General features: G+C 46.7%; 2 protein-coding genes and 2 non-coding genes across 7 annotated transcripts in view; 3 read left to right on the top strand and 1 right to left on the bottom strand.

The window, feature by feature from the left end:
- Positions 1–58,559: 58,559 nt before the first annotated feature.
- TRNAV-CAC (transfer RNA valine (anticodon CAC)) lies at positions 58,560–58,632 on the top strand. Its single transcript has one exon. It is a non-coding gene; the product is annotated as a tRNA-Val (tRNA).
- A 435-nt stretch (positions 58,633–59,067) lies between these two features.
- Positions 59,068–59,139, bottom strand: TRNAG-UCC (transfer RNA glycine (anticodon UCC)). Its single transcript has one exon. It is a non-coding gene; the product is annotated as a tRNA-Gly (tRNA).
- An 897-nt stretch (positions 59,140–60,036) lies between these two features.
- Positions 60,037–119,450, top strand: DPP9 (dipeptidyl peptidase 9). 4 transcript variants are annotated; one of them, XM_058163603.1, is made up of 22 exons: positions 60,037–60,197; positions 61,589–61,726; positions 63,584–63,673; positions 70,197–70,453; positions 71,885–71,997; positions 72,260–72,433; positions 74,254–74,422; positions 75,579–75,692; positions 79,374–79,502; positions 81,738–81,799; positions 85,031–85,131; positions 86,186–86,363; positions 89,340–89,505; positions 97,316–97,395; positions 98,952–99,104; positions 100,696–100,831; positions 104,003–104,148; positions 106,582–106,728; positions 110,229–110,381; positions 111,754–111,896; positions 114,604–114,715; positions 117,760–119,450. In XM_058163603.1, exons 3-22 carry the CDS (start codon positions 63,618–63,620, stop codon positions 117,850–117,852), a joined length of 2,682 nt encoding a protein of 893 aa, XP_058019586.1. In that variant the 5' UTR covers positions 60,037–60,197; positions 61,589–61,726; positions 63,584–63,617; the 3' UTR covers positions 117,853–119,450. The 4 variants fall into 4 exon arrangements, with proteins under 4 accessions (XP_058019586.1, XP_058019583.1, XP_058019584.1 ...); XM_058163600.1 differs by lacking the exon at positions 61,589–61,726 and having other exon boundaries at positions 117,760–119,449; XM_058163601.1 differs by lacking the exons at positions 60,037–60,197; positions 61,589–61,726 and adding an exon at positions 60,443–60,594.
- Positions 119,451–125,067: 5,617 nt separating this feature from the next.
- Positions 125,068–142,887, top strand: part of LOC131188372 (procathepsin L-like) — a 24,136-nt gene continuing 6,316 nt past the window's right edge. The window contains exons 1-5 of the mRNA XM_058163605.1: positions 125,068–125,285; positions 132,173–132,309; positions 134,113–134,235; positions 139,699–139,857; positions 141,046–141,270. Of these exons, the coding sequence (XP_058019588.1) occupies positions 132,181–132,309; positions 134,113–134,235; positions 139,699–139,857; positions 141,046–141,270 (636 nt within the window). The 5' untranslated portion in view covers positions 125,068–125,285; positions 132,173–132,180. The remainder of the gene's footprint in view (positions 125,286–132,172; positions 132,310–134,112; positions 134,236–139,698; positions 139,858–141,045; positions 141,271–142,887) is intronic.

Genomic DNA, 142,887 nt, shown 5'->3' on the forward strand with positions numbered 1-142,887 from the left:
GTTTTCAGCTTCGTGCTTCTAGGAGCATGAAGATAACAAATGAGACTTCGTCGAAACGTCGCCAAGACACTTCCAATTTTACGCGGGAGAAAACCCGAATAACCAAAGACCTACATACAAACACCCGCGAAAACCTCAGAAAACATATATATATATATATTCTCCCAATCTAAATTTTGATGCGTTGGGATTTCAACCTCCTTAATTCTTAGCCAGCCTGGCTAAGAAGGGCGATGGGTGTTTTATAGTCCCTATTGAAAGAATGATGGGAGTGGAAGTCCAAAACCCATCCCTAGGTAGCCAGTTTCGGAGAAAGCGGCTTATATCATGAAAAGAAATTCAGGGGAACCGTGGTTAAAAAAAGAATTCTGCGAAACCTCTTTTAATGCCATAGACGTTTCCCATCTTCTTGGCAAGATAAGCACTCTTGAGATTGACCTTTTAAATCGGCTAGTAGTTTTTGTGTTTTTTTTTTAAAAAATGTGCTTTTGATATTGCTTTTGATGGCGTATTTTTGTCCCCCCCCCTTTGTTTTTTCCTTTATGTTTTTGCAATCCATCACCTTGGCAACATTTCTGCGAAAAAGAAGCGGAGACAGGAATACCGCAAATAAATGGAATCACTAAATGAAATTAATGGGAGTTTGTGCTTTGCTTCCATTGAGCAGAGATTCTAGTTCATTCAATCTCTTCCCCCGCTGCCCCGCTACCCGCCACACTTCCAGATGGGTTACAGCTCCCATCGTCCACTACCGGCGTGCCCATACTGAGACGTTGCATACCACATCTGATATCCTATAGGGGGCTCTCAACTTGCGACAGTTCATTTAGTGACGGTTCAAATTTACAACGGCGCTGAAAAAAGTGACTGAGGACCGTTTTTCACACTTACGACCATTGTAGCATCCCCCATGGTAACGTAATTCAGACTTTTGGCAACTGACTCGTATATTCCGGGGTCACGCGATCCCCTTTTGAGACCTTCTGACGAGCAAAGTCAACAGGGAAGCCAGATTTACTTAACGGCCGTGTTTCTAACTTAACAACTGCAGTGATTCACTTAACAACGGTGGCCAGTAAGACAGCAAAATAGAACAAAACTCACTTTTAACGACTGTCTCGCTCAGCAACAGAAATTTTGGGCTCAATTGTGGTCGTAAATCGAGGACTACATGTATTTAAAGTGGCTATTTTAAACTTGGCTTAATTCACACAAGTGGTTGTCAACATTGTGGAAACCTTTTGGGAAAAGTGTATTTTTGAGGTTTGATAGCTAATAAAACACCACTTTTTTTGGACTTTCAAGATAATTCTGTTCCACTGCTGGAATGGCCTGGGGAAAAGCCCAAACTTTCTTAACCCAATTGAAAATCTATGGAGCCGACTCAGGAAATGTGTAAGCCAGAAGCAACCCAGCAATAAAACCCAGTGAATAGAAGCCATCATTCAATCTTGGGTTCACATTAGAACAGCTGCAGAAATAAAAGACTTGGTTCACTCCATGGGGAGACGTTGTAAGCCCATAATTCATGCTAAAGGTTCCCCAACGAAGTATTAACTGACAAGGTGGTAATTTTCATATATATCATTTTTTCTATGGGGATCATTTTTGTATATCTTGTTTTTTTCTACGTGTTTCATTTTTCTTCTTTATACCGTAACTGCTATTCTAATAGCAAATCCTTCATAAAAGTTACTGCATTACATTCTTGATTAAAGTATCTTTCCACTGATACTTAATTTTATGGTACTACTCCCCCCAAAAAAGTGGCGTTATTAGTTAGTTTTAGAAAATACACTTTTCCCAAAAGATTTCCACAATTTTGGCCACTACTGTAGCATCATTCATTCATACATCCAAAAGATTGCCACACATTGGAAAGGATCAAAATTATTTTGAACTCCAGACAAGGAAAGCACTAACGGAGTCAGTACAGATTCTGAAAGGTGCTATAGTTTATTTTGTTGCGGGGGGGGGAATGTTTTTCAAAATGCAATCCAATCTTCAGTGACCCGTTTTTCTTGGAAAACGAGAAAGAACAAACCTGAAAAAAACAGGAAAACTTGAAAGAGATTTTTAAGGATTATTATTTTTTTTTTAAAAAAGGAAAAACTCAAGAGCAAAATCCAAAATCATCTTACCAAAATGCATATTCTAATAAAAACATCTGAAAAGCATTAGAAGTTATGAAGCTGGATGAAATGGGTATTAAAAAGGATTTCTGCAATCAAGCTGTGCTTGAAGTGGTACCGTTTGGATGGTAAAAAGTAAAATGATCCAAAGAAAAGCCAAGATTGAGTTTTTGGAGAAATAAATAAATTTAAAGGACACCTTTCTGAATCTCTCTCTCTCTCTCTCTCTCTCTTATCTATCATCTATCTACCATCTCCTTCTCATCTATCTCTATCCTGTCTGTCTGTCTCATCTATCATCTGTCTACCATCTCTCTTTCTCATCTCTCTATCATATCTATCTATCTATCTATCTATCTATCTATCTATCTATCTATCTATCTATCTATCTATCTATCTATCTATCTTTGCCTGTACACCGCCCTGAGTCCTTCGGGAGAAGGGCGGTATAGAAATCAAATAAATAAATAAATAAATAAAATATCTATCTAATCTATCTATCTATCTATCTATCATCTATCTATATCTATCTATCTATCATCTTTCTCTCTCTCTCTTTCTTTCTCATACATCTCTCTCTCTCTCTCTCTCCCCCACCCTCCCTCCTTTCCTTCCTCCCTCCCTCCCTCCCTCCCTCCATTTCTCTCTCTCTCTCTTGTTCTTTGGGGCAACTCCAGGCAGCTTAGAATACAATAAGAAACAGGGATGTAAAAATCACCCTAGAATTAAAAATCAATTAAAATGAGAAACAATTGAAGAACTGCCCTGTATAATAAAAGACACACGGACCCAGGTAGCTTTTGACTTAACCACCATTCATTTACCAAACGTCCGAAGTTACAACCATGCCTGAAAAAAGGGGTTTTTCCTCAAACTTAAAACCCTTTGGAGCATCCCCCTGGTCACGGGATCACATTTCGGTGCCTGGCCACCACAGTGCAGAATCCTGGGCCGTGGGATCGCCATTGGTGACCTTCCCAGCTGGCTTCTTAATAAGCAAAGTCAGCGAGGGGGGGGGGGGGAAGCCAGATTCGCTGAACGACCGTATGTCTCCCTTAACAACATCGGTGATTTCCTTAATAAAAATAATAATAATTGTAAAATCGGGCATGGCTCACTTAACAACGGCAACAGAAATTCTGGTCCCGATTGTGGTCGTACGTCGAGGACTATTTGTATACGGTCCATTCGGTACGTACGGGAAAAGTAAGGAAGGGACTGGCCCACAGGGGTCCCAGTGATTCTTCGTGACCTTGCAACGTGAAAGCATAGAAAAACACAATGAGGAGGAGGAGGAGGAAGAGGAGGAGGACGCGGTACAGGCGTGGACTACTGAGAGGTGGGCCTCTGCTGGATGGTAGGCTGTGATTTGTTGTCGCTTTTCTACACCAGAACAACAAAATCACTAGTCTTCCAATCAGAAGCAGGCCAAATCTTCATCCGTTGGGTTTCCTTTGGAGCTCCGAGGTGAGGCTGCTGCTTTCTACAAAGGAAGGAGATGATGAGCTTCCGGTTGGAAGGAGATTCTGAAATCCTACAACTGATGCCCACCCACCCACCCACCCATTGATCCATCCATCTATCCATCCATCCATCCTGTTGTGGCCTGCCAGCAGCCAGCGGATCTGGCAGCAGATTCGGACAGTAAGGAGGTTGGGGAGGAACCTGCGCCAGTCCTGGAATCTGGGGAAGGCTCTGATGTGGGCTCTGCGTCAAAGGCAGAGAGGGGGCCAGGGCCACCTGACAGGTATCAGCTGCCTTCGGAGTCAGACATCAGTGAGGCAGATGAAGAGCCGGAGCCTGTTCCCAGCGTGAGCATGCACAGAGTTGCCAGACGAAGGGAACAGCTAAAGAACAAGGGTCGACTTGGGAGTAAAGCCACAGGTGGACAATGAAGGGCCCCTCCCAGAGGGGAAAAAAGAGGAGCGAAAGGGGAGGGGAGTTTTCAGGAGACAATTAACTCACTTAATTGGTTCATGACTCTCGGAGACTTCTTGCCAAGTTTTGAAGATATCGGCCTGGCAGCTCTCCAAGGCAGATGAGGTCTGTGACTGTAAATTCTCCCTTGAAGGAGAATTCATCTCCCTTGAAGAAGGTGAATGAGAGGAATTCAAAGTCACTTAATAAAAAGGGGTTTTTGTCGGGACAAGGAGTCTGCTTCATGGTTGGGGAAGCCTAGATCAGAACACATCCATCTATCTACCCATGGATCTAAGCGTCAAGAGCAACCCTTCAACAAAGAAGCAGATCCCTTGAAATGAAGGAGTTGATTCTTCACAGGAAGCCCTTCAGGATCTGATAGCTGTACATGAAGTAGGTAAATTGATGGGTCGATACCTACATAAGAAGGTAAAGGGATGGATGGATGGAACGGATGGATGGCGTTGCGCCCTGTCAGCCACCGGCCCCTCCAGCAGCCAATCAGAGGAGGAGATGTGGGAGTCAGGGCCAGCATCAAGGCAACCTAAGAGCTCCGAGGGGGAAGAGGGACTGGAGCTATCAGAGATAGAGACAGAGGCGGAGCCTGGGCCATCCGTCAGCCCTCAGATGAAGAGTCAACAGCCCCCAGGTCTGGAGGTGGCTGATGAGGAACAGGAGGAACAGCTGGGTCCAGTGCTTGACGTGCGGATGCATAGAAGGCAGAGGAGAGGAGAGCAGTGGAAATCTATGGGCCAGTCCTTGGGACAGAAAAGCCACTGCTGCTAGTAAAGAGAGATAATAAAGAGAACATTCCGTTAATTACAGATGATTTGTCCGTGTTTGGGAGCCGGGTAAGAACAGATGGATGGATGGGTCCAGGGATGGGAGGGGGAGGGGGGTTGCCCTCCTCAGGCTTTCCTCGAGCCTCCAGGAGGGTGAAAACAGCCTCCCCAGGCCCCGGAGGCTGTTCCCAAACTTCCGGTAGGCCCATTTTTTGCCCTCCCCGAGCCTCCGCGCGCGTCCTGCACTTCCCCAGATCCAAAACGGGCCACGTGGGGACTCCTGGGAGGGGTGAGGTGGGGTGGGCGGGGCCAGCCAGGAGTGGGATTATTTTGGGGTTCTTTGAACTGCGCAGATTCTTAGCTAGAGGGTCTCCCGAACCCCTGCGAACCCTGTCCCCCCAGCAGCCCACTCCTGGATGGGTCTATAAGTAGCTAAATGGGCCAGATACATAGCTAAGTCAATGGATGGATGACTCAGCAGACAGATAAACAAGGACGCAAGTAAGACAGACAGAAATTGACCGATCCGATAGGTGGGTCATTGACCCACGGAGATCAAAGAGATCACACGTGTCTTACGCTGGGGGAAAAAACCGGGAATTCCACAACCGAATGAGAACTCCCACCATAAACGGGGTGTGTGTGTGTTTCATTCAGGGGAGAAGGTTGGTGCTTCAGACACCTCCTTGCCCCCTGAGTGAGAGAGATGCGGTGGGGAGGCCGACAGCAGGTGGACAGGCGCCCCCCCTTCTTCCCTCCACCTATCCAGGTGCTTCTGAAAGCGAAGGGACACCTACCTTAGCCACTTGCCTAGCCTCTCTTTGAGGGTCAGTCCCTTGAGCTGGCAGGGCAGGGTGGGGGGGCACCGTGCTGGCCTTCCCCTCCCGGAGAGCTGCCCCCGCCCCTGCAACCTTCATTCTGCAAAGAACAGGGAGAAGAGGTTAGTTGCGCGTGGAGCTTAATTGCACCAAAGTGCCCCAGCGCTCCGCAAAAGCCACTTTGCTGAAAAGCTGGCGTGGGAGACGGCGGGAAAGGAACTGGGGAGCGGGCGAGGTGGGGGGAGTTGTTTTCCCTCTGGCCTTTTGACAGGTTATTGACAGGCTCTTGATGGTCTCTTTTGTCGAAGAGCAATTTTAGCCTTTCTGGGCTACAATTTTCGACTTTTTTTTAAAAAAAAGAGATATCTCTCTATATTATTTATTTAAAAAGAGAGAGAGTGAGAGAGAGAGAGAGAGAAGATGGAGGAGGAGGAGAAGGAGAAAGGGACAGGGGCGGAGTGGGCTTTGGCGAAGGGGCAAGGGAAGAGAAAAAAGAGGCGAGAGTCGTTTAAAAAATAAAATAAAATAATAAAGGGAGCCCGTTGGCGAAGGAAGAGTTGCTGGGTCTGAAAAAGCGGTGATGTTTCTCTTGCAGGGGACCGGAAAGCCGCCTCTCTCCCCACTTTTTTCCCACCCAAAGGGGTGCTTGAATAGCGGTCAATGAAAGCTTCTGCATTCTTCTTACACGGCCGTCCTGATTGGAAGGGCACAGAGTGGCAGCGGAATCCGAGAAGTGTGGCATTGGAAAGGGACCCCCAGCAATCATCTAGCCCAACCCACTCTGAGGTGCCTATTCCACCCTCTTCACAAAATCCTCAACCTGCCATGCCCCCATCCTTCCCCCAGTAGACTCTTCCCTTATTTTTTTTTATTTGCATTTATATCCCGCCCTTCTCCAAAGACTCAGGGCGGCTTACACTATGTTAGCAATAGTCTTCATCCATTTGTATATTATATACAAAGTCAACTTATTGCCCCCAACAATCTGGGTCCTCATTTTACCTACCTTATAAAGGATGGAAGGCTGAGTCAACCTTGGGCTTGGTGGGACTTGAACCTGCAGTAATTGCAAGCAGCTGCTGTTAATAACAGACTGCATTAGTCTGTTGAGCCACCAGAGGCCCTTATGTGCTGCATCTTATTCTCCGTAAGATATTTTTGGTTTGGTTTGTTTTCTTACTTTTCCACCAAATCCGGATAGCTGAAAGTTTACACTTTTTGTATCTGGGCCTGGTTTTGGGTGGCCTGTTTAAAAAAGTTCCTGTCCATCTTCTCTGGAGCTTCCCATGGATGAACCTGAACCGAACGGTTGGGGAATAATAAAACAGAAAGAAATCACAATAAAATAAGAAACCGTGACTGTTACGTCTCCCTTTAAAACAGGGATCTCCAACCTTGGTAACTTTAAGCCTGGAGGACTTCAACTCCCAGAATGCCCCAGGCAGCTTTGAAACCCACCACTGGGTTGGACTAGAAATTCAATGGTGAAAAAAGTAAGGTTCTACATTTAGGCAAAAAAAACACACCAAAAAACCAAATGCACAGGAACAGTATACTGTATGTGGTACCTTGCTCAATAGCAGTAACTGTGAGAGGGATCTTGGAGTCCTAGTGGATAACCATTTAGATATGAGCCAACAGTGTGCAGCAGCTGTTAAAAAAGCCAACACAGTTCTGGGCTGCATAAACAGAGGGATAAAATCAAGATCACGTGAAGTGTTAATACCACTTTATAATGCCTTGGTAAGGCCACACTTGGAATATTGCATTCAGTTTTGGTCGCCACGATGTAAAAAAGATGTTGAGACTCTAGAAAGAGTGCAGAGAAGAGCAACCAAGATGATTAGGGGACTGGAGGCTAAAACATATGAAGAACAGTTGCAGGAACTGGGTATGTCTAGTTTAATGAAAAGAAGGACTAGGGGAGACATGATAGCAGTGTTCTGATATATCAGAGTTTGCCAAAAAGAAGAGGGAGTCAAGCTATTCTCCAAAGCACCTGAGGGTAGAACAAGAAGCAATGGGTGGAAACTAATCAAGGAGAGAAGCAACTTAGAACTAAGGAGAAATTTCCTGACAGTGAGAACAGTTAGCCAGTGGAACAACTTGCCTCCAGAAGATGTGAATGCTCCAACACTGGAAGTTTTTAAGACGTGATTGGATAACCATTTGTCTGAAGTGGTGTAGGGTTTGCTGCCTAAGCAGGGGGGGTTGGACTAGAAGACCTCCAAGGTCTCTTCCAACTCTGTTACTCTATTCTAGATGCAGTGTGTGTGTGGGGGTTTCATTCCCGGCAATGGAAGGGGGTTGAACTAGATGACCTTTGAGGTTCCCTTCGGCTCTAAGTTTTGGATTCTAAGAGAAAACTGGGCAATGGCCTGCAGCGGCTCTTGCCTCTTGAATATTTGTTGCTTCGTGGGATGAATGCCAGCAGGGCCGAAGGAAGCCACCCCCTCTTTTCCCGCCTGCCCCTGAATTGCATTCCTGTTGGAAACGAGGCATTTCCACCCTTTAAGGACCCCCAGCTGAGTGACCGGCTCTCTCACAACCGAGGGAGGGGGTCTCTAACAAGGTTTTCCTCCTTCCCTGGTTGCACAAGCACGCGCCTGGCCAATCATGGCCTAATGGAAGCCTGCACTCCATCGTAAGCCTTGGATTAGGGTTCTGCCGCTAAGAACTCATCTGCCTTTCATCGAAACTGCTTGAAGTCTGAGCTTTCCTTCCCTTCGGTCTCCTTTTGTCCAAGTACGGAAAAGAGTTTAAAAAAAAAAAAAAGTTGAAGCACAAAATGTTCTCTCTCCTCTCTTTCCTCCCACCCTCATCTATTTGTTTTGATCTGTCCATCCTCTATCTATCTATCTATCTATCTATCTATCTATCTATCTATCTATCTATCTATCTATCTATCTATCTATCTCTATCATCCATCTATCCATCCATATATCATCTATCTATCTATCTATCTATCTATCTATCTATCTATCTATCTATCTATCTATCTATCTATCTATCTATCTTCCATCCATCATCCATCTATCCATGGATCCATCCATCTATCTATCATCCATCCATCCATCCATCCATCCATCCATCCATCCATCCATCCATCCATCCATCCATCCATCCATCCATCCATCCATCCATCTATCTATCTATCTATCTATCTATCTATCTATCTATCTATCTATCTATCTATCTATCTATCTCTATCATCCATCCATCCATCCATATATCATCTATCTATCTATCTATCTATCTATCTATCTATCTATCTATCTATCTATCTATCTATCTACCTACCTACCTACCTATCTATCTACCTATCATCCATCCATCCATCCATCATCCATCCATCCATCCATATCATCCATCATCCATCCATCCATCCATATATCATCCATCCATCTCTCTTTCTCTCTCATAATCTCTCTCTCTCTTCCCTTCCTCCATTTTATCTGTTTGACTGTCTCTCTGTCTATTACTTCACTCTCCCTTTTTATCTACCTTTGCTCCCTCCGTTTCTCTCCCCTTCTCTCTCCCATCCTCCATCCATTGTGGGCCAATCTCTCTATCAATCTCGTACAGAAAGCCAGGATTCACAATTCTCAGAATCTCAAAGCGTTTCCTGGACCCCAGCTCAAGAAAACAAGAGAAAGTGGTCGTGTGAACCGTAACAGAGCCTTTCCATTATGGTCGGCAGTCACGACGGTCATAAAGCAGATCATCGCACGACAGGCCCAGTTTTACAACCTTCTTAACGAAACGGTCATTAATTGAGTTAAGTGATCATTAAGCAAACCCATGGTTTACTATAACATTTTTTTGTTTGCTGAAAACCCAAAGCAATGCTGGCTTTCGGGAAAAATGTTATCAGTTACGGTCGTGTGAGTGTGGGACACTGCAAATGGCCGGACATATGACCTGGTTGCCGAGCGCCTGAAACGTGGCCACATAATTGGGAAGGGCAGCTGTTTGAGTTTTGGAACCAGGTGGTAAGTATAGGTAGTCCTTGGCTTAACGGCCACAATTAAGCCCAACTAAGCAAGACATAATAGTATGATTTTAAATTGGGGTTTTATTAATATTTTAAATTTTAATTTTAATTATCAGCCGTTTTCGTAATTTTGCTATATTTTAATTCGTTTTTAACTGTACATATTCTGTATTTTACTTCTGGCTGTACACCGCCCTGAGTCCTTCGGGAGAAGGGCGGTATAAAAATTTAATAAATAAATAAATAATAAATAAAGACAGTTTTAACGTGAATTTTCCTCCATTTTACAACCCCTCCTGCAACACTTGTTAAGTGAACCATTGCCGCTGCTAAATTAGTACCACGGTCGTTAAGCGAACCATTCTTTCCCCATGGACTTTGCTTGGAAGAAGGTCGCACAAGGGGGGGGGAATCACATGACTCCGGGATGCTGCAACCATCATAAATACGAGTCACTTGCCAAGCGTCTCAATTTTACTCGCGTGACCCTGGGGGCTGCTGCAACGGCCGTATGTGTGAAAAACGGTCGTAAGTCACTGTTTTCAGTGCCAGTTGCAACTTCCGTCACTAAACAAATGGTTGTAAGTCGAGGACTACCTGTACCTTTTTTGTGGGGTGTGGGGGGGGAAGGGTATCTGTGGCTATTTTGAATGGTCACTAAGCAATTGGTTGTAAATCAAGGATAATTTGATCCACTCCTCTCCGAAAATTCTCTCCAGAATCCTGACTAAGGTTTGTGCGAATGCTTCTATAGACCTGTTGTGGGAATGTGGCTTGTATCTTTTGGCAGCTGCCTCACAATCATTCATCCTCTTTTAACGACCCCATAATCCCTTGCAGGATGGAGTCTGGGCAACTGAATGGAGCGGAGTGTTTCCTGGCCGGATGCCCTTCCTGTCGCCAATGCAGAGGTTTTTTTCCCCCAGCAGATATATTCTCAGTGTGCTCAGGATCGAACTCACAGCCTCCTGATTGTGAGGCGAGAGCTCCACCTCTAGGCCACCGTACCATGGCAGCCGAAGGCAGGACAAGAAGCAATGGGTGGAAACTAATCAAGGAGAGAAGCAACTTAGAACTAAGGAGAAATTTCCTGACCGAACTATTTATCAGTGGAACAACTTGTCTCCAGAAGTTGCAAATGCTTCAACACTGAAGGTTTTTAAGAAGATGTTGGAGAACCATTTGTGTGGTGTAGGGTTTCCTGCCTAAGCAGGGGGTTGGACTAGAAGACCTCCAAGGTCCCTTCCAACTCTGTTATTCTATTCTACATCATGTGTAGCTGCTGCGCAATGCTGGCTCATGTTTAGTTTAGTTTACTTTATTGTCATTGCACATTGTACAACCAAATGAAATAATTACATTCTATGTAATTGAAATTGAAAACCCGATATTGCATTAATATTGCAATCGTAGAATTCAATATACCGGTAGCTACAATCATTTAAATGATTGTCCACTAGGACTCCAAGATCCCCCTCACAATTACTATTATTGAACCAGGTGCCACCTATACTATACCTGGACATCGTTTGGTTTTTCTTGCCTAAATGCGTAGAACCTTCCTTTTCTTCACCATTGAATTTCACTTTGTTGGATAGGACCCAACCTTCAAGTCTGTCAAGATCCTTCTGTCACTTAATAATAATAATAGAATTGAAAGGGACCTTGGAGGTCTTCTAGTCCAACCCCCTGCTTAGGCAGCAAACCCTACACACAAATGGTTATCCAACATCTCCTTAAAAACTTCCAGTGTTGGAGCATTCGCAACTTCTGGTGGCAAGTTGTTCCACTTATTGATTGTTTTAACTGTCAGGAAATTTCTCCTTAGTTCTAAGTTGCTTCTTTCTTTGATCAGTTTCCACCCATTGCTTCTTGTTCTACCCTCAGGTGCTTTGGAGAATAGCTTGATTCCCTCTTCTTTGTGGCAGCCCCTGAGATATTAGAACACTGCTATCATGTCTCCCCTAGTCCTTCTTTTCATTAAACTAGACATACCCAGAGTTGTGAGATCATGCCTTCGTCAAGGTCCCATAGCCAAGGTCTTTTGTGGCTCCTCATTGCCACTTTGGGGGATTAAAGAAGTCACATGGACTTCTCAAAGAGAGAAGGGCAAGGCCGCCGATTGCTGGGAACACAAAGATTTAGCCAGCAAGGTAATCCTGCATTTTATCTGATGGCCTTCAAGGTTGGATCCAGCTGCAGCTCATCTATTGCCAGAACCATCCAGCTATGGATGGTTTAGAAGAGGGGGTGTCCTTGGCAACTTTAAGCCTTATGGGTTGGGGGGGTGTATGAAAGACCTTGATTCATTTTCTCGTATATATTCATAATAACAGAGTTGGAAGGGACCTTGAAGGTCTTCTAGTCCAACCCCCTCCCCAGGCAGGAAACCCTACACCATTTCAGACAAATGGTTATCCAACATTTTCTTAAAAATTTCCAGTGTTGGAGCATTCACAACTTCTGAAGGCAAGTTGTTCCACTGATTAATTGTTCTGTCAGGAAATTCCTCCTTAGTTCTAAGTTGCTTCTGTCCTTGATTAGTTTCCACCCATTGCTTCTTGTTCTACCCTCAGGTGCTTTGGAGAATAGCTTGACTCCCTCTTCTTTGGGGCAGCCCCTGAGATATTGTAAGACTGCTATCATGTCTCCCCTAGTCCTTCTTTTCATTAATTTGAAGAATATTTGAAATATTTATCGGAAGTGCTTTGGGGTCGGACTAGATGACCTCCAAGGTCCCTTTCTATACTATTCTATTCTATTCTATTCTATTCTATTCTATTCTATTCTATCCTTATCCTTATCGCATTGCATCGCATCCCATCCCATCCCATTCTTATCATTTTCATTTTCCTTATCCTATTCTTATCCTATCCTATCCTATCCTATCCTATCCTATCCTATCCTATCCTTATCCTTATCCTTATCGCATCCCATCCCATCCCATTCTTATCCTTATCCTTATCATTTTCCTTTTCCTTATCCTATTCTTATCCTATCCTATCCTATCCTATCCTATCCTATCCTATCCTATCCTATCCTATCCTATCCTATCCTATCCTATCCTATCCTAATTTCTTTGTCTCTTCTGGCCATGTTTCTCCCTCTTTATCTGCAGCAATACAACCACGCAAGAGGAAGTCAAGCTCCTGTTAAGAAACTTGGTTTTAGAGACTGTCCTTGACTTGTGACTGGTCACTTATTATGATAAGACCTGCCCTCCCCAAAGGGGCTTATGACCTGCCTCTGAAGTGCCGACATCGCCCCTGCCCACTGGGGTCACGTGATGGGCCCCTATTTCCAGTTCAATTAGGATTGTAGATCAAGGATCACACAATTACATTACAGGTAGTCCTCGAGTTGCAACAGTTCATTTAGTGACCGTTCCAAGTTATAACGGCACCAAAAAAAAGTGACTTAGGACCATTTTTCACACTTACAACCATGGCAGTAGCCCCATGGTTCAATGGGATCAAAATTGAGGTGCTTGGCCACTGACTCATATTTATGACGGTCGCAGTGTCCCAGGGGGTGTGTGTGTCACGTGATTCCCCATTTTGCGACATTTCGACAGGCGAAGTCAACGAGGACATCCAGATTCGCTTAACCACCGCGTAACTTATTTAACAACTGCAGTGATTCACTTAACAACTGTGGCAAGGGAGGTCGTAAAGTGGGGCGAAAGTCACCTCACAAGGGCCTGACTTTACGACAAGAAATTTTGGGCCTCAATGGTGGTCGTCGGGCAAGGGCTACCTGTACAAATGTAACAACCGCAAGGGTTCACTTAACAACAGTGGCAAGAAAGGTCGTAAAAGGGAGCGAAACTCACTTCATTGCCTCGCTCGGCCACACAAACTTTGGGCTCAGCTGTGGTCGTAAGTCGAGGACCACCTGTGCACCAATTGGAGAGCTGGAATGAAAGATGCACGATCAATCAATTACACCAGGGGTCTCCAACCTTGGCCGCTTTAAGACTTGTGGACTACAACTCCCAGAGTTCTCTGGGAGTTGAAGTCCACAAGTCTTAAAGGAGCCAAGTTTGCAGACCCCTGAATTACACCAAGAAAGAAACAACGCCTCTGCAGGTAGTCCTTGACTTACAACCCTTCGTTGAGTGACCACTTGTCGTGTCCCACTCCTCCGTTGACGGCCGGGTCAGGGAAATCCGAATCAGGCTTGCCTCTGCAGCTGTGCCAAAGTCCTAGCAAAGTCCTCAGGGCAGGCAGGAGACCAAAAAGTGACTTCAGCAAGATATGTTTAGACTTTGCCTGACTCAGAGACTGCCAGAAAGCAGATCCTTTATATAGGCCATGGGGTGTGGCTCCATGACTCAGCGCTTATCCAGGCCTGCCCCTCCCTTCCTTCTGTTGCCTCCGCCTATCAAGTCTTCTGAAGCGAGGGTCACTCCAGTCTGCAGCTGTTGGCAATTGACCTCCCTCAGGCTCACATGCTGTGGAGGAGGGGGAGGGGTCTAGGTGCTCCGTTTGCCTGGGCATGGAGCCAGAGCTGGAGGCTGGAGGTATTTCCTCCTCTTCAGCCTGTCTGGGCATGGAGCCAGGGCTGGGGCCGGGAGGCATACCAGGACATTCCTCCGTGTTCGGAAGCAGATAAGAAGGCCCCAGCTGAGGTGAGATCGGACGAGACACAACACTACTCAAAGTCCCAACAGCACCGAATAAAAGTGACTTACAACCATTTTTCGCACTTACGACCTTCACAGCAGCCCCAGGGTCACGTGATCAAAATTCAGATTTCTGACAACCAAACTCACGTTTGTGACGGTCACATTGCCCCGGGGGGGTCACGTGAACCCCTTTTTGCGACCTTTTGAAAAACAAAGCCAATGGAGGAAAAGCCGGATTAACTCGTGGTGTTACTCACTTCACAGCTGCAGTGATTCGCTTAACAACCGTGGCAAGAAAGGTCATTAAATGGGGCCAAACCTGCTTAGCAAATGTTTCGCTTAGCAAGCACACATTTTGGCCTCGGCTGTGGTCGTAAGTCGAGGACTAGCGCTTTGCAAAATTGTAAGATGGGCGGCTAATCTATTTTACCAATACATAAAATATTTTCCATTTCCCCCTCAAATCTAAGTTCCAATTTGATGGCAAGCATTGTTTTTAGACCCCCCCGCCAAAGAAAATACAGCGAGGTAGTCCTCGCTGTAACAGCTCATTTAGTGACCATTCAAAGTTACAACGGCGCTGAAAAAAAATGACTTAGGATCGTTTCTCACACTTACGACCGTTGCAGCATCCCTGTGGTCCCATGATCATTTGGCAACTGTCTCATATTTACGACGGTTGTAGTGCATCCCGGGATCGTGTGATCCTCTCTTGCGACCATCTTGCAAAGCAAAGTCATGGGAATAAGCTGGACATGGCGATAAACCCTAATACTTAATCCCTGTTAACGACGGTGGGAAGAAAAGTCATAAAATGGGGCCAAGCTCACTTAAGAACTGTCTCACTTAACAACAGAAAGCTGTGGCTCAATTGTGGCCCTTCGTCGAGGACTACCTGCATTGATACAAAACAACAGTTTTGATTGTCAGGGGCTAGCCTAGCCGGGCCAGGAGCTTCTCCTAAAACACAGAAATAAAGTCCCTAATCCCTTCCCCCAGTCATCCCAGCTGGGGTATGTGTGTGTGTGTGTGTGTGTTTGTCTATTCTGAGGATGATGGGCTTTGTATTCCATGGAGAAGATAGGGTAACTCTGCTTCATAGATTGCTCATAGGGAGCTGTCCAGGGTCCTGAAACGTCCGATTAAGACGCTCCGAATTCTTTCTATCCAGTATTTTGCTATAACTCGTCTTATCGTTGACACCCAAAAAGTCTCGGCTTATTAAGATATATAGATTAGTTACTGGTGGATTTGCATTTTGCAATAGCCCCCCAACAGCTTTGCATAGTAACCATGCACAAATAATTACAATGCCAACACGTACGGGCCACGGGACTTCCATGACGACTCTCGCCGTTCCGTGGAGATGTAAATACTCTGAAACGTAGGTGGGTAGTTTTATTTATCCTGATTCCTGGAACACTTTGGATGGAAAGTGATTTTTAAAAAATACTTTAAAGGCCATCAAATCAGTCTCGGCTGCCCCCGAGGTTTAGTAGACCCTAGTCTGTGGAAATGCTTTGAAGACGGCTCTTTTCTTTAAGGTTGTTCGTTCCCTTTAATTGGTTAATTAAATTCAAAAGACATCGTTTAAGATTTAGTTGCATTCAGCTTAGGAGCAAAAAAAATATATCACCCCCCCCGCCACGCTTTACAATGGAAGATCCTGCAAAGAGAAAAAAGGAACCAGATGAGCAGCTAAATCTATATGGGGACAGATATAAGCAGAACCTGACTTACGAACACAACTGAACCCAGAGTTTGTGGTGCTGAGTGAGAAACTCGTTAAGTGAGCTTTGTCCCGTTTTACGACCGTTCTTGCTGCATCGGTTAAGCGAATCACTGTCGTTGTTGAACAAGGAACACGGTTGTTAAGTGAACCTGGCTCCCCCCATTCACTTTGCTTGTCGGAAGGTTGCAAAAGGGAGGATGGGGTGATGGTGGTCACGTGACCCCGGAACACTACAACCGTCATAAATCTGCATCAGTTGCATCACATGACCGCGGGGATGTGGCAACGGTCATAAGTGCGAAAAACGGTCCTAAATTACTTTTTTCAATGCTTTGAACGGTCACCAAATGAACAGTTGTAAGTCGAGGACTACCTGTACCCTGTATATTATTTTAAAACAGGGGTCTCCAACCTTGGCATAGCTGGCTGAGGAATTCTGGGAGTTGAAGTCCACAAGTCTTAAAGTTGCCAAGGTTGGAGACCCCTGATTTAAAACAATGAGTATACTTATTGACATGAGAACCATTTATTTAGCCATCGTTCAAAGTTACAATGGCGCTGGAAAAAAGCGAATCATGACCAGTCCGTCCTCACACTTACGACCGTCACAGTCTCCCCACCGTCACGGGATCAAAATTCGGGCTACTGACGTAATTTACGACAGCTGCAGCATTACGGCGTCCTATGATTACCCACCGGTGACTTTCTCGACTGGCTTTCTGACGAGTCCGGTCGATGGGGGAGAGAAAGCCAGATTCCCTTGAACAACCGCCTGAATCCCTGCAGTGATTCGTTTAACGACCATTGCAAAAAAGATTGTAGAATCGGAATCGCAACTCATTTAACAACCGCCTTGATTAGCAACAGTAATCTTGAGCCCCAATTGTGGTCGTAAGTAGTGCTGGGATTCAGCCGGTTCAGACCGGTTCGGGTGAACCGGAGGGTCCCACCCAACCCGGCATAATACCGTTCTATTTATCCACATTTCTGAGGCCAGGCACATGTAAGGAAGGCACACATTTTTTTTTATTATTTACATTTATATCCCGCCCTTCTCCGAAGAGTCAGGGTGGCTTACAGTGTATAAGGCAATAGTCTCATTCTATTTGTATATTTACAAAGTCAACTTATTGCCCCCCCAACAATCTGGGTCCTCATTTTACCTACCTTATAAAGGATGGAAGGCTGAGTCAACCTTGGACTGGGCTTGAACCTGTAGTAATTGCAGGCTGCTGTGTTCTAATAACAGGCTTCTAACAGCCTGAGCTATCCCGGCACACATACGTGAGAAGCGAGCGTGCAGTGGTCAGAATATGTGAAACCCACCTCTGGTCGTTTTTTGCAGGCTGCTGGTTTCTTCCAACTTAGGTCTAAATCTGACTATTTGGGTCTCATAAGTGGGTATTTATTGGTCCTTCGGAGAGGGGAGGGACTTTAGCCATTCTGATTTATTTTGATAGGTTTTCTGTTTGTGACACCACTCCTGTGCAGACTGCACTGGCTGCCTGTGGCCTTCCGGGTGCGCTTCAAGGTTTTGGTAACTATCTTCAAAGCGCTCCATGGCTCAGGGCCGGGCTACTTACGGGACCGTCTGCTGCCATCGATTGCCTCCCACCGACCCGTGTGCTCTCACAGGGAGGGTCTCCTTAGGGTGCCGTCTGCCAGGCAGTGCCGACTGGCGACACCCAGGGGAAGGGCCTTCTCTGTGGGGGCTCCCACCCTCTGGAACGAACTCCCTCCAGGACTTCGTCAACTTCCGGACCTCCGGACCTTCCGTCGCGAGCTTAAAACACATCTATTTATTTGTGCAGGACTGGACTAGCATTTTAATCTTAAATTTAATTTAATGGGGTTTTATCATTTTAATTGTAATTTTTAAATTTTGGCCTATTTAAATAAGTTTTTTAATTAGTGTTTTATCTTGTATTATATTTGTATTTTTATCGGGCTGTAAACCGCCCTGAGTCCTTCGGGAGATAGGGCGGTATAAAAATTTGATTAAATAAATAAATAAATAAATAAATGATTAAATAAGTTTTAGCTTTCTCGGAAGTGGGGGGGCGTATTTTAAGAGCAGACTAAACAAGTGGAGTAGAAGATAGGACAATCCTGGATTTGTAGGAAAAATTATTCCTTTCCTCCGTTTAATTAATCCTGGTTTGTAAAATAATGGGCAGTTAGCCAGGATCCGGAAAGCTCTTGAGTTAAAACCTGAGCAGCTTAGCATCAGAGGAAAGTTTGACTCTAAGCCAATTACAAATATATACAAATATACAAGTATATACAATAGACAGATATACAATATGCAAATACAATATACAAATGCAGTTAGTCCTCGACTTATAACACTTCGTTCAGTGACCGTTCCAAGTGGGGGGGGAAAAGTGGCTTACTACGACCATTTTTCACACTTAACGACTGCTGTGGCGTCCCCGTGGTCACCAGATCAGAATTCGGATGCTCGGCAACCGTCTCGTATTTATGACGGTTTTGCAGCATCTCCCGAGGTCAGGCGATCAATTCCGTTTTGCGACCTTCTGGCGGAGCGAAATCAACGGGCACGTCTGATTCACTGAAAAAACCTTGGGGCGAATTTAAACAACCGCCGTGGTTCGCTGAACAAAGGCGGTAAGTCGCAAAACGGGGGCAGACCCCGCCGTGACAAATTTTGTGTCATGTAACAACGTAAACTTTGGGCTCAGTTGTGGCCGTAAGTCGAGGACTACCTGTATATACATTTGGGTGGACTGAGACGCTTCAACGGCCCAATTTTCTGGAAACCAAACGAATTTCTTTGGCTGGGTGGATTCATTAAAAAAATGAAACAGATTTTGAAAAGAGAAAGAGAGAGAGAGAGAGGGAGGGAGGGAAGGAGGGGGTGAGAGAGGGAGGGGGAGGGAGAGAGATGGAGAGAGACGGAGAGGGAAGAAGAGAGAGGGAGGGAGAGGGAGGGAAGAAGAGAGAGAGAGACAGAGGGAGAGGGAGGGAGAGACAGAGGATGAGAGGGAGAGAGGGAGGGAGAGAGAGGGAGAGGGAGAAAGAGAGGGAGAGAGGGAGGGAGCGAAGGAGGGGGAGAGGGGAGAGAGAGAAAGAGAGGGAGAGAGAGAGATGGAGAGGAAGGGAGCGAGAGGGAAGGGAGGAGAGAAGAGAGGGAGGGAGAGAGAGAGAGGAGGAGAGAGACAGAGGAGAGAGAGACAGAGAGGAGAGAGGGAGGGAGGGAGGAGGAAGGAGAGGAAGAGAGAGAGAGAAAGAGAGGGAGAGAGAGAGATGGAGAGGAAGGGAGCGAGAGGGAAGGGAGGAGAGAAGAGAGGGAGGGAGAGAGAGAGGGAGGGGAGGGAGAGACAGAGGGGGAGAGCGAGACAGAGAGGGAGAGAGAGGGGGAGGGAGGGAGGGAGGGAAGGAGAGGAAGAGGAGAGAGAGAGAAAGAGAGGAAAGGACAGAGAGAGGGAGGGAGAGGGAGGGAGAGAGAGATTCTCTTTAAAGACCCAGCACAGAATCATAAAATCCCAGGGCTGGAAGGGACCTTGGAGGTCTTCTAGTCCAACCCCCACCCCTCCCGCACCGCCCAAGACAGGAGTCCTTATTGCATCCTGAACAAATGGCATTTGGGGGGGAGGGGGGGTTAGGGTGAGAGCCAGGAATGTCCTTGGGCAGCTGCAAACCCCCAAACCCCCCATTCGGTGGGTGCTCTTTCTTGGCAGGGGAAGTGAGGCGGGAAAGCGAAAAGGTGAATTCGATGGCATGAAATACCTTTTTTTACTCCGGAGGTTCTCTTGCGACTCCGGGGAGCTAAGGGGGGGGGGAACAGGCTATGGGGTGGGGTGGGGGTCAGGTTTGCCCCAGGAGGGAGGAGAGGGGGCAAGTAGCGGAGGGGGAGGACACCTCAGCTAGTCCCAGAATCCGCTGCAAAGATTTTTGTCTGAAGGGAGACCCAGGTCTCAGGTGCTCCAGGTGGGTTGTTCTGGCCATCCCACAAATTTTGGTGTTTTTTGCGGGGTGGGGGGGGATGAGGGGGGGGGGAAGCTGGCTTTCAAGTAAAACGTGTCTCTTTTGCTTCAGCCCCAGACGGTGTTGGGTTTGGGGAGTCTGGTTATTAAAAAAAAACAGCAACACATCCACACATCCCCACACGCACACCCTCCCAAATATCACGCTACTATTTATTTACCTGGCCTTGTACTTAAGTACCTGCTTGGGTTGGGTTGGATAATGATCCTTCCTCCCTCCCTCCCTTCCACCCATCTTCCTTCCTTTTTCTTGTATTTCCTTCCTTCCTTCCTTCCTTCCCTCTGTTCCTCCTTTCCCCCTTTCATACCTTCCGTCCTTTTCCTTGTATTTCCTTCCTTTCTCCCTTCCTTCCTTCCTTCCTTTCACACCTTCCTTCTCCGTTTCACATACTGTACCTTCCTTCCTTTTTCTTATGTTTCCTTCCTTCCTTCCCTCCCTCCTTTCCCCTTTTCCTTCCTTGTATTTCCTTCCTTCCCCTTTCCTTCTTTCCTTCCTTCCTTTTCTTCCTTTCACACCTTCCTTCTGCCTTTCAAATCTTCCTTCTTTTTCCTTGTATTTCTTTCCTTTCACCCCTTCTTTCCCCCTTTCACATACCTTCCTTCCTTTTTCTTATATTTCCTTCCTTCCCTCCCTCCTTTCCCCTTTCACACCTTCCTTTCTTTTCCTTGTATTTCCTCTCTCCCTCCCTCCCTCGTTCCTTCCCTCTGTTCCGCCTTCCTTTTCTCCTTTCATACCTTATTTCTTTTTCCTTGTATTTCCTTCCTTCCTTTCCTTCCTTCCTTTCCTTCCTTCCTTCCACCATTCACCCCTTCCTTCTCCCTTTCACACCCCTTCCTTCCTTCCTTTTTCTTGTGTTTCCTTCCTTCCTTCCCTCCCTCCCTCCTTTCCCTTCTCATACCTTCCTTTCTTTTCCTTGTATTTCCTTCCTTCCTTTCTTGCGGTCCTTCCTTCCCTCCTTCCTTCCAGCCCCTTCCTCTCCCCCTTGCTGGGATTAAAAAGAAAGCCACTGTCTCACCTGTCCCTCAAAAGTCAGCCTCTGCCAGGGGGATCTCCAGAATCACCCGGAGCTAAGAGATCCTCTTTTTATAGTCTATGAGAAAGACAGCTGGGAGGGGTTTGGGGGGGCTGTGAGGGAGTTGGGCCTTTTTGCCTCCTCCCCCCCTGTTTCATGCGGGCCAATGAGCTGCCGGCTGCCCACCCTCTCCCTGGTTATATGGCAAAGAGACAATGACATCATAGATGGAGCCTGAATTTCAGAATAAGAGTCTCCTCCCATCGGGGTGGGGCTGGGGAGAAAAGCTGCTAGCAACAGGTCTGGGGAAGATTTTGGGTGGGAGGGTGGACTTGAAGGCCGCTGAAATAAGTGAATTGCTCTCCTGACCTTTTGCGGTATCCGCAGAGGCTGCCTTGGTTGAGGGCTCTGGTTTTCACCCGTCCTTCTATTGCCCCGTCAGTTGACATCAAGGGCCCACCACTTCTCCTTCTTCTGTCGATCAGGCAACAATAGAGACCCTGCAAGAATAGAGTAGAATAGAATAGAATAGAATAGAATAGAATAGAATAGAATAGAATAGAATAGAATAGAATAGAATAGAATAGAATAGAATAGACAAAATGGAATGGAATAGAATAGAAAAAATGGAATGGAATAGGATTCAGAAGAAAAGAGAAGGAAGGAAGGAAGGAAGGAAGGAAGGAAGGAAGGAAGAGAAGAAGAAGAGAAGAGAAGAGAAGAGAGAGAAGAGAAGAGAAGAGAAGGAAGGAAGGAAGGAAGAAGAGAAGAAGAAGAGAAGAGAAGAAGAGAAGAGAAGAGAAGAGAAGAGAAGAGAAGAGAAGAGAAGAGAAGAGAAGAGAAGAGAAGAGAAGAGAAGAGAAGAGGGATGGAATAGAACGGAATGGAAGAGAATGTAAAATAGAATAGAATGGAATGGAAAGGAATACAATAGAATGGGATGAGATGGGATGGTAATAAGAATAGAGATAGAGATAGGGATAGGGATAGGGATAGGGATAGGATAGGATAGGATAGGATAGGATAGGATAGGATAGCAGAGTTGGAAGGGACCTTGGAGGTCTTCTACTCCAACCCCCTGTTTAGACAGGAAACCCTACACCACTTCAGACAAACGGTTATCCAACATCTTCTTAAAAACCTCCAGTGTTGGAGCATCCACAACTTCTGGTGGCAAGTTGTTCCACTGGTTAATTGTCTTCACTGTCAGGAAATTTCTCCTTAGTTCCAGGTTGCTTCTCTCCTTGATGAGTTTCCACCCATTGCTTCTTGTTCTACCCTCTGGTGCTTTGGAGAACAGGTTGCCCCTCCTCTTCTTTGGGGCAGCCCCTCAAATACCAGGACAAGAGGGTGACTGCTGGGGTCCTCTGCAAGCCGAGAGCCCTGAATTCTTCTCCTTGAATCCCAAAAGAGAGAACGGCTAATAGCCACAGGTGCCCTTCTCCTGGGGAAGATTCTTTAGTGATTGTTTAGTTGTGTTATGTTGCGGCCAGGAGCCCCCCTGTGACCCCCCCCCCGTGTGATGGAGTCTCATGGGCTGAACATCTGGATGGAGCAATGACCGATGCCCCCCTCCCCAAATGCCATTCTAAAAGAACCCACCTGTTGCATGCAGGTAGTCCTCGCGTTACGACTGCCATTGAGCCCAGCATCCCCGTTGCTAAGTGAAACATTTCCACACACTTCTTGCCACGGTTGTTAAGTGAATCACTGTGGCTTTTACATTATTCACACGGTCATGGCATCTGGCCTTCTCAATTCCTGGCGGATAGATTGGAAAGAAATGGCGGTAGTGACAGATTTTATTTTCCTGGGCTCCAAGATCACCGCAGATGGGGACTGCAGCCAAGGAATTAAAAGACGCTTTTCCTCCTGGGGATGAAAGCTATGGCAAATCTAGACAGCGTACTAAAAAGCAGAGACATCACCCTGCCAACAAAAGTGCGTATAGTCAAGGCTCTGGTTTTCCCAGTTGCAATGGATGGCTGTGAAAGTTGGACCATAAGGAAGGCTGAGCGCCAAAGAATGGAGGCCTTTGAACTCTGGTGCTGGAGAAGACTCCTGCGAGTCCCTTGGACTGCAAGGAGATCCAACTGGTCAGTCCTAGAGGAGATCAACCCTGACTGCTCTTTAGAAGGCCAGATCCTGAAGATGAAACTCAAATACTTTGGCCACCTAATGAGAAGGAAGGACTCCCTGGAGAAGAGCCTCATGCTGGGAACGATTGAGGGCAAAAGAAGAAGGGGATGACAGAGAACGAGGTGGCTGGATGGAGTCACTGAAGCAGTTGGCGTGAGCTGAAATGGACTCCAGAGGATGGTAGAGGACAGGAAGGCCTGGAGGAACGTTGTCCATGGGGTTGCAATGGGACTTTGCAACTAACAACAACAACTATTCATTCTTTATTCCTTATTCTATTCTATTCTATTCTATTCTATTCTATTCTATTCTATTCTATTCTATTCTATTCTATTCTCTCTTTCCCTTGGACTGTAAGACCATCCAACCAGTCTGTCCTAGAGGAGATCGACCCTGATTGCTCTTTAGAAGGCCAGATCCTGAAGAGGAAACTCAAATCCTTTGGCCACCTAATGAAAAAGAAGAACTCCCTGGAGAAGAGCCGAATCCTGGGAACGATGGAGGACAAAAGAAGAAGAAGGGGACGGCAGAGAAGGAGGTGGCTGGATGGAGTCACTGAACTTAAATGGACTCGAGAGCAGGGGTCTCCAACCTTGATCCCTTTAAGACTTGTGGACTTCAACTCCCAGAGTTCCTCAGCCAGCTTTGCTGGCTGAGGGACTCTGGGAGTTAATCTCTGTAAAGAGATCAGATTAAGACTGCTCCAGAGGATGGTACAGGACAGGAAGGCCTGGAGGAACGTTGTCCATGGGGTCGCGATGGGTCTGACACGACTTCAACACGGTCGTTCAATGAATCCGGCTTTCCCCCGTTGACTTTGCTCGTCAGAAGGGTTGCAAAAGGGGATCACGTTAGCCCAGGACACTGCGACCGTCATAAATATGAGTCAGCTGCCAAGCAACGGAATTTTTATCACATAACCCTTCGGATGCCGCCACGGTCATCAAGTGGGGAAAATGTCCATAAGTCCCTTTTGTCGGTACCGTTGTAACTTCGAACGGTAACTTGACAACTGCGGGGATTCCTTTAACAGCCGTGGCCAGAAAAGTCGTTGGAGGGGGCCGAATCCTCTTAACGACTGTTTCGCTTAGCAACAGAAATCTGGGGCTCAGTTGTGGTCGTAAGTCAAGGGCTACCTGTACGTGCCATGGTGAAGTCTCCAAATTTTGACTGTGGGGATGCTGCAATGGTCATAAGTGCGAGGATTTGTTCAGAGCCATTGTAACCTATGACTATCATTAAGTGTTGTATCTTATGATTTACGATGAATGTATGTTTATGATAATTATGATCATTATTTATCACTTATACCTTTGTGTACAATGGGAGCTTATGCACTGAAGACAAATTCCTTGGGTGTCCGATCACACTTGGCCAATAAAGAATTCTGTTCTATTCTATGCTGTTCTCCTCTTCCTCCTCTTCCTCCTCCTCTTCCTCCTCCTTCTCCTTCTCCTCTTCCTTCTCCTATTCTATTCCATTCCATTCCATTCTATTCCATATTCTATTCCAGGGGTCTCCAACCTTAGCAACTTTACGACTTGTGGATTTCAACTCCCAGAATTCCTCAGCCAGCATGAGCTGGCTAAGGAATTCTGGGAGTTAATCCATAAGTCCTAAAGCTGCCAAGATTGGAGACCCTATTCTATTCTCTATTCTATTCTATTCTATTCTATTCTATTCTATTCTATTCTATTCTATTCTATTCTATTCTATTCCATTCTATTCCATTCCATTCCATTTTTTCTATTCTATTCCATTCCATTCCATTTTTCTATTCTATTCTATTCTGTTCTGTTCTGTTCTGTTCTGTTCTGTTCTGTTCTATTCTATTCTATTCCATTCCATTTCATTCCATTTCATTCCATTTTTCTATTCCATTCCATTCCATTCCATTTTTCTATACTATTCTATTCCATTCCATTCCATTCCATTCATTCTATTCTATTCTATTCTATTCATTCTGTTCTGTTCTATTCTGTTCTGTTCTATTCTATTCTGTTCTGTTATGTTCTATTCTATTCTATTCTTCTCTATTCTATTCCATTCCATTCCATTCCATTCTTTTCTATTCCATTCCATTCCATTTTTCTATTCTATTCTATTCTATTCTATTCTATTCTATTCTATTCTATTCCATTCCATTCCATTTTTTCTATTCTATTCCATTCCATTTTTTCTATTCTATTCCATTCCATTCCATTCCATTTCATTCCATTTTTTCTATTCCATTCCATTCCATTTTTCTATTCCATTTCATTCCATTTTTTCTATTCCATTCCATTCCATTTTTTCTATTCCATTTCATTCCATTTTTTCTATTCCATTCCATTCCATTTTTCTATTCTATTCTATTCTATTCTATTCTATTCTATTCTATTCTATTCTATTCTATTCTATTCTATTCTATTCTATTCTATTCTACTCTACTCTACTCTACTCTACTCTACTCTACTCTACTCTACTCTCTCTTCTCTTCTCTTTTATCTTCTCTTCTTTTCTATTTTCTCTTCTCTTCTCTACTATTTTCTACTCTACTCTACTCTTCTATTTTCTCGTTTCTCTTCTACTCTTCTATTTTCTCTTCTCTTCTATTTTCTCTTCTCTTCTACTCTACTCCTCTCTTCTATTTTCTCTTATTTTCTCTTCTATTTTCCCTTCCCTTCTATTCTTTGACCAGTCACTAACTGAATGGTTTGCAAATTGACTCATTTCGCCTGCTTTTATTTTGCAAGCCACTTCTAGACACCACCTGCCTCTGACATTGACACCTGGCGGTGCCCTGTCCCTGAACGGGGCAAAGTCTATTCAGTCACCAACTGATCCTAACAAGAATCCAGTCTGTTCCCTCTTTGATCCTCAAGGATAGGTCACAGCCACCCTAGCTGATGTGGGATAAAGAGGGAGGCAGGTTCCCTCGCGCTCCTTTTAACCCTTCCAGCATGCTGGCGATCGGTCGGTCAAGCTCCTTCTGAACCTGGGTCAGGAGTCAGAAGGGGCCTTGGAGGTCTTCTAGTCTAACCCCCTGCTTAAACAGGAGACCTGACACCATTCCGGATAAATGAATGTCCAATCTCTTCTTACAAACTTCCAGGGTGGGGAGCACCCGCAACTTCTGGAGTCAAGCTCTTCCAGTGATTATGGTTTAATTCTGTTTCTCAGCCTTATACAATGTAAGCCGCCCTGAGTCTTCGGAGAAGGGCGGGATATAAATGTAAATTAAAAAAAAAACAAAAAAAAACATAGCAACTGTAAAAGGTGTGGCCTTCAACTCCCAGAATTCCCCAGCCAGCATTTGTGGACTTTTAAGTCCCAGAATTCCTCAGCCAGCATTTGTGGACTTCAAACTCCCAGAATTCCTCAGCCAGCATTTGTGGACTTCTAAGTCCCAGAATTCCTCAGCCAGCATTTGTGGACTTCAAACTCCCAGAATTCCTCAGCCAGCATTTGTGGACTTCAAACTCCCAGAATTCCTCAGCCAGCATTTGTGGACTTCAAACTCCCAGAATTCCTCAGCCAGCATTTGTGGACTTCTAAGTCCCAGAATTCCTCAGCCAGCATTTGTGGACTTCAAACTCCCAGAATTCCTCAGCCAGCATTTGTGGACTTCAAACTCACAGAATTCCTCAGCCAGCATTTGTGGACTTCACCTCCCAGAATTCCTCAGCCAGCATTTGTGGACTTCAAGCTCCCAGAATTCCTCAGCCAGCATTTGTGGACTTCAAACTCCCAGAATTCCTCAGCCAGCATTTGTGGACTTCAAACTCCCAGAATTCCTCAGCCAGCATTTGTGGACTTCAAACTCACAGAATTCCCCAGACAGCATTTGTGGACTTCAACTCCCAGAATTCCCCAGACAGCATTTGTGGACTTCACCTCCCAGAATTCCTCAGCCAGCATTTGTGGACTTTTACATCCCAGAATTCCTCAGCCAGCATTTGTGAACTTTTAAGTCCCAGAATTCCTCAGCCAGCATTTGTGGACTTTTAAGTCCCAGAATTCCTCAGCCAGCATTTGTGAACTTTTACGTCCCAGAATTCCTCAGCCAGCATTTGTGAACTTCAACTCCCAGAATTCCTCAGCCAGCATTTGTGGACTTCAAACTCCCAGAATTCCTCAGCCAGCATTTGTGGACTTCAAACTCCCAGAATTCCTCAGCCAGCATTTGTGGACTTCACTCCCAGAATTCCTCAGCCAGCATTTGTGGACTTCAAACTCCCAGAATTCCTCAGCCAGCATTTGTGGACTTCAAACTCCCAGAATTCCTCAGCCAGCATTTGTGGACTTCAAACTCCCAGAATTCCTCAGCCAGCATTTGTGGACTTCAAACTCCCAGAATTCCTCAGCCAGCATTTGTGGACTTCAAACTCCCAGAATTCCTCAGCCAGCATTTATGGACTTCAAACTCCCAGAATTCCTCAGCCAGCATTTGTGGACTTCAAACTCCCAGAATTCCCCAGACAGCATTTGTGGACTTCACCTCCCAGAATTCCTCAGCCAGCATTTGTGAACTTTTAAGTCCCAGAATTCCTCAGCCAGCATTTGTGGACTTCAAACTCACAGAATTCCCCAGACAGCATTTGTGGACTTCAACTCCCAGAATTCCCCAGACAGCATTTGTGGACTTCACCTCCCAGAATTCCTCAGCCAGCATTTGTGAACTTTTACATCCCAGAATTCCTCAGCCAGCATTTGTGAACTTCAAACTCCCAGAATTCCTCAGCCAGCATTTGTGGACTTCAAACTCCCAGAATTCCTCAGCCAGCATTTGTGGACTTCAAACTCCCAGAATTCCTCAGCCAGCATTTGTGGACTTCAAACTCCCAGAATTCCTCAGCCAGCATTTGTGGACTTCAAACTCCCAGAATTCCCCAGACAGCATTTGTGGACTTCAACTCCCAGAATTCCCCAGACAGCATTTGTGGACTTCACCTCCCAGAATTCCTCAGCCAGCATTTGTGGACTTCAACTCCTAGAATTCCCCAGCCACAACCTCTCAACGCATGGTGGCTGGAGGTTGAAGTCCACACATCTTAAAGTTGTCAAGGCTAAGAAACGCTGATTTCTTTGATGTGGCAACCAAACAGTATTGTTATTCATCCAAGCAAAGGGGCTCAAATCCCAATAGTTTTAGGTACTATTACTCCGCTGTCCTTTTAGATGTTATCATCTTTAATTCAGTTTTAACATTTATATTATAATTTAATACAGCCTGTATCCTGGTCCTCGCTTATGGATGTTAGATAGATTTCTTTTATGGAAGCATTTTAATTTTACCTTCCATTTTACTTCATATGCCATCTCTACTGGTTTACGATGGCAATAAATTGGAACGGTTGATGGATTCGTCAAATTGTGGCTATTTTTGTAACCTGCAAGGGTGAGTGAGCAATGATGACATTGTACAGATGCAAAAGTTCCGGATCACATGTTAAGTCCTAGTTAATCTGGTTTATTGCTCATGCCTTCCAGCTCGTCCTCGGGTTTATAAGCATTCATTTAGTGACCATTCAAAATAACAACGGCACTGAAAAAAAGGGACTTAGACCATTTTTCATACATGTCCATTATAGCATCGGCAGGGCTGGTATTCAAACCGGTTCAGACCAGTTCGGACGAATCGGTAGCAGCGACCCGCCCATTGTCCTGGATGTAATGCCGTCCTATTTAGCCACGTTTTGGAGGCTGGGAACACATGCGAAAGGCCAGGCACATGCGTGAAAGGCACGCGTTGCAGAAAGCCAGGCACACGTGTGGAAGGCACGGCCGTGAGAATGAAGCGAGCGTGCGTATGCCCAGCATCGCCCTGACAAAGTGATCAAAATTCGGATGCTTGGCAAGTGCCTCATGTTTATGACGGTTGCAGTGGTGGGTTTCAAATTTATTTTACTATAGGTTCCGTGGGTGTGGCTTGGTGGGTGTGGTGTGGTGTGGCTTGGTGGGCGTGGCAGGGGAAAGATACTGTAAAATCCCCATTTCTTCCCGATTTTTGTGACCCAGGCCCAAGTAGGTAGTAATAAATTTAGTTCGTGGAAAAACAAACTTTATTCGAACAGCCGGGAATTACTTCATTCCCAGCGTCGTTCAACTCAAAGTAAAACAAATGCCTCCCAACACAACTTCCTCAGTTATCTCACAAACCTTAGTCCAATTAGGCAAACGGCCAAAGGCCCTTCCTGGCAAACATCCAGAAGCCACAAAAACAAAGATGTATACGAAGCAGAAGACGCAGCTACAAAGTTTTTTTCTGGCAAAGCTCAAATGCCGTTGCTGGTCTGTTTTAAGCCTTATGGGAGCAGCCAATCATCTCTTGGCCCTACTCCTGAGTTGTCCTCTCTGCTTGAGCTGCTCTTGCCTCCTGGCAGCTCTTCTCCTGCGTGCATTGGGAACAGGCTCCTCCTGTTCCTCTGCCTCACTACTATCAGTCTCTGGAGGCTCTGGAGCCCGCACCTCACTTCCTGATGGCCCTGGCCTCACCTCAGCCTCATCGCTGTCTGACTCCGTTGCCAGCTCCGTAGGCTGCTGACAGACCACAACACCGATTAGCTGGGACTTGGGAGTCACAGAATAGATGGGGGCGGGGCCAGTCAGAATTTTTACTACCGGTTCTCCGAACTACTCAAAATTTCCACTACTAGTTCTCCAGAACTGGTCAGAACCTGCTGAAACCCACCTCTGGACAGTTGCGGTGTCCCCAAGTGTCATGTGATTCCCTTTTGCGACCCTTCTGACAAGCAACGTCAATGGGGAAGCCAGATTTACTTAACAACCATCTTCCTAACTTAACAACTCCGCTGATTTCACTGAACACCTCGCGGTGGCAAGGTGATTAGTTCACTGGGGCAAAACTCACTGAACAACCCTCTCGCTTAGTGACAGAGACTCTGGGCTCAGTCGTAAGTTGAGTACTACCTGTACCCAAGACTCTAGTCAACCATCAGCACTAAATTGGCGCTGGATAAGAAGTGAACAGAATTCCAGAGAAGTTGAATTTAGACCGCTGATGGAAATGCAAGGACTCTAGACTACTTCCTCTCTTGACTACACCCTCTCTTGGCTGTGTCAGTGCTTCTCCTACAATATCGTCACCAAGAACTAGGTCAGAAGAAATGGTGATTTGGAGGCAGGGTTTGAGAGCCAATACAATTAGTCCTCAACTTATGACCACTATTGAGCCCAAGAGTTCTCTTGCTAAGCAAGACAGTTGTTAAGTGAATTTTGCCCTGTTTATATAATAATAATAATAATAATAATAATAACAACAACAACAACAACAACAACAACAACAACAACAACAACAACAGAGTTGGAAGGGACCTTGGAGGTCTTCTAGTCCAACCCCCTGCCCAGGCAGGAAACCCTACACCATTTCAGACAAATGGTTATCCAACATTTTTCTTAAAAATTTCCAGTGTTGGAGCATTCACGACTTCTGCAGGCAAGTCGTTCCACTGATTAATTGTTCTAACTGTCAGGAAATTTCTCCTTAGTTCTAAGTTGCTTCTCTCCTTGATTAGTTTCCACTCATTGCTTCTTGTTTTACCCTCAGGTGCTTTGGAGAATAGTTTGACTCCCTCTTCTTTGTGGCAACCCCTGAGATATTGGAACACTACTATCATGTCTCCCCTAGTCCTTCTTTTCATTAAACTAGACATACCGAGTTCCTGCAACCATTCTTCGTATGGTTTAGCTTCCAGTCCCTTAATCTTCTTGGTTGCTCTTCTCTGCACTCTTTCTAGAGTCTCCACATCTTTTGTACATCGTGGCGACCAAAACTAAATGCAATATTCCAAATGTGGCCTTATCAAGGTAAGATTACGACCTTTCGGTTGTAATCCTGTTGCTCTTCTCATTAAGTTGTTTAAGAAAGATGGGGAATGAAGTTCCGCATACCTAGAAGGTTGTGTTGTGATCCGCCAGCAGCCTGCAGAGCTGGCAACGGAGTCGGAGAGCGATGAGGCTGAGGAAGAGCGTGGGCCAGTCCTGGAGGCTGGGGAAGGTCCGGATGAGGGCTCCGGAGTCAGTGCTGTGCTGACTCCGGAGCCTCCAGAGACTGACAGTAGTGAGACAGAGAAATAGGAGGAGCCTGTTCCTAATGCCCGCATTAGAAGAGCTGCCAGAAGGCAAGAGCAGCTCAAGCAGAGAGGACGACTCGGGAGTAGGGCCAAGAGATGATTGGCCCCTCCCATAAGGCTTAAAAAAGACCAGCAATGGCATTTGGGCTCTTTGCCGGAAAACAACGTTGATAGCTTCGTCTTGTTGCATTTGTATCAGTGTCTTCTGAACTTTTGCCAAGAAAGGCCTTTGGCAGTTTCCCTAATTGGACCAAGGTTGGTGATAGGACTGAGGAATTTGTGTTGGGAGGAATTTGCTTTAATTTAGTTGAACTACTCCAAGAATGATGTAATTCCCAGCTGCTTGAATAAAGTTTGTTTGTTTTTACACTGACTGAGTTTCCTACTACCTATTTGGGCCTGGGTCACAACAGGTTACAAGTTAGAGACAATGGCAGTTTAGCTACAAAGCACAATGTTGCGGGTTCAGTTTGACTTTAGAAAGATAACAGAATAACAGAGTTGGAAGGGACCTTGGAGGTCTTCTAGTCCAACCCCCTGCTTAGGCAGGAAATCTTATACCACTCCAGACAAATGGTTGTCCAACATCTTCTTAAAAACTTCCAGTGTTGGAGCATCCCCGACTTCTAGTGGCAAGTTGTTCCACTGATTCATTGTCCTCACTGTCAGGAAGTTTCTCTTAATTCCAGGTCACTTCTCTCCTTGATTAGTTTCCAACTGTTGCTTCTTGTCCTGCCTTCAGGTGCTCTGGATGTCAAAAGCCGGCCGATCACGGTTCCACGTGATTCGCTTAACAACTGTGGCAAAAATAAAAAAAAATAAAAAAAAGGTTCTGAAATGGGGAGTGAGTGACTCATTTAACAACGGCCTCACTTAGTCGAGTCAGCTTTTTCTTCTATCCAAACCGAGGGATCTGAGTCTCCCACAGATGGAGCAAAGGCCCAGCCTGATCGGGAGGCCTTGTAACCTTCTGGTCCCAAGAGCAGAGACGGAGGAGCTCTGGGAAGAGACCGTCCACTTTCCAAGGCCGAAGAAGGACCATTTCTCCCCGCTGCCCCTTTGCCTTCGAACCCAAGGCTGGCTGGGACGTTTATTTGGGGTCACGAACGCTTAAGCCAGGGGTCTGCAAACTTGGCTCTTTTAAGACTTCTGGACTTCAACTCCCAGAGTTCCTCAGCCAGCAAAGCTCTGGGAGTTGAAGTCCACAAGTCTTAAAAGAGCCAAGTTTGCAGACCCCTGGCTTAAGACTTTGGGAGATTGCTGGGAGTTGCCTGGAAAGGAGATGGAGGCAAATTAGAAAGCAGGTGGGGATTTCTTTCTTTCTTTCTTTCTTTCTTTCTTTCTTTCTTTCTTTCTTTCTTTCTTTCTTTCTCTCTCTCTTTCTTTTTCTTTCTCTCTCATTGTCTCCTTTTTCTTTCTTTCTTTCTCTCTTTCTCTTTCTCTCCTTTTATTTTCTTTGTCTTTCTCTCATTCTCTTTCTTTCTTTTTCTCTCTCTCTTTTTCTTCCTCTTTCTTTCTTTTTCTCTCTCTCTCATTCTCTCTTTCTTTTTCTTTCTTTGTTTCTTTCTCTCTCTCTTTCTTTCCCTTCCCCCTTTCTGTCTTTCTCGCCTTTTTCCTTCTCTCTCTCATTCTCTTTCTTTCTTTCTGTTTCTTTCTCTTTCTCTTTCTCATTCCCTCCTTTCTTTTCTTTCTCTATTTTTTCTTTCTTTTTCTTTCTTTCACTCTGTTTCTTTCTCTCTCTCTCTCTCTTTCTTTCCCTTCCCCCTTTGCTGTATTCTTTGCTTCCTTCTTTTCATTTCTCCCTCTGCCTTTCCCTCTTCCATTCTTCCTTCCTTCCTGATTGCCTGTCTCCCTCCCTCCCTTTCTTTCTCATTCCTTCCCTTCCTCCCTTTCCTATTTTCTCCCCTTTCCTTCCATCCTCTCTTTCTCCTTCCTTCCTTCCCTCCCTCTCTCTTTTTCTCCTTCTTCCCTTCCTCCCTTTCCTTCCTTCCTCCCTTTCCTTTTTCTTTCCTTCCTTCCTTCCTTCCTCCAGCCCCAGGGACTCCAAAGGCAGCGAAAAGGAGGAGGAGGAGGAGCTGAGGAAGCAGCCTTTCTCCAGCGCCCGTCTCCATGTGAGACCTTGGCGGCTGCTGGGCCACTTAATCCCTCTAACCTGGAGGCGCAGCTCCTATTTCAGATTCACCACAGATGTGTAAATTTTAACCCTCCTTTCTAATCCTCGCCAAGCCCCAAATCCCAGCCTGGGCTGGAAAACATGAAATCAGCTTCAGGTGGAGTGGAGGCCACCATCTGTCTGCCCAGCTCTGCCTGGTAAACACTGCTAATGGCCACATTAGTGTCTCTATAGTAACCACAGAAGGCCGCCACAGCCGGGCAAGAATGCTTGCTGGTGGTGCCCAGGCTCTCTGAGGCCCAAGGGTGGGCGCGCAGGGGGGCAGGCGGTGGGCAGCCACAGCGGGGCTTCTGGTTGCATCCCTGCAGCCCATTTCCCAGAGTCTTGATTAGCCAATAGAGGAGAGCATTTGTAGCGCAGGGTTGAATTGTGGGCTCCTTGGCACTCTCTGGGGCTGCTGGGTGGTTTTCTTGTAGACACTTCATGACCCGACTGGGGTAACATACATCGTCAGTGCTAGAAGGGAGTAGAATTTATGGAGAGGAGGAGATCCTTATGGTGCCCTCTGAGCTCGGTGGTTTTCTTGAAGATGTTTCATGACCCAACTAGGTAATATCATCAGTCATCTAGAAGGGAGTGGGGTTTGTGGAGAAGAGAAGGAGTAGAAGGAGGCATGTGTTTCCTGGCAGATGTTTTATGACCCAAATAGGTAACATCCTCAGAACTAGAAGTGAGGTTTGGGAGGAGGAAGGGGAAGAAGAAGAAGAAGAGGCGGAGGAAGAGGAAGAGGAAGAAGAAGAAGAAGAAGAGGAAGAAGAGGAAGAAGAAGAGGAGGAGGAGGAAGAAGAGGACGAGAAAGAAGAGGAAGAAGAAGAAGGAGGAGGAGGAATAGAATAGAATAGAATAGAATAGAATAGAATAGAATAGAATAGAATAGAATAGAATAGAATAGAATTTTATTGGCCAAGTGTGATTGGACACACAAGGAATTTGTCTTGGTACATATGCTCTCAGTGTACATAAAAGAAAAGATACCTTCATCAAGGTACAACATTTACAACACAATTGATGGTCAATATATCAATATAATTGATCACCGTTGGGTGAGATCATCAGTGGCTTTGGGGTGAGATATCAACTGTACGCTGATGATACTCAGCTGTACTTTTCCACCCCGGGCCACCCCAACGAAGCTGTCGAAGTGCTGTCCCGGTGTTTGGAGGCCGTACGGGTCTGGATGGGGAGGAACAGGCTCAAGCTCAATCCCTCCAAGACGGAGTGGCTGTGGATGCCGGCACCCCGATACAGTCAGCTGCAGCCGCAGCTGACTGGTGAAAGCAGTTATTGGCCCCAAAGGAGGGAGTGCGCAGCTTGGGTGTTCTCCTGGATGCACGGCTGTCGTTTGAAGATCATTTGGCGGCCGTCTCCAGGAGAGCCTTCCACCAGGTTCGCCTGGTGCGCCAGTTGCGCCCCTTCCTTGATCGGGATGCCCTATGCACAGTCACTCACGCTCTGGTTACCTCCCGCCTGGATTATTGCAATGCTCTCTACATGGGGCTCCCCTTGAGATGCACTCGGAGGCTTCAGTTGGTCCAGAATGCAGCTGCACGGGTGATAGAGGGAGTCTCATGTAGCTCCCATGTGACACCGCTCCTGCGCAGACTGCACTGGCTTCCTGTTGCCTTTCGGGTGCATTTCAAGGTCTTGGTAACCACCTTTAAAGCGCTCCATGGCTTGGGACCTGGGTACTTACGGGACCGCCTTCTGTTACCTCATGCCTCCCACCGACCCGTACGCTCGCACAGAGAGGGCCTTCTCAGGGTGCCGTCCGCCAGACAATGTCGGCTGGCGGCCCCCAGAGGAAGATCCTTCTCTGTGGGGGGCCCCACTCTTTGGAACGAACTCCCCCCTGGGTTTCGTCAAGATCCTGACCTTGGACTTTTCGCATGAACTGAAAACATATTTGTTTGTTCGTCGGGGCTTTCTTAAATTGTTTAATTTTAAATTTTAAATTTTCTCTCTGGTTTTAATTGGGGTTTTTAGATTCTTAATTCTTAATTATTTCGGCCATACTGTATAATAAGTTTTTTAATTGTATTTTAACTGTATATTGTTCTTTTTTATCCTGGCTGTACACCGCCCTGAGTCCTTCGGGAGAAGGGCGGTTTATAAATCCAATAAATAAAATAAAATAAAATAATAATAAATAAATCATAAGGATTGCCAGCAACAAAGTTACAGTCATACAGTCATAAGTGGAAAGAGATTGGTGATGGGAACTAAGAGAAGATTAATAGTAGTGCAGATTCAGTAAATAGTTTGAGAGTGTTGATGGAATTATTTGTTTGGCAGAGTGATGGCCTTCGGGAAAAAACTGTTTTTGTGTCTAGTTGTTCTGGTGTGCAGTGCTCTATAGCGTCGTTTTGAGGGTAGGAGTTGAAACAGTTTATGTCCTGGATGTGAGGGATCTGTAAATATTTTCACGGCCTTCTTCTTGATTCATGCAGTATACAGGTCCTCAATGGAAGGCAGGTTGGTAGCAATTATTTTTTCTGCAGTTCTAATTATCCTCTGAAGAAGAAGAAGAAGAGGAAGAAAAGGAAGAAGAAGAGGAGGAAGAGGAGGAAGAAGAAGAGGAGGAGGAAGAGAAGTGGAAGAAGAAGAAGAGGAGGAGGAGGAGGAGGAGGAAGAAGAAGAGGAAGAAGAAGAAGAGGAAGAAAAGGAAGAAGAAGAAGTGGAGGAGGAAGAAGAGGAGGAGGAGGAGGAGGAGGAAGAAGAGGAAGAAGAAGAGGAAGAAAAGGAAGAAGAGGAGGAGGAGGAAGAGGAGGAAGAAGAAGAAGAAGAAGAGGAAGAGGAGGAAGAAGAAGAAGAGGAGGAAGAGGAAGAAGAAGAAGAAGAGGAGGAGGAGGAGGAGGAGGAGGAGGAGGAGGAGGAGGAGGAGGAGGAGAACTATGCGGTCCTTGGTGCTCTCTGAGCTTGGTGGTTTTCTTGTAGATGTTTCATTACCCAACTACGTAACATCATCAGTGCTAGAAGGGAGTAGGGTTTGCTCTCCATGTATATACCTTTATATAAACAACCTCCCAGGGTCCTGGCATTGTCATTTACAATCTTTTCAGGGAGCGTGGGACGAGCCAAATCGAGAAGCCAGATTGCCAAGTGTCCGAAGTACAGTCAGCTGACAGCAGGTGGGGCGACCGTCATAACTTTGAATCTAGGTTGTAAGTACCCCCAGATCTCTCCAGCAAGGATTTCCTGTATCATTGAAGGAACCTCTTGGTACAAGAAAGGGTCAATGAGAGTCTAGAAATATTTGGGGACTGTCCTTGGGCAGGGGTGAAATGTAAGATTCGTTACTACTGGTTCTGTGGGCGTGGCTTGGTGGTGGTGGGGTAATGTAACTGGGTGGGCATGGCCAACTTTTTTTTTTTTACTTTTAAAAGCATTTTTTCTACAACTTCGGCCAAAGAGATTGTGAAAAAAAATGCTTTTAAAAGGCTCCTCTGGCGATCCCAGCTGAGCTGCCTGTTTGCCAGAACCCTTTAAAAGCATTTTTTACAGCCTCTTTGGCTGAAGAGGTTGTTTAAAAAATGCTTTTGAAGGGTTCTGACGATCCCAGCTGAGCCGCGCGATCATCAGGAGCTTTTTTTTTTTTACTCTTAAAAGCATTTTTTTGGCCGAAGAAAAAATGCTTTTCAAAGTAAAAAAACAAACAAAAAACCTCTGATGATCGCGCGGCTCAGCTGGGCATGGACGGTGGGGAGGGGCGGACAGGGATTTTTGGTACCGGTTCTCTGAACCACCTGCCGCCATCGCTACCAGATCGGATGATCCGGTCCGAACCGGGAACATTTCACCCCTGTTCTTGGGGGTCATGTGATCCTCTTTTATGACCTTCTGGCTGGACAAAGTCAATGGGGAAGCCGAATTCACTTAACAACTGTGTTGCTCACTGTACCACTGCAGCGTTTCCCTTAACAACGGCGGCGAGAACGATGGTAACAAGGGGCAAAACTCAAACCGTCTCGCTTAGCAACAGAAATGTTGGTCTTCAATTGTGGCCGAGGACTTACCTGTCCTTTTATTTATTCCAGCCTTCAAGAAGATGATCTCTCTATTTTTCTTTCCTCTCTTCCGTTTTTTTTTTTCCTTCTTCTTCTTTGTTTCGTCTTTGCCTTTTCCGAGTCTAAGCTCAGCGCTGCAATTGTCTCATTTGGAATATAAAGATGCTGCTAACGTAGAGGATAATCATTCAGGGGGAGGATTAAAAACCACTCAGATAAAGAATGAAGGTGAGGGGGGGACGAGGGGAAGCAGAACTTTCAGCCTCTGTCTCCAACGTTTCTAGGCTGTGGAGGTTTTTATAAAGAACCCCAAATTATCTGTTTTGGGAGTCTTTTGTCTTCCAGGCCGAAAGACCTCGGTGGGACCAAGACAGGATTGAGGCTGAACCGTTTCTACCCCATTCCTTTCTCTGGTCTTACTCATTTGATAAAGTAGACCATAACCTACTACTAGATAAAGTAGAAAAATGTGGGTTAGACAGCACCACCACCAGATGGATTCGTAACTGGCTGACCAACCGCACTCAACGTGTAGTCCTCAACGGAACTACATCCACATGGAGGGAAGTATGCAGTGGAGTACCCCAAGGCTCTGTTTTAGGCCCAGTACTCTTCAACATCTTCATCAATGACTTGGACAAGGGGATAGATGGAGAACTCATCAAATTTGCAGATGACACCAAGCTGGCAGGAATAGCCAACACTCCAGAAGATAGGCTCAAGTTACAGAAAGATCTTGACAGACTTGAACATTGGGCGCTATCTAACAAAATGAAATTCAACAGTGAAAAAAGTAAGGTTCTACATTTAGGCAAAAAAAACAAAATGCACCGGTACCGTATATGTGGTACCTTGCTCAATAGTAGTACCTGTGAGAGGGATCTTGGAGTCCTAGTGGATAACCATTTAGATATGAGCCAGCAGTGTGCAGCAGCTGCTAAAAAAGCCAACACAGTTCTGGGCTGCATAAACAGAGGGATAGAATCAAGATCACGTGAAGTGTTAGTGCCACTTTATAATGCCTTGGTAAGGCCACACTTGGAATATTGCATCCAGTTTTGGTCGCCACGATGTAAAAAAGATGTTGAGACTCTAGAAAGAGTGCAGAGAAGAGCAACAAAGATGATTAGGGGACTGGAGGCTAAAACATATGAAGAACGGTTGCAGGAACTGGGTATGTCTAGTTTAATAAAAAGAAGGACTAGGGGAGACATGATAGCAGTGTTCCAATATCTCAGGGGCTGCCACAAAGAAGAGGGAGTCGGGCTGTTCTCCAAAGCACCTGAGGGTAGAACAAGAAGCAATGGGTGGAAACTGATCAAAGAAAGAAGCAACTTAGAACTAAGGAGAAATTTCCTGACAGTTAGAACAATTAATAAGTGGAACGACTTGCCTTCAGAAGTTGTGAATGCTCCAACACTGGAAAAATTTAAGAAAATGTTGGATAACCATCTGACTGAGATGGTGTAGGGTTTCCTGCCTGGGCAGGGGGTTGGACTAGAAGGCCTCCAAGGTCCCTTCCAACTCTGTTGTTATGTTATGTTATGTTTCTACCCCATTCCTTTCTCTGGTCTTACTCTCCGCAAACTTTCTAGTTATTTATTATTTGTTATTTCTTTAAGTAGTTAATTAGGTAGTTAAAAAGTCTTTGATTGTGTGGATCACAACAAATTGCGGCAAGTTCTTAAAGAGATGTGAGTACCAGACCATCTTATTTGTCTCTTGAGAAGCTTGTATGCGGGACAAGAAGCAACAGTGAGAACTGGACACGGAACCACTGATTGGTTCAAAATTGGGAAAGGAGTCCGGCAAGGCTGTATACTATCACCTTGCCTATTTAACTTATATGCAGAGCACATTATGAGAAAGGCGGAGCTAGATGAATCAAAAATTGGAATTAAGATTGCCGGGAGAAATATCAACAACCTCAGATAGGCAGATGATACCATTCTAATGGCAGAAAGCGAAGAGGAACTAAAGAGCCTCTTGATGCGGGTGAAGGAGGAGAGTGCAAAAGCTGGCTTGAAACTCAACATTAAAATCATGGCATCGGGCCTTCTCAATTCCTGGCAGATAGATGGGGAAGAAATGGAGGTAGTGACAGATTTTATTTTCCTGGGCTCCAAGATCACCGCAGATGGGGACTGCAGCCAAGAAATTAAAAGGTAGCCAAAGGATTTGAGTTTCCTCTTCAGGATCTGACCTTCCAAAGAGCAGTCAGGGTTGATCTCCTCTAGGACTGACCGGTTGGATCTCCTTGCAGTCCAAGGGACTCGCAGGAGTCTTCTCCAGCACCAGAGTTCAAAGGCCTCAATTTTTTGGTGCTCAGTCTTTCTTGTGGTCCAACTTTTACAGCCAGTGGTAGTCAAAGGATACTAATAAGCGATCAAATCATACTAGGAAACAATAAAAACAATATAAGTAGTAGAGATACAGACAACATAGATATAGCCATAAGTGGGAAGAGATAGGTGCTAGTAAGGATGAGAAGAATAGTAATACAGTCCTAGTAGTTAATCTGACAGCGTTGTGGGAATTAGTTGTTTATGTATTTATTAGACGTTTATTTATTTATGTATTTATTCGATGTTAGTTTATTTCTTCATGTATTTATTCGATTTTAGGTTTTTTTATTGGTGTGTTTATTAGATGTTGAGAGTCTAGCAAGTGCGCAGAGAAGAGCAACTAAGATGATCGGGGGCTGGAAGCTACAGCATACAATGAACAGTTGCAGGAATTGGGTATGAAAAGAAGAACGAGGCGTGACGTGATAGCAGTCTTGCAATCTTTGAGGGGCTGTCAGAGAGAGGAGGGGGTCAACCTGTTCTCCAAAGCCCCTGAGGGCAGGACTGTTGTGGTCCGTCAACAGCCTACGGAGCTGGCAATGGAGTCGGACAGCAATGAGGCTGAGGTGAGGCCAGGGCCATCGGGAAATGAGGTGTGGACTCCAGAGCCTCCAGAGACTGATAGTAGTGAGGCAGAGGGACAGGAGGAGCCTGTTCCTAATGCATGCATGAGAAGAGCTGCCAGAAGGCAAGAGCAGCTCAAGCAAAGAGGACGACTCGGGAGTAGGGCCAAGAGATGATTGGCCCCTCCCATAAGGCTTAAAACAGACCAGCAACGGCGTTTGGACTCTTTGCCGGAAAACAACATTGTAGCTGCGTCTTCTGCTCCGTCTTCCGCTTCGTCTACATCTTTGTTTTTGTGGCTTCTGGACGTTTGCCAGGAGGAGCCTTTGGCAGTTTGCCTAATTGGACTAAGGTTTGTGAGATAACTGAGGAAGTTATGTTGGGAGGCATTTGTTTTACTTTGAATTGAACGACGCTGGGAATGAAGTAATTCCCAGCTGTTCGAATAAAGTTTGTTTTTCCACGGACTAAGTTCATTACTACCTACTTGGGTCTGGGTCACAACAAGGACAAGAAACAATGGATGGGAACTAATCAAGGAGAGAAGCAACCTGTAACTAAGGAGGAATTTCCTGACAGAACAATTACGGTCACCGATAAAGCAACTTGCCTTCAGAAGTTGTGAGTGCTCCAACCCTGGAGGCTTTCAAGAAGAGATTAGACAACCATTTGTCTGAAATGGTAGAAGGTCTCCTTCCTGAGCAAGCAGTTGGACCAGAGGACCTCCAAGGTCCCTTCCAACTTAATTATTCTGTCATCCAGTTTCTTATTGATTGAAGAAATTTATATGAACACCCAATTCATTTATGGTGACAGAAATCCAACACCCAAATATAAACCCCAATAAATCTAGACCTATTTTTTCCAGTGTCATTACTTCAAACAGTCACTAAGTGAGTAGTTGTAGGTCAAGGAATAGCCATATTTGGGGAGTGGGTTCGCCAAGGAGCTACAGATCTTTCATCTAGCTCAGGGGCCTCCAACCTTGGCAACTTTAAGACTTGTGGACTTCAATTCCCAGCTGGCTGAGGAATTCTGGGAGTTTTTCCCCGAAGGCCATCACTCTGCTAAACAAATAATTCCCTCAACACTGTCAAACTGTTTACTAAATCTGCACTACTATTAATCTTCTCATCGTTCCCATCACCCATCTCTTTCCACTTATGACTGTATGACTGTAACTTTGTTGCTGGCAATCCTTATGATTTATATTGATATATTGACCATCAATTGTGTTGTAAATGTTGTACCTTGATGAACGTATCTTTTCTTTTATGTACACTGAGAGCATCTGCACCAAGACAAATTCCTTGTGTGTCCAATCACACTTGGCCAATAAAAATTCTATTCTATTCTATTCTATTCTATTCTATTCTATTCTATTCTATTCTATTCTATTCTATTCTATTCTATTCTATTCTGAGCTAACTGTCTTGTCTTCTTCCAAAACTGGAATTGGATGGTCAGTTATCCCCAAACAAAGTTTCTTTAACTAGAGCAGGAGTCTCCAAACTTAGAGACTTTAAGACTTGCGGACTTCAATTCCCAGCATGGCCGGTTTAGGAATTCTGGGAGTCCGAAAGTTATAGGATGGCCACGTTCTCAGACCTCTGAACTAGAGGACAACACGAGAGCAGCCAATTTCAAAACAAGAGCAGCCAATTTCCAGCATTTCTTTAATTCAGCGCCCCTGAGGACTAGAAACTTACTTTTTTTCTCCGGAAAAGGGCCTGCAGGAGACGCAGCGCCGAGCCCTCATTCGATGCACCAAAGTTGTAAGATTTAAGTTTCTGCCTAATGCCGGCGAGCAAACAACACACTCTCTTGCTTTCTGTCTCTTTTTTTAAAAAATTTCCCCCCCAATTAAGGAATGATTGATCTGTTTTTATCTTTGCTTTTAATTCTCCATTTTAGCATCACCGTGGCCTTTGGCTAGCGGTGGCCACGTTTGTTTTTCGAGTGGCTGTCGAAGGGTTGGGAGGTAGCCCGATCCTGTGGTGGGGGCGGAGGTGGGGGATGGAGGCAGGTGAGAGCCAGAGACAAAGAAAGATCAGGGTTGAACATTTAATTATTTGGGAGCTGTTTTTCCAACCTTGGTGGCTGCTTGTGTGTGTTTGTGTGTGTGTGTAATTAGCAACCGAAGCAGGAGAGTGGGGAGGGAGTTGCATATGTGAGTAAAACTGTTGTACGTTAGGAGCTTCCGGACTTCGCCCTGACCTGTGGTTGTTTTTGGTTTTTGGTGTTTTTTTTTGCAAAGAGACTGATTAATTCTCCCGCACACGTGATGGCAGCTAGCAACCTGTTGCTGAGGTTTTCAGGTTGCCAAGGGAACCGCCTCAGGACCTACCTGAGAACCGCCAGTGAAAAGGTAGCATTAGCCAAGCCAGGGAGATGGACAGGCTGTGTGTGTGTGTGTGTGTGTTGGTGCCTGTGTGACCCTCAATCTTTCGCACAAACGCCCCAAAATGAAGATTCCCTCCCCCAAACAATTTTTGGAGAAATCCCTCTGATCTTCCAGCTATTTTAGATAGATAGATTAGATTAGATTAGATTTATTTGATTTCTATACCGCCCTTCTCCCGAAGGACTCAGGGCGGTTTACAGCCAGCATAAAAACAATTTTATCAATATTATCAATAAAATTAAGATAGGTAGATAGATAGACAAGAGAGAGAGATAGTGCATAGAGATAGATAGATTAAATAGATAGATAGATAGATAGATAGATAGATAGATTATAAGATAGATGATAGCTAGATAATAGATAGATGATAGCTAGATAGATGATAGCTAGATAAATTGATAGTAGAGATAAATAGATAGATAGATAGATGATAGATAGATAGATAGATAGATAGATAGATAGATAGATAGATAGATAGATAGATAGATAAATAGTTAGATGGATGATAGGTAAATAGATAATAGATAGATAATAGCTAGATGATAGATAGTAGATGATAGCTAGTATATATGATGATAGTAGATATATATATAGATAGATAATAGATAAATAGATTGCTAGGTAGATGATAGTTAGATGGATGATAGGTAAATAGATAGATAATAGATAGATAATAGATAGCTAGATGATAGATAGTAGATGATAGCTAGTATATATGATGATAGTAGATATATAGATAGATAATAGATAAATAGATTGGTAGGTAGATGATAGTTAGATGGATGATAGATAGATAGATAAACAGATAGATAGATAGATAGATAGATAGATAGATAATGATAGATAGATGATAGAGAGAGAGAGATAGTAGATAGATAAATAGATAAACAGATTGATAGATATGATGGATGATAGATAGATGATAGATAAATAGATAGATAATAGATAGATTGATAGATTGATAGATTGATAGATAGATGATAGATAGATGGATGATTGATATAGTTATACACACACATAAAAAAATTTAAATCTCAACCTCACAGTTTTGTTCGCTTGGAGCGGGCTAAAGAAGCTAATATCCAGGGTTTGGGGACTACGAGACCCATCGGTCCCAGCCTAGTTAAGCATTAGGGGGTTGGAGAGTTAAAAGTATCTGGGCTCCAGACTGCACAGTTTGTGTTGGGGGAAAAAAAGGTGGTGGTGGGGTTGTGATGGTGAGTTTTTCCCCAACCAGCATCTTTTATTGTTGTTCAATTGTTTTGGACTTTTGTTTCGTTGATCTGTAAGCTGACCAAGAAAAAGAAATTTTGGAGGGTTAGGCATACAAACGGATTGGTTTAATATTCAAATTAAAATTAATTAATTTTAATTTAATTTTAATTTAAATTTAATTCAAATTAAAACAAAGACTCTTGTGGAGGTTTTTTTGAAGTTCCAGGCATACTAAAAACAAATTTTATTATTAGTTTCCTTAGACGATGAAAGGAAAATGAATGCAAATATTTGCTTAAGTGTCTCTAGAATCTTTACAGGAGAAATAGTTGTGGGGAAAATCTGTTTTCCCTTTCATTTTATCCCACCCTCCCTTTCTTGTTGTCCTTCCTTCCTGCCTTTTCTTCCTTCCCTCCTTCCTCTTTTTTCTTCCATCCTTCCTTTCCTTTCTCCTTCCCTCCCTCCCTTCCTTTCTTCATTTTCTTCCCCCTTTCTCCTTCCTTCCTTCCTTTCTTCCTTCCTTCTTTTTTCCTTTCCTTTTTCCTTTCCTTTCCTTTCCTTTCCTTTCCTTTCCTCCCTCATCTCTCTCTCTCTCTATCGTTCTGTTTTTTGTTTTTCTGTCTTTCTTCCTCCCTCCCTCTCCTATTTTTTCTTTCTTTCTCTTTCTTTCTTTCTTTTTTCTTTCTCTTTCTTTCTCCTTCTTTCTCTCTTTCTTTCCCCTTCTTTCTTTCTCCTTTTCTTTCTCCCTTTCTTCTCCCTTCCTTTTTTTCTTCCTGATTTTCTCCATTTTCTTCCTTCCTGTTCCTTCCTTCCTTCCTTCCTTCCTTCCTTCCTTCCTTCCTTCCTTCCTTCCTTCCTTCCTTCTCTTTCTTTTTCTTTCTTTCTTTCTTTTTCTTTTTTCCTTCTTTCTCTCCTCCTCCCTCCCACTTCTAGAACCCTTTTCTACTGTGTCCTTCCTTCCTTCCTCCCGTTCCCCTCCCCATTTCAAACCCCCTCCCTGCGTCCCTGCCTTCTATAAAATCCTCACCCTTCGCTGATACATCTTAAATGGACGCCTCTTATTATTTTTGCCCTTTGGATTATGAAGATAGGGTGTGCCTGAGAGCATCCAACTGCCGTTCTCGCAGAAGTGGCTGGAAACCTTAGAAATAAATGGAATTTGAGTCATCTCCTCTGAGGCCCATAATTATTTTCTGTCTGGCCTGGGGAAAAAATGGGGTTCCTAGTTTTTGAGAGCAGCATTTATCTGGGGCTATTTGCTGGGAATCAGCCTGGGTCCCCAATTGCACCCTGAGAGAAAACTCGGGTCTCTGAGGTGACCTCTGAGATCATGGCCCCATTTCAAACCGGCATCCATTCTAAACAGTATCGCAGCATTTGTATAAAACGAGAACACAGAAGGAAAAATTTCCTCGGAAGAAAGTCAAGCCTGAAGTTCAAAGCAAAAACATTAACCAAAACTCATCAAATTAATCTATAATTAATTCATAATTCATTTAGCAAAACAATAAAACGTAATAATAATAATAATAATAATAATAATAATAATAATAATAATAATAATAATAATAATAATAATAATAATGTTTTAATTTGTATACCGCCCTTCTCCCGAAGGACTCAGGGCGGTGAACAGGCAAATAAAATACAAACAGAAACATACACCATAATTAAAACAACCCTTAAAAAACTGATTCAAATTTGCCAGAAAATTTAAAATAACATTACACCCCATAAAATTACAGAAATTTAAAACCCATCAAAGTTCAATTAAAATTTAAATTTAGAATTTAAAATCAGGCCAGTCCAGCCATACGAAATAAATAGGTTTTAAGTTCGCGGCGAAAGGTCCTAAGGTCAGGTAGTTGTCGAAGCCCGAGGGGAAGCTCGTTCCACAGGGTAGGAGCCCCCACAGAGAAGGCCCTCCCCCTGGGGGCCGCCAGTCGACACTGTTTGGCTGACGGCACCCTGAGGAGTCCCTCTCTGTGGGAACGCACCAGACGATGGGAGATAGAGGCCGGCAGTAGACGGTCCCGTAGATAGCCCGGTCCTAAGCCATGGAGCGCTTTAAAGGTGGTAACCAATACCTTGAAGCGCACCCGGAAAACAACAGGTAGCCAGTGCAGTCTGCGCAGGATAGGTGTTACGTGGGAGCTCCGAACCGCTCCCTCAATAACCCGCGCAGCCGCATTAAGTTGTTTCGGCTTTCCCATCCCAGCCTCTTGAATGCTGGTTGAGTTTACAGACAGTCCCTCAACTTACCGTCACGACTGGGCCCAAAATTTATGTGGCTAAGTGAAACGCGTGTTAAGTGAATTTTGCCCCATTTGGTGCCCAGGTTGTTAAATGAATCACTGCCGTTGTTGAGGGAGTAACACGGTTGTTAAGTGAATCTGGCTTCCGCATGGACTTTGCTTGTCAGAAGGTCGTAAAAGGGGATCACGTGACCCCCGGGGACACTGCAACCGTCATAAATATGAGTCAGTTGCCAAGCGGCCAAATTCTGATCCCATGAGCCTGGGGATGGTTGTAAGCGTGAAAAACGGTCGTATGTCACTTTTTACAGTACTGCTGTAACTTTGAATGGTGACTGAAACGAATCGTAAGTCGAGGACTATCTGTCTTGGAAAATTGTCAATAAATTTACCAGAACGCCGTTTATGAGGCACTGTCAGAAACAACGGATCCGGGGCAGGAATTTCCCTTGCAGATTGCTAATCCCCCTTGCAAAATTCATGGATCAAATCCTGCAGAATAAAATGACTGATCCAGATGTGGAGAAAAAAATAGGAGATGAGATTAATATAGCAATAACAACATGAATTGGGGATAAGGAGTTGCGTCTTCTCACCGGTGATTCTAAGCTTCTTCTTTTTTTTATTTATTTACATTTATATCCCGCCCTTCTCCGAAGACTCAGGGCGGCTTACATTGTGTAAGGCAATAGTTTCATCCTATTTGTATATTTTTATACAAAGTCAACTTATTGCCCCCCCAACAATCTGGGTCCTCGTTTTACCTACCTTATAAAGGATGGAAGGCTGAGTCAACCTTGGGCCTGGTGGGACTCGAGCCTGCAGTAATTGCAAGCAGCTGTGTTTTAATAACAGGCTTCTTACAGCCTGAGCCACACCCTTCAAAGAAATGGCTGGCCAATCCCAGGGAATCTTCTATGTCTAGTTCAGATCTAGCGCCCAGTGAGATCATCGCCTCCTGGTGATTGGCCAAAAAACTCACCCATCTGGCTTTCAAGCCTAAGGTGGCACTAGAACTTACCATCTCCTGGTGATCGGCTCAAAATTATCCAGCTGGCTTTCATGCCTAACGTGGGACTAGAACTCCACATCTCCTGGTGATTGGCTCAGAGTTATCTAGCTGCCTTTCATGGCTAAGGTAGGACTAGAACTCCCCATCTCCTGGTGATTGGCCCAAAGTCTCCCAGCTGCCTTTCATTGCTAAGGTGGGACTAGAACTCCCCATCTCCTGGTGATTGGCTCAAAATTATCCAGCTGGCTTTCATGTGTAAGGCAGGACTAGAACTCACCATCTCCTGGTGGTTGGCCCAAAGTCACACAGCTGGCTTTCATGCTAAAGGGAGACTAGAACTCACCATCTCCTAATGATTGGCTCAATGTCACCTAGCTGGCTTTCACGCCGAAGGTGCTTCTAGAACCAGAGTGGTACCTTTAACTCTTTTTCATGCTCCCTCATCCTAAAATGTTGCCTCATCAATCTTGCATTTCTTTGTCAGGGCTGTCAATCCCTCTGCAGAGTGCCGTTCAATTGGAAGGGACCTCAAGGATCATCTAGCCCAGCCCTTCCCCCATAGACTTTGCTTGTCGGAAGCCGGCAAGGAAAGTCACAAACCGTGATCACATAACCCAGTATGCGGCAGCCATTATAAATGCATGCCAGTTGCCAAGCTCCAGGCTTCTGGGACCGTTGGACTGCTATGATGACCAGTTTTATGAAACACACTCACAGCGTTGCGACTGAGGCCCAAGTAGTGATTACCAAACACAATTCAGTCCTGAATAAACTTATTTTATTAAAAACAGCTGAGAATTAATTCATTCTCAGCTTAGTCCAAAACAAATTCTTCATAAACAATCCTTCGGCCTTATCACCAACCTTTGTTGTCTTTGGCAACCTGTCAAAGGCTTTTCTTGGCAAAACCCCCACAAAGTTCAAGAGACGCTGACAAGAAGCACTGGAATCGGCGTTGCTTTCCTACAAAGAACCCAAGAGCCTTTGCTGCTCTTTTAAGCCTTATGGGAGGGGCCAATCATCTCCTGGCCTTACTTCCGAGTCGTCCTTTTTGCTTTAGCTGCTCTTCGCATGCGTGCACTAGGAACAGGCTTCTCCTGTTCCTCTGCCTCTCTGCTGTCTGCCCCTGGAGGCTCTGGCATCCGCACATCATTCCCAGATGGCCCTGGCCCCATCTCTGCCTCTGACGCAGAGCCCTCGTCTGGGCCTTCCCCAGCCTCCAGGATTGGCCCATTGTCCTCCCCAGCCTCCTCACTGTCCGACTTTGCTGCCAGGTCCGCAGGCTGCTGGAGGACCACAACACACAGCTACATCCCAGCCCCCCTGTTCCCAGTTCATTAGGGTCTCATGTCGCTTTGGCCATGAACTCAGGCTAACTCCATGAAGAAAATCAGAATTATGAAAATTGATAAACCTGGCTCAACAGCCTTCACTGCAAGAGGGACCTTGGAGTCCTAGCAGACAATCACTTAAGTATGAGCCAACAGTGTGTGGCAGCCAATTTTTTTTAGGTTGCATTAACAGAGAGACTCAAGATCACATGTAGTGTTAATACAACTTTACAATGCCTTGGTAAGTCTACACTTGGAATACTACATCCAGTTTGGGTATACTGCATGAGTCAAAAAGAGGGCTGTGAAAATATTTACAGACCCCTCCCACATCCTGGACATAAACTGTTTCAACTCCTACCCTCAAAACGCCGCTATAGAGCCCTGCACACCAGAACAACTAGACACAAGAACAGTTTTTCCCCGAAGGCCATCACTCTGCTAAACAAATAATTCCTTCAACACTGTCGAACTATTTACTAAATCTGCACTACTATTAATCTTCTCATCGTTCCCATCACCAATCTCTTTCCACTTATGACTGTATGACTGTAACTTTGTTGCTGGCAATCCTTATGATTTATATTGATATATTGACCATCATTTGTGTTGTAAATGTTGTACCTTGATGAACGTATCTTTTCTTTTATGTACACTGAGAGCATATGCACCAAGACAAATTCCTTGTGTGTCCAATCACACTTGGCCAATAAAAAAAATTCTATTCTATTAAAGATTTGCCGCCAGAAATTGTGGGTGCTCGATTACTGGAGGTTTTCAAGAAGAGATTGGACAGCTTTTTGTCTGAAATAGTACAGAGCCTCCTGCCTGAGCAGGGGGTTGGACTAGAAGACCTCCAAGGTCCCTTCCAATTCCATTATTCTGTTATTCTGATTATGTCCCTTGGCTTCGTTTACCTTACTGGCTTACTCTTAATGGATACGGCTTACAAAAAGCAACCGCCATTAACAAGGAGAGTCTTCATTAACATCGTGGTGTAAAATGGAGTAGCGCAGCCAATTGAACCCTGAAAAAAATGAAAAACAACCAGACCCTTCACTGCAGATGTCATTAAGTGAATCCGGTTTCCCCATTGACTTTGCTTTGTCAGAAGGCCTCTGTGGCTCAGACTGTTAAGACAGTCTGTTATTAACACAGCTGCTTGCAATTACTGCAGGTTCAAGTCCCACCAGGCCCAAGGTTGACTCAGCCTTCCATCCTTTATAAGGTAGGTAAAATGAGGACCCAGATTGTTGGGGGCAATAAAATATGACTTTGTATATAATATACAAATGGATGAAGACTATTGCCTGACATAGTGTAAGTCGCCCTGAGTCTTCGGAGAAGGGCGGGATATAAATGCAAATAAATTTTTTAAAAAAGCGGATCCCGTAAACCGCGGGACAGTGCAACCGCCAATACGAGCCAGTCACCAAGCGGCTGAATTTTGATCACGTGAGCACGGGGATGCTGCAATGGCCATAAGCGTGAAAAATGGTCGTAAGTGTGAAAAAACGGTTGCAAGTGAAAAACCGATGTAAATTCCTTTTTCCCCCCCAGTGCTGTTGTAACGCTGAACCCCCACTAAACAAACGGTTGTTAAGTCGAGGACAGTGGTGGGATTCAAATAATTTAATAACCGGTTCTCTGCCCTAATGACCAGCTGGGTAGGCGTGGCTCAGTGGTCATGTGACCATGTGGGCGTGACCAACTCAACGTCACTCACATCGATGGGCGCTTCGTCTTAGCTGTTACAATGTACTAAGGGTTAAGCAGAGAGGCAGTTTCTGTAAGCAGGGCAATAAAGATTGGGCTAGAAATACCACCAGAATGTTTCCGTCCTGCCTTCCTTACAGGATTAGCCCTGTAAAGTGGAAAAAAACAAAAGGAGATTTTTTCCAATAACCGGTTCTCCGAACTGCTTAGAAAGTTAACAACCGGTTCTCCCGAATAGGTGCGAACCGGCTGAATCCTACCACTGGCCAAGGACTATTATAAATCCCAATCTTGATCATTTATGGGTGCCTATTGAAGAAAGCCCGCCAAACTTGGATTTGACACACACACACACACATACACACCCGTGTAAACCATCCCAGGGCATCTTCAAACTCCCAGCACTGAAAATCCATTTTGGCAAGACATGTGACCATCCAATAAAGCCAATTAAAGTCCGTGCCACCGAAGCCAATGTCAGCGGAAGGAGCCGCAACACAAATGGACGGTTTGATTCCCCCGGTCTTGCATCTCCAGGTTGTGCTTTTCGACAACCCCTCAGCATCTCCGGAGAAGGAGAGACCTCGGCGCCTAATGGGAGGGAGTCCGCGGTGGGCACGGACGGCGAGGAGGCCTCTGCCTCGGGGGACAGCCGTCCACAATCAGCCGAACCCCAGAGGCTGCCTCAACCCTGCCAGCGCCAATCATTCTGAACGTTGGGGGAAAAACGAGGGACTTTTCGCAACCCGGCTGAATTCATTAGGGAAAACCAGAGACATGAAACGAGAGTGGGAAAGATTCATCAAGCTGCCAGCGTAGCTTAGAAGGGTTTGGGGTTTTGTTTTTTTGGGGGGAGAAAAATGGCTCGCTCGATGCCAAGACCAATATTCTTGTGACAATCCCCATAAAAGGAGTAACGGGAAAGAGTTTGCATTTTGCCCTCCTTTTATTTTACTTTATTTATTTGTTACCATGTCTTTATTATTTTCACAAATAGCTCAGGACATCGAACTTATCCAACACATCTCCCTGCTCCTATTTTCTCCACAACAATCTTGTGAGGTGGGTAGCGCTGAGAGACGCAGAGAGATTGGCCCCGCAATCACCTCACTGGCTTTCATATCTGAGACGAGACTAGAACTCACACTCTCCTGGGGATTGGCCCAAAGTCACCCAGCCAGCTTTCATGCCTAAGGTGGAAATAGAACTCCCAGGCTCCTGGTAATTGGCCCAAAGTCTCCTGGTCAATTTTCTTGCCTAAGGTCTGACTAGAACTTACAGTTTCCTGATATTTGGCCCAAAGTCACCCAAATGGCTTTCATGCCTAAGGTGGAACTAGAACTCCCGGGCTCCTGGTGATTGGCCCAAAGTTGCCCAGTCAATTTTCTTGCCTAAGGTCGGACTGGAACTCACAGTTTCCTGATATTTGGCCCAAAGTCACCCAGCTGGCTTTCATGCCTAAGGTGGAACTAGAACTCCCAGGCTCCTGGTGATTGGCCCAAAAATCACCCAGTCAATTTTCTTGCCTAAGGCTGGACTAAAATTCATAGTCTCCTACTTTCTAGCCTGGTGCCTTAACCACTATACCTAAATGGCTGGCTTCCCCACTGACTTTGATAGTTAGAAGTCAGCAAAGAAGGACATAAATGGCAATGTTTCTCAACCTGGCTGGGGAATTCTGGGAATCGGAGTCCATGCATCTTTCAATTGGCAAGATTGATCTACAATATTGATCTGAGCCGGGGAATTCTGGGAGTCAGAGGCTACCCTGGATGGGGAATTCTGAGAGATGAAGTTCATGATGCCTGGGGAATTCTGGGAGTCAAAGGCCACCCTGGCTGAGGAATTCTGGGAATCGAAGTCAACCCTGGCTGGGGAATTCTGGAAGTCAAAGTTCATCCTAGCCAGTTGAAGTCCCTCCTGGGTGGGGAATTCTGGGAGTTGCAGGACATCCTGGATGGGGAATTCTTGGAGTTGAAGTTTACCCTGGATGGGGAATTCTGGGAACCGGAGTCCACCCTTCTTAAAGGATGGTCACTGGGGAATTCTGGGAATCAGAATCCATGCATCTTTCAATTGGCAAGATAAATTGGCAAGATACAATATTGACCTGAGCAATTTAACATTGGCTTAAATCTGTGCTGCTTTGCCTCTACTTTAAACGCTATGCAGTACTTTTGTTTTTAAAATCGTTTTTAATGTGTGGTTTTCAGAAAGGCTGTACCAATATCGGTGTTATGATTACTCTTAATTTTCAATGGCTTCCTGTCAACGAGGTGGAGGATTTCAAAGCAGTCCTTGAAAACGGTTCGTTAGATTTCCTATTTTTAAAAGAGATGTTTTGATTAGAAAGTGTACAAATTGGTCAATAAACGGTACTTCAGAAGTTTTTTATCTTCTTTGCTACCGTTTAATTTCTCTGGGTGTAGAAAGATGGATTTTGATATCTATGCGGGTTCTGACCTCTGCTGGCAAATTTTCCAATGTGAGGCAAACACGGAATTGAGGAGTTCTTTTGAAGGGGAAAATCCAAGGCAAACGTTAGGAGTAGTCAGTCCTTCATTTCCGACCAGAATTTCCATTGCTAAACTCTTCGTTAAGTAAGTCACGCCCGATTTTACAACCTATTTTTGTCACGGTGGTTAAGCGAATCGCTGAAGTTGTTAAGTGAATCACACGGTCGTTAAGCAAATCTGGCTTCCTCCATTGACTTCGCTTGTTGGAAACGGGCTGGGCAAGTTATAAATGGGGATCCCGTCACCTCAGGACACTTGGCAACCACTGTAAATATATGTGGGGAGGCCCAAATTTTGATCCTGTGACTGTGGGAATGCGGCAACGGTCGTAAGCGCGAGGACCATTTGGGAGTGACTTTTTTTTCTGTGCCGCGGTAACGTTGAACAGTTGCTAAACAAATACTTGTAAACTGAGGATAACCTGTGCAACCAAACTCTTTAAAAAAATACTATTGTATAAACACACCAGCGAGGAAGACCCAACTGATAGAAGCACAATCACACCTGGTTGCAGTGAATTTCAGAGTTCGTTGCATTTCAAAGCCCATTTTGCCTGGGGAATTCTGGGAGTCGAAGGCTACCCTGGATGGGGAATTCTGGGAGATGAAGTTCACCATGGCCAGGGAATTCTGGGAATCAGAGGCTACCCTGGATAAGGAATTCTGGGAGATGACGTTCATGATGCCCGGGGAATTCTGGGAGTCAAAGGCCACCCTGGCTGGGGCTATCTGGCAGTTGAAGTTCACTCTAGCCAGGGAATTCTGGGAGTTGAAGTCCCTCCTGGGTGGGGAATTCTGGGAGTTGAAGTCCCTCCTGGGTGGGGAATTCTGGGAGTTGAAGTTCACCCTGGATGGGGAATTCTGGGAATCAAAGTCAACCCTGACTGAGGAATTCTGGGAGTTGAAGTCAACCCTGGTTGGGGAATTCTGGGAATCGAAGTTCACCCTGGGTAGGGAATTCTGGGAATCAAAGGCCGCCTTGACTGAGGAATTCTCGGTGTCAAAGTTCAGCATGGCTGGGGAATTCTGGGAGTCGAAGTCCATTCTGGCTCTAGAACCCTGTGCTCCCTCAAAAAGGGCTACACACTGAGGCCAGCCCTCGTTTTATTTCATTCAGTGGGATCCACAGCCCAGAAAAACAAATTCTGGAAAAAATCCCTGCATGAATCCAATTGAGAGGAGGGTTGAAATTAACCGGAATCAAACGTTTATAAGCAGGACTTTTGCTTCAAGAGATGCACAGGGATAAAAGGAAGAAGAACCCAGGAATATTTCAGAAATAGAATAGAAATCCATGGGTTTTATTTTTATTTTGCAGGAATATCCAGACTATTGAGAGAGGTGAGAGGCCTGGCCGGCCAGGCTGAAAATCGTGACGGCGGCGGCCGAGAAGCTGATGGGGCGGCACTTCCAAATGGCATTTTTCCTGCAGCCGTTCCTATTCTGCGGCCGTTTCTTTTTATCCACGGCTGTAGGGGAGGCAGAGATAACCAGCAGTAGGATGGCAGCGGGGAGGAAGCGGGGAGGCTTCCCCGCGGAGCCCTATGAAGCTCCACAGAACCACCATGGAGCCCTACAAAGCCCCATGAAGCTGACTGGCTTTTTTTCTGCGGTGAGGTGGCAGTGGATGAGGAAGCAGGGAGGTTTCCCCGCGGAGCCCTACGAGTCCATCATGGGCCCCCCCACGAAGCCTCCACGAAGCAGACTGGCGTTTTTTCCGGCAGCCATTTCTGTTCATCTACGGCCGTGGTGGAGGCAGAGGTGACTAGTGGTGAGGGTGATAGCAGTGAGGAAGCGGTGAGGTTTCCCCGCGGAGCCCTACGGATCCATCATGCCCCCCCCACAAAGCCCCCATGAAGCCCTCACAAATCACCAAGTCCTCCCACGAAGCTCCACAGAACCACCATGGAGCCCTACAAACATCAGGGCCCCAAAGCCCCATGAAGCCCCCACGAATCACCAAGTCCTCCCACGAAGCTCCACAGAACCACCATGGAGCCCTACAAAGCCCCACAGAGCCCTATGAAGCTCCACAGAGATCTTGGGGGGCTATTACATCTGGGCAGTGCCGATGACTGGTGATATTTCTCTGGAATGAAGGCCTCGCCCCCACCTCCCTGGGGCCTGCGGGGGCTTCTTCTTTTTTGGAGCCCCTTGGAGCCCTTTGGAGGCTTGGAGACCCTGAAGCCCTTTGGAGACCACCTGGAGACCACATCATTTTCCATCATGGACTGACTTCTTCCATCTGTTCCTAGTCGGAAACTTGTCTATATAACATCTGGACTGGCCGGGAGGAGACCACCCTCCATACTCTGCAATATACATGTATTCGCTAGCGACTCTTCTTGTTCTGTGAGATTCCCCCCTCTCGCAGAAGTGGCCCTCCACTCCATCGAGGGCCTACCTCGATGACGGATTTTAGAATCCCGAGAGGTGGCATGCAGCTAAGAAAGATCTTAGGGGTTTTTTAAAAGAGCGTTTTAATTGGTTTTTAAGGGGAGGGAGGGTTTGGGGGAAAACCCACCAGTGGGAGAGACGGGGATACGGCCAGATCCTGCGAAGGCTCGCGTCGTTACTAGCTTGGGTTCGGGGATGGGGGTGGAGGCGGACGCTCGGTTCCATGAGGGTCATTTCATTAGCACGGTAACTGGGAGGGGCAGATATGGTGGAAGCGGGGGACCATATCATGTTAGGGGAGTGCGTGAACGTTATCTGCGAATGATCCCGTGCTTTGGTCCCTCTGTCTTTTCCCGTTCCCTGAGTGGTCAGGATCCTCAGAGTCTGGACCTTCGGCTGATGTTGTGCAATGCCAGGTCCGTTGCGAATAAAGCCCCCCTTATTCACGATCTTATATGGGAGGAGGGTGCAGACCTGTTAGGCATTTCCGAGACCTGGTTGGGCACAGAAGGGGGGGTGCCCCTGGTTGAAATGTGCCCACCAGATTTCTGTGCATTTCATCAGCCAAGGGCCCAGGGTAGGAGTGGTGGGGTGGCAGTTATTATTAACGAGGGTCTTCGACCGAGGAGGTCACTGTTCCACAGAGAGCAGGATGTAAGTCCCTCTTTGTGAGATGGGGTGAGGGGATACAGGTGGGTTTGCTGATTACGTACCTGGCTCCCTGCGATGTGACAGCAACCCTGCCCGAGCTGCTGGAGATGATAGCTGAGTTGGCAGTTGATAACCCCATACTTATGGTTATGGGGGACTTCAACCTGTCATCACTTGGTGAGTCATCTGCTGTAGCTCGGGAGTTCATGGCTTCCATGACGGCCTTGGACCTGACCCAGTTAGTTGATGGTCCCACTCACATTGGGGGAAACACCCTGGACTTAATTTTTATCTCTGGACAGTGGCTGAATGATCTAGAATCAAGGGATTTAGTCATTCTACCCTTGACATGGTCGGATCATTCTCTCCTTCGGTTGGACGTTCGAACCGCTAACCCGCACCACAGGGAGACGGAACTGACACGTTGGTTCCATCCCAGGCGCTTGATGGACCCGGACAGATTTCTGACGGAACTTGGGCCACTTCCTGAGGACCTAACCCACAACTCAGCTGAAGAACTCATCACCGCCTGGGAAAGGGCGGCGGTGGGGGCCTTGGACCATGTCATGCCTTTGCGGCCTCTGACCCAGCGCCGGTCTCGACCGGCTCCTTGGTATTCCGAGGAGTTGAGAGAGATGAAGCGCCGGAAAAGATGCCTAGAGAGTAATTGGAGGGCCAGCCGTTCTGAATCTGAGCGAACACTAGTAAGGTCACATATTCAGACCTATCTAGTGGCGATAGGAGTGGCGAAACATGAGTATTTCTCTGCTCTTATTGCGTCGGGAGATAACCGCCCAGCAGCCTTGTTTAGGGTGACCCGCTCCCTTCTTACTCAGGGAGTTAGGGAAGACCTCTTGCAAGACCGTGCTGAGGACTTTGGACAATATCTGCATGATAAAATCGCTCAGATTCGGGATGGGCTGGACACAGATTGGGTAGTCTCAGATGGGATGATGGAGGCGGATCTTGAGGCTGTCATCTGGGAGGAGTTTGACACTGTGGCTCCCAATGACATGGACAGGATACTGAGGAGGCTGAATGCAACCACATGTTTATTAGATCCGTGTCCCTCCTGGCTGGTACTGGCCACACAGGAGGTTACACGAGGCTGGCTTCAGGGAATTGTTAATGCTTCTCTGAGAGAGGGTGTCTTCCCTATGCCTTGAAAGAGGCTGTGGTGAGACCCCTCCTCAAGAAGCCCTCCCTGGATCCAGCTGTTTTATCGAACTACCATCCGGTCTCCAACCTTCGTTTTGTGGCGAAGGTTGTTGAGAGTGTGGTAGCGCATCAGCTTCCTGAGTACCTGGATGAAACTGTCTATCTGGACCCGTTCCAGTCCGGCTTCCGGCCTAGGTACAGCACTGAAACGGCTTTGGTCGCGTTGGTGGATGATCTCTGGAGGGCCCGGGACAGAGGCTGTTCTTCTGTCCTGGTCCTATTAGATCTTTCAGCGGCTTTTGATACCATCGACCATGGTATCTTGCTGCGGCGGCTGGAGGGGCTGGGAGTGGGAGGCACCGTTTTTCGGTGGTTCTCCTCCTTCCTCTCTGACCGGTGGTAGACGGTGTTGGCAGGGGGGCAGAGACCGACCGCGAGGCGCCTCTTATGTGGGGTGCTCCAGGGGTCGGTTCTCTCACCTCTCCTGTTCAATATCTATATGAAGCCGCTGGGCGAGATCATCCGTGGTTTTTGGGGTGCGGTGTCATCTGTACGCTGATGATACGCAGTTGTACATTTCCACCCCTAACCATCCCAGCGAAGCCATTGAGGTGATGTCCCGTTGTCTGGAGGCCGTGGAGGTCTGGATGGGGAAAAACAGGCTCCGACTCAACCCCGCCAAGACTGAGTGGCTGTGGATGTCGGCGTCCCGATATAATCAGCTAAGGCCATCGCTGTCTGTGTGGGACGAGTCATTGGCCCCCACAGAGAAGGTCCGCAATCTGGGTGTCCTTCTGGATGCACGACTATCGTTAGAAGAGCATTTGACGGCCGTCGCCAGGGGAGCTTTTTATCAGGTCCGCCTGATACGCCAGTATCCCTTCTTACACCGGGATTCCTTGTGCACAGTCACTTACGCCCTCGTCACTTCCCATCTGGACTACTGCAATGCTCTCTACATGGGGCTTCCCTTGAAGAGCACCCGAAGACTTCAATTAGTTCAGAATGCAGCCGTGTGGGTGATAGAGGGAGCGACTCGTTGCTCCCATATAACACCTCTCCTGCGCAGGCTGCACTGGCTTCCGGTGGTCTTTCGGGTGCAATTCAAGGTGTTAGTTACCACCTTTAAAGCGCTCCATGGCATAGGACCGGGTTTCTTACGGGACCGCCTGCTGCTACCGGCGATCTCCCATCGACCAGTGTGCTCCCATAGGGAGGTTCTCCTCGGGGTGCCAATGTCGGCTGGCGGCACCCAGGGGGAGGGCCTTCTCTGTGGGGGCACCAACCCTCTGGAACACGCTACCACCAGGTATCCGTCAACTCCCTGATCTTTGGACCTTTCGACGCGAGCTGAAAACCTTTCTGTTTCACCGTGCAGGACTGGCCTAGTGGGGTTTTAATAAGGGCTTTTATTGGTTTTAAGTTCTTCAATCAACTCTAAATTTTCCTTTGTATTAATTGATTTTACTTTGACTGTAAACCGCCCTGAGTCCTTTGGGAGAAAGCCGGTATAGAAATCGAAATAATAATAATAATAATATTTAATATGAAGGAAAAATAAAAAACGTCCTTATAGGAGGGTTTCCGTAGTGTAGCGGTTATCACGTTCGCCTCACACGCGAAAGGTCCCCGGTTCAATCCCGGGCGGAAACATTATTACTATTACTTTTTTTTTTTGCAATCAGCTTGCAATTCAGAATTGCACTTGGGTTAAAAGAGTTTCCAAGTTTCTTTTTCCCTCCTTTTTCAATGAATGGGTCACTTTTAATCGAGTTAGCCTCGTTCTTGCATGGTGCAAAGCAAGCAAGAGAAACAAAAATTAAAATTACAGCACTGCCCCGCCTCCTCCCAAAATAAAGACGGATTTTTTTTTTGCCAAGGGACGGTGCAAATTGGTGGGTTTGCAAGAATTGGGGGAGAAATAGGATGGGGAAAGGGATGGAAATGGGCACGCAAGGAGACCCAGGGCCTGCAGAGAGGGAATTAATAGAGAATTTCAATCCGGTGCTTGATGCGAATCCGGAGATATCATTTCTAGTAAATATAAGCAATCTTGGTTTACAGGTAAATAAATAGTAAAAACAACTTTGCGTTGGCCGGGAATCGAACCCGGGTCAACTGCTTGGAAGGCAGCTATGCTAACCACTATACCACCAACGCCGCTTCGGGAGAACCGTTTCATTTTAGTCCCATTCTAACCTTCATTGAATACGGGCGATACCATTTGTGAACACGAATATTGTTTTTCCGCCTGAAATGTCGTTCATCCGAAATTTTTTTTTCTCAAAATAATGCTCTGCAGGGAACAAGAGAGAAACGGCTATTTGGTTGGGTCTGTCTATTTTCCTTTCCTCGGAGGCACAATCTCCGTCCCTCCTTTTTTAAGGAAATGGTTTCTTCCGCCTCAGGTGCCGGGCTCCACCTCACTGGTTACCTGGGCAACGCCGGCCGCTGCCATGGCAACGCGGCCCGACGCCGCCATTCCCCTCTTTCGGGAATCGTTCCGTCCAAAGCAGACTTACGCCGTTGTTTTATTTTCCTTTTTTATACAAAACTGTAATATCGTTTATAGGTTTTCCGTTTGTAATCTTCAGGAGTTAGTTACGGGACGGCAGATACTGAGCGTGAAAAGCCAAAAAGCGACAGAGTTTTGTAATTCTCATTCGTGTTTTTATTTCCTAGCACCTGCACCCCTTTTCTCTCAACCACGCTATTCCACTCCCCAATTTTGCGAATGGTTCCTTGCAGGATCCCCACCACCACCCTTGATATTTTCAATGAAATGGTCCTTGCCCATCAATCTCCGAACTGGGACTCCGCGCTTTTCCTCCCCCCCCCCAAGTCTCGCGAGATCATGCCTCACCGGAGTTTTATGCACCACTCCTCTCGCGAGAATTTAGAACTGATCCCTCCCCCTCAGTTCTAACCCCTCCTCCCACTTTCCCGTCCTTCTCGCGAGATGACGCGGCGTCCCGAGGGAGGCCGACACCAATTTCCGCTTCCGGGCGAAAGGTCGCGGTGGGAGGCTCGAAGAGGCCGGCGGTTTCCCTTCCCCCCCCCCCTTCCCCCGTTTCCGGGACCTCCTGAGTCCACAAGAAAGGAAATGGAGCGGGAGTGACGCCGCCGCGGGACCTCCCGACCTCTCCCTCCCCCCCCCTTTTCCCCACAGCGGACAAGCCACGGCCTGAGCGGGTGGCCGGCGAGCCACGTCGCGAGTGGTAAGGTGGGTGGGTGGGTGGGGAGGGAGGAAGCCCCGCCCTTGAGGAGCGCTGGCCACGCCCCGAGTGAACGCGCGGCCCGGCCACGCCCTTGCGGAGGACGTGAGGGGAGGAGGGTTGGTTCCCAACGGCCGAAGCTGGGGTGGGCGGGGCCTTGTGGCCACGCCCTTCGCGGGGTGGGGAAGGAGAGCGAGGCCACGCCATCTTGCGGCCGCCCTCCAGGGAGCGTGGCCACGCCCCTCGGACCCTGGACTCACGTGATGCGCGCGCCGGGGCCGGAGAGGAGGCGAGCCCGGGCAGCGCCTGGAGGCGTTTGGGGGTTCCGAGGGGTGATGGGGAGCTGCGGAGCCGGCCTGGCCTGGGATTGCCCTCACCTGCCCTGGGCTGCAGCTGCAGCGTGAGAGAGAGAGAGAGAAAAAAGGGTAGCGAGGGATTCATTCATGGCTTCTCTTCTGCAGTGGTTCTCCACCTGGGCTGCTTTTCAGATGGGGCGGGGGGGGGAGGGAACTGCAACTCCCAGGATTCCCAGGAAGCTCTGCTGCCTGGGGAATTCTGGGAGTTGTAGTCTTTTCCTCTCCCCCAGCTGCCAAGATAGAGAAACACAGCTGTATTGGCTCTGGGTGGAACATAGATGATGCTTCAGGGAGGTGACCTTTGGACGGAAGGGGGAGATAATTGCACCCTGGAATGGAATCATTTTTCCTGGGCTGCCTCTTTTCTCTGGCTTTTTCCTGGAACCCTTTGGTTTCCTGCAGCTTTGCTTTGCCTCCCCTGTTTTTAATGGGCTGGAAGTTCCACTTAGATACACATAAAATGGGTGGGTGGGGGCGGAATTGCTCCTCCTCCTCCTCCTCCTCCTCCTTCTTCTTCTCCTTCTTCTTCTCCTTCTTCTTCTTCTTTTGGTGGTGTGTAATAGAAACCCCAGCTGCGGTCGTAGGGTGTTGTCTTTTATTTTATGTTCTCTATGGCACGGCGAGCGGATTCTCGCCGTGCCATAGAGTAAAATAAACCACCTGCAAAGGTTCCTTTCTACGGATTGCATGAACCTTTGCAGCTCGGTGGTGGGGGGGGGGGCGTTGGATCGTGGAGGTCCTGGGCTAGCTGTCGGAGCTTTGGTGGCGTTTTCTTGCAGGCGTTTTCGTGACCCATCTTCATCGCTTGAGGCTTTCCAAGCAGAGACTGGACTGGCCATTTGTCAGAAACGGTGTAGGATCTCCTGCTTGGGTGAGGGTCGGGATGGGGGTTGGGCTAGATGACCTACAAGGGCCCTTCCAACTCTGTTAAATCTAGGGAGCATCATCAGTGCTGGAAGGGTCAGGGGTTTGCAGAGAAGAGGATGAGAAGGATTGTGGGGTCCTTGGTGTTCTCTGAGCTTGATGGTTTTCTTGCAGACGTTTCATCTCCAAGCTAGGTAACATCATCAGCGCTAGAAGGAGTTGTGGAGAAGAGGAGGAGGAGGAAGACTGTTGGGATGCTTAGTGCTTTCTAAGCGTGGTGGTTTTCTTGCAGTTGTTTCGTGACCCAGCTAGGTAACATCATCAAGGGAGTGGGGTTTGTGGAGAGGATTGTGGGGTCCTTGGTCCTCTCTCAGCTTGGGTGGTTTTCCTGCAGATGTTTCACAGCCCATCTAGGTAACACCATTACCAAGAAGGTCGCAGTTGTATGGATCGGGCTGCTGTCATGTGAAGCAATAACAAAATGCAATAATTTATTTTTAAAGTTTTATAGGCTGTTGTTGTGTGAGCCCAGCAATTATATTGGATTAAGCTGTGATGGACGTGGTCTTTGCATCCAGTCCAGAGGGCAAGTTTGGTAAATTAAGGTGGGAGTCGGGTCTGCAGGGTTGCAAGACCCTTGATTACGGTAGTCCTTTCTGGCTAAATTTGAATTAAAACATGTTATCAAACCAGTGATGGGAAAGGTCAGGCCAATAGAGGAGAGAATATCAGATAGGGTTGAACTGTGAGGTCCTGGATATTCTCTGAGCTTTGCTGAAATGCAGACATTTCAACCAAAAACTCCAGGCCTATTACATTAACATTCGTTTTCAAATTCATAAAGAATTCTGTTTATTAAAGCTAAGCTTACTTGATCTGTGGGGTTGTTGATGTCCTCTCTGTTTTTTGTCTGGGGAAAAAAAAACCCCACACAAGCTCAGAGCATCAGGGCCAGCCTTTATTTTGACAGGTGAACGTTAATGTAATACGCCTGGGATTCCTGAGTCATGTCAAATTATAAAAGTTATAAACCTTATCTACCGTACTGCAGCCTCAAACATACAATTTGGCATGTGATCCACTTGTGTGTGTGAGCCTTTTATTTAGGAGCGAGATGATTATACGCAGAGGGGCACTTCCGTTCTGTGAAAATGCTAGATCTTCTAATGTGCATTTTTCAGAATGGAGGTTTTTTTTCCTCTTCCCCCTTGAAAAAAAGAATCTACAGACCATTCAATTTCATTCTTGTGCTTGCTAGCAGATTCCAGCATTAACATGCGGGAAAGCTGTCCAGTTCAGCCCTTGGTTGCTGCCCTGTAACGTTTGAGGAAAGCAACAGAATTGCAGAGTTGGAAGGGGCCTTGGAGGTCTTCTAGTCCAACCCCCTGCTCGGGCAGGAAACTCTAGTCCAGGGGCCCCCAAAACTTGGCAGCTTTAAGACTTGTGGACTTCAACTCCCAGCATAGCTCGCTGGAGAATTCTGGGAGTTGAAGCCCACAAGTCTTAAAGCTGCCAAGTCTGAAGAGCTCTGCTCTAGTCTATACCAGGGGTCTCCAACCTTGGTCCCTTTAAGCTTTGCTGGCTGAGGAACTCTGGGAGTTGAAGTCCACAAATCTTAAAGGGACCAAGGTTGAAGACCCCTGGTCTATACCATTCCAGACAAATGGTTGTCCAGTCTCTTCTTAAAAACTTCCAGTGTTGTTGGGAGCATCCACAGCTACTAGAGGCAATTCATCATTCTACTTATTAATTGTCCTAACTGTCAGGAAATTTCTCCTTAGTTCTGGGTTGCTGAAATGTCTAAAAGGTTGTTGCATACTATTCTGCAATACAAAATCCTTAATGGGCCAAAGGATTGTCTTTCACAATGTGCTGGGATGGACCAGGACTCAAACCAATACAATTGATTTAAATTAATTGCGTACAGTTTATGGAATTACTTGCCATTGTTTAGTATTCTTCCTTTAATGCTGCCTTTAAAATTGCAATAATGGGTGGTTGGATCTTGCCTAAGGCTATGGGGGGGAGGGGGGAGATATGAGTTGGGCACTCCTAACTCAGGGGAATTATTTTGATTCAGGTTTTATGGGTGAAGTAAAATGCCTTTTAGCGAAACTGTTTAATTAGTGGCCTCTCTCACGCTCTGTTTTTCTTTTTTCCTCCGCACAGTTTCTTATCCCGTCTAAGGCTCGCTTAGCAGTTGATGCAGAAAATAAAGAGGGCTCGGCTGGAAAACGAAAACACAGGAAGTTGGAGAAGGTAACTTTCCTTAGGAGGCCCTGTTTTCTCTTTGAGGAAGCCGGAATTGTCCATTTCTGCAACCTAAGAACAGGCAGCTACAGCTTATAGCAGGTTGTTCCATGTTGCTTGTCATAATATTTACCTCTGGATGAGGAAAAGCTCGCTCGACATTTGTGCAGGTAGTTTTGCAGCCGTGGTGCTTTGAATTTGAAAGTGGGCGCTTTCATAGAATCCTAGAGTTTGAGAAGGGGTCTTGGAGGTCTTCTAGTCCAACCCTCTGCCGGAGGCAAGAGTCTTTATACCACCTGAGACAACCATTCCGATATTTTCTTGGAAAACCTCCAGCGATGGAGTACCCACAACTCCATACTGTTTAATATTTCTCCCTGCGGGAATTTTGATATTCACTGAGCTTTTCTTGAAGACTTCTCATTACCTTACTAGGTAACATCATCAGTGCTGGAAGAGAGTGGGAGTTGGAAGCCAGCTGTCGGGGTCCTTGATGCTCTCTGAGCTTGATTGTTTTTTTTATCTAGTCCTTTGTTTATATGCATCTCAACCCAAGATGAAATCCTGTAGATGCTTAGACTATATTTAAATCTCTGCGTTCTTTGGAAAATGTTTGCTGTTTTGGCCCCCATAATCACCTAGGCAAGGGACAAGATGACTTAGTTTGTGTATGAGTGGTGAGGTTTGACTGTGAAAATGAGGAAGGCAGTTCGCCATATTTAATCAGCAGAGGGTTAGATCGTTTATGACTTTCTCTCTTTCTCTTAAACTGATCTTCAAAATATAACTGCCTTAAAATAAGCCATGGCTTCATCCATAGGAGCTCTTTTCCTTTCCTTTTTAATTTGGGTTTCTTTAGTTCCTCATCATCCTAGGTCAGGGGTCTGCAAACTTGGCTCTTTTAAGACTTGTGGACTTCAACTCCCAGAGTTCCTCAGCCAGGAGTTGAAGTCCACAAGTCTTTAAAAAACCAAGTTTGCAGACCCCTGGGTTAATCATAATCATTACATTCAATCCGCTTACGTATTTCTAATAATAATACACACTTGTATTAAGTTCTAGTCTATCATTAGTCAATTATTCCACATCTTCTCTTGTTATCACTTTCATTTTATGGTATAAACATGTATACACTAATATTCCCCCTTGTTTCTCTCACTTATTCTAACTTTTAATCATATCACCCTTTATCAAGAGTCTTTTTTTCTTTCTTTCCTATCGTAACTTCTAATCACGTCACCTACCTAAAAAAAAAGAAAAGGAAAAGAGAAAAGGAAAAGCAACTCAGAACAACAACAAAAAAGAGAAATCCATCCATCCATCATCTCTTGCCCGCTTCAATACTTTCATTGCTATGCTTTTTTTTTTTTTACTTGCCTCCCGAATTTCTCTCTTAAATCTTTCTCTGTCTATGTCTGCTTCTTGGATGTTCAATCTAGGTATTCCTCCCACCTCTACCCTCTTCCACTGTCTTTATTTCTAAAATTTCTACCCAGGCCCCTGTCTTCCTTTCAAACATATCTCAAAAGCACTCCTATCAAGTGCTGTTTCTTCAAGTTCTTGCCTTCAGGTAGCACGGCTACACACAGGCAGGCCTCGATCTATAGCAGTTCATTTAGTGACACTTCATAGTTACTAACATTTTTTTCATATTTAACAGCCGTTGCAGCCATCCCAATGGATAGCTGCAATCACCCGCAGCTGCGCGGGTGATTGAGGGAGCCACACGTTGCTCCCGGGTAACACCCCTCCTGCGCAGTCTGCACTGGCTTCCTGTGGTCTTTCGGGTGCGCTTCAAGGTGTTGGTTACCACTTTTAAAGCGCTCCATGGCTTAGGGCCCAGGTACTTACGGGACTGCCTGCTGTTACCTTATGCCTCCCACCGACCCGTACGCTCGCACAGAGAGGGTCTTCTCAGGGTGCCGTCCGCCAAACAATGTCGGCTGGCGGCCTCCAGGGGTAGGGCCTTCTCTGTGGGAGCACCTACTCTCTGGAACGAGCTTCTCCCTGGTTTACGCCAAGTATCTGACCTTCGGACCTTTCGCCGTGAATTGAAAACATATCTGTTTATCCAAGCGGGACTGGCTTGATTTTTAAATTTTCAAATTTCTGGGTTTTTTAATAATTTTAGATTGGGGTATTTTAGTACAGGTCAATTTGACGGTTTTAAATTTTCGGCCATCTTTGAATATGTATTTTAATTGTTATTTTAATTGTGTATATTATTGTTTTAATCCGGCTGTACACCGCCCTGAGTCCTTCGGGAGAAGGGCGGTATAAAAATCTAAATAATAATTAAAAAATAAATAAATAATAATATTCATTCATTCAATTCATACGCTTGGCAGCTGACTCGTATTTATAACGGTTGCAGAGTCCCCGGGGGAGTCAGACGATTCTCCAAAGTCAACGGGGAAACCAGATTCCCTTCACTAGCTGAATCGCTGCCGTGATTTACTTACCAACTGTGGCCAGAAATGGTCCTAAAGTGGCCCAAAACTCACTTGGCAAATGTCTCGCTTAGCCGTGTAAATGCTGGGCTCAGTTGTGGTCGTAAGTCAAGGACTCCACATATTTCGGCTGTCCGATGCGAGACGGCCGTGTTGACAAGGGGTATGATGGATCCTGTAGATCAGCAGCTTGGAGAAGAAGCAAGCTTCTTTGGTAACTTTAGCACAGGTAGTCCTCGACTTACGGTGGTGATTGTCGTAAGACGTGCCACCGCCTGAACAACTCAATTTTACGACCCTTGTTTTAAGGATCGTAAGCGATTCACTGTGTTGTTAAAATGGATCCACAGGGTATTAAGTGAACCCATTATCTTTTATCTTTATTTACATTTATATCCCGCCCTTTTCCGAAGACTCAGGGCGGCTTACAGTGTATAAGGCAATAGTCTCATTCTATTTGTATATTTTACAAAGTCAACTTATTGCCCCCCCCAACAATCTGGGTCCTCATTTTACCTACCTTATAAAGGATGGAAGGCTGAGTCAACCTCGGGCCGGGCTTGAACCTGCAGTAATTGCAGGCTATTGTGTTCTAATAACAGGCTCCTTACAGCCTGAGCTATCCACGGCCCCTGATATTGCTTGATATCAAGCGTGTTTGCTGAAAAAATGGAAGCAAATTATTATTGCTATTATCAAATCTGTTTGCTGCCCATCTCGCGACGAGAGCGGCTGAAAATGCTGGTTTCCTGCTAAAACATTGTAAATCGGGATGGCGTGACCATGGGATGCTGCAATCGGCCATAAATAGCAACAGGACTTGTATAGGGGCCTCTGGTGGCTCAACAGACTAAGACAGTCTGTTATTAACACAGCTGCTTGCAATTACTACAAGTTCTAGTCCCACCAGGCCCAAGGTTGACTCAGCCTTCCATCCTTTATAAGGTAGGTAAAATGAGGACCCAGATTGTTGGGGGCAATAAGTTGACTTTGTATATAATATACAAATAGGATGAAGACTATTGCTTGACATAGTGTAAGCCGCCCTGAGTCTTCGGAGAATGGCGGGATATAAATGCAAATAAATAAATAAAAATAAATATACTGCTTCACAGTGCTTTACAGCCCTCTCTAAGCACTTTAGGTAGATAGATGAGAGAGAATCATTTTTTTCCATGTCGTTATAACTTCAAACAGTCACTAAGTGAACTGTTCTAAGTTGAGGACTGCCTGTATTGCCAGTTTGGGTGCACTCGAGGAGGAGCAGGCCTGTTCTGCCCTCGTTCCCAAAGAGGCAACCAATCAATCGACCAGAATAGAACTCGAAGGGACCTTGTAGGTCATCTAGTCCATCCCCCTGCCCAAGCAGGAGACCCTATCCCATTCCAGACAAAATGAAATTCAACAGTGAAAAAAGTAAGGTTCTACATTTAGGCAAAAAACCCAAAATGCACAGGTACCGTATAGGTGGTACCTTGCTCAATAGTAGTACCTGTGAGAGGGATCTTGGAGTCCTAGTGGACAACCATTTAGATATGAGCCAGCCGTGTGCAGCAGCTGTTAAAAAAGCCAACACAGTTCTGGGCTGCATAAACAGAGGGATAGAATCAAGATCACGTGAAGTGTTAGTGCCACTTTATAATGCCTTGATAAGGCCACACTTGGAATATTGCATTCAGTTTTGGTCGCCACGATGTAAAAAAGATGTTGAGACTCTAGAAAGAGTGCAGAGAAGAGCAACAAAGATGATTAGGGGACTGGAGGCTAAAACATATGAAGAACGGTTGCAGGAACTGGGTATGTCTAGTTTAACAAAAAGAAGGACTAGGGGAGACATGACAGCAGTGTTCCAATATCTCAGGGGTTGCCACAAAGAAGAGGGAGTCAAGCTATTCTCCAAAGCACCTGAGGGTAGAACAAGAAGCAATGGGTGGAAACTAATCAAGGAAAGAAGCAACTTAGAACTAAGGAGAAATTTCCTGACAGTTAGAACAATTAATAAGTGGAACGACTTGCCTGCAGAAGTTGTGAATGCTCCAACACTGGAAATTTTTAAGAAAATGTTGGATAACCATCTGTCTGAAATGCTGTAGGGTTTCCTGCCTGGGCAGGGAGTTGGACTAGAAGGCCTCCAAGGTCCCTTCCAACTCTGTTGTTATGTTATATATTATAAATGGTCGTCTAGTCTCTTCTTAAAAGCCTCCAGTGATGGAGCACCCATAACTTCCAGTGGCAAATTCTTCCACTGGTTAATTGTTCTCACCGTTAGAAAGTTTCTCCTTGATTCCAGATTGCTTCTCTCCTTGGTTAATTTCCATCCATTGTTTCTTGTCCTGCCCTCTGGTGCTTTGTAGAATAAATTGACCCCCCTTCTTCTTTATGACAGCCCCTCAAATACTGGAATACTGCTCTCATATGCCCCCTAGTCCTTTTCATTAGACTCTGTAGCTCAGGCTGTAAGAAGCCTGTTATTAAAACACAGCTGCCTGCAATTACTGCAGGTTCTAGTCCCACCAGGCCCAAGGTTGACTCAGCCTTCCATCCTTTATAAGGTAGGTAAAATGAAAACCCAGATTGTTGGGGGGGCAATAAGTTGACTTTGTATATAATATACAAATGGAAGAAGATTATTGCTTGACATAGTGTAAGCCGCCCTGAGTTTTCGGAGAAGGGCGGGATATAAATGCAAATAATAAAAAAAAAAAGACTAGCCCAGTGTTGGTGAACTTTTTTGGCACCGAGTGCTGAAACAGGAGTGCGCATGCAGGGAAGAGCACCGGAAACAGGAAGAGCAATTCCCTGGCGCGCATGCTCGCACCAGGAAGCTGAGCTTCTGGTTTCCGGCATGCTGTCACCTAGTACCCCAGTTTCTGGCGCGCATGTGCGCACGAAGACCAGCATGTGTGCCAGAAACCGGAAAGCTCAGCTTCCCGGGGCACGCATGAGCACCAGAGAGTTGCTCTTCCAGGTTCTGGTACTCCTGAGTGCACGAAGACCAGGTGGACATGTGCCCTGGAAGAGCAACGGGGGACGGCTGGCGTGCCCAGAGAGAGATGGCTCTGTGTGCCACTTCCGGCACGCGTGCCATAGGTTCGCCATCACGGGACTAGCCAAACCCAAATCCTGCAGCAGCCCTTCTTCATTTATGTTTTAGTCTCCAGGCCTTTAATCATCTTAGTTGCTCCGCTTTGCGCCCCTTTCTAGACCGGGATGCCTTATGCACGGTCACTCACGCCCTTGTCACTTCTCGCCTGGACTACTGCAATGCGCTCTACATGGGGCTCCCCTTGAGGTGCACCCGGAGACTTCAGTTGGTTCAGAATGCGGCCGCGCGGGTGATAGAGGGAGCCACTCGTGGCTCCCATATAACACCGATCCTGCGCAGGCTGCACTGGCTACCTGTGGTTTTCCGAGTGCACTTCAAGGTGCTGGTTACCACCTTTAAAGCGCTCCATGGCATAGGACCGGGATATCTTCAGGACCGCCTTCTGTTACCACATGCCTCCCACCGGCCGGTACGCTCCCATAGAGAGGGTCTTCTCAGGGTGCTGTCAGCCAAACAGTGTAGGCTGGCGACCCCCAGGGGGAGAGCCTTCTCTGTGGGGGCACCTACCCTCTGGAATGAGCTTCCCCCAGGACTTCGACAACTTCCTGACCTCCGGACCTTTCGCCGCGAGCTGAAGACGTATCTATTCTTCCGAGCAGGACTGGCTTAAATAGGGTTTTTAAATATGGATTTTATTGGGGTTTATTTTATATTTTGTATTGTATTTTAAATTTTAGGCCATATTGAATAAGTTTTTTAAAGAGTGTTTTTATTGTAATATATGGTATTATTTTATCTGCCTGTTCACCGCCCTGAGTCCTTCGGGAGAAGGGCGGTATAAAAATTAAATTATTATTATTATTATTATTATTATGCGCTGTTTTCCAAAGCCTCAACATCTTTTTTTGTAATGCGGTGTCCAAAACTGGAGGCGGTTATTCCGACGTGTGGTCTTAACTAAGGTTTGATAAAGGCAGATTCTCGCCTTCCTCTCTTTCGCCTTCCTGTCAGTGGTTTTCTGCCCTTTTCCTCCTAGTTCCTTGACCAGTTCTGGAGGAAGGCTGAAGATGACAGCGGTGGACGCTCTGTCCGACAGCGCCGAGGCCGTAGAGATGGAGGACGCCTCCACGTCCCAGTTCCATGTGGAGAAGCACTCGTGGGAGGGGCTGCGTGACATCATTCACGGCAGCCGGAAGTACACAGGGATGATCGTCAACAAGGCCCCCCACGACTTCCAATTCGTCCGTAAAACAGAAGAATCGAGCCCTCACTCCCATCGGCTGTATTACCTGGGTATGACCTCCTGTTGGTTGGCGGGACTTTGAAGCCACCCGAAAGCCGTCGTTACGGTTGGTCGCAAAGTCAAGATGTTCAGGCTGGATTTGGCCATTGATTTCTCCAAAGGGAGGATGTTCCATCGAGCAGGGGGGAGTCTCCAACCTTGGCAACTTTAAGACTTGTGGACTTCAACTCCCAGAATTCCTCAGCCAGCTTGCCAAGGTTGGAGCTCCCTGCCATAGAGCAAGAGCCACTGCAGGATTAGAATTCCGAACCAGCTTTAAAGAGAAATTGGATTTATGTAGGAGACTCAGCTTTTTATCTTTTACGTCCCTTCCTTCCTCTTCCTCTTCCTCCTCCTTCTTGCTTCCTCCCTCTCCATCTCCTTCCCCTCTTCCCTTCCTCCTGCCTCCGACCATCCTTTCCTTCTTCTCCTTCCTTCATCCCTCTCTCCCTCCCTCCCTTTTCACTGTTATATATATTTCCTACATATGTGTCTTCCGTTTCAAAAACAATCATTCTCTTAAGACCAGGCTGCCATTAGGTTGCTAGTTACATTCTTGTGTCTTATTTGTTTTCGGCCATTTATTTATTTATTTATATTTTTGCAAATAACTCGGGGCGGTGAGCTTAAGGATTCATCCTCTTCCTCCTATTTTTCCCCACAACAGCTATGTGAGGTGAGTTGGGCTGAGAGAGAGAGAGAGAGAGGATCCACTCAGTTGGCTTTCATGCCTAAGGGGGGACTAGAACTCACTGTCTCCTGGTGATTGGCCCAAAGTCGTTGTGACCCAGGCCCAAGTAGAACAGCTGAGAATTACTTCATTCTCAGCTTAGTCCAAATTAATTCCAAAACAAATCCTTCAGAAAAAGTCCTTCGGCCTTATCGCAAACCTTTGTCTACTTTGGCATCCGGCCAAAGGCTTTTCTTGGCAAAGCCCCACGAAGTTCAGAAACGAGATGCCAACTAGAAACCAATGTAGCAATGTTGCTTTCCTACAAAGAGCCCAAGAACCCTTGCTGCTCTTTTAAGCCTTATGGGAGTGGCCAATCATCTCCTGGCCTTACTCCTGAGTCGTCCTTTTTGCTTAAGCTGCTCTTGCTTTCTGGCAGCTCTTTGCATGCGTGCACTAGGAACAGGCGCCTCCTCTTCCTCTGCCTCTCTGCTGTCCGCCTCTGGAGGCTCTGCCGGCTGCTGGCGGATCACAACAAAAGTCTCCCAGCTGGCTTTCATGCCTAAAGCAGGACTAGAACTCACCGTCTCCTGGTGATTGGCCCAAAGTCACCCTAAGGTGGGGGGGACTAGAACGTAGAGTCTTCCAGATTGTGTCTCTATTTGGTCAACAGAATTTAAAAAGAAAAACTTCACTGTTTAAACTTCCAAGTTTTTCATCTGTGAGTTTAAATACATGGCTTCTTTTCTGTCGATCTGACTTTCCTCACCAGGAATGCCGTACGGAAGCCGGGAAAATTCTCTCCTGTACTCGGAGATTCCCAAAAAGGTACGGAAGGAAGCCCTCCTGCTGTTGTCATGGAAGCAGATGCTGGATCATTTCCAGGTGAGACCACCCGCGTGCGCCTGGCCCTCGGGTGTTTCAGCCAAATCAGGGCTCGGGGACCCAGGTAGCCCTCGCTGAACGACCACTTTCCCTCTCATCCAGGCAACAACTTGGATTGGTCACTAATCAGGACCGTCGTTAAGTGAGGACCGCCTGCATTGTCCTCGACTTAAAGGGAAATGCACTTAATCCCTGGGGCCCCTCCGAATCCACACCAGGGCTCTCCGTTCCTTCATCCCGCCGGTTCTTTCTCTCTGCCCAGGCGACTCCACACCACGGGATGTACTCCAGGGAGGAAGAGCTGCTGAGGGAACGGAAGCGCCTCGGGGTCTTCGGGATCACCTCCTACGACTTCCACCGAGAGAGCGGCCTCTTCCTCTTCCAGGCCAGCAACAGCCTCTTCTACTGTCGAGACGGAGGCCAGAATGGCTTCATGGTGAGCGCGTGTTTCCCGGCAGGATATTCCCTTCCTTAACAGCCCTGTTCTGTCCTCCCTCGCCTCCGTCCAAGTGATGGCTTAATTAGCCGGCACTAGCAGCTCTGGCAGCAGAATAGCCAGCGTCTGCCAAGAGCCTCCGTTATCTTCCATGACACTGGTGAGTCACTCAGAAATAAACTTCAGCTCTTAATGAGTAGATTTGCCTGTTACACAGCAGCTCTGTCTGCCTTTTATATCCTGTGGGGTGTGGCTCCATGACTCAGCACTTCCTAGGCCTGCCCCACCCCTGCTTCTGTTGTTCCCTCCTCTCCTGCCTACGAAACCTAGGGTCCAGCCAGGCCTGATTGCCATCAGCTGGGTCTGAAGGTGTGGCCTGGGGGGGGGGGGAAGTCAGGGGATGGAGGCCTCGTTATCTCCTTCACCTGGCCTGCCTCTGGCTCCTGGAGCTGAGCCAGGGAAGCCGGTGCTCCCGAGGTAAGTCCTGACGGCCCTTCCCCCTCACTTTCCAAGTCACTTTCTGGCAGGAGGCCCGGCTCGAGGGGGTGCAGACACAACAAGCCCTTGGATTTCTAGACCGCTTCACGGTGATTTCCAGCCATATCTCTCTCTCTCTCTCTCTCTCTCTCTCTCTCTCAGCAGTTTACAGAGTCAGCATATTTGCTCCCAACAATCTGGGTCCCTATTTTACCAACCTCGGAAGGGTGGAAAACTGACCGGCTGAACCTTGAGCCGGTCAGGATCAAACGCCTGGCAGTCCCTGCAGAATTAGCCTGCAGTACTGCATTCTAACCACTGAGTCAACACGGCGCCTGCCTGCCTTCCTAATAGACTTCTATACTGGAAGGATGGAAGGCTGAGTCAGACTTGAGCCACTCGGGATCAAACTCCTGGCAGTGGGCAGAATTAGCCTGCAGTACTGCATTCTAACTACTGTGCCACCACGGCACCCTCCTTCCTGCCTGCCTTCCCTCCCTTCCCCCCACTTCCGTCCTTACTTCCTGACCTCTATACTGGACGGATGGAAGACTGAGTCAGACTTGAGCCACTCAGGATCGAACTCCTGGCAGTGGGCAGAATTAGCCTGCAGTACTGCGTTCTAACCACTGTGCCACCACGGCTCGCTCCTTCCTTCCTGCCTGCCTTCCTTCCTTCTATACTGGAAGGATGGAAGGTGGAGTCAGATTTGAGCCACTCAGGATCGAACTTTTGGCAGTGGGCAGAATTAGCCTGCAATACTACATTCTAACCACTGTGCCACCACGGCTTGCTCCTTCCTTCCTTCCTTCCTTCCTTCCTTCCTTCCTTCCTTCCTTCCTTCCTTCCTTCCTTCTTTCCTTCTATACTGGAAGGATGGAAGGCTGAGTCCAACTTGAGCCACTAAAGATCAAACTCTTGGCAGTGGGCAGGATTAGCCTCCAATACTACATTCTAATCACTGTGCCACCACGGCTTGCTCCTTCCTTCCTTCCTTCCTTCCTTCCTTCCTTCCTTCCTTCCTTCCTTCCTTCTTTCCTTCTATACTGGAAGGATGGAAGGCTGAGTCCAACTTGAGCCAGTCAGGATCGAATTCCTGGCAGTGGGCAGAATTAGCCTGCAATAGTACATTCTAATCACTGCGCCACCACCGCTCTTGAAAATCTTATTGAAAAGTGCCCGAATGTTGATCCTGTGACCCTGGGGATGCTCTAATCCTTTGAAATGCAATGACCAGTCATTAGGCACTTTTTGTAACTTTGGTAACAGCCGTTAAACAAATGGTTGTAAGTTCAGTTGTATCCATAAATGGCCAATTAAAAAGGCAAATGATTTGGCTCCAGGTCTCTCCTATGAAGCCGCTGGAAATCCAGACGCAGTGCTCGGGACCCAGGATGGACCCCAAGATCTGCTCAGCGGACCCTTCCTTCTTCTCGTTCATCAACAACAACGACCTGTGGGTGGCGAACATCGAGACGGGGGAAGAGCGGCGCCTGACTTTCTGCCAAAAAGGTACTCTGCCCAGGCCTACTCATATTTGCAACGTTGGCAGCATCCCGGGGTCATGTGCTCACCTTCTGACCAGCAAAGTCAGTGGCGAAGCCCAATCCAGTTAGCAATGGTGTTACCCGCTTAACCGCAGCGATGTCCTTAACACCTGTTCCAAGAAAGGTCGTAAAACGGAGCAAACCTCACTTAACCGCTGCCATTTCTTATCAGAGGAAACGGCCGTAATTTGAGGACTACCTCTATAAGGCAACCTTTTTTTTAATTATTATTTGCATTTATATCCCGCCCTTCTCCGAAGACTCAGGGCGGCTTACACTATGTCAAGCAATAGTCTTCATCCATTTGTATATTATATACAAAGTCAACTTATTGCCCCCAACAATCTGGGTCCTCATTTTACCTACCTTATAAAGGATGGAAGGCTGAGTCAACCTTGGGCCTGTTGGGACTAGAACCTGCAGTAATTGCAGGCAGCTGTGTTAATAACAGACTGTCTTACCAGTCTGAGCCACAGAGGCCCCTTATTTGGCTAGCTGTTCTGTCCTCCTTCGCCTCCGTCCGAGTGATGGCTTAATTAGCCGGCACTATCGGCTCTGGCAGCAGAACAGCCAGCGTCTGCCAAGAGCCTTCGTTATCTTCCACGACGCTGGTGAGTCACCCAGGAACAAACGTCAGCTCTTAGTCAATCAGTGGATTTGTCTGCTGTGAAGAGGCATAGCAGTCCTCGCTGGTTTTATATCCTATGGGGTGTAGCTCCATGACTCAGCACTTCCTAGGCCTGCCCCACCCCTGCTTCTGTTGTTCCTGCCTCTCCTGCCTACGAAACCTAGGGTCCAGCCAGGCCTGATTGCCATCAGCCGGGTCTGGAGGCGTGGCCTGGGGGGGGAAGAGTCGGGACGGAGGCCTCGTTATCTCCTCCACCTGGCCTGCCTCTGGCTCCTGGAGCTGAGCCAGGGAAGCTGGTGCTCCCGAGGTAAGTCGTGATGGCCCTTCTCCCTCACTTTCCAAGTCGCTTTCTGGCAGGAGGCCCGGCTCCAAGTCACTTGCTCGCAGGAGGGCCGGCTCGGGGGGCGCAGACACAACACTAGCTTAACTCAATTTAAGACGCTTGATATAAGGAGCCTTGCAATTTTTTTCTCCCTCCCCCCCTCCGCTCCAGGTTTATCCAGCGTGCTAGACGATCCCAAGTCAGCCGGTGTGGCCACTTTCGTCATCCAGGAAGAATTTGATCGCTTTACAGGATACTGGTGGTGTCCGACGTCTTGCCAAGAAGGTACGTGGGCCAGGCTGCCCTCTCCAAGCAGCTGCCGCCTTCTCACCACTGAATGAAGGTCTGAATGATCCCCACAACACTGTCAAAACGACCTACCGTGTTTCCCCGAAAATAAGACCGGGTCTTCTATTAATTTTTGCGCCAAAAGACTCATTAGGGCTTATTTTCTGCTTAGGGCTTATTTGGGGGGGAAATACGGTCCTAAATGCATCCATCTGGCTGGCAATCTTAACGGGGGCTTATTTGGGGGCTTATATTACGAGCATTCTGAAAAATCGTGCTAGGACTTATTTTCCGGTTGGGCCTTGTTTTCAGGAAAACAGGATATGTATGTATGTATGTTTATATTTATTACCATAGATGATTAATTTGTTCTTGTATTAGATATTAGTTTATGTATTTATTAGATGTTAGTTTATTTATATAGGATAGGATAGGATAGGATAGAATAGAATAGAATAGAATAGAATAGAATAGAATAGAACAGAATTCTTTATTGGCCAAGTGTGATTGGACACACAAGGAACTTGTCTTTGATGCATATGCTCTCAGTGTACATAAAGAAAAAATTATGTTGTTATATTATAATATAATATAAAATTATTATATCATATATTAGTATAATAATATAATAATATTAATATAATAATATGATATAATTAAAATTATTTATTATATTCATCAAGAATCATAAGATACAACAATTAGTGATAGTCATAGGATACTAATAATATTTTCTGGTTAGGTCTTATTTTGGGGGAAATACGGTATTAAATGCACTCATCTGGCTGACAACTGGGGCTTGTTTTAGGGGTAGGGCTTATATTACAAGCATCCTGAAAAATCATGCTAGGACTTATTTTCCAGCTGGGTCTTATTTTGGGGGAAATAGGGTAGTAGGGCTGTACAGGTATTCCTCAACTTACAACAGTTCCATTCTGAAGGTTACAGCAGCACTGAAAAAAAGTGACCTAGGACCGTTTCGACCATCGGGGCATCCCCATGGTCACGTGTTCAAAATTCAGACTTTGGCAACGTATTTATGACGATTGCCTTCTGAGAAAAAAGTCCATGAGGAAACCAGATTCTCGGGCTTCCAAAGGCATCCAAAGCAGAACAACTAGGTCCCATATACAGGTAGTCTTCGACTTAGGACCACAAGCGAGCCCAAAATGTCTTGTTGTTAAGTAAAGCATTTGTTAAATGAGTTCTGGCCCATTTTGCGACCTTCCTTGCCACAGTTGTTAAATGAATCACTGCAGTTTTTAAGTGAGTATCCTGGTTGTTAAGTGAATCCAGCTTCCCCATTGGCTTCGCTGGTCAGAAGGTCGCAAAAGAAGGATCACATAATCCGGGGACACTGCAACCATCATAAATGTGAGTCAGTTGCCAAGCATCCAGAGTTTGACTACATGACCTTGGGGGTGCTGCATTGGTCATTAAAGTGAGAAAACTGGTCATAAGTCACTTTTTAAGTATCATTGTAATTTTGAATCATCACTAAATGAAGCTTTGTAATTCGAGGACTACCTGTCCCACATAGTATCAACTCTCAAGACGGTTTTTTTGTATTATATTATGACTGTGCTTCTGTGTGTGTGTGTGTGTGTGTAGTGGTGGGATTCTACCGGTTTAGACCGGTTCGGGCGAACCGGAATCTCCGACAATCAGATGGGAACGAACCGGTTTGCCCCGACAATCAGATGGGTCCACCTGCCTGCCTGCACTATTTTCCTACCTTTATCTCCTTCACTGATTCAACGCACAAATTAATTGTGTTACTCCTCTGAGGAAACGCAGAAGTGAAGATTTCTTCAAATTGTGCACGCGCACATAGCGCCTGTTAGGCGTGGACGCACGTGTTGGGCACAGGGATGTGTGTTAGGTGCGGGCATGCGATCATCGAACCAGTTATTAAACTGGTTCCCACCATTGGAGGATCCCACCATTGATACACACACAAACATGTATGTATGTAAGATGTATGTGTCGTGTCCCACTCCTCCTCCGACGGCCGGGTCTGGGAAGTCTGTATCAAGCGTGGCCACGAAGCCTCTGCAGCTTTGCCAAATTCCTGTCAGAGTTCTCAGGGCAGGCAGGAATCCAAGGTGTGACTTCAGCAACCAGATTAGACTTTGCCTGACTCAAGGAATGCCAGAAAGCAGATCCTTTATATAGGCCATGGGGTGTGGCTCCGTGACTCAGCACTTATCCAGGCCTGCCCCTCCCTTCCTTTTGCTGACGTCGCCTCTCCATTCTCCAGAAGCGGGGATCCGTCCACTGTGACTTTCCATCATCCTGATCTGCTGCTGGCAATTCTAGCTCGTGGCTGGCTTCTTCCTCACACGCTGTGTGGGGGAGGTTTATTTGCTCAATCTGTCCAGGCATGGTGCCAGGGCTGGGACCACTATCAGTCTCTGGCTCAGATAACAGGAGATGGGAGGGGCCCGGCTGCGGAGAGGGGAGCGGGCGAGGCACAACAGTATGTGTATGTATGTATATATGTATATGTGTGTGTTATGTATGTATGTATATATGCAGAATATATGTATATGGGCGTATGTATATATATATATTGAGAGCAGGCATCAGATTTTCATTTTAATATGTGCCATTATATACCCAGAGAAAATGACAATAAATATTTTATCTTCCCTTATCTAATGATGTTCCCCCCCAATCTTCCTACTTGCCTGCTTTCCATTTAGGACCTGAAGGCTGGAAGACATTGCGAATTCTGTACGAGGAGGTCGATGAATCGGAGGTGGAGGTGATTCACGTCCCTTCACCGGCCCTGGAAGAACGGAAAACAGACACATACCGGTATCCCAGAACAGGTCAGTGCGGGATGATGGATGGAAGGACAAGAAAGTTATAGGTATTTCCAGAACTGGAAAGGTCTTCTGTATGTCCACATGCAGTCTGTATGCAGGCTGACATATAGAACATAGAATAAAAGAGTTAGAAGGTGTCGTGTCCCACTCCTCTGCTGACGACCGGGTCAGGGAAATCCGAATCAGGCTTGCCTCTGCAGCTCTGCCAAAGTCCTAGCAAAGTTCTCAAGGCAGGCAGGAGACCAGAAAGTGACTTCAGCAAGATATGTTAGACTTTGCCTGACTCAGAGACTGCCAGAAAGCAGATCCTTTATAGGCCATGGGGTGTGGCTCCATGACTCAGCACTTATTCAGGCCTGCCCCTCCCTTCCTTTTGCTGACGTCGCCTCTCCATTCTCCGGAAGCAGGGATCCATCCACTGTGACTTTCCGTCCTCCTGATCTGCTGCCGGCAATTCTAGCTCGTGGCTGGCTTCTTGCTCACACGCTGGGGGGGGGGGGAGGTTTATTTGCTCAGTCTGTCCGGGCATGGTGCCATGGCTGGGACCACTATCAGTCTCTGGCTCAGATAACAGGAGATGGGAGGGGCCCGGCTGCGGAGAGGGGGGCGGGCGAGGCACAACAGTATGTGTATATATGTATATATGTATATGTGTGTGTTATGTATGTTTGTATATATACAGAATATATGTATGTATATATGTATATATATATATTGAGAGCAGGCATCAGATTTTCATTTTAATATGTGCCATTATATACCCAGAGAAAATGACAATAAATATTTTATCTTCCCTTATCTAATGATGTTCCCCCCCAATCTTCCTACTTGCCTGCTTTCCATTTAGGACCCGAAGGCTGGAAGACATTGCGAATTCTGTACGAGGAGGTCGATGAATCGGAGGTGGAGGTGATTCACGTCCCTTCACCGGCCCTGGAAGAACGGAAAACGGACACATACCGGTATCCCAGAACAGGTCAGTGCGGGATGACGGATGGAAGGACAAGAAAGTTATAGGTATTTCCAGAACTGGAAAGGTCTTCTGTATGTCCACATGCAGTCTGTATGCAGGCTGACATATAGAACATAGAATAAAAGAGTTGGAGGGTGTCGTGTCCCACTCCTCCGCTGACGACCGGGTCAGGGAAATCCGAATCAGGCTTGCCTCTGCAGCTCTGCCAAAGTCCTAGCAAAGTTCTCAAGGCAGGCCGGAGACCAGAAAGTGACTTCAGCAAGATATGTTAGACTTTGCCTGACTCAGAGACTGCCAGAAAGCAGATCCTTTATATAGGCCATGGAGTGTGGCTCCATGACTCAGCACTTATCCAGGCCTGCCCCTCCCTTCCTTCTGTCGCCGCCGCCTATCAATTCTTCTGAAGCGAGGGTCACTCCAGTCTGCAGCTGTTGGTAATTGACCTCCCTCAGGCTCACATGCTGTGGGGGAGGGGGAGGGGTCTAGTTGCTCCGTTTGCCTGGGCATGGAGCCAGAGCTGGGGGCTGGAGATACTTCTTCCTCCTCAGCCGGTCTGGGCATGGAGCCAGGGCTGGGGCCGGGAGGCATACTAGGACATTCCTCAGCGTTTGGAAGCAGATAAGAAGGCCCCGGCTGCGGTGAAAGCGGACGAGACACAACAGAGGGGACCTTGGAGGTCTTCTAGTCCAACCCCCTGCTCAAGCAAGAGACCCTATATCATTCAGGACAAATGGTGGTCCAATCTCTTCTTCAAAACCTCCAGTGTTGGCCCATTCACAATTTCTGGAAGCAACTTATTCCACTGATTACTTATTCTAACTATTAGGAAGTTTCTCCTTAATTCCAGGTTGCTTCTCTCCTTGGTGAGTTTCCATCCCTTGCTTCTTGTCCTGCCTTCAGGTGCTTTGGAGAACAGGTCAAACCCCTCCCCCCTCTTCTTTATGGCAGCCCCTCAAATGTTGAAACACTTTCTATCATGTCATCCCTAATCATTTTCTTGGATAGAGTTGGCATACCTAGTTTATTTTTTATTTATTTATTTATTCGTCGTAACAATATATACAAGTATAACATAGAGGATTATATAATATATAAACATATATATGAGGAGAAACAAGGTACTATAAACACATATATACAAAGGGGAAGAAACAATAGGCACGTTTGTGCTCTTATGCACGACCCTTAGAGTCCTCTTAGGAAAGTGGTGAGGTCAACCGTGGATAGATTTTGAGTAAAGCTTTTGGGGTTATGAGAAGAAACCAAAGAGTCAGGTAATGCATTCCAAGCATAGATAATTCTGTTACAGAAATCGTGTTTTCTGCAATCTAAACTGGAGCGGTTGACATTGAGTTTAAATCTGTTGGTAGCTCTAGTGATATTGTTATTGAAACTAAAATAGTCATTAACAGGAAGGACATTACAACGGATGATTTTATGAGCTAAACCCAGGTCCTGTCGAAGGCGACGAAGTTCCAAGTTTTCTAGACCCAGGATATCAAGTCTGCAACCATTCATCGTAGAGTTCTTGTTGGTCTCTGAAATATTTCTAGAGTCTCAACATCTTTTTTCTTATGGCTTTGTGTTACCCTCACCAATTTGGAGTAATCTAATCATGGCTTACAGGGACGCGGTGGCTAAGTGGCTAAGACGCTGAGCTTGTCAATCGGAAGGTCGGCAGTTCAGCGGTTCAAATCCCTAGTGCCGCGTAACGGGGTGAGCTCCCGTTACTTGTCCCGGCTTCTGCCGACCTAGCAGTTTGAAAGCACATAAAAAATGCAAGTAGAAAAATAGGGACCCACCTTTGATGGGAAGGTAACAGTGTTCTGTCCGCCTTTGGCGTTTACTCATGTTGGCCACATGACCACAGAGACGTCTTTGGACAGTGCTGGACAGAGAGGAGCACCGCCCCCTAGAGTCGGGAACGACTAGCACATATGTGCAAGGGGAACTTTTACCTTTAATCATGGCTTTTCCATGGTGGGACGTGCTACCCTTAAACTGAGCACTCTGAGATGGGAGGAACATACATTTAAGATATCATATTGTGCACCAGATAGGATTGTGGATAAAATTGGATTATCTACTTAGGGGGCCCCTTGCCAGGTGCTAAGAAATTAACCTAAGTGATTAGAATTTTTTTTTTTCCCCGATGGGGGAAAAAAAACCCTCCTAAATGCGGATGTCAAAGCTTCAAATCACGATATTTTGCATCTCTTTATTATATCTCCATTTCAGGCAGCAAAAATCCCAAAATCGCGTTAAAGCTGGCAGAGTTTCAAACCGACAGCCAAGGAAAGGTGAGTATAACCTTTTTGGCTCCAATATATGGAAGCTTTGATTTTTACACTTACACTATCTTGGGCCCTGCTTGTCTTTTCCAACCAGTTCTTTAAAAAATAGAGACTAGGACAGAGAGTCATAGAGTCAAAATAGGGCTGGAAGGGACCTTGGAGGTCTTCTAGTCCAGCTCCTTAGCTAAGGAAGGAAGCCTTTTATACCATCCTGGACCAATGGTGCTCCAATCTTTTAAAAATCAGATGCAATACATGTAAACCCTCGTTTTACATCCACAATTGTGTCCAACATATTTTAAGTGAGTTTTGCCCCATTTTATGACCTACCTTGTCACAGTTGTTAAGTGAATCGCCGCAAAGGATAAGTTAGTAACCCGGTTGTAAAGTGAATCTGTAAAGTTGAGAGTGAGTTTTGCCTCATTTTACGACCTTTTGTGCCGCCGTTGTTAAGTGAATCACCACACTTGTGAGGTTAGTAACACGGTTGTTAAGTGAATCTGGCTTCCCCATTGACTTTGGCTCGTCCAAAGGTCGCAAAATGGGATCATATGATCCCCGGGATGCTGCAACGGTCATAAATATGAGTCGGTTGCCAAGCGTCTGAATTTTTGATCACCTGGTCGTGGGGAATGCTGCCACAGTCGTCAGTGTGAAAAAAATGGTCATAAGTCACATTTTTCGGTGCCATTGTAATTTTGGACGGTCACTGAACGAACTGTTGTAAGTCGAGGACTACCTATATCCGTGATGGCGAACCTATGGCATGCATGCCACAGGTGACACACAGAGCCAGATTGGTGGGCATGCAAGCTCAGCTCCAGCGCACATGTGCATGATAGCCAGCCGATTTTCGGGCCTTTTGGGCCCAACTGAAGTAGGGAAACAGGCTGTTTCTAGCCTCCGAAACATATATATGTTTTCTGAGGTTTTCGCTGGTGTTTGTATGTAGGTCTTTGGTTATTCGGGTTTTCTCCTGCGTAAAATTGGAAGTGTCTTGGCGACATTTCCACAAAGTCTCATTCGTCATCTTCAGGCTAGTGTTTTCAGCTTTGTGCTTCTAGGAGCAATGTGTGATCGCAGCTGTTTCTTCCTTTTAACTGCTAGTGGGGTTTGAACTGATTGGTTGGGAGCTTGGCTGTGTTCTGATTGGGTGGAGGTGTGTTCTGATTGGTTGGAGGCTTGGCTGTGCTGTGATTGGATGGTGGGGTTGGCTGTGCTCTGATTGGCTGGGGCTGTGTTCTGTTTGGGTGGGGGCTTGGTTGTGCTCAGGTAAGTCTGAGTTGCAGGGGGATTTGAATTGGTGAGATGCATTACTGTTGTTTGGATTCTCGTTTGTGGTTGTGCTACATCTTCATGGTGGGTGTCAGTCTGCCGCATGTATGGATTGGAGGGGTTTGAAATGGCTAATGATGCAGCTGCGGTCTGACTTCTGGTCCGTGGTCCTGCTTCATCATTGGTGTGGGTTTGAGTCTGCTTTCCGTGTGGATGTGTGGTGGTGACATGCTGTGTGGCCCTTGTAGGTGTGGGTCTGGCGTCATTCCTCATGTTAGGGACTCGTTTGTCGATAAGGGCGGGTTTCCAAATGGCTGATAGGCGGGAGGTATCATCTCGTTTTTTCATGCAGTGTGGGCGTTTTTCTATGTCGATGGCTTCTCTGATTATTCTGTTGTTAGAGGGTTCAGTTTTGGTGATAGTTCTGGTCTTTTTAAAGTCAATTTTATGTCCTGTGGCTTTAAGGTGTTGGACCAGGGAAGAAGTTGGTTCCTCTTTTCTGACTGAGTTTTTATGTTCTTCAGTGCGGGCACTTATTCTTCTGTTGGTTTGTCCGATGTATGTGGTATTGGTTTGTCCGATGTATTTTGTATTTGTCGGATGTATTGGTATTGGTATGTCCGATGTATCTCCCCCTACCCATTTCAGTGTGTTTTAGGGAGAAATTTGGGGCTGTAACAGGGGTGAAATGCTCTCAGTTCATACCAGATCAGCTGATCCGGTAGCAATGGCGGCGGGTGGTTCAGAGAACTGGTTGCAAAAATCCCTGCCTCCCCCCCCATGCCCAGCTGAGCCACGCGATCATCCAAGCCTTTTTTTTTTACTTTTAAAAGCATTTTTAACACCCTCTTCGGCTGAAGAGGTTGTAAAAAAAATGCTTTTGAAGGGTTAAAACAAGGCTTTGACGATCCCAGCTGAGATGCCTGATCATCGGAGGTGGTTTTTTTTACTTTTAAAAACATTTTTTAAAAGGTAAAAAAGCTGAAATCTGCTAGACAAAAAATGGGGTGGGGGTGCAGGTAAAAAATGGGGTGGGGGGTTCGTTTGAGAGAGAGAGAGAGAAAAGAGAAAGAGGGAGGGAGGGAGGGAGGAAAAAGGAGAGGAAGGAAGAACTACAAACCTGGCACTAGACGCAGCTTCAGAGGATAATCCAGTGCTGGAAGGGACCTGGAGGTCATCTAGTCCGACCCTGCTCCAGCAGGACATGGTTAGTGAGTTTCTGTCTTTTGATCCCCCAGTCACATAGCCACGCCCACCCAGTCACATGACCCCCCCCCACAAGCCACACCCACAGAACAGGTAGGAAAGAAATTTAGATTTCACCATTGGGCTCTAACACTGCTTGTGTCATTTAAAAATGAAAAAAAAAACACCACACGCCAAAACAACCTCAGATCTCAATTGGTTAATTTTTTTGTGGAAATCTTCCATCTTCCTTTAAAAAATAATAATAATAATTAAATCGCTAAATAAAATTTACTCCCAACTATCCGGATGACGATGACGACAATTGTTTTCTTTAGACCTTCTTTTTACTGTGTTGGGTTTTCTTTTCGCGTTTGGAATTTATTCATTTGCATCCCGCCTTTATTATTTTAATTGCGTATGCTTTTAATTGTATATTTCGTGCCACCCGATGTAGTTACGGAGTTGGATGGCTTATAAAAGCGACTTCGTAAAATAATAACCAAATAAAAACGAAATTCATCAATGAAGGAATGAAAAGGAAGTTATTGTTTTAATTTTTTTAAAAAAAAAATAATTAAGTAATTTGCTTGAATCGGTCATTTAATTAAGTTGGATTTATAGAAGCTACCCAACCCTGGTGCAATTGTGCGTGTTGCTTCTGCTTTGGTGATAACTTTCTTGGCAGAGACGTGTAATTTTTGCGATATCCATAACTTTCTCCGGTTACATTTTCAATCTCTCTCTTCTCTCCACCCCCCCTTGAATATTTGGAAGATCGTACATGCCAGCGACATGGAGTTGGTGCACCCCTTTGCTACCATGTTCCCCAACGTGGAGTATATTGCGCGAGCGGGTTGGACCCGAGATGGCAAATAGTAAGTATCTGTGCAGTTGAGATGGAGATAGCTAGCTACCTTATCCCAGGTTAGAGTGTTTGTGTATTTCGATCAATATCTGAGTAAGGTGGTTCTTGGTTTCTCTGTGAGCTTGGTGGGTTGTTGTTGTATTTTGACAGATGTTTCATTATCTAAAGTAGGTTAATAAGAGGAGAAGCACTGGTGATGTTACCTAGTTGGGTCATGAAACCTCTGCGAGAAAACCACCAAGCTCAGAAAGCATCAAAGACTCCGCAGTCCTTGTCTTCTTCCTCCTCCTCCTCTTCCTCTTCCTCCTCTCCTTCTTCCTCCTCTTCTCCTCTCCTCTCCACACACCCTGCTCCCTTCTAGCACTGGTGATGTTACCTAGTTGGGTCATGAAATGTCTGCAAGAAAACCACCAAGCTCAGAAATTACCAAGGACCCCACAGTCCTTGCTGTCGTCGTTTTCTTTTTCTTCTTCCTCCTCCTCTTCTCCTTCTTCTCCTCCTCTTCTCTCTGCACACCCTTCTCCCTTCTAGCACTGATGATGATACCTAGTTGGGTAATGAAGCATCTGCAAGAAAACTCGCCAAGCTCAGAGAGCACCAAGGATCCCTCATTTCAACCCTGAGCTACAAATATTCTCCTTCATCAACATTTTGGGTGTCTCGATCATGGTTTCCTGGCTATCTGAGCCTGCTCCATCCTGCCCTGCTCACAAGCTGCCTGGCTTTTTGAATTTCAGATGCTAGTGATTAAAGATGTGGAAAGTTGAAAATTTAAAAAAAAAAAAAAGAGGAAAAAGTTGTGCCAGAGGAATTTGAGACGTAAATCCTGCGTTCGGTTTATGGCAGGGCCCCCCTAAATTTGGCAACTTTGAAACTTGTGGACTCCCAACTCCCAGAATTCTGGGAGTTGAAGTCCGCAAAATCTTAAAAGTTGCCACATTTGGAGGCTCCCATGGTTCACGGCATCCCTCAGCTGTGCTCCGAAGGATCGGCGTGCAATTGCTCCCACTGGCTTTTGCTGCTCACAACCTTTTCTTTTCCCTCCCTCTCCCTCTTCCCCGCAGTGCATGGGCCATGTTCCTCGACAGATCTCAGCAGCAGCTCCAGCTGGTCCTCTTCCCTCCCGCCCTCTTCATCCCGGTACCGGAAACCGAGGAACAGCGCCTGGAATTTGCCAAAGCCGTGCCCGAGAATACCCATCCCTTCATCGTCTACGAAGAAGTCACCAATGTCTGGATCAACGTAAGGCGGGCTCAGATATGGGGCCCTTTCTCACTTACAACTGTTATGACCCAGGCCCTAATAGGTAGTAGGAAACTCAGTCAATGTGTTGTGTCCCACTCCCACTCCGACGAACGAGTCAAGGAAGTCCGTAACAAACTTGGCAACGAAGCCTTTGCAGCTTGCCAAGTTCCTTCGAGGTTTCTCAGGGCAGGCAGGAGTCCAAGTTGTGACTTCAGCGATAGAGTCCGATATCAGCAAACTCGATAAGACTTTGCTTGACTCAAGGTTGGAATGCCAAAAGCAGGTCCTTTATATAGGCTGTGGGGTGTGGCTCCATGACTCAGCATTTATCCAGGCCTGCCCCACCCTTCCTTCTACTGGCGTCGCCTCTCAGATCTCCGGAAGCGAGGATCCACCCACCACTGAATTGTCTTCAGCTGGATCTGCTGTCAGCTTCTGGGAAAGGGAGGGGTCAGAGGGAGTAGGCCCGGGTAATTCTACCACCTGGCCGGCTTCCTGCTCTGAAGGCTGAGCCAAAGGAACACATGCTGTATGAATTAGGTTTATTGGGCTTGTCCTTTCACTCCTTGAATCCTCTCCGGGCATGGGGCCAGGGCTGGGGGCTGGAGTCATGACAGGCCGTTCATCTTCATTATCAGACTCAGTCTGATAGAAGGCCCTGTTGGAGACGGGAGGGGCCCGGCTGAGGAGAGGAGGCACAATGCACAATCACAGCACAATGTAAAAACAAACAAACTTTAATAGCAAAGCTGAGAATTAACTCATTCTCAGCATAGTCCAAACTAAATTAAAGCAAATTCCTCCCAACACAAATTACCCAGTCCTATCACCAACCTTGGTCCAATTAGGGAAACTGCCAAAAGCCTTTCTTGGCAAACGTTCAGAAGACACCGATACGAAACAAATGCAACAAGACAAAGCTATCAACATTGTTTTCCGGCAAAGAGCCCAAACGCCGTTGCTGGTCTTTTAAGCCTTATGGGAGGGGCCAGTCATCACTTGACCCTACTCCCGAGTCGTCCTCTCTGCTTGAGCTGCTCTTGCCTTCTGGCAGCTCTTCCCATACGTGCATTAGGAACAGGCTCTTCCTATTCCTCTGTCTCACTACTGTCAGCCTCTGGAGGCTCCGGAGTCCGCACCTCACTCCCCGATGTCCCTGGCCCCACCTCAGCCTCCGACGCAGAGCCCTCATCTGGACCTTCCCCAACCTCCAGGACTGGCCCATGTTCTTCCTCAGCCTCATCGCTGTCCGACTCCGTTGCCAGCTCTGCAGGCTGCTGGCGGACCACAACAACAACCTCCTCCAGATTTTCTGATGCTCTCCATTCTTGCCTGTAGAGATTCTCAGTCCTCCAGGTCACGCTTGTCCCAAAGGTGCGTTTTTTCAGGAGGCAACTGGGCTTTCTTGTGTTTTTCCTTTTGAAGACGTTTCGCTTCCCATCCAAGAAGCTTCTTCACCTCTGACTGGATGGTGGGGAACGGAAGGATTTATATTCCTTCCAGACAGCTGGTCATTTGCGTCCTTTGAGAGCAGGGGTGTCAAAGTGGATTTTTTTCGAGGACCGGATCAGCATTCTGGTTCTTTGCGGGCCGGCTGGAGGGGGAGACGAGACGGGGAGAGATGGCTCCTGCAGCACCAGGCTGGCAGGGTGCTGCTGGAGGCCTTCCAGGCTGAAAATGGGGGGTGGGGGGTTCATGCAGCCTCCCATGCCCTGTTTTGGCTTCCAGAGGCACTGTGGGCTGGTCCTTTGAATAGAATAGAATAGAATAGAATTTTATTGGCCAAGTGTGATTGGACACACAAGGAATTTGTCTTGGTGCATATGCTCTCAGTGTACATAAAAGAAAAGATACGTTCATCAAGGTACAACATTTACAACACAATTGATGGTCAATATATCAATATAAATCATAAGGATTGCCAGCAACAAGTTATAGTCATACAGTCATAAGTGGAAAGAGATTGGTGATGGGAACAATGAGAAGATTAATAGTAGTGCAGATTCAGTAAATAGTCTGACAGTGTTGAGGGAATTATTTGTTTAGCAGAGTGATGGCCTTCGGGAAAAAACTGTACTTGTGTCTAGTTGTTCTGGTGTGCAGTGCTCTATAGCGTCGTTTTGAGGGTAGGAGTTGAAACAGTTTATGTCCAGGATGCGAGTGATCTGCAAATATTTTCACGGCCCTCTTCTTGATTCGTGCAGTATACAGGTCCTCAATGGAAGGCAGGTTGGTAGCAATTATTTTTTCTGCAGTTCTAATTATCCTCTGAAATCTGTGTCTGTCTTGTTGGGTTGCAGAACCGAACCAGACAGTTATAGAGGTGCAGATGACAGACTCAATAATTCCTCTGTAGAATTTCCAAGCTGGCCCCGTGGTCCAGGTTTAAGCACCCCGTGGGCCGGATCCTGCCCGCAGGCCTTGAGTTTGACACCACTGTTTTAGAGAGTCGTTGAGGCCACTTGGAGGTTTATCTGTGTCCTCAGGGAATGGTGTGGGACTAGGAATAGATTTCCCGGGGGGGAAAAATTGCTGACTACAGGAACTCAAGTGACCCTGAGGACACAGAGAAACCTCCAAGTGGCCTCAACAACCCTCTCAAAGGACGCAAATGACCAGCTCTGTCTGCAACGAGTATAAATCCTTCCATTTCCCCACCATCCAGCCAGAGCCGAAGAAGCTTCTTGGATGAGAAGCGAAACGTCTTCAAAAGAAAAAAACAAGAAAAAGCACCTTGGGATCCCCATTCTTACCATGTCTTGAGAAGACGTGTGAACCCAGATTCACTAACAACCGTGTGACTTCACCGTGTGTCACTTAACAACTGCACTGGTTCGCTTTACAACGATGGCAAGTTAGGTCGTAATATGGGGCAAAGCTCACCCATATTGGTCCGTTCCCCCCCCCCCCCGATTGCGACATGTTTAAACCGATGGTACTTAGCATCTCCTGTCATTTTTGTCTCCTGGGCAGGTCCACGACATCTTCTACCCTTTCGCCCAGTCGGAGGAGAAGGAGGATGAGCTGACCTTTCTCCGGGCGAATGAATGCAGGACGGGCTTCTGCCACCTGTACAGAGTCACAGCCATCCTGCAGCGCAAGATGTACGACTGGACTCAGCCGTACGTGCCTAGCAAAGGTGAGAGCTGGAAGCGCTTGGACCTTCCCTTTGCATATAAGTCTTGGGATATGGAAAGGAGGAACATCCCACCCCTGTCTAGCACTGATGATGATACCTAGTTGGGTCATGAAACGTCTGCAAGAAAACCACCAAGCTCAGAGAGCATCAAGGACCCCACAGTCCTCCTCCTCCTCCTCCTCCTCGCAAATCCCACTCCCTTGTAGCACTGATGATGATACCTAGTTGGGTCATGAAATGTCTATAAGAAAATAACCAAGCTCAGAGAGCACTGAGCCATGGGTTTTTTTTTTCATTCTTGCTTGTTTTATTTAACAAATTGGTTTCAATAGATGCTGAACATTTTGTGTATGTATATACATACATACATATTTGAGTTGGTTGGCTCTGTTTTTTTTTTTTTTTTGTTTACATTTATACCCCGCCCTTCTCCGAAGACTCAGGGCGGCTTACAGTGTATAAGGCAATAGTCTCATTCTATTTGTATATTTTTACAAAGTCAACTTATTGCCCCCCCAACAATCTGGGTCCTCATTTTACCTACCTTATAAAGGATGGAAGGCTGAGTCAACCTTGGGCCGGGCTCGAACATGCAGTAATTGCAGGCTTTGTGTTCTTAATAACAGGCTGTTCTTAATAACAGGCCTTACCAGCCTGCGCCATTCACCGGCCCCTGTTGTTGCATCCTGATTGGTAGATGGAGTGGGTGTTTGCAGATTGGTCGGCTGTTTTGTAGCATCCTGTGTGGGTGTGGTCCTGGTATTTTGTTCCTGAGCTTTGGTGTTGTGGCCTCTGAAGTTCTGTGGTGTGATATCTTGAGCAGATGGCTGTGATGCAGTATCCCGGGCCCTGGTTTGGCTCCGAGTCCGAGGTCCTGTCATATATTCCTGGTGTGTGTCAGCCTGCTTTGCGTGGGGATCGGAGGGGGGCGCAGCAGCCAGTGGTGCCAGCATGGTCTGGCTTCTGGATGGTGGTTGTGTTTCGTCTGTGGGATGGGTTTGGGTTTGAATCTGGTGAGGATGATTGGTGGTGGCGTTGTGTGTTGTCCTGTGTCCGGGATCAATTTTCGTGGCTGGGACTCATTTGTTGACCAAGGCCAGTTTTCAGATGTCTGGTAGGCAGGATGTGTCGTGCCGTTTGTTCATGTTGTGGGGGTGTTTCTCTATTTCAATGGTTTCCATAATTATTCTCTTGGTTTTTTTTTTGGTTTTTTTGCAAAATTTTTATTTTCCATAATAATTCCCACAATTTGACCAGTGTACAATACAATCACTTATCCAACAATCAATCCTATACTCAAATTATACTCCATCAGGGCTGCTCGACCGCCACTCCCTCCCTTAATCCTTTCTTCCCTTCTCATCCTTCTTCAACTTTCCCCACCATCCTTCTCCTCGCTTTCCTACTTCCCCACCTCTTTCCCACTTCTCACTACCATCCTTTCTAACCCTCTATCTTCTCCTTCTTCTCCTCCTCCTATCCTTTCTTCTCCCTCCCTTCTTTCCTACCTACCCACCTGCCTACCTACTTTCTTCCTTCTTTACTCCTCTTTCCTTACCCTTTCCCTTCGGGAGTGGTTACCGAGCAGTCCCGACTTTACACCATTCCAACTTGTTTAATTCTACCATTATTCCTGTACAATGGCAACCAATCAATTTATAGTCTTCCCCCCATTTCCCCGAGACTTCCCAGAACAGAATACAGGGTATTGTAACTAACAAACATAATCTAAAATATAACATAAAACATATTCCATTTCACACCATCACACTATCAATTCCCTTCTTTCTTAAACTAATACATAGCAATTCCTAACTTCACTCAAAAACTGATATTTTTTAATCTGATACTTATTTTGAATATAATCAATCCACTTCCTCCATTCCAAAATATATTTTTCTGGTGTACAGTCTTTCAAGTAGGCAGAAATTTTTGCCATTTCTGCTAAATTTGATACTTTACTAATCCATTCTCCAATTGTAGGTAAGTCTTCTTTCTTCCAATATTGTGCAATCAATAGTCTTGCAGCAGTTATTAAGTTCAGAATCAGTTTTGTCTCTATAACAGTGCAATCTGGAATTATTCCTAATAAAAAGAACTGTGGAACAAACTTGATCTTCTTTTTCAAAATGTTCTGCATAATCCACCATATTTTAATCCAAAAGGCCATAATTATTCTCTTGTTATAGTGTTCAGTTTTGGAGATTAATTTGGTTCCTTCAAAATCAATTTCATGTCCCGTGGTTTTAAGGTGCTGGAAAAGGGAGGAGGTTTTTTCTTCTTTTCTGACTGCGTTTTTGTGTTCTGCAATGCCAAGACCTACATACCTATATTTATTTATTTATTTATTTATTCGTAGGTTTTCACGGGTACAGGTATGTAGGTCTTTGATTATTCGGGTCTTTTCCCATGTAAGGTTGAGAGTATCTTGGCAATGTTTTGATAAGGTCTCACTCATCATCTTCAGGCTGGTGTTTTCGGCTTCGTGCTTCTGTGAGCAAAGCGTGGTCGGAGCTGCCGTCCACCAGGAGGTCACATTCCCAGAACTCAGGACATTTCCACACAGCCCATTATCCAGGTCGTTACAACACAGAAGACTAATGGGCACACAACTAGGACCACACCCACACGTCGAAACAGCCGACTAATCTGCAAACACCCACTCCACCTACCAATCAAGATGCAACCACACAGCCAACCAACCCGCTTACAGCAACAAAGCCAACACTCCACACCCCCCCACTAGTATTTATAGAGAGACGACAGCTCCGACCACGCTTTCCTCGCACATGCATGAAGCCGTAAGCACCAGCCTGAAGATGATGAATGAGACCTCGTCAAAACGTCACCAAGATACTCTCAACCTTACATGGGAAAAGACCCGAATACGCCAAGACCTACATACCTGTACCCGTGAAAACCTATGAATAAATAAATAAATAAATAAATACACACACACACACACACATACACTAATGTGCACATATACTCATATGCATTACTCTACTTACAAGTCTTAATTAGAATTGTGATCATTTAGTGAATCACCATTCCTGACTGATTTTACACATTTTTGTGGCAGTCATTAAGTGAATGCAACAATCATGTAAAACGAATCTATAATACCCAGTAGGCATTTTTTTTTGCTAGAAAAAGATGCCAAAAACCCTGTCATGCGACTACGGGATGTTGCAAATGGCTGTAAATGTGAGCCTATTGCCAAGCACCTAAAATACAGTCTTGTGACAATGTGGGGACTTGTGTGGCCGTTGAAATTTCGCAGGGGGTTGGACTAGAAGACCTCCAAGGTTCCTTCTGGCTCTAGTCTGATTGAAATTGAAAAGTACTTTTTTGGGGAGAAGGGATGTCCATAGTAACTTCAAACAGTCACTAACTGACCAATCATTTAATAACAATCAAAGCCATTAAGTACATGTTTAAAAGGGACGCGGTGGCTAAGATGCTGAGCTTGTTGATCGAAAAGTCGGCAGTTCAGCGGTTCGAATCCCTAGTGCTGTGTAACAGGGTGAGCTCCCATGACTTGTCCCAGCTTCTGCTAACCTAGCAGTTTGAAAGCATGTAAAAAATACAAGTAGAAAAATAGGGACCACCTTTGATGGGAAGGTAACAGCACTCCGTGTGCCTTTGGCGTTGAGTCATGCCGGCCACGTGACCACGGAGACGTCTTCGGACAGTGCTGGCTCTTCGACTTTGAAATGGAGATGAGCACCGGCCCCTAGAGTCGGGAACGACTAGCACATATGTGCGAGGGAAACCTTTACCTTTACCTTACATGTTTAAAAAGTGGCAAGCGAAATAGCACCAGTTGAGAACGAGAAAACAACAATGTGAAGATGTTTTGCCAGCATCGTTGCAGGCTGCAAAATCCTCTTTCTGGGATTGCATGAATGTTGTGATTTAGCAGAAATACTTCTCGGTCGGTGTTTGTTGTCTCTTTCTCACTCACGAGGTTTTCTCTTGCTAGCGTTGTGGCCTGCCAGCGGCCAGCAGAGCCGGTGGCAGACTCGGACAGTGAAAAGATTGGGAGGAACATGGGCCAGTCCTGGAGTCTGGGGAAGGCTCTGATGAGTGCTCTGCGTCAGAGGCAGAGAGGGCGCCAGGGCCGTCTTGATAGTTGTCAGCTACCTTCGGAGTCGGACATCAGTGGGGCAGTAGAACAGCTGGAGCCTGTTCCCGATGTGCGCATGTGCAGAGCTGTAGGAGAAGGGAACAATCAAGGAACAGAGGTTGATTCGGGAGTGAGAGCACAAGGGGACACTGAATGTCCCCTTCCATAGGGAATAAATAGGAGCCAAAGGGGAGCGGTGGTTGCAGGAGACAATTAGTTCGTTTATTAGTGTGAAGATTTGCTTATCTGAGTTCGTGCCTCACAGAAACTCCTCACCAAGTATTTCATTGTACAGCATTGCACCTGGAAGCTATCAGCCTGGCAAACTACCCTTGAAAGACTGTTTGCCGGGACTTTGCTGGATGTGAATGGTACGAATTCGCATTAGCCGAATAAAAAGGGTTGTTGTTGTTTTCCGGGATAAGGAGTCTGTTTCATGATTTGATGAAGTTTAGGTCAGAACAGCTATCCCCTCCTTAGCCTTTCAGATAAAGGGAAAATATTTGTAGCTCCGGGTTGAGATTAAGGGTCCTTGATGTTGTCGTGTCCCACTCCTCCTCTGACGGCCGGGTCGGGGAAGTCCGTATCAAGCATGGCTGCAAAGCCTCTGCAGCTTTGCCAAAGTCCTATCAGAGTCCTCAGGGCAGGCAGGAGACCAGGATGTGACTTCAGCAATCCAAGTTAGACTTTGCCTGACTCAGAGACTGCCAGAAAGCAGATCCTTTATATAGGCCATGGGGTGTGGCTCCATGACTCAGCACTTATCCAGGCCTGCCCCTCCCTTCCTTTTGCTGACGTCGCCTCTCTATTCTCCGGAAGCGAGGCTCTCTCCAGCCTCCAGCTGTTGGTAATCTTACCTCATGACTGGCTTCACATTCTTCAGGCTCACATGCTGTGGGGGAGGGGTTTAGTTGCTCCGTTTGTCTGGGCATGGTGCCAGGACTGGGGGCTGGAGGCACGTCAGGCCATTTGTCTTGCTCGGCCTGTCCGGGCATGGTGCCAGGGCTGGGGGCTGGAGGCACGTCAGGCCATTTGTCTTGCTCGGCCTGTCCGGGCATGGTGCCAGGGCTGGGGGCTGGAGGCACGTCAGGCCATTTGTCTTGCTCGGCCTGTCCGGGCATGGTGCCAGGGCTGGGGGCTGGAGGCATGCCAGGACATTCTTCCGCACTATCAGCGTCTGGCAGGAGATAAGAGGGGCCCGACTGCGGCGGGGGGAGCGAGCGAGGCACAACAGATGTCCCTTGAGCTTGGTGGTTTTCCTGCAGATGTTCCACCACCCTACCCTGTAACATCATCAGTGTTAGAAGGGAGTCGAGTTTGTGGAGTGGAGGAGAAGGAAAGGTGCAGGAGGTGAATAACCACAATGACAATTGGTCTGTGAGCTTGGCTGTTTCCTTGCAAACATTTCATTACCCAACTAGGTAACATCAGCAGTGCCAAGAGGGGATTGTGGTGTTTGCTCTCTATATTGTCAGGGTTCCAAGTAATAAATCCATAACAAACAAAACTCCGAGGCAGGTAGTTTTGAATAGAATGATTTTATTGGAATTATATTGGCACATATCTGGTGAAAACTGACTCTGAAGTGTCCCGCAGCTTTCACCTAATTAAAAATAAAAGTTTTTCTACTTTCTCAAAACAAATCAGTCGCATGGTCCAATCACAGTGTGGACTGGCAGCCAGGTGGCATCGCTCTGCCTTCCTCCAACCAGGTGTGAGAAAGTCCTTGGCTCCTGAGAGAAAGTATTTTGTTTTGACTACAGAATCCCCTCTATCTCAAATCCCCCCTCCCTATCCCTCAGCTCCAGTATGGCAAAACTGAAGCGGTCAAAAACGGCTTCGGTTAGGTAAGCTTCAGGTGTTCTGTCCCCCTCGCCTCAGTCCAAGCGATGGCTTAATTAGCCGGCACTATCAGCTCTGGCAGCAAACTAGTGAGTGTCTGCCAAGTGTCTCTGTTATTTCCATTGATGCCGATGAGTCAACAAACAGTACTTCAGCTCTAGTCAAGCAGTTGATTTGCTTGCTATGAAGTGGCATAGCAGCCCTTGCTGCTTTTATATCCTGTGGGGTGTGGCTCCATGACTCAGCACTTCCTAGGCCTGCCCCACCCCTGCTTCTGTTGTTCCCGCCTCTCCTGCCTACGAAATCTAGGGTCCAGCCAGGCCTGATTGCCATCAGCTGGGTCTGAAGGCGTGGCCTGGGAGGGGAAAGGAGTCAGGGGATGGAGGCCTCGTTATCTCCTCCACCTGGCCTGCCTCTGGCTCCTGGAGCTGAGCCAGGGAAGCCAGTGCTTCCAAGGTAAGTCCTGACGGCCCTTCCCCCTCACTTTCCAAGTCACTTTCTGGCAGGGGGCCTGGCTCGGGGGGCGGGGGTGCAGACACAACATCAGGGTTGACATATATGCACCACCAGCTCAGGCTGTCAATCAAATAGTAAACAGCAGCCTAATCGAGGAACCGCTAATGAGAAAACCACACACTCACCAACACTGACAGGGCAAGCCACTTGTGTACAAACAGAGAGGCAATCCCACTCTTTTCTAGTACTGATGATGTTACCTAGCTGGGTCAGGAAACGTCTGCAGGGAAAATAATCAAGCTCAGAGAGCACCAAGAATTTCTCCTTTCAGAAATGGGAAGTGTTCCCACTTCCTTTTAGACCCACAGGGAGCAAAGCATCCTGTCCTGTTTTAAGGGCGCTCTAGGTAAAAATGTAAAGGTTCCCCTCACACATACGTGCTAGTCATTCCTGACTTTAGGGGGCGGTGCTCATCTCCATTTCAAAGCCGAAGAGCCAGCGCTGTCCGAAGACGTCTCCATGGTCATGTGGCCGGGATGACTAAACTCCAAAGGCGCACGGAACACTCTTCCCTTCCCACCAAAGGTCGTCCCTATTTTTCTACTTGCATTTTTTATGTGCTTTCGAACTGCTAGGTTGGCAGAAGCTGGGATAAGTAACGGGAGCTCACCCCGTTACACGGCAGTGCTAGGGATTCGAACCGCTGAACTGCCGACCTTTCGATTGACAAGCTCAGTGTCTTAGCCACTGAGCCACTGCGTCCCTGAGGGCACTCTAAGGAGGTCACAAACGGGAAGATGGCACACTCCCAAGTGTTCTGCTCACTTTGGCTTCGTTTTAAGGTGGATAAATCCAGAGGTCTTCCTAAATCTTTGGCAGATGGGATGATGGAAGCTGTAGACCAGCCAATTATGGTGTCAGGGTTCCAAGTAACACCCCCAACAAAAGAAGACTCCAAGGCTTGAATTTTCTCAAAGTTCCATTTTATTAGAAATGTCAAATTGGCACATTTGGGAAAGCTTCCGGGTTTTCCCCACCCAAAGGAAAGTCCAAGTCCCTGCCCCGCACCCACATGTCCATCACATGGTCCAATCATCCACTGTCCAAACTGGAGACACCTCCCAGTCATCCGACTCCAGGTGCCAGGGCAAGGCGTCCTTGACTCTCGGAGAAAGGAATGTTATTTTGACTACCTATCACCCATACTCCATGCAATCCCCCCGTCCCTTTTTCCCACACTAGAAAATGTGGCAGGCCTGAAGGCCCAAATGCAAAAGATGGCTTCCAGGTCTGACATATGGCTGGTGTGTTGCCCTCACAGCTGGCTTCAGGAAGCAGCTGTGAAATTGGGCCACCGTGTCCAACTGTGTTCTGTCTTTTCAGGTGACTTCAAATGCCCACTGAAGGAAGAAGTGGCCCTCACGAGCGGAGAATGGGAAGTACTGGCCCGACATGGATACAAGGTACGAAGTCTCCCAGTGAAAACACCATTTCGGGTCTTTGCCGTCCGCTTCTCTGGTTTCTGATTGATCGTTTCCTACTGCAGCAATCAGAGAGATGGATTAGTGTAGTGGTTAAGGTGCCAGGATAGATTCCCAGGGGCCGCTGAGTTCTAGTTCTGTTTTAGGCATGAAAGCAGACTGGTGACTGTGGGCCAATCACCATGAGAAGGTGAGTTCTAGGCCCGCCTTAGGCACGAAAGTCAGCTGGGTGACTTTGGCCCAATCACCAGGAGACGGTGAGTTCTAGGCCCGCCTTAGGCACGAAAGTCAGCTGGGTGACTTTGGCCCAATCACCAGGAGACGGTGAGTTCTAGGCCCGCCTTAGGCACGAAAGTCAGCTGGGTGACTTTGGGCCAATCACTCTCTCTCACCCCAAGGAAGATGGCAAGGACAAACCCCCTTTAAAAAAAAAAACTTTATCAAGACAACTGCAGAGGCTCAAAGGGTCACACACGCACAGACACGCAAATGCCGTTTTAGTTTAGCAGACTTTTCCAATTGGTAACCCCTTCTTTTGTCGAAGAAGTCCCTTGGGCAGAATGTACCCTTAATTGCAGGATTTATTCACTTATTTAATTATGCCGATTCTGGGATCTTTTTCCAACTAAGCTAAGCAGGGGGTGTCTACAGGGCAGGTTCCAAAAAAGCCAGAATGGATGAAAACTGGTCCAGAACTTTAAAGATGATCCCACCACTGCCATTTTCAATCAACTGTGCAGATAACTGTCGAAGTTTAAAGAATGTGGAGCTAAAATGATCTCTGATTCTGCCTCCCATAATTCTGGCTCTCAAAACAATTTTTCACATGCGCTCGGCCCCTCTCATCCCCTTCCCCCCCCCCTCACTCATTCGCTGTTGTGACCCAGGCCCAAGTAGATATTATTAGACGCAATCAGTTCGAAAGCAGACTTTATTAGAACAGCTGAGAATTAAACTCATTCTCAGTGTAGTCCAAACTAAATCAAAACGAATTCTTCAAAACACAGTTCTTCAGTCTTATCACCAACCTTGGTCTATTTAGGCAAACTGCCAAAGGCTTTTCTTGGCAAAAGTTCAAGAGCAGAAGACGCCGACAAGAAATAAATGCAGCATGACAAGAAGCAAGTCTATCAAAGTTGTTTTCCGGCAAAGAGCCCAAATGCCCTTGCTGGTCTTTTAAGCCTTATGGGAGGGGCCAATCATCTCTTGGCCCTACTCCCGAGTCGTTCTTTTTGCTTTAGTTGCTCTTGCCTTCTGGCAGCTCTTCTCATGCGTGCATTAGGAACAGGCTCCTCCTGTTCCTCTGCCTCCCTACTATCAGTCTCTGAAGGCTCTGGAGTCCGCACATCACTCCCCGATGGCCCTGGCCCCATCTCTGCCTCCGATGCAGAGCCCTCATCCGGGCCTTCCCCAGCCTCCAGGACTGGCCCATGTTCTTCCTCACCCTCATCGCTGTCCAACTCCGTTGCCAGCTCCGCAGGCTGCTGGCGGACCACAACACTCAGCCACTCACAATCTGTCTCTTTGTGTCTCTCCAGATTTGGGTCAACGAAGAAACGAAGCTGGTGTATTTCCAGGGCACGAAGGATACCCCTTTGGAACATCACCTCTACGTGGTCAGCTACGAATCTCCTGGCGAGGTCGTGCGACTCACCACCCTGGGCTTCTCCCATAGCTGTTCCATGAGTCAGGTTAGTTTCTCTGCGTCTGAAAGCCAACCTTGCAACCAGTCCATCTGGGTTAAAATGAAACCCACAATACCCTGATAGATGTCTATGGAGGTTCTGAGTCACCCAGCTTATGGTTCTCCCCAAAGTTGCTTTTTTCAAAAGGCAACTGGATTTTCTTCCTGAAGGCAAATGAATATACTGTATTTTTCTGTCTATAAGATGCCCCCATGTATAGGACGCTCCCATGTTTCATGTAGAGTAAGTAAATAAGCACACGACAAGCCATTACTGTGCAGAAGCCACCTTATTAGAGAATGAGTAATACAAGAACAGGAAATGCATCACAGGAATAATAGAGATGGAACTTAAGAGTGCCAATGTGATACAGGAAACAACTACAATAGAGAGGAATGATAGAGCTGCATATACGGTAGAGGCTCGTCAGCGTGTGCGACAGAGCTGGAGGATGGGGATGGGCCACGCTTTCTCCTTGGCCTCCTGTGTATAAGACCCTCTTCCATTTTCCAGTAAATGAACTGTTGTAAGTCGAGAACTACCTTTATTCGGACCAGCAAATTCTTTCCAGGATAGACTTGCATGTCACCAGCTACCTGAATCTTCGAGTTCAGGCTCCAGGGTATTCTGGGTGTTTGAACTTCTGGGGGATTCTGGGAGTTGAAGTCCACAAGTCTTAAAAGTCGTCAAGGCCAGTGTCAGCCCCCACTCCAAACTTCGTATCTCTTTGTACTCCTTATATTCAGTTGTTAGATAGCATGGGATTGTATTTCTAATGTAAATAGTTATTGGATTCAAGTTAAGTAGAGAGGGACCTTTAAGAGTGTCGGTCTGACATAATTAAGGTGGGAGGGGAGATTAATGTTTTGAATTCAACAGGAATGTTTGAGTGCGAACTCTAACGGACATTGCATTCCTCATATGATTGACAACCAGAGACCTGCGGAAGAAGATTACCACGGGACCCCAGGAAGGAGCTGGCATTGGACCAGACCTGATGACCTTTTGGGAAAGAGGAGGGAGGAATAGAGTGATACAGATTGTTAGCCATATTTTGTCTCAGACATATTTTGTCTTCAACTTAGCACTGCTGCTTTCCAGATGTAACTAGTAAAAGTACTTTTCTTTGTTTGCAAATGTGGTCAAGGTGTATTCTTTCCTAGATATAATCAGAGGCAGCTTGACAGGCAGATTCTGAGTGCTTTATCTTTTCTTTTTCATCTTACTTAGATAGAAAGTCCCTACAGAGAGTGGTGAGGACAGTGGAGAAGATCATAGGACGCTCACTTCCGGATGCTGCCTATAAGCATTAGGTGCTTAGAGCTCAAAGCATAGTTAGAGACCCCACCCACCCATTTTATGGTCTGTTTTTGTTGCTCCCCTCTGGGAGGAGGTTTCGAAGTATTTCTAGCAGGATTAGTAAATACAACTTTGGTTCTCTCTGCCATCCGTTTGGTAAACTCGCGAGATTCGTTTCTCTCGCCATGTATCCAAACTACTGTGTTGTTCCTCTGTGCTATATATGTGGGCATATGCATAACTTTATACTTATTTATTCAAAGTGACACTAAAGTTATTACTTTCTCTTCTCTTGCAGAACTTCGATATGTTCATCAGTCACTACAGTAGCGTCAGGACCCCTCCCTGTGTGCACGTTTACAAGCTCAGCGGCTCAGACGAAGACCCTCTTCACAAGCAGCCAAAGTTTTGGGCCAGCATGATGGAAGCAGCCAGTGAGTAAAATTTGGGCCCGGCATCCGAATTCAGCCACAGGGCACCGAGGTTGGGCCTTCGCACACAGGTGGCCAAGCTTTGCCTTGCGGTCTTAGGAAGAAGGAATGAGCCAGTCTCCCTATGGAACTGAGGGGATATCTGAGATTGACCGGTTCTTTCCCACCCTTTCTACTTGATGGACATTAATTGATTTATTAAATTAAATTAATATAAAAATGTATATCGCTACCCAACTCACACTTTGGTGACTCCGGGTGGCTTTAAAAATTCACCACATAAAAACCCCATCTCCATCCTCTCCCTTTCTTTCTCTCTCTTTCTGTTGTTCTCCTTCTCTCTTTCTTAATTTCCTTTTTTCTCTTGCTCTCCCTTCTCTTTCTCTCCCTTCCCCCTTTCTCCCTTACTCACTTTCTCTTTCCCTTTTTCTCTTTCTCTCTCTCCCTTTCTCATTCCCTTTCTTTCTCTTTCTTGCCTCCTTTCTCTCTTTCTCTCTCTTTCCCATTTTCTCTTTCTCATTCACTTTCTTTCTCTTTCTCTTTCTCTCCCTTTCTCTCTCTCTCTTCCCCTTTTCCTCTTTCTGTCTCTCTCTTTCTCTTTCCCTTTCTTTCTCTTTCTCTCCCTTCCCCTTTCTCTCTTACTCTCTCTCTTCTTCTCTTTTTCTCTTCCTATCTCCTTTTCTCTCTTTCTAGTACCGTTTCTCTCTCTCTCCCTTTCCCCTTCTCTCTCTCTTTCTCTCTCTCTCTCTCTCACATACACACACATACACACGCACACAGCCTTCTATGATGCAAATCAACCACTCAGTGCGCTCTTTCTTTTCGTAGCCCCCAGACCTGCTAGCAAAACCACGTTTTTAGGGCCGTAACAGAAAAGCAACAAGATGGAGGCCAACCGTAGTTCCATGAAGACGAAGCCACCACCAAGAAGGCCCTTTTGCCTGGCAGTATTCCAGGCAGTCCTTGACTTACAGCCGCAGTTGAGCCCCAAATTTTTGTTGCTAAGTGAAACATTTGTTGAGTGAATTTTGCCTCATTTTACGACTTTTTGTGCCACCGTTATTAAGTGAATCACCACAGTTGTGAAGTTAATAACATGGTTGTTAAGTGAATCTGGCTTCCCCGTGGACTTTGCTTGTCAGAAAGTCGCACAAGGGGATGATGTGTGACCCTGGGACGCTGCAACCGTCATAAATATGACTCAGTTGCCAAGCATCCAAATTTTGATTATGTGACGATAGGGGAAGCTGCAACGATTATAAATGTGAGTCAGTTGTCCAGCATCTGAAATTTAAATCATGTGACCATGCGGATGTTGCAGCGGTCGTAAGTGCGAAAAACAATCATAAATCACTCTTTTCAGTGCTGTTGTAACTCTGAACTGTCACTAAATGAACTGTTGTAAGTCAACGACTACCTGTTGTGGTCCGTCAGCAGCCTACAAACCTGGCAATGGAGTCGGACAGCGATGAGGCTGAGGTGAGGCCAGGGCCATCGGAGAGTGATGTGTGGACTCCAGAGCCTCCAGAGGCTGACAGTAGTGAGGCAGAGGAACAGGAGGAGCCTGTTCCTAATGCACGCATGAGAAGAGCTGCCAGCAGGCAAGAGCAACTCAAGCAAAAAGGACGACTCAGGAGTAAGGCCAGGAGATGATTGGCCCCTCCCATAAGGCTCAAAAGACCAGCAACGGTGTTTGGGCTTTGCCAGAAAACAACGTTGGTTGTTTTTGCTTTGTCTTCTGATTTGTCTCCGTCTTTGTTTTTGTGACTTGTGAACATTTGCCAAGAAAGGCCTTTGGCAGTTTGCCTAGTTGGACTAAGGTTTGTGAGATAACTGAGGAATTTGTGTTGGGAGGCATTTGTTTTACTTTGAGCTGAACAACGCTGGGAATGAAGTAATTCCCAGCTGTTCGAATAAAGTTTGTTTGTTTTTCCACGGACTAAGTTTATTACTACCTACTTGGGCCTGGGTCACAACACCACCTGTATTGGGAGAAAACGCTAGCATTTTGGCTCGAAGAACCCAAATCTACATCTTCCTTGGAAGTTCCTTCTCTTTTCATACCTGCAGAATAGAGTTAGTCCTCGGCGTACTGCAGTTCATTTAGTGACCGTTCAAACTTACAACGGCACTGAAAAAAGTGACATGGCCATTTTTCACGACCACTGCAGTATTACCCACACGTGGCCATGTGATCAAAATTGGGATGTTTGGCAACTGGTTCGTATTTACGACGGTCGCAGCGTCCTGGGGTCACCTCATCCCCTTGGGCGACCTTCTGACAAGCAAAGTCAATGGGGAGGCCGCATTCACGTAACGACCACTTAATGACTCACTTAACAACTGTAGTGATTCGCTTCACAACTGTGGCAAGGAATGTCATAAAATGAGGCAAAACTCACTTAAACGACGTCTCCCTTGGCAAGATAAATAAATTGTGGACTCAGTTGTGGTCGTAAGTCAAAGACTATCGGTATTCAAAAACTGCATTCTAAAAAAAAATTTCCTGAGGAGAAACAACCTGGTTTTATGCAGGACCATTCACAGAGAAACTGTTCTGGCTCCCAAACACGACAACCCTCCTGTAGTTAACTAAATATTTCCTTTATTAGGAGCGCCCTTAGCCCCGGCAAAATGTCTCTCACACACACACAGCAGGCTAAGAAGTCCATCCAGCAGGGGAGATGAATAGTTGTCTGACACACCTATTGATCTCTGCCCCCTGCCTTTTATCCCCAGAGCTTCTGGCCCAAGGACCAGTCCATAGATTTCCACTGCTCTCCTCTCCTCTGCCTTCTGCGCATCAGGCAGTGGACCCAGCTGCTCCTCCTCTTCCTCATCAGCCACCTCTGGACCTGGGGGCTGTTGACTCTCCATCTGAGGGCCTAGGGACGGCCCAGGCTCCCCCTCTGTCTCTCTCTTTCTGCCAGCTCCACTCCCTCTTCCCCCTCGGAGCTCTCAGGTTGCCTTGATGCTGACCCTTACTCTCACGGCGCCTCCTCCTCCTCCTCCTCCTCCTCCTCCTCCTTGGATTTGGCTGATGGAGGGGCCTGGGGCTGATAGCCACAACGGTACCATTGCGCGACCCGCTCACCTTCATTGGTGAGAAGGCGGCACGGTGTGAGGATGAGCCGATGTGATTCTTCCCCGTACTCTGCTTCCTGTGTTTTGCAGGCTGTCCTGCGGATTACATCCCCCCCGAAATCTTTCATTTCCGCACCCAGTCGGATGTCGAGCTTTACGGGATGGTGTACAAGCCGCACGACCTCCAACCTGGCAAGAAACATCCCACGGTGCTTTTTGTCTACGGGGGGCCTCAGGTAAGCGAGATTCTCAAGTCCTCCAGATCCCTGGTTGTCCCAACGATGCTTTATTATTATTTTTTTTGCAGGAGGCAACTGGACTTTCTGGGGGTTTTTTTCTTTGAAGACGTTTTGTTTCTCATCCAAGAAGCTTCTTCAGCTCTGACTGGATGGCGGGGAAATGGCAGGGGGTTGGACTAGAAGGCCTCCAAGGTCCCTTCCAACTCTGTTGTTGTTGTTGTTGTTGTTGTTATAGAAATGGAAGGATCTATGTTCCTTACAGACAGCTGGTCATTTGCATCCTTTGAGAGAGCCGTTGAGGCCACTAACCCAAGTTAAGAGTGCAAATAACCCACCAGGTGGCCTCAAGTGCTCCCTAAAACAGGGGTGTCAAACTCAATTTCATTGGGGCTGCGGTGTGGCTCAGGCAGCCTGTTATTAAACACAGCTGCCTGCAATTACTGCAGGCTCGAGTCCCACCAGGCCCAAGGTTGACTCAGCCTTCCATCCTTTATAAGGTAGGTAAAATGAGGACCCAGATTGTTGGGGGCAATAAAAGTTGACTTTGTATATAATATACAAATGGATGAAGACTATTGCTAACATAGTGTAAGCCGCCCTGAGTCTTCGGACAAGGGCGGGATATAAATGTAAATAAATAAATAAATAAATAAATAAATAAATAAATAAATAAATAAATAAATAAATAATAAACAAACAAACAAACAAACAGAGGGCTGCATCAGGGTTGTGGTTGACCTCGGGGGCAGGGATGAAATCTAAACATTTTCCCTACCAGTTCTGTGGGCGTGGCTTAATTGGTGGGCGTGGCTTAGTGGTCAGGTGACCCAGTGGGCATGACTTGGTGGTCAGGTGACTGAATGGGCATGGTCAATAATAATAAATAATAAAAATAATAAAGTACACAAAACAATAAGAGGTACCAAAAACCAACTTTCACACTTTACACACACACAACACAACACAATACAACTGACTCACACACAATGTAAAAGCCCCTGCAACAAGCAGGAACTTCACACAGCCACAAAAAACTCAAAAACCAACTTTCACACTTTACACACACACACACAAAATGCCACATACAGCTTTGTGAGATTTTGTGTTTTTGTGTGGTTAGAGTGAAACACTACAGAAACCCACCAAATCTCAGAAAGCTGCACAAATATTTTATTATTTTATTTTATTTGAATCATGTTTTTAGATAAAAGCAGCTAAATTTAAAACTTCCTTAACTTTAAATTGCTATGTCTAAAAAAAACCCAAAAATCTCCTAAAAAAAAATCAAAATTAACTATTTTTTAAAGCTCCCCCCTTCCCAGTTACTTACCCAATTGAAGGGACAAGGCAAGGCAGATTGAGTCGCTCACCGATGAGATGGATTGCAGGCAGGCAGATTCAGTTGCTAGCTGATGCAATTGATTGCAGCAGCTGAAGCAAGGCTTAGTGAGCCAGAAAGAATCAGCAAGCTGGCAAGTAGGCAGGTGTGGGGGGTGATTGGGTGGGCATGGGCGGGGGGTGGGGGCAGGGATTTTTGCTACCGGTTCTCCAAACTAGCTGCCCCAATCATTACTGATCTCCCGATCCGGTCCGAACTGGAAGCATTTCAACCCTGCTCGGGGGCGGGGGGGCAGCACAACTGGGTGGGCGTGGCCAATTTGATGCCCCTCACTGGGTGTGGCCAACTGGGTAGGCGTGGCCAGCTTGACGCTGGCATGTTTCCTCTTCCCATTGGGTAGGTGGGACTGGCCCCTTAACATTTTCCAGAATGACCCTGTGGGCGGGATCTGACCACTTGTCAGGCCTGGAAACCATACTAGACTTTAAGGTTCCAGACGCTGCCACATTTTTCCCCTGAGGGGAAGAAGGGGGGTTGAGGGGTATGGTAACATTCTTCAAGCGGTCAAGGTCGGATGGTGTTCACATCTGCAGGAAGAGTGGCAAGAAGATATTCGAATGAACTGGGAGAACGTGGGACCATGTGACCATCAAAGGGGTCAGGGGGGTGGGACTCTTGGGGTTTGTATAACTGGGGAAAAGAATCCGGAAATTCAGTTTTGGAATTTCACTCATCGTGTGCCAGTTTCCTCATGCTAGTAAAGAACTCTGGAAAACAATGGCTTCTGAGTTTGTTTTTTTATGCAGAAGAGGTTTTTCTGAAACCTTGACACACATCACGGTCCACATGCGGCCCGTGGGCCTGCTGTCAAAAGAATGCAAATGACCAGCTTTGTCTACAAGGAGTCTAAAACCCTTCCATTCCCCACCATTCAGTCAGAGCTGAAGTCCAGTTGCCGCTTTAAAAAAAAAAAAAGGCATTTTCAAAATCCGGATAGCACAGGAAGTGGGATCCCAAAGAGCTGCTTCCGCTACAGATGGGTGCCTTGTTTCCTCCCCCCTCCCCTCCCTTTTCCTCTGCTCGTCTCCTAGGTCCAACTAGTGAATAATTCCTTCAAAGGGATCAAGTACCTGCGGCTGAACACGCTGGCGTCTCTCGGCTACGCCGTGGTGGTGATAGACGGGCGAGGGTCATGCCAGAGAGGCCTTAAGTTCGAGGGAGCTCTGAAGAATCAGATGGTAAGTTCCCGCCGTCATCTCCAGACAGTGGCCTCTGGCCTCTGTTTTGCAATTCAGACCGGGTAAAATATGACATGAGGGACGCGGTGGCTCACAGGCTAAGTTGCTGAGCTTGTCGATCGAAAGGTCGGCAGTTCAGCAGTTTGAATCCCTAGTGCTGTGTAACAGGGTGAGCTCCCATGACTTGTCCCAGCTTCTGCCAACCTAGCAGTTCGAAAGCACGTAAAAAATGCAAGTAGAAAAATAGGGACGACCTTTGGTGGGAAGGGAAGAGCGTTCCGTGCGCCTTTGGCGTTGAGTCATGCCGGCCACGTGACCACGGAGACGTCTTTGGACAGCGCTGGCTCTTCGGCTTTGAAACGGAGATGAGCACCGCCCCCTAGAGTCGGGAACGACTAGCACATATGTGCAAGGGGAACCTTTACCTTTACCTTAAAATATGACCCTTGTTATTAAAATCAGTAAATGTTATTGATACATTCTTGTTGCATTCTTTTTCTTTGTTTATTTTATCCTGTGGTGTGAGGTAGTCCTCGACTTACGACCACAATCAAGCCCAATACTGTGTGGTTAAGTGTGTTTTGCGCCCCCCCCTCCCCCCCCCGTTAAGTGAATCCCCTGACTTTGCTGGTCGCAACAGGATCACGTGACCTTGGGACACAGCAACGGTCATAAGTATGAACCCGTGATCAAGCTCCAGATGCTTGACAAATGGTTCGTTTTGCCAAGCATCTGAATTTTGATCACATGGCTGCGACGAAGGTCGTAAGTGTGGGAAATTGTCGTAAGTCACTTTTTTCCATTCTGTTGTAACTTTGAAGGGTCCCTGAATGAACTATGTAAGTTGAGGACTACCTGTATTTTTACCCTTGTTCTCTTGATCCTCGTTTCATTTTGTTCCTTTTTATTCTAAGCCCCACGGTGAGATGCTCAGCAATTAAATTTGACAGATAAATCAAAAAAATATTACGGGTCTGGATGGGGAGAAACAGACTCAGACTCAATCCATCCAAGATGGAGTGGCTGTGGATGCCGGCCTCCCGGTACAGTCAGCTGCAACCGCGGCTGACTGTTGGGGGCGAGTCACTGGCCCCAACGGAAAGGGTGCGCAACTTGGGCGTTCTCCTGGATGGACGGCTGTCGTTTGAAGATCACTTGACGGCCGTCTCCAGGAGAGCTTTTTACCAGGTTCGCCTGGTCCGCCAGTTGCGCCCTTTTCTTGACCGGGATGCCTTATGCATGGTCACTCATGCTCTCGTCACTTCTCGACTGGATTATTGCAATGCTTTCTACATGGGGCTGCCCCTGAAGTATACTCGGAGACTTCAGTTGGTCCAGAATGCAGCTGCGCGGGTGATTGAGGGAGCACCACGTTGCTCCCGGGTAACACGGCTCCTGCGCAGTCTGCACTGGCTACCTGTGGTCTTCCGGGCGCGCTTCAAGGTTTTGGTAACCACCTTCAAAGCGCTCCATGGCTTAGGGCCTGGGTACTTACGGGACCGCCTGCTGTTTCCACATGCCTCCCACCGACCCGTACGCTCTCACAGAGAGGGTCTTCTCAGGGTGCCGTCCACCAAGCAATGTCGGCTGGCGGCCCCAGGAAGGTCCTTCTCTGTGGGAGCACCTACTCTGGAGCGAACTTCCCCGGTTTCGCCAATTGCCTGACCTTCGGACCTTTCGCCGAACTGAAAACTTATTTATTTATCCAAGCGGGACTGGCCTGATTTTTAAATTCTAAATTTTTAATTTTTAATTGTAATTTTACTGGGTATTTTACACGGTCAATTGGACGGTTTTAATTTCGGCCTTTTATTGAATAAGCTTTTTAATTGTTATTTTAATATGTATATTAATTGTTTTAAATGAAGGCTGAGTCCTGAGTCCTTCGGGAGAAGGGCGGTATAAAAGTTTAAATAAATAAATAAATAAATAAATAAATAAATAAATAAATAAATAAATAAATAAATAAATAAATAAATAAATAAATAAATAAATAAATAAATAAATAAATAAATATTTCCTAAAATAAATATTTCCTACGCTGTTAGCCGCCATTCTCTGCTTCCTTCTTCCACTGAGTTAAAGGCAGTCCTCGGCTTTACAACCAAACCCAATATCTCTGTCACTGAGTGAGACGGTTGTTAAGTGAATTTTGCTCCAATTTACAACCTTTCTTGTCCCAGGTGTTAAGTCAATTACTGCAATTGTTAAATTAGTCGCGTGGTTGGTCAGTGAATCTGGCTTCTCTATTGACCTGGTTTGAAAGAAGGTCGCAAAAGGGGACCAATGATCTCGAGACTCTGCGACCGTCATAAACACGAGCCAGTTGCCAATTTTAATTACTTGATCATGGAAGTGCTGCAACGGTCAGAAATGGGGAAAATGGTCATCACTTTTCAGTGCTGTTGTAACTACGAATAGTCACTAAATGAACAGTTATAAATCCAGGACTCCCTTCCCTTCTTCCTTTCATAAAATGGGGCAAAATTCACTGAACAAGTGTCTCCCTTAACGACAGAAACTTGGGGCTCAGCTGTGGTCGTAAGTCGAGGACTACCTGTATCTCCATAGATTTTTGCTCCATGGCTGTCGGGAAATGGGGAAAACAATGATGACAACAAATAAAAATGATTCCAAACTCTCTTTCCTTTTTTTTATTTTTTTTTATTTGCATTTATATCCCGCCCTTCTCCGAAGACTCAGGGCGGCTTACATTGTGTTAAGCAATAGTCTTCATCCATTTGTATATTATATACAAAGTCAACTTATTTCCCCCAACAATCTGGGTCCTCATTTTATCTACCTTATAAAGGATGGAAGGCTGAGTCAACCTTGGGCCTGGTCGGACTTGAACCTGCAGTAATTGCAAGCAGCTGCTGTTAATAACAGACTGCATTAGTCTGTTGAGCCACCAGAGGCCCTTGAATTGTCAGCTGCCTCTCAGTGAGGGTCTTAAATCCTTGACTTAAGCCCACAATTGAGCCCAAAATTTACATTGCTAAGTGAGAAATTTGTTTTGTCGCATTTTTTCGCCGCATTTGTTTAAATGAATCACTGCGGTTGTTAAAATGAGTGACCCGGTTATTAAGTGAATCTGGTTTTCCCCCATTGTCTTTACTTGTCAGGAGGTCGCATTAGTGAGCCACATGATTCCCAGACACTGCGACCGTCATAACTATGAGTCAGTTGTCAAGCATCCAAATGTAAATCGCGGGACGGCGGGCGTGCTGAAACCGTCACAAGGGTGAAAAAACGGTCATAAGTTGAGGACTACCTGTATAGCAGGGGTCTCTAACCTTGGCAACTTTAAGCCTGGCGGACTTCAACTCCCAGAATCCCCCAGCCAGCAAAGCTGGCTGGGGAATTCTGGGAGTTGAAGTCCGCCAGGCTTAAAGTTGCCAAGGTTGGAGACCCCTGCTGTATAGGGTTGGCCTAGATGACCTCCTAAGGTCCCTTCCAACTCTGTTAATTCTTTCCTTTTCCTTGCAATCCCCTTTCAGGGCCAGGTGGAGATCGAGGATCAGGTGGAAGGTTTACATTACGTCGCGGAGAAATACGGGTTCGTCGACCTCAGCCGCGTGGCCATCCATGGCTGGTCGTACGGAGGTTTCCTATCCCTGGTGGGGCTCATTTACAAGCCCCACGTTTTCAAGGTGAGCCCGGCTGCCTGAATGGGACCCACTGAAAAGGTACAAAGGTTTTGTGACAGCTTGCTGCGGCACAGATTGACAATTCTATTTACTGTATTTCTCGGAGTATAAGACACACCTTTTCCCAAAAAAAAGAGTCGGGGTGGGGGGAAGGACACAAAACATCCAATATCCAAAAAAAGAAATAAAAAACTTGTACACGTTATCGCAGCCCCGGCATGTGGCTTGGCAGGGCTCCGTCCATTGTCCCCGCCACCACCGGTCAGCTGAGCGACAGCAGGATCCTGGCCTCCTGTAGCCCCAGTGATGATTAGGCTAGCCAACCAGAAACGCTGCCATTGCTGCCTTCTCCATATCAGCTGCCTCCGCCGGGAATGCTGGAGCCTTCACTGCCGAACAGCTGATTGGCGATTAGATCGGCCTTCTGTAATACAGCTGATCAGCTGTTCTAGGTGGCGGGGATTGGCGCCGCTGTTTGTTGCTGCTACCGCCACCGCCGCCTAGTGGCTGATCAGTGGTATCCTGGAAGGCTGATCCAACCGCCAATCAGCTGTTCAGCAGCGAAAGCTCCAGTGTTCCCTGGTAGTGGCGAACGACAGCAGTGACAGGCTGCCGCCACACCAACCCCCCTCCCCCCTGCTGCAATATCCGCTCCATAACATGCACAGACATTTTCACCCACTTTTTTTGGTGGGGGGAGTTCCTCTTATAGACCGAAAAATACGGTAGTTACTTTCTCATCCTTATTTAACAAGAAATGTATGTATATAATCAACTAGGACAGGAGTGTCAAACTCGTGTCGTCACATCACGTGACATATTGTGACTTCCCCCCCCCCTTCGTAAAATAGGGGTGTGCGTGGCCAGCATGTGATCCATCCGGCCTGCAAGTTTGGCACCCCTGAACTAGGGTGATTAAAGGCCCAGAGACTAAAACATACAAAGCAGGGTTGCAGGATTTGGGTATGTCTAGTCTTAACGAAAAGAAGGACCAGGAGTGGCATGATAGCAGTCTTCCAAGTATTTGAGGGTTTGCCCCAAACAAGAGGCAATCAAGCTATTCTCCAAACCACCTGAAGGCAGGACAAGAAGCAACTAATGGCAACTGATCAAGGAGAGAAGCAACCTGGAACTAAGGAGAAATTTTGTAACAGTGGGGACAATTAACCAGTGGAACGGTTTATATTCCACTGGACTTTTTTCTGACAGGCAAAGTCAATGGGGAAACCAGATTCACTTAACAACCGTGATAAAATTCATGGAAACAGGTTTCCTCTTTGGCCAAATGTGTGCAGCAGGAGGCTGGTCTTTTGTGTGTGTCTGTGTGTTTGTGTTGGGGGCTCTGGATTTATCCTCTTTCGTTCTCCTCCCATAGGTCGCCATAGCAGGAGCCCCCGTCACCGTCTGGATGGCTTACGATACGGGATACACGGAGCGGTACATGGATGTCCCGGAGAACAACCAGCAAGGCTACGAAGCGGGCTCAGTGGCCCTCCATGTTGAGAAACTCCCTAATGAGTGAGTATTCGGGAGGATATCAGATGGGGTGGGGGGGCGCGTAGAGGAAGGGGTTCAAGGATGAGGCCCCCCTCAGCAAAATTCGCAACATCTCCACATTGAGACGGGCAGTCAGGCGAGGTTATGCAAAAACCACGACGTTACGTGGCAGACGATAGCTTGCCTTGGCTGCTCGCACGCATTTCGGTAGTCCTCGACTTACAGTAGGTCATTAAGTGACAGTTCAGAGTTACAACGCCACTGAAAAAAGGGACTTAGGACCGTTTTTCACACGACCATTTCAGCATCCTCACAGTCACATGAATTCAAAATTCAGATGCTTGGCAACCGACTCGTATTTATGACGGTTGCAGTGTCTCGTGGTCATGTGATCCCCTTTTGCGACCTTCAGACAAGCAAAGTCAGAATAACGGAGTTGGAAGGGAGCTTGGAGGTTTTCACAGCCATAGTGGGATGCGATGGCTCAGCGGTTAAAGACACTGAGCTGGCCAAACTGGAAAGCTGGCAACCCAGGTTCGAGACCTGAGCGCTGCTGGATGGGGTGAGCTCCCGTTATTTATTTATTTTTATTTATTTATTAATCACATTTATATACCGCCCTATCTCCTGAAGGACTCAGGGCGGTTCACAGGCAAGTAAAAACATATAAATACAAATTAAAATAACAATTAAAAAACTTATTCTAAAAGGCCGAATTATTAAAAAGCAGTATAAATAATAAAACCCATTAAAAACCAATATAAATTTAAAATCTAATCCAGTCCTGCGCGGATGAATAAATGTGTTTTAAGCTCGCGACGGAAGGTTCGGAGGTCCGGAAGTTGACGGAGTCCTGGGGGGAGTTCGTTCCAGAGGGTGGGAGCCCCACAGAAGGCCCTTCCCTGGGTGTCGCCAGGCGACACTGCCTAGCTGGCGGCACCTGAGAGTCCCTCTCTGTGAGAGCGCACGGGTCGGTGAGAGGTATTCGGTAGCAGTAGGCGGTCCCGTAAGTAACCCGGCCCTATGCCATGGGCGCTTTAAAGGTGGTTACCAAAACCTTGAAGCGCACCGGAAGGCCACAGGTAGCCAGTGCAGTCTGCGCAGGATAGGTGTCACAGGAGCCACGAGGGCTCCTCTATCACCAGCAGCCGCATTCTGGACTAACTGCAGCCTCCGGATGCCCTTCAAGGGGAGCCCCATGTAGAGAGCATTGCAGTAATCCAGACGAGACGTCACGAGGGCGTGAGTGACCGTGCATAGGGCATCCCGGTCTAGAAAGGGGCGCAACTGGCGAACCAGGCGAACCTGGTAGAAAGCTCTCCTGGAGACGGCCGTCAAATGATCTTCAAAGGACAGCCGTTCATTCAGGAGGACGCCTAAGTTGCGCACCCTCTCCATCGGGGCCAATGACTCGCCCCCAACAGTCAGCTGTGGACTCAGCTGACTGTACCGGGATGCCGGCATCCACAGCCACTCTGTCTTGGAGGGATTGAGCTTGAGCCTGTTTCTCCCCATCCAGACCCGTACGGCTTCCAAACACCGGGACAGCACCTCGATAGCTTCGAAGTGTGAAGTTACTTGCTTCAGCTCCAGCCCACCGAGCAGTTTGAACGCATGCAAAATAACTCTCTCAATTATTAGATAGTGACGACCTCGTCTGAAATATTTGTCTACATCAGGGGTCGGCAACCTTAAACACTCAAAAGAGCCACAAAGGTCCTAACCGGAAGCCATCGTTCAATTCTGGAGCCGGCCGGAGGTCCGGTTCCCCCATCATAGTCTCCTCCTAGTGCAGCATCCTTTTTCCTCTGCTGACCGGAAGTCCGGTTCCCCCACCATAGAGTCTCCTCCTAGTGCAGCATTCTTTTTCCTCTACCTGTCCTAACCGAAAGCCCTATCAATTGTGGAGCCGACCAGCAACAGGGAGCCGCAGCAGAGGCATGAAAGAGCCACATGCGGCTCCAGAGCCGCAGGTTGCTGACCCCTGGTCTACATCAATAGAATCAGAGCTGGAAAGGACCTCAAGAGGTCTTCTAGTCCAGCCACCTGCTCAGGCAGGAGATCCTATTCCATTTCAGACAAATCGCTTCCCAATCTCTTCTTAAAAACCTCCAATGAGGAAGCACCCACAACTTCTGGTGGCAAGCTGTTCCTGGTCTCTCCCCCCTCGCCACCGTCCGAGCGATGGCTTAATTAGCCGGCACTATCAGCTCTGGCAGCAAACTAGCGAGCGTCTGCCAAGTGACTCTGTTATCTCCCTCGACGCCGATGAGTCACCCAGGAACAAACAGTACTTCAGTTCTCAGTTAGCAGTTAATTTGCCTGCTACGAAGAGGTACAGCAGCTCTGGCTGCCTTTATATCCTGTGGGGTGTGGCTCCATGACTCAGCACTTCCTAGGCCTGCTCCACCCCTGCTTCTGTTGTTCCCGCCTCTCCTGCCTACGAAACCTAGGGTCCAGCCAGGCCTGATTGCCATCAGCTGGGTCTGCAGGCGTGGCCTGGGGGGGGGGAAGAGTCAGGGGACGGAGGCCTCATTATCTCTTCCACCTGGCCTGCCTCTGGCTCCTGGAGCTGAGTCCTGATGGCCCTCGCTCAGAAGGATGCGAGGGGGGACAGAACATAAAGTATATTTGTCTAATCGTGGGCCAGGAGTCTCTCTTTCCTAACAGACCAAGCAGGGACGGTTGATACTTATCCTGGATCATTTTTCCCCTCTCTGCTTCCCAGGCCCAACCGCTTGCTGATCCTCCACGGGTTTCTGGATGAAAACGTGCACTTTTTCCACACCAGTTTCTTGATCTCCCAACTAATCCGGGCTGGGAAACCGTATCAGCTACAGGTAGGTGAAAGTGCTGGAAATGAAGAGGGCACCCTCCTGCCCGCTGGGAACAGAAGACCATTGCAGTTGGTAAGGTACAGGCCCCTGCCAACTAAGGTACTGGTATTATTTATTTTTATCGAGGGGCCCGGTGCTCTCTGAGCTTGGTGGTTTTCTTGCAGATGTTTCATGACCCAACTAGGTAACATCATCAGTGCTAGAAGGGGATGGAGTTTGCCGAAAGGAGGAAGGAGAGGGGGAGAAGGAGAACAAAGAACAACAACGACTGCAGGGTCCTGGGTACTTCCTGAATGTGTTTGTTTTCTTGCAGACATTTCATGACCCCACTAGGTAACATCATCAGTGCTGCAAGGAGGGTGGGGGGGATGTTCTCTGTTTATGTACAGGGCTTGCCAGGTGGGAGTGTTTTTGGAAGTTCCTTGATTAGGCTGTTCTTTATTGTGAGCTGAGTTGGTAGTGCAAGCCACAAACAGAAAGCAGAACTCCACTCCTTTCTACCACTAATGGTGTTACCCAGTGAATTGAGGCCCAATCATCTTAGGGTTGCCCAGTAACAAACACTGCCTTAGGAAATACCTAGAACAGTGGTTCTCAACCTTTATAGTGCTGCGACCCCTTTAATACAATTCCCCACGATGTGGCGACCCCTGAGGATCTCAGCGCGCCTCAGCAGCCGCAGAAGGGGAAAAAAGCGGCAAACTGATTTTTTTTTAAATTTATCGCACCTGAAGCCGTCTTGGCTAGCGATCTGAACTGCTTGCGATTGCCTTGAGGACGGAGGCATTAAAGCGGAGACTCCTCCCCTATTAAGTTTATAGCACCTGAAGCCAGGTTAGGCTAGCGATTGGGAGTGATTGCAGCTGGCTTGAGAGGGAGACATCAGAACAAAGATTTCTCTCTTTTTTAATTCATCGCGCCTGAAGCCGAATTTGGCTAGCGATTTGAAGAGCCTGCAGCTGCCTTGCAAAGTCAACCATTGGAGCGCGATTCTTCGGCTCGCAAGCATACTTCCCATATTTCCGATGGTCTTAGGCGACCCCTGGCAAATAGTCATTCGACCCCCAACGGGGTCGCAACCCACAGGTTGAGAACCGCTGACCTAGAAGCGTGGGTCCTAAATTGAAAAGGGTCGACGAGCTGGAATTCCTGTATCTCTTTCACGTTCCTCTGAATAAATCTTGCTAAAGAAAACTTTGCAAAATTCATGAATGGGAAGGACAGCGACCAAAATGGACGCAGCTCTTTTGCAATGATCAGCCAAACATTCATGTTTTAAAAAGGACTGTGAAGGCATCAAGAGATCCTGTTCTCTCCTTAAAATGGGGAAGATGCTTTTGTTGTCCCAAAGCATTAGCAATAGCACTTAGAGTTATATATACCACTTGACAGTGCTTTAAAGTCCCTCTCGAAGCGGTTTACAGAGTCAGCATCTTGCCCCCCCCCAACAATCTGGGTCCTCATTTTACGGACCTCGGAAGGACAGAAGGCTGAGCTAACCTCGAGCCCATCAGGATCGAACTGCTGGCAGTGAGCAGAGTCGGTCTGCAATACTGCATTCTAACCACCGGAGGGAGGGAGGGAGAGGGAGAGAGAGATTGTAGGTAGACAATAGATAGATAGATAGATAGATAGATAGATAGATAGATAGATAGATAGATAGATAGATAGATAGATAGATACGTGGATAGATATGATAGCAGTAGCAATTAGACTTACATACTGCTTCACAATGCTTTCCTGCCTTCTCTAAGCAGTTTACAGAGTCAGCCTCTTGCCCCCAACAACCTGGGTCCTCATTTTACCAACCTGGGAAGGACGGAAGGCTAAGTCAACCTTAAGCCCATCAGGATCGAATTGCTGGCAGTGAGCAGAGTCAACCTTCAATGCCGCATTCGAACCACTGCGCCACCACGGCTCTGTGCCATTAAACCTTTGACCTATCCACCATTTGGCCTGGATCTCCTTGCCTCCAGAACTTACTCTGGAGGTGAAGTCCACACGCATCCCAGAATGCAGTATTGCAGGTTAATTCTGTCGACTGCCAGAAGTTCGATCCTGACCGGCTCAAGGTTGACTCAGCCTTCCGTCCTGAGGTTGGTAAAATGACCCAAATGGCAATAGGTTGACTGTAAACCGCTTGGAGAGGGCTGTAAAAGCACTCTAAAGTGGTATATAAGTCTAGGTGCTATTTCTTTCTTTCGCTAGCTAGCTAGCTAGCTAGCTCTATAGTACCTACCATCCATCCATCCATCCATCCATCTATCCCTACAGTGATCTATCTATCTTTCTTCCTTCCTTTCCTTCCTTCCTTCCTTCCTTCTTTCTTTCTCTAGCTAGTACCTACCATCCATCCATCCATCCATCCCTACAGTTATCTATCTATCTATCTATCTATCTATCTATCTTTCTTTCTTTCTTTCTTTCTTTCTTTCTTTCTTTCTTTCTTTCTTTCTTTCTTTCTTTCTCCTGTCTATCTACAATCTCTCTCTCTCTCTCTCTCTCTCTCTCTCTCTCTCTCTCTCTCTCTCTCTCTCTCTCTCTCGTTCTCTCTCTCTCAAGCCAAGATGGCACTGTGGTTAGAATGCAGCATTGCAGGCTGACTTTGCCCACTGCCAGCAGTTCGATCCTAACCGGCTTAAGTTGGACTCAGCCTTCCATCCTTCCGAGGTCGATAAAAGGAGGACCCAGATTGTTGGGGGGGGGGGGGAACAGGCTGATTCTGTAAACCGGCTTAGAGAGGGCTGTAAAAGCACCGTGAAACGATAGTCTAAGTGCTATCCCAGACGAAGAGATTTTAGGATCCCAGCGGCTGGAGAAGAGATCAGTTCCAGCATGGGACAACCCATAAATGGATTAAAGGGGCTGAGAGGTGACGAGGACAGAACAGAGGGGGTGGGGGGTTTCTCCCTGTGGCCTTAGTTGTTCCCCCCACCTCCCCAGCCTTGTACCTAGATCCAAGGGGACCCCCCGCCCTCCTCTGTGTGGCTGTTCCGAAAGGCGAGACACTCCTAACGCCGTTCTCTTCCCTCCCTTCGTCCCCGCAGATCTACCCAAACGAACGACACAGTATTCGTTGCCCTGAGTCCGGGGAGCACTACGAAATCACGCTGCTGCACTTTCTTCAAGAATACCTCTGAGAGGGCGGACCGGCCCTTCCTTCCCCTCCTGCTCCCCTCTCCTCCCCCCCCGCCACCTCCGCCATGGACGCCAACATGGTTCCCGCGCTCTGCCTCCCGCTGCTTCTTTTCAGCCACGGGGGCAGCCTTCGAACGGCAGAGCACGACAAAAAACCGCCTCGGGAAGGGGATTGGGTGGGCGGGGGGAGGAGGCGCACCTCTCCTTGCGCTGGGCCCTAGGGGGGCCCTTCTGCTTTCCGGATGGCGCAGCTCTCTAAAACCTTTGTTGTTTTTTTTTCCAGCCTCTCTTAGGTCTTTTTCTTATTCTGTCCACCCCACCCCACCCTACCCCACCCGTGTCCCCCTTCCCCCCCAAGTATTTGCTGCTACTTTCTTTGTGCTGGAAATAAAAGACGGGCAGTTCCCCCCCTCGCCCCCCCCCAAATCCCACCTCGCCCCTTCGGCTGTCTGTCTGTCTGTCTGTCTCTCTACCTGCTAGAGTTCTGTGTGTGTGTGTGTGTCTCCCCATCCGTCTGTCCGTCGTCCCACCTTCCACCTTGTTAGTGGCTTGGCTCCCCCACCCCTCCCCTCTGCCTCGGATGCGGGAGGGGGACCCTTTTCCTGACTTCAGGTGGGCTCAGCGGGCAAAGGAAAAGGGGAAAGAAGGGGGAAACGGAGAGAGGGAAAGAAAGAGGGAAATTGACTGGAACAGGAACTCACCGGGGAGGGGGCGGGATTGTAAGGGGGCTCTATTTATAAGCATGTGGTGCTGCTGTCTTGGATCTCTCCCCTCTCCCCCCCGACCCACCCTTCTCTTCCCCCCCCCCCCCCCTCCCAGCATGTTTGAAAGGTGCGAGCCGCCCGTGTTTACCTATCCGGAAACCAGGCATAACGGTGGCTGAAGTTTGGTTTGGGATTTTATTTCTTGTTTCCTTTTTTAACAAAATTAGCTTTTCTTTCGCCTTGTGAGATTATTTATGGAAATCTTTTTATTTTTTTTTCCTCCCCCCCCCTTTCGGGTTGTGTCCTAATGTCCCTCCTTGTTCTGTCTCCACATCCTGCCGTTGAGGGAGGGCCTCCCCCCCCCTCCGTACGTTAGGCATGGCTTCAGTTCTCTGCCGGTCAGCGACTGTAATTTTTTGGTCCCCCATCCCTCCGTTTCCCCCCCCCTCCATTCCAACAGATGTCGCTTGTTTGTTCTTCTCTTTGCGGTAACACTCTGCCCTCCGTCTCCCCGTTGCACCCACTCAACATAAACAGCAATCCGGGAAGAGATATTTCGGGGGTGGGGGTGGGAGGGCTTCGTCTGGTGTCGCCCCTCTGGAGAAAACTCTCTGCCGGCTAACTCCAGCCTTCCCTTTCCCACCCCCCTGGCCTGCTCCTGCTTCCCCCTGGGTGGGGTGAAATGGAAAGCAAGAAGGAAACGCCGACCTGCCCACGAAACGAGAAAAAAATAAATAAAAAGTCTGAACCACACATACACACACACACACACACAAAAAAAAAGCCCCCAACTTCCCCCCCCCCAGTATCTTTAAGTGCGTATTATGAAAAGAAAATATTTTTATGGATTCTTATTCTTTTATAATTATGAGTGGTAAGATGTAGTGACTCATTAAACTATTGGAACGAGGCACCCTGTTGCTTTCCGCCTGGTGTGGTTTTTGGGTTTTGGTTTGTTGTTGTTGTTGTTGTTGTTTTTTAAAACAAACCTGTTCCTTTCTTATTTTTATGCTTTAAATTTTGCAGAATCGCCTGTCGGGGAAATGAATTAATGGCAGGGGTGAAATGCTCCCGGTTCGCACCGGCTCGTGCGATTCGGTAGCGATGGCAGCTGCTGGTTCAGAGGACCGGTAGCAAAAATCCCCCCCTGCCTCTTCTGAGCCAGCACCATCAGCAGAGGGTTTTTTTTTTTTTTTTACTTTTAAAAGTTTTTTCTCAGCTGAAACATGCCTTGAAAAGTAAAAAAAAAAAAACCCTCTGATGATCGCGGGGCTGAGCAGAGATCATCAGAACACTTTAAAAGTTTTTTTTAAAAAAAACCCTTCAGCCGAAGGGGGGGAAAAAAAAAAGAAAAAACCCGGAGGTTTTAAAAGCCTCTTCTGGCGATCCCAGAGGAGTTTCCTGATCCTCACAGGTTTTTAAACTCACTTTTTAACAGCCCTCACTTACAAGAGCCCCCACCCAAGCCCATCCAATGCCCCCTCCTCACTTACCTATAATTACTGCTCCTTTCGGGCTGGCAAAGCCATGCTTGACTTCAGCTACTATAATCAGTTGCATCAGCTAGCAACTGACTCTGCCTGCTTAAAATCCATTTCCTTGTGAGCAACTCATTCTGCCTGCTTTGCTGGCTGAGGAACTCTGGGATTTGAAGTCCACAATAAAATAAAATAAAAAAATATTTGTGCAGCTTTCTGAGATTTGGGGTGTTTCTGTAGTGTTTCACTCTAACTACACAAACACACAAAATCTCAGAAAGCTGTATGTGGCATTTTGTGAGTGTGTGTGTGTGTAAGGTGTGTGTGTGTAAAGTGTGAAAGTTGGTTTTTGAGCTTTTTGTGGCTGTGTGAAGTGCATCTGCTTTTACATTGTGTGTGTGTCAGTTGTGGTGTGTGTGTGTAAAGTGTGAAAATTGGTTTTTGGTACCTCTTATTGTTTTTTATACTTTGTTTATTATTTTTATTATTTATTGTTATTGGCCACGCCCACCCAGTCATCTGACCACCAAGCCACGCCCACCAATTAAGCCACACCCACAGAACCCACAAAATTTTTAGATTTCACCCCTGATTAATGGGCTAATTGAGGGTCTGGGCCGAAGGGTTTGGGAGGTGAATTTTTTTTCCCCCCTAGTCTTTGACTTGCTGGGATTGCAGGAATGAAAAAAAAAAAAAAAACCCACTACGGGCAGTCCTCAACTTACGACCATTGAGCCCAGAATTCATATCGCTAAGGGAGACATTTATTAAAGGAGGTTTGAACCATCCTAGGACTTTTCTTGCCACGTTTGTTAAGTGACTCTGGCTTCCCCATTGGCTTGGCTCTGCAGAAGGTCGCAAGAGGGGAATCACGCGCAACCGTCATAAATAGGAACCAGTTGCCAAGCCTCCGAATTTGGATCAGGGGGGATTGCTGCGACCATCCTAAGTGTGAAAAATGGTTGTAAGTGCCGTTGCAAGTCACTAAATGGACCTGTTGCAAGTTGAGGACTGACTAATTTGAAACCAGAGGCTTTCATTAGCTGTTTTAATGACCCTACAGGTCAGGGGTCTCCAACCTTGGTCCCTTTAAGACTTGTGGACTTCAACTCCCAGAGTTCCTCAGCCATCTTCTGCAAGCTTAGCTCTTTAAAGACTTGTGGACTTCAACTCCCAGAGTTCCTCAGCCGGCTTCTGCAAGCTTGGCTCTTTTAAGACTTGTGGACTTCAACTCCCAGAGTTCCTCAGCCGGCTTCTGCAAACCTGGCTCTTTTTAAGACTTGTGGACTTCAACTCCCAGAGTTCCTCAGCCGGCTTCTGCAAGCTTGGCTCTTTTAAGACTTGTGGACTTCAACTCCCAGAGTTCCTCAGCCGGCTTCTGCAAACTTGGCTCTTTTAAGACTTGTGGACTTCAACTCCCAGAGTTCCTCAGCCAGCAAAGCAAAGCTGGCTGAGGAATTCTGGGAGTTGAAGTCCACAAGTCTTAAAGGGGCCACAGTTGGAGACCTCTGCTACAGGTAGTGTTCCACTTAACAACGATCGCTTAGTGAAGTTATAACCGCCCTCCCCAGGGCTGCTGACGACCTGGATTTGAAGATCCAATGCCTCCCCCCTCCCCTCCTTCCTATGGTCCACATGATTGCATTTTGGGTGCTGGGCATTTGACATACATTCACAGCCATTTGTACCATCCTGTGTTCACACGACCACAATTTACAACATTTTCTGCCGGGAACTGGCATTTACTTCCCCGTTTGCAGACAGTGGATGCATTTAACGACCGCTGCGTTCGTTTAATGCAGGGGTCTCCAACCTTAGCAACTTTTAAGAGTTGTGGACTTCAACTCCCAGAATTCCTCAGGCCAGCTTTGCTTTGCTGGCTGAGGAACTCTGGGAGTTGAAGTCCACAAGTCTTAAAAGTTGCTAAGGTTGGAGACCCTTGCCCTAGAAGCCTGAAGATCTTTCTAGACGGGGGTCTCCAACCATGGCCCCCTTAAGACTTGTGGACTTCAACTCCCAGAATTCCTCAGGCCAGCTTTGTTTTGCTGGCTGATGAACTCTGGGAGTTGAAGTCCACAAGTCTTAAAAGTGGCCATGGTTGGAGACCCCTGTTCTAACACCCCCTACTCAAGAATGAGCAAGGCGTGCTTAGGTTGAAGCCAGAACTGGCCTGCAGAAATCCAGATCAACCCAAGATGGGGGCCTGATTAAAATATTTTGCTTCTGTAGTGAAGTAATCAGGAATTATTCTATGGCTTCTGAGCTGGAGAGCCAACACCCTGAGCAGCGTAGTTATTTCGAAAGGACTTGAGTCGTGTGACATATAAGTTGTGTCACTGCGACAAACCTTGATCAAGACTCGAGACCAATGTTTCTCAACCTCGGCGATTTTTAAGACAAACAATACAGACAAAGTTGGAAGGGACCTTGGAGATCTTCTAGTCCAACCCCCTGCTCAAGCAGGAAAACCTCTACCATTTCAGACAAATCTTTTTTTGTCTGATCTCTTCTTTAAAAACCTCCAATATTGGAGCACCCACACTTTCGGAAGGAAAGCTGTTCCACTGGTTTAATTGTCCTCACTGTTAGGAAATTTCTCCTTAGTTCTAAGTTGCTTCTTTCTTTGATCAGTTTCCACCCATTGCTTCTTGTTCTACCCTCAGGTGCTTTGGAGAACAGCCCGACTCCCTCTTCTTTGTGGCAACCCCTGAGATATTGGAAGGCTGCTATCATGTCTCCCCTAGTCCTTCTTTTCATCAAACTGGACACACCCAGTTCCTGCAACCGTTCTTCATATGTTTTATCTTCCAGTCCCCTAATCATCTTTGTTGCTCTTCTCTGCACTTCTTCCATCCATCGTTTCTTGTCCTGCCTTCAGGTGCTTTGGAGAATAAGCTGGGGAATTCTGGGAGTTGAAGTCCACACATCTGAAAAAGTGGTTGAGGTGTAAGAAACGCTGCTCAAGAGAAGTGGGGGTAAAAAATTGTGTAGGCCCTTGACTTCTCCACCAGGGAAGTCCAAAATGAGCCAAGAAACCTTTTAAAGCCACTTTGTAGTTCGAGTGTTGCTCACAATTTTGGTTAGCCGTGAAAATCTCGGGCTCAAAGGTCGTAAGTCGAGAAATAGGGGGGGACACAACAGCAGTCTTCCGGTATTTGAGGGGCTGCCACTGAGAAGAGGGGATCCATCTATTCTCCAAAGCATCGGAGGGCAGGACAAGAAACAACAGATGGAAACTCATCAAGGAGAGAAGCAACCCGGAATTGAGGAGAAACTTCCTAATAGAACAATTAACCAGCGGAACTACCTGCCTTCAGAAGTTGTGGGCGCTCCATCACTAGAGGCTTTAAAAACCTTTAAAACCTTCACTTCAGAAGTGGGCTTCAGCAGGTTCTGACTAGTTCTGGAGAACCGGTAGTGGAAATTCTGACATCTATTCTCTGCCTCCCAAGTCCCAGCTGGTCGGGAGGAAATGGGGATTTTGCAGTAACTTTTCCCTGGATTGGGGTGGGAATGGAGATTTTACAGTATCCTTCCCTTGCCACGCCCACCAAGCCACGCCCACAGTAGTAAAAAAAAATTGAAACCCACCACTGCTTCACTTACCTGAAATGGTGTAGGGTCTCCTGCTTGAACGGGGCTGGACTAAATGACCTCCCAGCTCCCTTCCAGCTCTATTCTGATTCTGATTATCTGGAGCTCTAAAAACATCAGTAAGTTATCCCATCTTTTCTGTCTGAACGCACACACCCTTTCAGTTTCTCCCTGTCTCTCCTAAAGTGGGGTGTAGATTTGAGGTGGTGTTTAGAACTGGAATGACAAGGGAATTTAGTGGCATTTCCTCTGCTCTGTGTCGGATGCATCGTATCCAAAAATTATCCTGACCTTTTTTCGCTGCCGGAAAGGATCCCTCGTCCTTTTCCCCTGCACTCCTAGGCAAGTTCTCTTCCCGGTCCCGTGCATTTACAGGAGTGGCCAAAATTGTGGAAACCTTTTGGGAAAAGTGTATTTTTGAGGTTTGATGGCTAATAACACCACTTTTTTTTTTTTTTTTTGGAGTTTCAAGAGAATCCTATTCCACTTCTGGAACGGCCTGGGAATAGCCCAGATCTTCTTAACCCAACTGAAAATCTATGGAGCCGACGAAAGAAACTTGTTAGTCAGAAGCGACCCAGCACTGAAACCCAGTTAATAGAAGCCATCATTCAATCTTGGTTTCACATGATAACAGCTGCAGAACTAAAAGACTTGGTTCACTCCATGGGAAGACGTTGTAAGGCTGTAATTCATACTAAAGATTACCCAACTAAATATTAACTGATATGGTGACAATTTTTGTATATCTCGGTTTTTCTTTGGGGATAATTTTTGTATATCTCGGTTTTTCTAAGTGTTTCACTTTTCTTCTTTATACTATAACTGCTATTCTAATAGCAAATCCTTCATAAAAGTTTTTGCATGACATTCTTGATTAAATTATCTTTCCATTGATATATAATTTTATGGTTTTTTTGTTGTTAGTTGCAAAGTCGTGTCCGACCCATCGCGACCCCATGGACAATGTTCCTCCAGGCCTTCCTGTCCTCTCCCATCCTCTGGAGTCCACTTAAGCTCCCGCCGACTGCTTCAGTGACTCCATCCAGCCACCTCATTCTCTGCCGTCCCCTTCTTCTTTTGCCCTCAATCTTTCCCAGCATTCGGCTCTTCTCCAGTGTGTCCTTCCTTCTCATTAAGTGGCCAAAGTATTTGAGTTTCCTCTTCAGGATCTGGCCTTCTAAAGAGCAGTTATTTAATTAGTTATTTAGTTAAGAGCAACAAATTTATGGTTACTACTCCCCAAAAAAAAGTGGCATTATTAGCTAGGTTTAGAAAATACGCTTTTCCCAAAAGATTCCCACAATTTTGGCCACTCCTGTAGTATTTTTCCTGCACTTGTACCCAGTTCTCTTCTTTGAACCTCACGAGACAGCTCGAGTGATCAAGGCCCCGAGTTCCGGATCACCGCAAGGAAACCACATCCTCTGTTGCGCTGGAGAGCTACCGATGAAAGGCTATGTGGAAGCTGGGCTCGCGTCACAAAATTGTGGCTTCCAGCTTTGCAAAACCCAGCAGGTGGAGGCAGGGCCAGTGAAAGGAAACTGAGGGGGAAGAGAAGGTTTCAAGAGATCTGGTAACTTCTGCCGTTGCAGAGAGACGAGAGACGGGCAAAGGCAGGAAGCCGTCTCTTTTCCTAGCCTTTTCTACGGGAAAGCGGTAAGTGCGGTTGGGAGAAACAGGTCATAAATCGGAGACAGAACTCCCATTTGGTAAGGGGGACGTCAGCCATCGCCCATTAAAACAGGGAGCTGCACTCAAGATCCTAGGAAATGCTTGGTGGTGGTTGGTTTTTTCTTTAGGTAGACTGCCGCAGCTGCTGGAAGCTCCGCTTCACCATCCTGCAGCCAGGGGTATATTGGCCATGTGCCTAAGACAGTTGTGCTCCTTTCACGTCCTCATTTGATCACACACACACACATATGCACACTCTTTATGTGGTCCAATAGACACGTGAGGAGAGGCAGCTGAGTAGATTGTGGTTGGTGTGCACAGTATAAGTTTTAAGAGTTATAACTTAATTGTCAGGTTTTTTGGCAGCTGCAGCTGTTAGGCTGGATTAACAGAGGGATAAAATCAAGATCACGTGAAGTATTAACACCACTTTATAAGGCCTTGGTAAGGCCACACTTGAAATCCGGCATTTAGTTTTGGTCGCCACGATGTAAAAAAGGATGTTGAGACTCTAGGAAGAGTGCAGAGAAGAGCAACAAAGATGATTAGGGGACTGGAGGCTAAAACATAGAAGAACGCTTGCAGGAACTCGGTATGCCTAGTTTAATAAAAAGAAGGACTAGGGGAGACATGATAGCAGTCTTCCAATATCTCAGGGGTTGCCCCAAAGAAGAGGGAGTCAAGCTGTTCTCCAAAGCACCTGAGGGTAGAACAAGAAGCAATGGGTGGAAACCAATCAAGGAGAGAAGCAACCTAGAACTAAGGAGAAATTTCCTGACAGTTAGAAAAATTAATCAGTGGAACGGCTTTCCTTAAGAAGTTGTGGGTGCTCCAATATTGGAGGTTTTGAGGAAGAGACTGGACAGCCATTTGTCTGAAATAGTATAGGGTCTCCTGCCTGAGTCGGGGGTTGGACTGGAAGACCTCCAAGGTCCCTTCCAACTCTGCTATTCTCATATAAATTGATAGGAAGGTAGCAATAGCACTTAGACTTATATACCGCTTTCACAGTGTTTTTACTGCCCTCTCCGAGCGGTTGACAGAGTCAGCCTCTTGCCCCCAACAATCCGGGTCCTCCGAAGGATGGAAGGCTGAGTCAATCTTGAGCCGGGCGAGACTCAAACTGCCAAAGTGGGAAAATGCCAGAATGGGGTGTGTTTGTGTTTGTGTGTGTGTGTGTGTGTGTGTGTGTGGTGTTTGCTTGCGTCCTAGCATTTCCCTATGAAAGTAGATGGGGAAACCCCTGATAGAGTGTCCCGTGAATGAAGAGGGGACGCATAACTTCAGAAGAACCCGAGTGGTCGAAGTCGGAAAATGGGCAAGACCTAGAATTAACGAATTGCATATGGCAGGGGTCTCCAACCTTGACAACTTTAAGACTTGTGGACTTCCAACTCCCAGAGTTTCTCAGCCAGCTTTGCTGGCTGAGGGACTCTGGGAGTTGAAGTCCATAAGTCTTAAGGTTGTCAAGGTTGGAGACCCCTGCCATACGGTGTAGTTGCTCGTTCTAATCTTGGCTGCAAAACTCAGGAAGCCGTCATTACCCAAACTATTGTAAAGGTGTAGTGATGGACACAGCATCAAGAAGACCCCTTGGGGAAGGCGTGGGTGGGTGGAAGGATTGGGAACAATATTCCTGCAACCCAGGGGTGAAATCCAGCAGGTTCTGGAGAATCGGTAGCGGAAATTTTGAGTAGTTCGGAGAACCGGCAAATACCACCTCTGGCTGATCCCAGAGTGGTGAGGGAATGGGGATTTTGCAGTATCCTTCCCCCAGGAGTGGGGATTTTGCAGTATCCTTCCCCCAGGAATGGGGAGGGAATGGGGAATTTGCAGTATTCTTCCCCCAGGAGTGGGGAGGGAATGGGGATTTTGCAGTATCCTTCCCCCAGGAATGGGGAGGGAATGGGGATTTTGCAATATTCTTCCCCCAGGAGTGGGGTGGGAATGGAGATTTTGCAGTATCCTTCCCCTGGAGTGGGGAGGGAATGGAGATTTTGCAGTATCCTTCCCCTGGAGTGGGGAGGGAATGGGGATTTTGCAGTATCCTTCCCCCAGGAGTGAGGAGGGAGTGGGGATTTTGCAGTATCCTTCCCCCAGGAATGGGGGGGAATGGGGATTTTGCAGTATCCTTCCCCCAGGAGTGGGGTGGGAATGGAGATTTTGCAGTATCCTTCCCCCAGGAGTGGGGAGGGAATGGGGATTTTGCAGTATCCTTCCCCTGCCATGCCCACCAAGCCACACCCACAGAACCCGTAGTAAAAAAAATTTGGATTTCATCACCACTGCAATTTAAATCCTAATTCCTAAATCCTAATTCCCCCACCCCACCCCTCGATCACCAATCCTGCATTTTGTTTTTAACCGGCATAACTTTTGGAAAGTGGATGTTTTGCAGAAAGGTTCTCTTCTAGTTTTCCCAGAAAGGCTGCAGTCTCGATGAGGCAAGGTTTGCTTCCTCTGTGCACGTGGCTGCACTCGCGTTTGTGTCTGTGTGTGTTTGTGCATGCGTGTGGTGCATGTGTTTGTGTGTGTGTGTAGGGGAGCAGAACCACAGAAACAGCCACCAATGGGAAGGGAGCCAGGATGGGCTTGCTAGGCTTATGAAATCTTGCACAGACCGACGAATTAATTCTACTTTGTTGTGAAGTACCAACGGAGTGGTACGGTGGCCTAGAGGTGAGGATTTTCACCTCCTATTCAGAAGGTTGAGAGTTCGACCCTAAGCAGTGACAGGAGTTTCTCTTTGAGGGCACAAAAAGAAAATAACTGTATTTTTTGGGCTATCAGACGCAGGGGAGATAAGACGCACTGAGATTTCAAAGAGAAAAACAAGAAAAAAAAGTTTTTGGTTTCCACGTGTCTGGTTTTTGCCCTCCCCGGCCCCCAGGAGCACTCTGCAGGCCTCCCAAACTCTCTGCGCATCCCGTTTTTACGAAAAGCGGGCCTGTTTTGGCCTCCTGAACCCCCCCCCCCACATCTCGTTTTTGCCCTCCCCGGCCCCCAGGAGCAGGCCTCCCGAACCCTGTGCATGTCCCATTTTTCGCAAAAACGAGACACGCTAGGCGGGGTTTCGGGAGGCCAAAAATGACCATATTTGGTGTATAAGACGCACCGACATTTCCACCCTTTTTTAGGGGGTAAAAAAGTGTGTCTTATACTCCGAAAAGTATGGCATCTTCTGCAAACTCCTCATAGGCGTCAGGAAGGGCATCCGGCCAGTTAATGTTCAATTGCCCCGACCCCACCCCGAAGCAAGGGAGCCATGGACTACTGCAATGCTCTCTACATGGGGCTCCCCTTGAGGGGCATCCGGAGGCTACAGTTAGTCCAGAATGCAGCTGCGCGGGTGATAGAGGGAGCCCCTCGTGGCTCCCGAGTGACACCTATCCTGCGCAGGCTGCACTGGCTACCTGTGGCCTTCCGGGTGCGCTTCAAGGTGTTGGTGAACGTCTTTAAAGCGCTCCATGGCATAGGGCCGGGTTACTTACGGGACCGCCTGCTGCTACCGAATACCTCTCACCGACCCGTGCGCTCTCACAGAGAGGGACTCCTCAGGGTGCCATCGGCGCGACAGTGTCGTCTGGCGACGCCCAGGGGAAGGGCCTTCTCGGTGGGGGCTCCCGCCCTCTGGAACGAACTCCCCCCAGGACTTCGTCAACTTCCGGACCTCCGAACCTTTCACCGCGAGCTTAAAACTCACTTATTCACCTGCGCTGGACTGGGTTAGTTTTTTAAGTTTATGGGTTTTTAATGGGTTTTATTTCTAAATTTTAATTCTGGCCAATTTAATAAGTTTTTTAATTGTATTTTAATTGTATTTATAGTGTATTATGTATTTTTACTTGGCTGTGAACCGCCCTGAGTCCTTCGGGAGAAGGGCGGTATACAAATTTAAATAATAATAATAATAATAATAATAATAATAATAATAATGGTAGCGCAGTGGTTAGAGCGCGGTACTGCAGGCTACTTCTGCTGCCTGCCGGCTGCCTGCAATTGAGCCATTCAAATCTCACCAGGCTCAAGGTTGTCTCAACCTTCCGTCCTTCCGAAGTCGGTAAAATGAGGACTCAGATTGTTGGGGGCAACAGGCTGACTCTGTAAACCTCTTAGAGAGGGCTGGAAAGCACTTATGAAGCAGTATATAAGTCTAAGTGCCAAGTGCTATTACAGGCTCATTAAAAAGGAAAAAAAAAAGTCTTCCCCTTTTGTGACCTTGTGACTCGCTTAACAACCGAGTGTTACTAACTTAACAACTGCAGTGGTCCATTTAACATCCCATCCATTCTCAAATTGTACAATCGTATCGGAGGAGAAATCTAGCAAGAGAAAAAAAATAATCTGCCTCTAATATGTCGCTTCATCTAAGGCAGCGGTTCTCAACCTGTGGGTCGGGACCCCGTTGGGGGTCGAATGACGATTTGCCAGGGGTCATCTAAGACCATCGGAAATATGGGAAGTATACTTGCGAGTCGAAGAATCGCGCTCCAATGGTTGACTCCGCAAGCCGGCTGCAGGCTCTTCAAATTGCTAGCCGAATTCGGCTTCAGGCGCGATGAATTAAAAAAAGAGAGAAATCTTTGCTCTGATGTCTCCCTCTCAAGCCAGCTGCAATCACTCCCAATCGCTAGCCTAACCTGGCTTCAGGCGCGATAAACTTAATAGGGGAGGAGTCTCCGCTTTAATGCCTCCGTCCTCAAGGCAATCGCAAGCAGTTCAGATCGCTAGCCGATACGGCTTCAGGCGCGATAAATTCGAAACGAAAATAATTTTACATTTGGGGTCGCCACATTGTGGGGGAATTGTGTTAAAGGGGTTGCCACATCGTGGGGAATTGTATTAAAGGGGTCGCAGCACTATAAAGGTTGAGAACCACTGATCTAAGGCCTCATGAATCTCTGTTCAATTTGCAGGCCTTGGTGTGTGCAATGCTGTGCACACCTGCTAGGATTAAGGCTACGATATATGGAGAACTTCTCCAATCCTGGCACACACACACACACACACACACACACCCCTGGCTGTGTGCCTGCTGAACATGGAATATTAGAATAAGAAAGTGGAAGGCACCCTGGAGGTCGTCTAGTCCAACCCCCTGCTCAAGCAGGAGAACCTATAACATTTCAGACAAATCTCTTCTTAAAATTAGAATTTTTAGAATTTTATTGGCCAAGTGTGATTGGACACACAAGGAATTTGTCTTGGTGCATATGCTCTCAGTGTACATAAAAGAAAAGATACGTTCATCAAGGTACAACATTTACAACACAATTGATGATCAATATATCAATATAAATCATAAGGATTGCCAGCAACAAGTTATAGTCATACAGTCGTAAGTGGAAAGAGATTGGTGATGGGAACTATGAGAAGATTAATAGTAGTGCAGATTCAGTAAATAGTCCGACAGTGTTGAGGGAATTATTTGTTTGTTGAGTGATGTTGAAGCACCCACAGTTTACGGAAGCAGTGATTGTTCTAGTTATCAGGAAATTTCTCCTTAGTTCTAAATTGCTTCTCTCCTTGATTAGTTTCCACCTGTTGCTTCTTGTCTTGCCCTCAGGTCAGCGAGGAAATCCAATTTTTTTTTTTATTACTGGTTCTGTGGGTGTGGCTTGGTGGGCGTGGCAGGGGAAGGATACTGCAAAATCTCCATTCCCACCTCACTCTGGGGCCAGTCAAGAGGTGGTATTTGCCGGTTCTCCAAACTACTCAAAATTTCCACTACCGGTTCTCCAGAAGTGGTCAGAACCTGCTGGATTTCACCCCTGCCTCAGGTGCTTTGGAGAATAGCTTGACTCCCTCTTCTTTGTGGCAACCCCTGAGATATTGGAACACAGCTATCATGTCTCTCCTAGTCCTTCTTTTCATCAAACTAGACATAACCAATTCCAGCAACCGTTCTTCATATGTTTTAGCCTCCAGTCCCCCTAATCATCTTTGTTGCTCTTCTCTGCACTCTTTCTAGAGTCTCAACATCTTTTTTACATCATGGTGACCAAAACTGGATGCAATATTCCAAGTGTGGCCTTACCAAGGCCTTATAAAGTGGTATTAACACTTCACGTGATCTTGATTCTATCCCTCTGTTTATGCAGCCCAGAACTGTGTTGGCTTTTTTGGCAGCTGCTGCACACGGCTGGCTCATATCTAAACGGTTGTCCACTAGGACTCCAAGATCCCTCTCACAGGTACTACTATTGAGGGAGGTACCACCTGTCCTATTTTTTTTTTTTTTTTGCATTTATATCCCGCCCTTCTCCGAAGACTCAGGGCGGCTTACACTATGTCAACCAATAGTCTTCATCCATTTGTATATTATATACAAAGTCAACTTATTGCCCCCCCAACAATCTGGGTCCTCATTTTACCTACCTTATAAAGGATGGAAGGCTGAGTCAACCTTGGGCCTGGTGGGACTAGAACCTGCAGTAATTGCAAGCAGCTGCTGTTAATAACAGACTGCATTAGCAGTCTGAGCCACAGAGGCCCCTGTGCATTTTTTTCTTGTCTTACTTTTCCCTATATTGAATTTGAATGGATATTTTTGAAAACTTCAAAATGTCCAACTGAGATGATGGTGGTTGTTTTTTTTCTGTTAATGACTTAGGGAAGAGGGAAGAGACAAGAGAAAATGCTTATTAAATTTGCAAAGGGTTACAAAACTGGGTGGAATTACTTACTCCAGTAGGCTGGAGACATGGGTTCAAAACAACAGACTGAAATTTAACCGGTACAAACGCAAAGCTTTCTATTTAGAAGAGAAATCAATCAATTGAGGGGGGGGGCGGTGAATAAAATCACGAGGGGATAAAAGGTCCCCAGCTTTGAGCATCCTTAACCCTCAGGATATCTTCATTTCCACCAAGACATAGACATGCTGTCGTTTTGTTGGCTCATCATGACCACGCTGGTCTTCCTGAAGGTGTCCTGCAGCCCCGTAAATCTGGCCCTGGAGGGAGCATGGAAGGGATGGAAAGAAACCCACACCAAGGATTACCTGGAGGTGAGTTTGTGTGAGTCTTGCAAGGTAGTCCAGATGGGAAGGGCCTCCAGAAAACCTAATTCTACTCTATTAAAGAGTAGGCTTAAATAGGGTTTTAAATATGGATTTTATTGGGGTTTATTTTTTATATTTTGTATGGTATTTTAAATTTAGGCTATTTTGAATAAGTTTTTTAAAATGTGTTTTATTGTAATATATTGTATTATTTTATTTGCCTGTGCACTGCCCTGAGTCCTTCGGGAGAAGGGCGGTATACAAATTTTATTATTATTATTATTATTATTATTATTATTATTATTATTATTATTATTATTATTATTATTATTATTATTATTATTATTATTGTGAGGTTACATCAAGGGTTCTCAACTTTGGCAGCTTTGAGATAGGTGGATTTCAGCTCCCAGAATTCCCGAGCCAGCAGGCTTTAAGAGGGTTGGACTTCGACTCCCAGAATTCCCCAGCTGACACATTAAGAGGGGTAGACTTCAACTCCCAGAATTCCTCAGCCAGCATGCTTTAAGATGGGTGGTTGCCAACTTCCAGAATTCTCCAACCAACATGCTTTAAAATGGGTGGATTTCAATTCCCAGAATTCCCAAGCCAGCATGCTTTAAGATGGGTGGACTTCCACTCCCAGAATTCCCCACTTAGCATGCTTTAAGATGGGTGGATGTCAACTTTTCACACTTATGACCGTTGCAGCATCCTCATGGACACATGATCAAATTGTGGTGGACAATCACTTAAATATGAGCCAGCCGTGTGCAGCAGCTGTTAAAAAAGCCAACACAGTTCTGGGCTGCATAAACAGAGGGATAGAATCAAGATCACGTGAAGTGTTAGTGCCACTTTATAATGCCTTGGTAAGGCCACACTTGGAATATTGCATCCAGTTTTGGTCGCCACGATGTAAAAAAGATGTTGAGACTCTAGAAAGAGTGCAGAGAAGAGCAACAAAGAGGATTAGGGGACTGGAGGATAAAACATATGAAGAACGGTTGCAGGAACTGGGTATGTCTAGTTTAATGAAAAGAAGGACTAGGAGAGACATGATAGCAGTCTTCCAATATCTCAGGGGCTGCCACAAAGAAGAGGGAGTCAAGCTATTCTCCAAAGCACCTGAGGGTAGAACAAGAAGCAATGGGTGGAAACTGATCAAGGAGAGAAGCAACTTAGAACTAAGGAGAAATTTCCTGACAGTGAGAACAATTAATAAGTGGAACGACTTGCCTGCAGAAGTTGTGAATGCTCCAACACTGGAAATTTTTAAGAAGATGCTGGATAACCATTTGTCTGAAGTGGTTTAGGGTTTCCTGCCTGGGCAGGGGGTTGGACTAGAAGGCCTCCAAGGTCCCTTCCAACTCTGTTGTTATTATTAATAATAATAATAATAAATTCAGATGCTTGGCAACTGGCTCATATTTATGGTGGTTGCCCTGTCCTGGGGTCATGTGATCCTTTTTTGTGGCCTTCTGCCCAGCAAAATCAATGGAGGAACCGGATTCACTTAACAACCTCGTTCCTAACTTAACAACTGCCTTGATTCACTTAACAACTATGGCAAGAAAGGCTGTAAAACGGGTCAAACCTCACTTAATGACTGTCTCGCTTAGCAACAAAAATGCCGGGCTCAATTGCGGTCGTAACGCGAGGACTGCCTTGTCTCGAAATCTCCCTGAAACAAATGTTCTTTAAAATGTTCTTTAAATTTGAAGTTCTTTTTCCCCTTGGGGCGATCTTGGGCTTCGGGAGACTCGTTTCTGTGTCTCAATTTGTGACGGGCCCTTTGTGTCGTTACAGGAGGAAGAAGCTTTTCGTCGGATGGTCTGGGAGAAGAACCTGTGGAGGATTGAACAGCACAATTTGGAAGCCGCTCGGGGCAAACACAGTTTCCAATTGGCCATGAACCACTTGGGTGATCTGGTAACCAGGCAAAACTCTGGAAGGGATGGGATTTAAATCATTTAACAACCGGTTCTCTGCCCTAATGGCCGCCTGGGTGGGCGTGGCCAGGGTGGGCGTGGCCAGGGTGTGAGTGACAGGCAGCACTCGGCATCCTGCACCCCCCCGGGAGCAAAAATGGTCCACAGGGGGGCGCTGCACCCCTCCAGCGGCCCGTTTTGGGCCTAGTATTTATTTATTTATTTATTTATTTATTTATTTATTTATTTATTTATTTATTTATTTATTCATTCATTCATTCATTCATTCATTCATTCATTCATATTTTTATACCGCCCTTCTCCGAAGACTCAGGGCGGTGTACAGCCAATAAAACAACAAAAATCCTAAACAAATTAAGGAATAGAATTTTTTATTGGCCAAGTGTGATTGGACACACAAGGAATTTGTCTTGGTGCAGATGCTCTCAGTGTACATAAAAGAAAAGATACGTTCATCAAGGTACAACACTTGCAACACAATTGATTGTCAATATATCAATATAAATCATAAGGATTGCCAGCAACAAGTTATAGTCATACAGTCATCAGTGGAAAGAGATTGGTGATGGGAACTATGAGAAGATTAATAGTAGTGCAGATTTAGTAAATAGTTTGACAGTGTTGAGGGAATTATTTGTTTAGCAGAGTGATGGCCTTCGGGAAAAAACTGTTCTTGTGTCTGGTTGTTCTGGTGTGCAGTGCTCTATAGCATCGTTTTGAGGGTAGGAGTTGAAAGAGTTTATGTCCAGGATGCGAGGGATCTGCAAATATTTTCACGGCCCTCTTCTTGATTCGTGCAGTATACAGGTCCTCAATGGAAGGCAGGTTGGTTGCAATTATTTTTCCTGCAGTTCTAATTATTAAAATACTATAACAAGTTTAAAAATCTGATTCTGATCGCTGTATACTTAAAATATTAGCTAAAATTTTTCAGAAGCTAAAACCCTTTTAAAAAACCCGCTAAAACCCCCCATATTAAAATCAATCAATCAGGCCAGCCCCGCTTGGTGGAAAAAGAAAGTCTTGAGCTCGCGTTTAAAGGTCCGGAGATCAGGGAGGAGACGGAGTCCCACCGGCAGCTCGTTCCATAGAGCCGGGGCCCCCACAGAGAACGCTCTTCCCCTGGGGGCCACCAGCCGACATTGGCTGGCCGACGGCACCCTAAGAAGGCCCTCCCTGTGAGCGCGCACTGGACGTACCGGACAATGGGAGGTAACTGGCGGCAGCAGGCAGTCCCGTAAATATCCCGGTCCAATGCCATGGAGCGCTTTAAAGGTGATAACCAACACCTTGAAGCGCACCCGGAAGACCACCGGCAACCAATGCAGCCTGCGCAGGAGAGGTGTTACATGGGAGCTACAAGGAGCTCCCTCAATCCCCCGCACGGCCGCATTCTGTACCAGTTGGAGCTTCCAGGTGTTCCTCAAGGAGAGCCTCCCTGCAGCCTTCTGGGAGCCAAAATGGGGTGTGTGGGGACTCCTGGAAGGGGCAGGGTGTGGAGAGATGGGGCGGGGCCGGCCAGCAATTTAACAACCGGTTTGGCCAAACCGGCTGAATCCCACCACTGGTTCAGTTGCTCAGTTGTGTCTGATCCTTTTTTTTTTTTTTGTAATTTTTATTTTTAACAAACAAACATACATAAAATCATCATCAATCCAAATACATTGTGTCGGTGGGTTGATCCCCAATCCTGTGTGCCCATATACATTCCAATTAATTTATCTATACTTACATTTTATCCATCTGATATGTCTCTCAACTATAATCAAATAATTTCTTATTAATTATAATTTATTTTATTTATTTATTTGATTTTTATACCACCCTTCTCCCGAAGGACTCAGGGCGGTGTACAGGCAAAAATAAAACAGATAATACAATATACAATTTAAAATGCAAATTAAAAAACTTATTTTAAAATTAGCCTGAAAAGTTAAAATATACCATAAACTAAAAACCCCATTTAAAATTAATTAATAAAAAATTTAAAATTAATAAAATTCAGTTCAAGCCAGCCCCGCGCGAATGAAAAGGTGTGTCTTCAGTTCGCGACGGAATGTCCGAAGGTCAGGTATTTGGCGTAAACCCGGGGGAAGCTCGTTCCAGAGTGTGGGAGCCCCCACAGAGAAGGCCCTCCCCCTGGGGGCCGCCAGCCGACATTGTTTGGCGGACGGCACCCTGAGAAGTCCCTCTCTGTGAGAGCGTACGGGTCGGTGGGAGGCATATGGTAACATTTCAATTTCTCCGGTTGTGTCTGATCTTTGTGACCCCATGGACCACACAGCACGCCAGGTCCCTCTGTCCTCCATTGTCTCCCAGATTTTGCCAAATTCACGTTCGTTGTGTCGACGACACTATCCAGCCATCTCATCCTCTGCTGTTCCCTTCCATTCTGGTCTTTCCCAACATCGGGGTCTCCTCCAATGAGTCCTCTCGTCTCATTGGGTGGCCGAAGTACAGGTAATCCTCGCCTTACGACCACAATGGAGCCCCAGATTTCTGCGGCAAAGTGAGACATGTATTCAGTGAGTTTTGCCCCATCTTACGACCTTTTGTGCCACAGTCGTTGAGTGAATCACTGCAGGTGTCAAGTTAGTAACCTGCTTGTTAAGCGAATCTGGCTTCCCCATCGATTTGGCCTGTCGTCACGTGACCCTGGGGCACTGCGACCGTCATAAATAGGAGCCAGTTGCCGAGCATCCTAATGTAAATCAAAAGACCATGGACATGCTGCATGTCGTAAGTGTGAGGACACAGTCATAAGTCACTTTTTGCAGTGCCGTCGTAAGTTCAGATGGTCACTAAACGAATGGTTGTAAGTCAAGGACCACCTGTACTTTTTAAGTTTTGCAAGATTCTTTTAATGTAACCTGACAATAAAGTTAGTGCTAGAACTCTTGGAGTTGCGGTCCACAGAAGCTGAATGGAGAATTCTGGGAACTGAAGTTAACAAATGCTAGCTGGGGAATTAACAGATTGACAGAGTTGGAAGGGACCTTGTAGGTCATCTAGTCCAACCCCCTGCCCAAGCAGACCCTACACCATTTCTGACAGATGGCAGTCCAGTCTCTTCTTGAAAGCCTCCACTGATGAAGCTCCCACAACTCCCGAAGGCAACTTCTGTTCCATGGGTTGATTGTTCTCACTGTCAGAAAATTTCTCCTTATTTCTAGGTTGAATCTCTCCTTGATCAGTTTCCATCCATTATTCCTTATCTGGCTTGGAAAATAGCTTGACCCCCAACTCCTCTCTGTGGCAGCCCCTCAAATATTGGAAGACTGCTATCATGTCTCCCCTGGTCCTTCTCTTCACTAGACTAGCCAGGCCCTGTTCCTGTAACAGTTCTTCATATGTTTTAGCCTCCAGTCCCCTAATCAACTTTGTTGCTCTTCTCTGCACTTTTTCTAGAGTCTCAACATCTTTTTATAGTGTGATGACCAAAACTGGATGCAGTACTCTAGGTGTGGTCTTACTAAGGCTTTCTAGGGTGGTATTAGGACCTCCCTTGATCTTGATTGTATCCCTCTGTTAATGCAATTTAGGATTGTGTTGGCTTTTTTAGCTGCCGCTGCATACAGCTGGCTCATACTTAGCTGGTTGTCCCCTAAAACTCCAAGATCCCTCTCAGAGTATTTGCTATTAAGCCTGGTTTCACCCAGTTTATATGTGTCCTATTGGTTTTTCTTGCCTAAATATAAGACTTGACTTTTCTCTACACTGAATTTCATTTTGTTAGATGGGGCCCAGGGTTCAGGTCAGAGGTGGGTTTCTGCAGGTTCTGACCAGTTCTTGAGAACCGGTAGCGGAAAGTTTGAGTAGTTAGCAGAACCAGTAGTAAAAATTCTGACTGGCCCCGCCCCCATTTATTCTCTGCCTCCCAGGTCCCAGCTGATCGGGAGAAAATGGGGATTTTGCAGTATCCTTCCCCTGCCACGCCCACCAAGCCACGCCCACCAAGCCACGCCCACAGAACCGGTAGTAAAAAAATTTGAAACCCACCATTGGTTCAGGTCTGTCTTCTAGGGCAGTGTTGGTGAAACTTTATGGCACCAAGTGCTGAAACGGGAACGCGTGCGAGGGGGAGGGCACCAAAAACTGGAAGAGTAGCTCCCCAGCGCGCACACGCGGGAGCACCAGAAACAGGAAGAGCATGGGTGGTGGGCAGGCATGTGCCAGGAAGCTGAGCTTCTGGTTCCCGGCTCGCGCATGCGCGCCGCCCAGCTGGTCTTCGCACGCATGTGTGCACCAGAAACCGGAAGACCAGGTGACCGCCGGAAACGGAAAGCTCACCTTCCTGGTGCGCACATGCCCACCAGCTCTTCCGGTTTCCAGCACTCCCACACACGCAAAGACCAGTTGTAGAGTTGAAGTCCACAGATGCTGGCTAGGGGATTCTGGGAGTTGAAGTCCACAGATGCTGGCTAGGGGATTCTGGGAATTGAAGTCCACAGATGCTGGCTAGGGGATTCTGGGAGTTGAAGTCCACAGATGCTGGCTAGGGGATTCTGGGAGTTGAAGTCCACAGATGCTGGCTAGGGGATTCTGGGAGTTGAAGTCCACAGATGCTGGCTAGGGGATTCTGGGAGTTGAAGTCCACAGATGCTGGCTAGGGGATTCTGGGAGTTGAAGTCCACAGATGCTGGCTAGGGGATTCTGGGAGTTGAAATCTACAGATGCTGGCTAGGGAATTTTGGGAGTTGAAGTCCACAGATGCTGGCTATGGGATTCTGGGAGTTGAAATCTACAGATGCTGGCTAGGGGATTCTGGGAGTTGAAGTCCACAGATGCTGGCTAGGGGATTCTGGGAGTTGAAGTCCACAGATGCTGGCTAGGGGATTCTGGGAGTTGAAGTCCACAGATGCTGGCTAGGGGATTCTGGGAGTTGAAGTCCACAGATGCTGGCTATGGGATTCTGGGAATTGAAGTCCACAGATGCTGGCTAGGGGATTCTGGGAGTTGAAGTCCACAGATGCTGGCTATGGAATTTTGGGAATTGAAGTCCACAGATGCTGGCTATGGGATTCTGGGAGTTGAAATCTACAGATGCTGGCTAGGGGATTCTGGGAGTTGAAATCTACAGATGCTGGCTAGGGGATTCTGGGAGTTGAAATCTATAGATGCTGGCTAGGGGATTCTGGGAGTTGAAATCTACAGATGCTGGCTAGGGAATTCTGGGAGTTGAAGTCCACAGATGCTGGCTAGGGGATTCTGGGAGTTGAAGTCCACAGATGCTGGCTAGGGGATTCTGGGAGTTGAAGTCCACATACCTTTAAGTTGCCAAGCTCTAGAGGGCTACACATTGGCCTCCCTTGGATGACAACCTTACAAGTCGCTCCGATTTCCATCTGCACCTTCTCTGCCTCCTCCCACGGCTTGCTCTCCTGTCCTGCTGAAAAGTTGAAGACTCACAAGCGGCAGACAAAATTCCTGATTTCTTCTCCAGACAGATGAGGAGTTTAACCAGATGCTGAACGGTTTCCAGCCCAATTTAGCCGAAGAGTACGAAGAGGGCGACACTTACTTCCAAGGATCAGCCACGGAGGAGACACCCAAGCAGGTGGACTGGCGTACGAAGGGTTACGTTACTCCTGTAAAAAATCAGGTGAGTCCTGGAGATTTTGTACTCCAGCTAGAATTTCTCTCTCTCTCTCTTTTTTCACCTTTACCTGCATCTCTATAAACTGCCTTCTTCTTCTTCCTCTTGCCGCTGCTGCAATGATACGGGACAGAGAAATTCAGCTTTGTTCTCCTGTTCCTGCAGGGCACTTCCATTGATCAATCTTTGTCTTCTTCTTCCTCCTGTTTCTCTTCTTCTCATTCCCCTCCTTCTCTTTCTTCTCCTCTTTCTTTGATCCTTCTCTACCTTCTTCTCCTTCTCCTTCTCTCCTCCTTCTCCCCTCCCTTCCTCTTTTCTTCCTCTTCCTTTTTTGTTTCTTCTTCTCTTCGCTTTCTTCCTATCTTCTCCTTCTTCTTGTCTTTCTCTTTTTTCTCCTCCCCTATCTCTTCCTCCTCCCTCTCCTTCTGCTGGCCTCCTCCTCCTTGTCCCCCTCCTCCTCCCTCTCCTCCTCCATTTCTCCTCCTCCCCCTTTACCACTCCTTCCCTTTCCTTCTTTCCACCTCCTCCTCCTCCATTTCTCCTTCTCCTCCTCCATTTCTTCCCTTCTTCTTCTCTCCTTCTCCTTCTCCTTTTCCTTCTCCATTTCTCCTTCTTTCCTACTACTCCTTCCCTTTCCTTTCCCTTCTCCTTCCCTTTCTTTCCTCCCCTCCTTCTCCAATTCTCCTCCTCCTCCATTTCTTCCCTTCTTCTTCTCTCCTTCTCCTTTTCCTTCTCCATTTCTCCTTCTCCTCCATTTCTTCTCCCCTCCTCTCTACCATTCCTTCCTTCTCTCCTCCTCCTTCTTCTCCATTTCTTCTCCTCCATTTCTCTTCTTCCTCCTCTCTACCCCTCCTTCCCTTCCCTCCTCCTCCTCCTCCTTCCCTTCTGCTTTCTCTTCATTTCTTCTCCTTTTCCTTCTCTGTCTCCATCTTCCTCCTCCTTCCCCTTCCCCATCTACCTTCTCTTCATCTTCCTTCTCCTTCTCCTTCTCCTTCTCCTTCTCCTTCTCCTTCTCTGTCTCCATCTTCCTCCTCCTTCTCCTTCCCCATCTACCTTCTCTTCATCTTCCTTCTCCTCCTTCTCTGTCTCCATCTTCCTCCTCCTCCTCCTCCATTCAATACAGAGCCAGCTTTGGCCTCTTGGTCCTCCTTGGTCCTTCTTGGAGCTCCTCCCAGCCTCTTGCTGTCTTCACAGGGTCGTTGTGGCTCCTGCTGGGCCTTCAGTGCCACGGGGGCTCTGGAAGGGCTGCTCTTCAAGAAGACCGGCAAGCTGGTCTCCCTGAGCGAACAAAACCTCATGGATTGCTCCTGGAAGCTGGGCAACAAGGGCTGTCATGGGGGCTACGTCAGCCACGCCTTTGAGTACGTTTGGCAAAACGGAGGCATCGATTCGGAGCAGGATTACCCTTACCAGGAGAAGGTGAGAGAGGGGAACAAGGCGGACATGGGCAAGGCATAAAATACCGGTGGAAGAGAATATTTGTAGCTCTGTTGTGTCTGTGTCCCCCCCGAACCGGGCCCCCAGCCAGAAAGTGACTCGGAAAGTGAGGGGGAAGGGCCGTCAGGACTTACCTCGGGAGCATCGGCTTTCCTGGCTCAGCTCCAGGAGCCAGAGGCAGGCCAGGTGGAGGAGATAACAAGGCCTCCGTCCCCTGACTCTTTCCCTCCCCAGGCCATGCCTTCATACCCAGCTGATGGCAATCAGGCCTGGCTGGACCCTAGGTTTCGTAGGCAGGAGAGACGGGAACAACAGAAGCAGGGGTGGGGCAGGCCTAGGAAGTGCTGAGTCACGGAGCCACACCCCACAGGATATAAAAGGCAGCGAGAGCTGGTGTGTCTCTTTGTAACAGGCAAATCCACTCATTGACTAGAGCTGAAGTTTGTGACTCACCAGCGTCGTGGAAGATAACGAGGGCTCTTGGCAGACGCTGGCTCTTTTGTCGCCAGAGCTGATAGTGCCGGCTACTTAAGCCATCATTCGGACGGAGGCGGAGGAGGACAGAACAACCTCAGAGTTGAACTGTCCGAGTCCTCGGTGCTCTCTGAGCTTGGTGCTATTCCTGCAGACGTCTCATTACACACGAGGTAACATCATCAGTGCTCGAAGAAGGAAGAGGCCCACTCCTTTGCAGCACTGATGATGTTACCTAGTTAAATCACAAAATGTCTGCGAGGAAAGAGGCAAGTTTTGGAGACTACCGAAGACGGCCCAAGATCGTACAGCCCTTGGAGTTTGGAACTCTCCGTTTGTGGTTATTATTCCTCTATTTACCGGCCGTTTTTGCTAAAAGATCGTATTTTACAGGTTCTCCTCAACTTGCAACGGTTCATTTTGTGACCATTCAAAGTTACAACGGCATCAGGGGTGGGTTTCACTGGTTCACCCAGGGATGAAATAATAATAATAATAATAATAATAATAATAATAATAATAATAATAATAATAATAACAACAACAACAACAACAACAACAACAACAACAACTATTATTATTATTATTATTACTACTATTATTACTATTACTATTATTATTATTATTTAATTTCTATACCGCCCTTCTCCCGAAGGACTCAGGACGGTTTACAGCCAGGTAAAAACAACAATCAATAAATACAATATAAATAATGTAATGTTATTTTAAATTTTCTGGCAAATTTGAATCAGTTTTTTAAGGGTTGTTTTAATTATTGTGTATGTTTCTGTTTGTATTTTATTTGCCTGTTCACCACCCTGAGTCCTTCGGGAGAAGGGCGGTATACAAATTAAAACATTATTATTATTGTTGTTATTGTTATTGTTATTGTTATTGTTATTATATTATTATTATTATTATTATTATTATTATTAATTATTATTATTATTAAATAAAACCAATGTTAAAAAGCTTATTCAATTTGGCCCGTCATTTAAAAAAATACACTAATCATAAAAACCCCATTAAAATTACTAATAAAACTAATTTTATGCCAGTCCTGCGCGGAAGAATAAATACGTCTTCAGCTCGCGGCGGAAGGTCCGGAGGTCGGGAAGTTGTCGA

This window comes from Ahaetulla prasina, chromosome 1 (assembly GCF_028640845.1).
Source record: "Ahaetulla prasina isolate Xishuangbanna chromosome 1, ASM2864084v1, whole genome shotgun sequence".
Taxonomy (NCBI): domain Eukaryota; kingdom Metazoa; phylum Chordata; class Lepidosauria; order Squamata; family Colubridae; genus Ahaetulla; species Ahaetulla prasina.

Bases quoted from the DNA above. Each gene is read 5' to 3' on its own strand.
- DPP9 (XM_058163603.1), top strand. From the start codon at position 63,618: ATGCAGAAAATAAAGAGGGCTCGGCTGGAAAACGAAAACACAGGAAGT. The intron at 74,423-75,578 runs GTACTCTGCCCA...CCTCCGCTCCAG, and splicing joins CCTGACTTTCTGCCAAAAAG to GTTTATCCAGCGTGCTAGAC. The intron at 106,729-110,228 runs GTAAGTTCCCGC...ATCCCCTTTCAG, and splicing joins GAGCTCTGAAGAATCAGATG to GGCCAGGTGGAGATCGAGGA.